This window comes from Peromyscus maniculatus, chromosome 7 (assembly GCF_049852395.1).
Source record: "Peromyscus maniculatus bairdii isolate BWxNUB_F1_BW_parent chromosome 7, HU_Pman_BW_mat_3.1, whole genome shotgun sequence".
Classification (NCBI taxonomy): Eukaryota; Metazoa; Chordata; class Mammalia; order Rodentia; family Cricetidae; genus Peromyscus; species Peromyscus maniculatus.
This window is the reverse complement of record NC_134858.1, coordinates 93,094,409-93,211,515: the sequence shown is the minus strand read 5'-3', so window position 1 is coordinate 93,211,515 and position 117,107 is coordinate 93,094,409. Positions and strand designations below refer to the sequence as shown.

The 117,107-nt window shown below is 44.3% G+C and overlaps 1 protein-coding gene and 1 pseudogene across 1 annotated transcript; one reads left to right on the top strand and one right to left on the bottom strand.

Annotated features, from left to right (window-relative positions):
* Nucleotides 1–15,937: 15,937 nt before the first annotated feature.
* Nucleotides 15,938–73,658, bottom strand: Pcolce2 (procollagen C-endopeptidase enhancer 2). The gene is made up of 9 exons (XM_006975179.4): nucleotides 73,428–73,658; nucleotides 72,568–72,676; nucleotides 38,650–38,905; nucleotides 32,313–32,437; nucleotides 29,124–29,260; nucleotides 25,916–26,070; nucleotides 18,446–18,529; nucleotides 16,720–16,887; nucleotides 15,938–16,498 (listed from the first exon to the last, which is right to left on the bottom strand). Exons 1-9 carry the CDS (start codon nucleotides 73,526–73,528, stop codon nucleotides 16,368–16,370), a joined length of 1,266 nt encoding a protein of 421 aa, XP_006975241.2. The 5' UTR covers nucleotides 73,529–73,658; the 3' UTR covers nucleotides 15,938–16,367.
* On the top strand, nucleotides 73,527–88,607 carry LOC102921410 (FUN14 domain-containing protein 1 pseudogene; annotated as a pseudogene).
* Nucleotides 88,608–117,107: the final 28,500 nt, after the last annotated feature.

Here is a 117,107-nt window from a genome sequence, read left to right as displayed (position 1 = left end):
ATGAATCAGCACATGTGAGTTAGAAAAGTTCAGTGGAAGGAAAGAACAAAAGAACTGCTGCATCACTCTTCAGATCTCACACCCTGATTGGAAGTACACAAAGAGAATTCTGGGAAATGAAGTTAGTCCTAGGCAAGTTAACACGTAAAGCCACCACAAATACAGACTGGGGACACTTACAGTAACATGGATGAATCTTAAAAAGTGAAAAAAGCTCGTCCACAAAGACTATAGACTGCACACTCCACCATGTAACATTATACAAGATAAAGATGTTAGAACGGAAGTTAAATCATCGGTTCCCAGGATCTGCTAAAGGAACTACACCTTTATTTAAAGTGCTGAGTTTTAAGCGGGGCCTGGTGGCAGACCTGTAATCTCAATGTTCAGGAAGATGAGGCAGGAAGATTTCAGGGTTCTAAGCCAGCCTTGACAACAGAGTGTACTGCAGACTAGCCACAACTACATAGTGAACCCCTGCTTTGAACTGTGAATTTTAATGTGTTAGGATTATGTTTGTGCCAACCTGATGAGAAATAAATTATATTTAGCGGATTAAAAGAGTTAAGAGTGGTGGCGCACGCCTTTAATCCCAGCACTTGGAAGGCAGAGGCAGGCGGATCTCTGTGAGTTCGAGGCCAGCCTGGGCTACAGAGTGAGTTCCAGGAAAGGCTCAAAGCTACACAGAGAAAACCAAGCTCGAAAAACCAAAAAAAAAAAAAAAAAAAAAGAAGAGTTAAGAAAACAACAGGTGCCTGGCGGTGGTGGCACATGCCTTTAATCCCAGCAGTCCGGAGGCAGAGACATGTGGATCTCTGAGTTCGAGGCCAGCCTGGGCTACAGAGTGAGTTCCAGGAAAGACTCCAAAGCTATAGAGAGAAACCCTGTCTCAAAAAAAAAAAAGAGAGAGAGAGAGAGAGAAAGAAAGAAAGAAAGAAAGAAAGAAAGGAAGGAAGGAAGGAAGGAAGGAAGGAAGGAAGGAAGGAAGGAAGGAAAGAAAGAAAGAAAGAAAGAAAGAAAGAAAGAAAGAAAGAAAGAAAGAAAGAAAGAAAGAAAGAAAGAAAGAAAGAAAGAAAGAAAGAAAGAAAAAAAAAGAAAACAACAGGTATCTTACCATTTGCTACAGCAGAGGAACTAATCTGTGCTCTGTAGCAGGAAAGACTTGCTGTTTGGATCCACCAGCAGCATGGTAGTGGGGAGCTCACAGATGATCGCCATATGAACAGTACTTTTCAAAATGAGTTTTACTATCTAGGTAGTCTGCTTTTTCACACACACTGGAATGATCAATTTCTAAACAAAAACCAAGTTGACATTCTGATTGGAATTACATTAAATCTAGAGACTAACTTGGAGAGAATTTACATTTTAGCAGTGTCTTTCAGTCCACCAACATAGCACACCTGTGTATTTATTCAGGTCTTCTTAGCAATATTCAGTAATTTCTAGCACTAGAATCCAGTGGGATTTCATTTTAATGATTAAAAATATGAAGATGCTGTTGCCCACGAGTTTGGGGAATTGTCTCCCTGTGGGGGACTAAGCAGGTCCTCCTGGCTTCCTACAGTTCCAGTGACCAACCATTCAAGTTCACCGTGGGAAAACAGCTCATTAGGCTCACCGACAGAACAATGGATGAAGGTTAGAGGCAGGAACGTGGATGAAATTCTGCACTCAACATGGATGGTGACTGCCCCATGGCTGCAGAGATGGAGCCCCTTCCCTACCCTTCCCCAGCCTATATGCTCTAGCCCTTTCCAGAGACCCGAGGCCAAGTGCAATTACGGCGGAAGTGCATAAAAGTGATTGGGGTGGCTGGATACCCAGCTGAGAGCTCAGTGACCGTCTCCAGCCCCTCCTATAAGGGGGTGTCAACAGTCAGCAAGCCCAGTGTGTGCACCACTGTGCTGCTCCAATGGAGAGCTGCACTTGATCATAATTAGTAACGTGTGCAAATTTCACTCAGATTACAATTTTTCCTAAAGGTAGAGGTGAATTAATTGATCAGGAGAGGGACACATATAACCAAATACTAATCATTGTTAGTCTTTGATAAAAAGATAAAACTGGAAATTTTTTTGTCTCATCTCTAATGGATACATACTGTCCCTTCCTAGTCAAGGGGATTTTTTTGTCCTAAGACTTTTTTGTGTGTTTTGTTGAGATGGGATTTCTCTGTGTAGTCCTGTCCATCCTGGAACTCACTTTGTAGAGCAGACTGGCCTCAAACTCAGAGATTTGCCTGCCTCTGCCTCCTGAGTGCTGGAATTAAAGGTGTGAAACCACAATGCCTGGCGATTTCTAAGACTTTTTAATTGTTGTTTCCCCAGTGCATTTCTAAAATACTAAATAATCTTAGATTGCGAGCCTTGGAAAGTAAACCAACCAGGCCTAATTCAGAATTAAACTAACAAGGGCTGAGGAAATGGCTTAATTGGTAAAGCGCTTGCCATGTAAGCCTGAGGTCCCGAGTTCAATCCTCAGCACCCACCTCTGGTCTCAGTGATAGAGGCAGAGACAAAAACCCCTGAGGTTTGCTGGCCAGCTAGTCCTGTTGAATGGATGAGGACCATGTTCAGGTTTCTCAAGTTGGGAAACTTGGAAGATGGTTCAGTGGGTCCAATGCTTGGTATGCAAACAGGAGGAAATGGCTTCAGATCCTCAGCACCCACATAAAAGCCAAATGTGGGAGTGTAAACCTGTAACCCTAGCACTTGGGGACTGAAAAATGTGGACCATTCTCTGGCCAGCCAGTCTGGCTAATGTAGCAGTCTAGGCTTGGTAAGACAGCTTGTCTCAGAAAATAACACAGAGAATACTGGAGAAAGAGACTGTGAGTTGACTTCTGTCTCACCTCCATACATGCCTGATCAGGAAAACAACAACACACACACACTATATATACATATACACACGCATATACATATACATATATATACACACATATACATGTACATATATACATTTATATATATATATATATATATATATATATATATATATATATATATATATATATATATATATTAGCAATTGAACACACCTAATGTCAACTTCTGGCCTCCCATGCATGTGCAAACATGAACACATACACAAAGAGAAAAACCACACTGAGGAAATATCAGGGATAATGGCTGTTCTGAATTTCTCACAGGGAAGTCAATGTTCACTTTCTGGCTTTACCCTCCCACCGTGTGTAAACATACTGTTTCTAGAGGACATTCTTAGAAGACTTTCTCTTTTATTTGATAATTTCACATTACTTTCTTTATTCTGTTTTTATCTGCATTTGAAGATGAACACCAGCCACACCACGCAAAAACTGGGAAATGTTTTATATTTGTATGCTTTAAAATAGCCATTTTCAAGAGACATGGTTTCTGATGCATATTAAATTATAGAAACAGCAGGCTCATTTATATAGGATATAAACACATTTTCTAAAATGTGTCCTAGGCAATCAAAATTATGGGCAAGCTTCATTCTCTTCATCCTGCAATTAGTAATTAATTCATTCTCTGCTTTCCTCCACCAGGAATGTTATTTAAGGGGGTGGGAAATGGCTCAGCAGGCAAAAGCCCTTGCTGACTTGAGTCAGATCCCCAGAATCCACAAAAAAGCTGGTCCAGCCACTGTGGTATGTGTTCATAAAGCCCAGCATTCTTATGGGGACAGGCGACTTCCCCTGGACGCTCACTCACTCTGGATAGCTGCAGGGTCAGAGAAGAGAGACCGTGCTTCATCAATGTTTTTATCCCGTGCTGGATTCTGCATGCTACAATAATGAGCTACCAGGCAAGATCTAACAATAGCATTCTATGGGAGTAACCTTGGTCACTTCTTGGAGTGGGTAGTGATTAATGCGGAGATGTATTACTGTTTGCTGAGTATAAGCATCTGTGCATGCTCAGCCCTACATGGGACATTATCAGTCTCCAACCACACACACACAGGACTCAGAATATTGTGGAAAAGGGGGGTAGAAAGAATGCAAGATCCTAAGGATGAGGAAAAGTTCTGGAAATGCTGTCCCTCTGTCACACATGAACTCAAAGCAGCTGTGGGTACCGACATGAGACCTGCATGAAATCAAAACAGTTCAAGTTCCAGCACAGGGGGGCTGGAGAGATGGCTCAGCAGTTCAGAGCACCGGCTGCTCTTCTAGAGGACCCAGGTTCAATTCCCAGCTCCACATGGCAATTAACAACTGTCTGTTACTCCAGTTCCCTGGGATCTGACATCTTCACGCCAATGCACATAAACTTTTTTTTTTTTTTAAATTCCTTGTGGAGGAGGAATGACTCATGAGGTCCTACCTGATGAACTATTGGCAACTGATGGTAACTGGAGGAAAGACGGTCATTTTTGGTCAGGAGTATAGCCACTGGTGAGTTCTTCCTGCCTCGGTGGATGGCCTCGTGACCGTGTGCATATGGGCAGGACCCATTAGACTCAGTGGGTTAGAAGTACACACAAATTATAAAAGGGGGACACAAAGTTGGGAGGGAGATGTGATGACAGTTTCCTGGAGGGAGTGAGGAGTGAATGTGACCAAGATACAAGTATTTTATACAAGTATGAAATTCTCAAAGAAATAAAATATATAAAATTAGAAATCACTTCTAAACAAGGAGCTGAAGAGCGCCATGCTGGGCAAAATAAATCAATGCAGAGACACAAAAATAGAGGAAACCTGCCTCAAAGAAAGTAGAAGGGAAGTACCAATGCTCAGACTGTCCTCTGACCTCTGCAGACATGCACCTTCACACATGAATACATGTACACACACGCATGAAAATACACATCAAAAAGGAATAGTAATCTACCCTTTGGGGCAAATTGTCCCGTGTGAGTCAAAAAGATTGTCAAGAAGGAAAGTGCACAAGCTGTCTGAATAACCGCTCAAATTGATTATGTGAGGTAAGTCAGCATGTTTTAAAACTCTTTGTCCCCCACCCCCACTTCATTTTGATGGAAATAGCAAGCAATTACATTCTCTATAATGTTTGTTTTAATACAGATATTTTCTTTTCTTTGTAAGCTGTGCGACTAATTAAGCGCAGGGTGGAACAGTTTTCTTCTCCCCTCTGTATTCTCAACTTTAGTACGGCATTAATGTTGAGTGGCACAGATTTGCTGAGTGGAAATTTTCCATTATTTATGTGTGTAAAGATTCCAGGGATAGCATATAATTAGATACTTCATATTGAACTGGAAAAAAACTTTGATAATCTCTTTCAAGCTTTTAATTTAGTGGATGAAAAGCTAGCATTTTGATTAATTTGTCAATTGTATAACTCACTTGAGATCCTGAGCTCTATTGTATGCATTGGGCAAGACACATAGAAAAGTATTACTTTTTAAAATGAATTTGTTCATTCACCTTAGCCAAGTGTGAGTGGTCAGTGAGGTAGTTAAGACACTTAGAAAAGCCACATTAGCCTCAGACAATACAAGCCAGAACAGGAGGGACCAGAGTGCTCAGAGGGGAGAGGCTGGTGGTCTTAGTTACTTTTCCACATCTGTGAAGAGACACCATGACTGAAGCAACTTATTTAAAAAAAAAAAAAAAAAAGGTATTTAATTGGAGCTTGCTTAGAGTTTCAGAAGGTGAGTCCATGACCACCATGGCAGGGAGCATGGCGGCGGGCAGGCATGGTGCTGGAGCAGTAACTGAGAGCTTACATTTTATCTGCAGGCAGCAGGTAGAGAGAGACAGAGACAGAGAGACAAAGACTAGGTCTGCTGTGGGCTCTTGAAACCTCAAAGCCCCTAGTGACACACTTCCTCCAACAAGGCCGCACCTCCTAATCCTTCCTAAACAGTTCTACCAACTGGGAACCAAACATTCAAATATACGCGCCTATGGGGCCATTCTCGTTCAAACCACCACACTGGTTCATCTTTTTTCTATGCCACTTTTCACCTGTTTGATTTGGATGTAAACAATATGGACACCATAAAGGGTCTCAGAAGGATTCTACCTGCCTTTCTCATTCTACTGATACCCTGCAGTTCTTCAGGGAATACACTGTGCGTGAGAATCCAAGTGTTTTCTCTCCTCATCCAGGATGCTCTTCCTTGCATTATGTAACCACTGACATTATTTTTTTTAGATGAGTCAGATGTATAAAGTTTTAGCTTGTAAATTTTCCTAATAGGTTTTTATTCTTAAAAGCTCTGTCTCCAAAATCTAATTAAATCTCACCATCAGGAAACCATAGACATCCTTCAAGCAAAAGACAATAATTCTAGTTCATATTTAATCAAATGTTAGCCTTTTGAAGCTACTTTGCTTTTGAAAGGAAAAACAAATGACAAAAAAATATCAATAATTTTAATTATAACATTAAAATGTCTCTGTAAAAATTTCTGCACTTGATCTCAGCCAAAAGACAGACAAGGGATTTATTTCCATGTATGTTCCAAAACTCCTCTGAATACAACACAGTCTGACTACAGCTCTGAATACAACACAGTCTGACTATGTAGTGCCTGTGTCTCAAGACCCCAGAGCAAGACCACCACAGAGCCAATATCTGATGCAAAACACAGGGGTTTATTGATAACAAATAAGCCCAGCCTTGGTCCGTGTCCAACATCTGACAAAACAGGTGGAGGAAGATGACCCTGAGCTCTCAGGGTGAGGGGTTTTTAAAGGGAAAAACCACAAGCAGGGTGGTACAAGCCTTGGCGTTATATGACTGGGTAAGAGTACGTAACCTTTGAATTTACTGGTTGGGGGTTATAGTTACCATTTTTGGGCAGGCCTGGACAAGTCCCAGGCTTTGTCCTTGAGCTGCCATGGGGGCTGGCTGGCCTCGCACGTTCACATTGACCCATGCACATAGTTCTAAGTTGGTGAGGGGTCCCAGACAGTAAACAACTGGCTGAACCTTGAGCAGTCAGAGTACGTGCAGAAAGGGAACTACTGCAAGGACTATGTTTTTTGTTCATGGCCCTCCCAGAAACTGCTTGCTCAAGTCTCAGGAAACTGAAATTGAGGCCTGATCTCTGAGAGAAGACTGAGCAGCCTGTTATAGAGTCTGCTTGGTCCTTTCAACTACAGCTCTGAACACCTGTGAATACTTCCATGCTGACACAATCATAGGTTCCACCAGCCAGCCAAGGTGACGCATGCATGCAGTCTCAACACTCAGAAGGCTGAAGCAAAAGATCTGGAGTTTAAATCCAACCTAAGCTACATAGCAAGTTGCAGGCAAGCCTGGACTACATAGTCAGACCCTGTGTTAAAACAGAGCAAGAGGGTTTAAGAGGGTATGGCACTTAAGACTTTTAATGATAAAACACAACATATTAAATATTTTGTCCTGAAGTTAGAGCCTATTTTTATATCTAAAACAAACATGTGAAACCCTTATTTTTAATTACATTTTATTTATTATTTAGCGTAGACATGTGTGTTTGTGTGTGATGGGCACACATGCCATAGTGTGCATGCAGAGGTCAGAGGCCAATTTGCAGGAGTCAGTTCTCTCTGTCCACTATGAGTTTTAGAGATCCAACTCTTGTGGTTCATTTGATGATGTCTCTTCCTGCTGAGCCATCTCGCCAATTCTCCTTTTAATGATAAAAATAACTCTTACTTCTTATCTGCCTGCAAGTTTCTCCAACTGAGTTTTTATTTGGATAGCATATCATCTTTGCCTTGTACTAATCTTATTTCTTCCTTTTCAGTCTTTGCACCATACATTCCATTTCTTCCCTCACTACATCGCCTAGATCCTCCAGTACAATTTTTAATAACCACTTGACCATTAGTCTTAAATGCTCTTAGTAGTTCACCACGAGGTTTGCCAAAGGGCTCCCTGTGACACTGGTGACATTTTCTTCTAATCACAGGTTGCTCAAGGTTTATTTTTGACACACACACACAAAAATTGTGGAATCAGATTGATGGCTTTCTGCATCATTAAGGACAGGACCTGGGATTGTGGCTGCACGCCACCATGCCTGGTTTATGCTGGGGGCCACCTCCAAGGCTTTGTGCTAGGCAACCTCTCGACCAGTGGAACTCTATGCCCAGTCTCATCTCATTTGTTACCTAGCAATTCGATAATACGGTTTGTCAGCTTTGTTGCTAGGCAAACTTGTTTTTGGTTAAAAACATAAGCTCTGATTGGCAAATTAACTCTGGACTAGGAGGAACCATAAACAAACTGGGACTATTTAGTGAGGGACCAAGCTTTGGGCTTTCCAAGCACCTAGGGGGCTGTGCCTCTTGCACTGTGGGATGGAGCTTTTCTGAAGATAAATCCTTTCGCTGAGATGTCCACACTCACCTGATGTGACTATTGTCGCCTTTTCAATTCAACATCAATTAGGAAAGCCAAAGTAAAAATAGCAAAGGATAGCTATGAATACGTGTATTATAGAATATGTATCTTGTGAATACATCTCGTCTGAGGAGAATGGTACCAAAAAGACCTGTCGAGTTCTTGGGAGTCTGAGTGTCCAGTTGCACCAGAATTCATAGTGTAGTGACTTTATCCAAGTGACTTTTCACATGTTGAAAGCATTCCTGGGCTAAGCCCTACTTGGTCGCCATCTGTTCGTTTGATGGATTTTGTTTGGTAATGTTTTGTTTAGAGCTTTTGCACATATGTTCCTAAATGAACTAAATCAGACTGGATATTTCCCTGGTGCCTACTGTCTGCTAAACTTTAGAAGGTTGTTAATCTCACAGAAAGTGCTCCTGTTCTTTCCTTGTGTACACTCTGGGGTAGTTTGTGTTAGGACAGTTCTTGCTCCTTAGATGTCTGATAAACTTTCCAAGTAAAACTAATGGGGTTTGGAGTTTCTTTGAAGGGAGATTTTTAAAATACTTACTGGATGTCTTCTGCGGTTGTAGTATTATAAGATTTTTTTTTTTCTACTTAAGTCTGTGTTGCTAGGCACCCCATCCTCTTCCCAGGAATTGCACTTTCCCTCATTTCATACATGTAGGCATAAAGAGCTCATAATGCCATTATATTATCATCGCTTTGTTGGGAGACAGACAGACAGACAGACAGAGAATATGGAGGAAGTGGGTGTGTTATGTGGCCTCTGTTTCTTGGCTGAAGTGACATTCCTTGCTTCAGCCTTCAGGTGAGCACAATTGTGCCCGGAACTCTTACTACTACTAAATCATCTCTAATACCTGAGAAAAGGTTCCCTTTTACTCATAAAATTGTAAAATACCTGGTTCTCTTTTTAAAAACTGTATCTTTATTTTATTTTACACGTATGGGTAATTTACTGCATGTACATCTATGCACCACATGCATGCAGTGCCCAAAAAGACCAGACGAGGGTGTCAAATTCCTCGGAACTGGACTTTACAGATGGTTATGAGCTACCATGGCTGGGGATTGAACCTGGGTCCTCTGGAAGAGCAGTCGGTGCTTTTAGCCACTGGGCCATCTCTCCTGCCCCCTATTCTTTACTACTTTTTTATGTTTAATCTTGGCAGAGTTTTCTGAGCTATATTAGTTGTTTCAAAGAGGAAACTTTTAGCTTTGATAACTTCGTCTGGGATTTGTAACTAGTTTTTGACTCAGTTTCTGTTCTGAGTGTGTTTCTCCTCTAGTTGGGTGTGTTGTGTATGTGTTTGCATGTGTGCACATGTGTGCATGTGTGGGTACAGACCATAGACCAAGAATGAGGGTCTTTCTCATTTACTCTGCACTTTATTTCTTTGAGGGTCTTTAACTGAACCTGGAGCTCAGATTCAGCTGGTTTCTAACAAGCGCTATGATTTCTGCCTGACTCAGTTTCCCCAGCCTCCGTATTTAAAAGTATTGCATTTACAGTGCTAGGCTTACAGTTGTGGTATGTGGCTTTCTTGTAGGTACTGGGGTTCCAGACTCAGGTCCTGGCAGATCCTTTAATGGTAGCCCCCACCCTCCCTACCTTTTAGGCTTTTGGTTTGCTTGCTTGATTTTTGAGGTAGAGTCTCTCCATGTAGTCCTTGCTTGCCCGGAACTTACTTTGTAGACCAGGCTGGCCTCAAACTCCTAAGAGCTCTGCCTGCCTCTGCCTCCTGCGTGCTGGGATGGAGAGCAAGCACCGCCATGCCTGGGTGTCTTGCCTTTTAAAAATTTACCATTTTTCTCTTACTAACTTCTTAGTTCGTGCCATTTATGAATTTATACAATTTAAAATGGTTTTTTTTTTAAAGATTTACTTATTCTATGTATTGCTATGGGACGGTCTTTCTGTGTTCTGTGAATATATTGTTCCCATTGGTTAATAAAGAAGTTGCTTTGGCCTATGGCAAGACACGTTATAGCCAAGCGGGAAATCCAAGCAAAGATACAGGGAAAAGAAAGGTGGAGTGAGAGACGCCAGCCCACTGCCAACATGCCAACAGACTGGTAACACCATGACCACATGGCAATACACAGATTAATCAAAATGCGTTAAGATAAAAGTAGCAAGTAGCCTGAGCCACAGAAGGACAAACGTGGTATGTACTCACTCATAAGTAGATACTAGAAAGCAAAGAATAACCAGACTGCGACCCGCAGCTCCAGAGAAGCTCGCTAACAAGGAGGACCCTAAGAGGGACACATGGATTGCTCTGGGAAGGGGAAGTAGATGAGATTTCCATGAGTAAACTGGGGATGGGGGGAGCAAGGAAGGGTAGGGGATGGGGGGAGCAAGGAAGGGTAGGGGATGGGGGATGAGAACATAAGGGAACGGAATGGTTGAGTTGGAACAGGGATGGAGTGGGAGAGCAATGAAAAAGATAACATGATAGAGGGAGACAGCATGGGGATAGGGAGAAACCAGGTGTTAGGGAAGTTCCCAGGAATCCACAAAGGATGAGCCCAGCTTAGACTACTAGCAATAGTGGAGAGGGTGCCTGAACTGGTTCACCCCAGTAATCAGATTGGTGAATACCCCAACTGTCACCATGGAGCCTTCATCCAGTAACTGATGGAAGCAGATGCAGAGATCCACAGCCAAGCACGAGGCCAGTCTCCAGGAGTCCAGTTGAAGAGAGAGAAGAGGGATTCTATGAGCAAGGGGCATCAAGGTCATGATGGGGAAACCTACAGAGACAACCAAACCAAACTAGTGGGCACTCATGAAATATAGACTGTTGCTGGAGTTTTCCTGCCCAACGGCTCAAGTTTCCACCTTAAACTTGAGAATATTTAATAACCAATTCTAAGCAGAGCCAAAACCAGGTTCCTGCTTCATGTCTCATATGGGCAGCTAGATCCCGCAAAATGCGGGTTTGAACACTGGAGGGTTCCTGGCGTGTGCGTTTGACCAGCAGTATGGCGGAAATGAGGCGTCTGCCAGCAGCACATTAAGCTGTGTGGTAGATTTAGTCTTTACTAGTATTAAAAAAAAAAAAAGATTTCTGGGCTACACACTGCCTTGATTCGAAGCATAGACCCACTATTTCTGAGACTTGATGACTCCCAGAGCTGGCGAAAAACATACCACCGCCATGTTGGGAAGCTAAAGTGGGCAGAGCCACCAGCCACAGTGCCAGTGCCGTTTCAGGCTTAAAAGGCTGAAGTTTAAAGCAATAGGCTCAAGGTAATATAAAAAATAAGCCACATAAAGATGGCTACCACACAGAGAATCTGGATTATGTTCTCTTTGATATTCGTAACTGAAGAAAAACATTTGATTACAAAAGCTGTTGAGTTATGCCAAAATGTATATTTTAAAGGTACCTTGACTTCAAAATTTGGCTATAAGGATATGTTACTTTGGAAAAGAGGTTCTGCTTTTGTTTCCACAGAAAGCCAGAGGCTGTGGATTTGTTCCAGATTAAGATACATCAGGTTTCACCAGCTAAGACCCCCTAAAAGGTCTCCAATGACACCATGGCCCAGATGATCCAACATCCACAGCGGTTTCAAGGCAACTGGTTCACACAATACAGCCTCATGGACTACCCCATAGGCCTAAAATTTTCTTTGCGTCCCCATAAGATACAGCGCCCCCCTCCAGCAGGAAGTAGTAAGAGATGCTACGCCCAAATTCCCAAATATACCAAGCTGGCTTTAGAGGTGGAATTGGCTCACTCCCCCTCTAAACCCAGACATATTGCTTTAAAAAAAAAATGGTTAAGAGATTCTTGTGTCCCAAATCAGAAGAGCCCTCTGGTGTGGGACAGAGAAAAACAAATATTTTTATTTAAAACAGGTTGATTATAAATGTGATCTCTTTCTAAAAAAGAAAAGGGGATATGATATAGATATATAGGAGGATATAGAGATGATAAGATAAAAGGGTAGATTAATGAACCTACTTTTAAAGAACAACTTGTTTAAAATGTTTTACATTGGTATAGATTTTAGTTTATTGATACAAACTTGAAGTTAATTTTGTTATACTGTATATATATATATATATATATATATATATATTTCTATTCTTGTTTGAGGTATTATGTTTATGTAACTTATTTAAAATTGTAATGAATAATTAAAAATAGATTAATAATTAGTCATCTATGATAATCATATTTGTAGCCATGTTAGTTGTCTTCTAGGTATACATAGATATATTTCAGATAGATAGGTAATCTTCAAACACTTCATAGACCTAGAGAATATGGCATTTAAATAACTTAGAATTCTGTTGACGTGAGACAGAATTGCTCCTGGCTGCACCAATTGATCCCGAGAGAATGTTGGGCTTCTAAGACATTTTCACTTGTAAGTTTGTCTTTTTGGCACAAAATGGCCTACTTGGCAAAGAACTGCCCTTGCCTTGATGGCTGACAGTACAAATGCAATGCTGTCCTTTCTGGACAAGCGGGACACAAGGAAAGCGACCACTGTACTCTGCCAAGACAGGGTAAGATGGTCTTTCAGAAATCCTGCTTCTGAAAATGGTCTGTCAGATACCCTAGGCCTGTAGCCAATTTGAATGCACCAACAATGCTGAGAAACATTAGGTGACTGTCCAGGCTGCCAGCTGTCTTGGTCTACTCTTGCAAGATTCCCGAAAGTTGCTTGCATCCATCTACCATTTCTCAGGTACCATTATGTTCCTTCTCAGGTCTTTGATGGGATTGAAGACTAGCAGTTATAGTTACAACTTAGTATATATAATATCTTAGATAGAACATATTAAGTATTAGATTCAGGTTCTTTAGGATAGGACACCTTTGAATGATCTTTATAACATGCCATTTACCTATGCTCTATACTTCTCTGGATTTTAGTATGTGTTTCTTGCTTGATATTGTTTGCATTGGTTGTAGTTACATCTTATCTAGGTCATTATCCCTCATTATTTCTGGAGAATATTTGATAACCATTCCTTTGTATATAGTCTTGTATTAGTTTAGAACCTTCTTATTTAGACAAAAAGGGGGAGATGTAGTGGGTAGCCATTCCAGCTTGGATCTGGAAGTTCCAACCCCCATTGAGACTCTGGCAACTGTCACACCCACGAGGTGGGGCCAGGGGAGGCACCTGGAGACCCGAGAGCTGGATGGGCCAGCGCTCTCTCTGTGTGCTCTCTGTGCTGGGACGCTGAACAGTGAAGGTGGACTGTGCTGAGCTCCAGAGAACACCGCTGGATTGCGATACACCTTCCCCAGACCCTGTGACCTACCTTTCACTTAATTTGTGAGTTATGCCATTAAATAAATATCCTTTTAACTACGTGGAGTGGCCAAAATAATTTCTCCAATAATAGACCATCACCTGTGGAGCCTCCAAAGGCTAGGCCCTCTGCATAAGCAAGACAGTTGTGTAGCTTGATCTGCTTAAGGGGTCCCCCGGCAGTAGGATCAGGATCCATCCTTGACACAGGAGCTACCTTTTTGGAGCCCACTACCTGTGGTGGGACACCTTGAACAGTCTTGAGGCAGAGGGAGGGGCTTGGTCCTGCCTCTACTGAATGTATCAGACTCTGCTGACTCCCCATGGGAGGGCTTACCTTCTTGTAGGAGGGAATGGGGGTTGGGTTGGGGGGGAAGGTTGAAGGGGTGGGAGGAGGGAAGAGAGGTGATCTGTGATTGGTATGTAAAATGAATTAAAAATTTTTCTTAACAAAAAGAAATGAGAAAAAAAAAAAGAAGCCTGAGCCATAGACCATACAGTTTGTAATTAATATTAAGCCTCTGACTGGTTATTTGGGTACCTGGCTACAATTTATATGGTGCTCTATCTGCATGTACATCTGCATGCCAGAAGAGGGCATCAGATCCTATTATAGATGATTGTGAGCCACCTTGGTTGCTGGGAATTGAACTCAGGACCTCTGGAAGAGCTGCCAATGCTCTTAACCACTGAGCCATCTCTCCAGGCCCCAAAATTATAAAATTTAAAGTATTTAGTTGTTTTTAGAATTTTTATTTTGTTATGTTATTTAACAGCATATTTCTTACTTTCCAGTAAAAGATTCTATTATTGTTGTTGTTATTTTTGTTTCGTTTTTTGGCACTGATGTCTAATTATTCACTGTTGCTGGGGAAAGGTATCCATATGACAGTCTTTAAAATTTGCTTCATGGTACATTAAGTGGGAAAGTTTAAAAATTCTATATATAGGCTGGTGAGGTGGGTCAGTGGATAAATGTGTCTACTGCAACTCCCTCTGTTTATAACCGAGGAAACTGAAATTCTGTCTGAATAAATGATTTTATAACAGGAGTTAGAACAGTTGCTGGACCAGGAAGAAGAATAGTCTTAGTAGTCAGCCTGATTGTCTCTGTTTTCAATAACGGGAGTTGAAAGAGCAGCCGGTGTGGGAATTATGGACCCTTGGCAGTAGTGTTCTGTCAGGGCTTCCAATGGAACAAGTAGCTCGGATTACCGTTCTCAGTTTTTCCTGCCTGTGACTCCAGACCCCACTCAGAGTCTTTGCACTGGTAACACAAGAGACACTGGGACCATGACGCTGGTGCCACGCCGACAAGCTGTCCTAACACATCAGTAAGAAGGGGCTGCTGAGAGACCAGAGGGTGTGATCATCCCCATATCCCTAAAGTGCATTCCTGACAGGATTCAATGAGCAGGCTCGGCTACCAGGTGGCGCTGTCCAGAGAAGCCCCCACTCAGCTATTATAGGGGCCTCCAGCTCATCCTCCTCTTCAGCCAGTGAAGGCCTGGTGTTGATGGACAGACATCTCAACAGGAGCATTTAGAACAATTTCAGACCCTTCTGGCCGACTCCTCTTCATCACTTTTAGACCTGATCGGCTGCCAAAACCAAAACAGCTTTTCAACTTACATGAATAGTTTTCTGCCACAGAAGTGTTTGTCAGGCCAAGAACTGGGAATTACCATTTTTATCCAAAGTAAGAGTTTTCCTTATTTCCACAATTTTATTCCTACCATAGGCAACATTGCGACCCACGCCTTTGTTCATTCATAATGTTCCTTTTTCATCCCCTTTCACAGCCCCTGGCCAGCAACTTCCTAGACGGCAGCCTGTCCCACCCATTGCAGGTTAGGCTGTCCCTTGAACAGTCCATCTCAGCTGCTACAGTCCGAGTCAATGAAATGGGTATGGACAGGGAAAGGGCCCCGGAGTTCACGGCTCAATGGTCAGGTTACCTTATTGCTTGGTCTAGCAAATGCAGGCCTAAATATTAGATCTCCGTACTAAATGCTTCAGGTGGGAAGGCGGCTTTCTCCTGGGGCAGGGGGAGCCTCTTCTGGTGACATTGTGAACACTGGGCTTAGAATTAGGACTCTGAGATGATTGTCCTGTCTCTGATGAGAAGTGTACTCTGAGGAAGTCCCTATACATACCTTCCATTTCAGAGACAATGAAGGAATTGGACTGGATCCCAGAGCGACTCCTTTCTGGGTTTGCAGGCAGAGGTCATTATTACATCACTCTCCTCCCTGGAACTCAGAGCGTCAACTCTAAACTGATACAATGAGAGCTGTATGTGTAAACGGCATCTTACTTCCTGTGAGAACAAGTGTACTGGCTGCCTTGCAATCACTTAAAATATTTTATTGAGCATTGATTTAAAAAATGCAAGAGAAACGTGTGACACCTCAGAGCAAATGCTTGAAGGTAACCAAATGTCATTATAAATATTGCACTTTATAAAATCCCTTTCATATCTTCCTACAACTCAATTCTAGAAAATCTACAGCGATATATATGACGAGCTGCCAGCTGCCAGCGCTTCCTGCTGCCCCCTCTCAGGCAGGGGGTGGGAGGGTCCTCAGATATCTGCTCCTCACAGTGCAGGCTCAGAGCTTCCACCAGCAACACTGGGGGGCCCACACATCCGTCACGTGAGGATGAACTTGGCCCCGTCTCTCAGAATGCTCAGCGTTAAACTGCATGGGCCTTCTCTCTGCGGGGAGAACAGATCTTTCAGAGGCAATGAACAAGGGCAGCCGAGTGACGGGGCTCAGGCTAACACTGCTTGTTCTTCAGGGCGTTCATGGGTTTCTGGTTCTTATTCTTGAACATCTTGACAAAACTGTTTGGCATGATTTTGCCACGCCCATCATCACCCACTTGTCCCATGATAATGTAATTTAGACCTAAAAGAAAGAGAATATAAAAATAAATGTTTTTTTTTTTCCTTCGTGTTCATGACTAAAGGCGTCCCTCCCCATCAGAAGTGGGCAATGTGTTAGCCTTGAGTCTACATCAGAAGTGGGCAATGTATTAGCCCTGAGTCTCCGTCCCGACACCAGCCCCTCCCTGGAAAGTTCCATGACTTGCTCAGAGGCTGTCTCCTTGACGACAGCTCCGTCCTTACCTCTTCTGAGGAGTGGGCACTGCTTGCAGACCACAGTGAGCTTGACACTCATGTTCTTGCCCGCCTGCTGAATGGCCAGGTTGCCCTCCCTGTAGATGCTGATGATTGAGACTGTGGCCAGCAAACTGCCACCTCGGGTGACCGTAGTGATGACTGTGCCCGCTAACACTGTAGAGGACAAGCGACAGTGAAGGCAAATCCAAACAGAGCTAACGAGATGTTCCTTCTTTTACGTGTCAGAAATGGAAATGGAGTGTCAGAGTTCTCAGAATTGGTCGCTAAAGTGCAGGTCAGAAAATGATTGGGCAGCTATAAGGCCATGCTTGGGTGTTGGTTCCTAGGAGAAAAACCTAGCTGCTTTCCCAACTGCAATCTGTGGTTGAGATGGAGACCCTCTTAAAATGTTCTCTCTACCATGTGGATAGATTGCCACTTAAAGGACAGAGTTATGAGCCTCACTTCTGAGTACTTAGCAGGCCTCTTTATCGCATTTAGAAAATCGAAGTAGAGAACTGAGCTATAACTTAAAACAAAGAACGAGCTGTGTGCTTGGACTAGCACTCCCTAATATAACCAAAAACTGTCCCCGGGGAGTGTTTCCTTCCACAGCTGAGAACTCACTGTCCCTCAGTGATAATGTCTGGTCACTGTGCCATCTACATGAGTCATAGACAGTAGGCTAAATCGAGTTTTAGACATAGGTTACAACGCCTCAGGGCAGTGTGAGCCCCCAATGTTCTATAATATACCACACTCCTAAAATCAGAATTCCTAGCACACCTTATTTGATTCCTGGTGATGTAGACCCATTGCAAAATGTCAGTCTGTAGCCAAGGGAGATGGGGGGGGGGGACACCTCCATTGCACAGAAAGGCAATTCCTCTCCAGTCTCCCACAGAAGACTAACCCAGGTGTGGCTGCAGATGCACCTGGCAGTATTTGCTTACATTTCTCTGCAGTCATTTGAACTCAGCATGAACACTGTAGTGAAATCCACCCCTTCCCTGCAAGCCAGTCCCTGGGCTGCCGAGGTACCACTTAGGGCACTGAAAACGAGCCGGAACGCTTGCTTTTGAGAACCTGGCTGCAGCATCTTTCTATTCCTGGTAAGATTGAATTTGGCATCTTTTGTTCTCAAGTGCTTTTCACAGTGATGCAAGTTTCTAATTGGGAAAATCCCTTAGAAACCCCAGGCACCTGAGTCCTGCCCCCTCAGGGTCCAGTTTACAAGAGCTTCAAATGGATGGCAGATTTTCACATTTTACCTGAGCACTTTGGAAACACATGGCTGAGAAGATACTTGCACTTCTTTTTGGGAGAGGCCAGCTTTTGAATGTGAGCTTAACTATTTAATGTACTTAAGCTGAATCCCAGATGTGAGAAAGACGTTCTCGGTGGACGAAAAAGAAACTATGATGGAAAGACTATACAGGCTTTTTCACTAAGTCAGCCAGAATACACAGAGTAGCAGTGTCAGGTACAAAGAGTCAACTTATTAAACCGGTGTGGGAAAAGGGGGGCACTGTTTCTAAAGCTCATTCTTCTTGCTGTGAAGCCACACAGTTCAAAGATCACAGGTGGACACACTCTGGTGGACAGGACAATGGTGCCGTAGGTAAATGATTGGTGTTGCTGAACCGCCACCAGACAAGTCATGGAGGGCCTCTGAGATTAAGCATAGTCTCAAGTTTCTCATTAGAGAGAAAGGCTGGTTTCTGTTTCTTACCAAAGTTGCTTGAACAATAATTGCTCTCCAGAGTCCCCATCCGTCTACACTTTTGCTGACACAGGGCCACAGTGGGTTTTAAACCTAATCCAAAGAAGAAATTCAAAGAACGGAGTCAGGAGATTCAGGAAAATGAATTCAAGTATAATTGGTGTTTATATCGGAATCTAGTCAGTTGAAATTACCGTTTATTTCTCTGAGCCACCAATCTACCACTGCAATGAAATAATTATGAACCACACAAGAGAAATTCTTCATGCTATCAGCTACTGTTCTTTCTCACAGGAACTCAAAACTCTCTACTGAATTTTAAACCTGAGATCAAAGATAATCCGAATTCAGCCTCGTTCTCTCCTCTCTTTGTATCCGCGGTTCTCAACCTTCCGGATGCTGTGACCCTTTAATACAGTGCCTCATGTCGTGGTGACCCCCAGCCATAAAATTATTTTTGCTGCTACTTCATAACTGTAATTTTGCTAGTTATGAATCATGATGTAAATATGATTTTGGGAGGCAGAGGGTTGGCATGGGGTCATGACCCACAGCTTGAGGACCAATGCTTTCTACGAACCCCACACTATAACAGAATTGACCTGTGGGTCCAGCTTAGGGAAAACAATCAATCAAACAAACAAAAAAGCAGCACCACAAATCTGAACTGCCAGAACACAGGTTAATTCTTCACTAGAGGATTCTATGATGTTCTCACAAGGGCAAGAGGAGTTTTCTTGGTGTAAATATGTAAACAATTCTTGCTTAAAATATGCAGCTATCCAGATGTCACTGGTGCAGAGACTTAGGGATGCTCCTCACATGTGAAGTGTTAGGTTTGACGCCAGGAATCACTGAGTATTTATTTTGAACCCAGTATTGGCTTTAAGGATCTCAAGGGCTGAGATGTAACAACACAGTTATCAGTTCCATCCATCAAGAGTCACAAGTTAAAAGTAAAATTAGACACAACCACAGTTCTCAACTGGTGGTAACTTTGTTCTGTGGGTGACATATGATGGTCATAGGAGCCATTTGTTCTAACTAGGGAGGCCACAATGGCATCTAGTTCACAGCTTAAACTGTGCATCTGTGCTGGCTGGGTTTTGTCACCCTGATATAAACTGAGACATATGTGGGAAAAGACAATCTTAACTGAGAAAACGCCTCCATAGACTGATACATAGATGAGTCTGTAGGGCATTTTCCTGATTAATGATCACTCACTGTGGGCGGTGCCGTCCCTGGACTGGTGGATCTGGGTTGTATAAGAAGGCAGGCTGGCCGGGCGGTGGTGGCGCACGCCTTTAATCCCAGCACTCGGGAGGCAGAGGCAGGCGGATCTCTGTGAGATCGAGGCCAGCCTGGGCTACCAAGTGAGTTCCAGGAAAGGCATAAAGCTACACAAGAGAAACCCTGTCTCGAAAAACCAAAAAAAAAAAAGAAGGCAGGCTGAGCAAGTTTTGGAGCAAGTCAGTAAAGCAGCGCCCCTCGACGGCCTCTGTGCCAGTTCCTGTCCTGCCTTTCCTAGCTGTAAGATGAAGTAAATTCTTTCCCCCCCAAGTAGCTTTGGGTCGTGGTGTTTTAGCACAGCAACACAAACCCTAGACTGCGTTGCAGCTCACGTGGGGTCCTGTAAGTGAATGTGGGGATCACAAAGAGTTTGGCAACGCTCAAAGGTTCCTGAATGCACAATGGCAGGAGACTAATTCAATTTCAGAGAACAGGCGTCTGGATCTGAGGTGTCCGCGGCGGTACTGGCCTGTGCTGCACTGTGAGCTGCCGCCTTGGTTCTGAACACAGCGCTCCGTTCAGCGGATGGTCAGGCCCCGTCACACCAGCTGACACCAGCTGCCTGAAACACCTTGGCTCAGATTCCAGACTACTGCATGGGGGCGGCCGTCACATTTTGACTCTATTTACAGAGTTTCTCACCCTTACAGAAACACCGAAATTAGTTTCTCCAGGGGAGTCTCACTGGGGAAACAAACCATTCTTAAGGGTAGGCTGCATGCCCAGCAGTAGACGGCCAACAGAAAACAAACTCAACAGCATCTTTGGGTTGTCTCACAATGTTACGTCAGAGCATTTTTTTTAACCTTACAGATCCTTTGTGTACATACTACAGCTTTGGTTTTTCATGATTTTGTTTTTTTATAGGATTCCTGTGTGTGTTTCTGAATCTATATGCACTTCTTGTGCCTTTTCTTTGGCTTTTTTTTTTTTTTTTTTTTTTTAAAGATTTATTGGGCTGGAGAGATGGCTCAGTGGTTAAGAGCACTGACTGCTCTTCCAGAGGTCCTGAGTTCAATTCTCAGCAACTACATTGGTGGCTCACAACCACTTGTAATGAGATCTGGTGCCCTCTTCTGGCCTGCAGGGACACATGCAGGCAGAATACTGTATACATAATAAATAAATAAATCTTTAAAAAAAAAAGATTTATTGATTGATTATGTCTACACTGGTCTGCCTGCATGTATGCCTGCACACCAGAAGAGGGCACCAGATCATATTATAGATGGTTATGAACCACCATGTGGTTGCTGGGAATTGAACTCAGGACCTCTGGAAGAGCAGCCTGTGATCTTAACCTCTGAGCCATCTCTCCAGCCCTGGCTCTTTTTCTTCAACATACTTGCTTTTTAAAATTCAGCAACATTTTAGTAGGAGGGATCCCTGTCATTTGTGCTCATTAGTTCTTTGTCAACTGTCAACTTGTGTCACAAGCTGGAGTCATTCGGGAAGTAAGACCCTCAATTGAGAAAATGCCTTCATCAGATTGACTGTAGGCAAGTCTCTGGAGGCATGTTTTTCTTTATGTTTTTTTTTTTTTTTTTTTTTTTTGGTTTTTCGAGACAGGGTTTCTCTGTGTAGTTTTGTGCCTTTCCTGAAGCTCACTTGGTAGCCCAGGCTGGCCTCGAACTCACAGAGATCCACCTGGCTCTGCCTCCTGAGTGCTGGGATTAAAGGTGTGCGCCACCACCGCCCAGCTCTTTATGTTATTTTAAGTGTATGTGAGTTTTGCCTGCATATATGTGTATATACCACATGTGTGCCTGGAGCCCAGGGAGGCCGGAAGAGGAGGTTGGACTCCCTGGAACTGGAGTTACAAAGAGTTGTGAGCCACCATGTGGTTGCTGGGAGTCTGACCCAGGACCCCTGGAAGAGCAGCCAGTGTTCTTAACCTATGTGCCATCTAGTGTTTTTTTTTTTTTTTGTTTGTTTGTTTGTTTGTTTTCCTTGATTAACCATTACATAGGAGGTCCCAGCCCACTATGGGTAGTGCTGGGCAGGTGGTCCTGAGTTGTATTAAAAAACAAAACAAACAAACAAAAAACAAGCTGAGGAGTCATGGGAAGCAAGTCAGTAAGCAGCGCCCCTCCAGGGTCTCTGCCTCAGTTTCTGCCTCCAGCTGCCTACCTTGAGGTCCTGCCCTGACTTCCCTCAGGGACGGACTGTTACCTAGAAGTGAAAGATGAAATAAACCCTTCCCCCCCCAGCTGCTTTTGGTCAGTGCTTTATCGTGGTAACAGACAGCAAAGTGGGACATCACTGTTCCAGGAGTGCTAGGCTCATTGTGGCACTAAACTTCCCTAACAACTCAGAAAAACTCAGTTAGCACACGGGATGAAGGAAAGCATCTTTCCAGATGAACTCTGGGAAACCAGCTCCTTTTCAGCCTGGGAACATCTGCTGGGTGCCTCACTCGGCTGCTTCCTGTCTTTTGGTGCACCTCTGCCCTCTGCTCTTTGAGTCATAGGCTACCCCACTCCACCTACTGGTTTTTTGTTTACTCTTTGGGGGCCTGCCACCAGCTCCCAAATAAATACAGAGAGACTTATTCTTACTTAGGAATACCCGGCCTCAGGCAGCCTTTCTAACACAAATTATCCTGCTTCTCTTAACTATGATTTGCCTCTGGGCTTTTTTTTTTTTTTTTTACCTTTCTTTATTCTCTGTATATCTTTCTTTCCTTCTTACCCTGTGGTTGGCTCTGTGGCTGGGTTGGCTGGCCCCGATGTCCTCCTCTCCTTCTCCTCTCACTCCTTGCTCCAGCCTAGATTTCTCCTCCTATTTATTCTCTCTGCCTGGCAGCCCCATCTATTTCTTTCTCCTGCCTAGCTATTAGCTGTTCAGCTCTTTATCAGGAGTTTTAGACAGGCAAAGTAACACAGCTTTACAGAGATAAACAAAGGCAACATAAAAGAATGCAACACATCTTCGCATCATTAAACAAATATTCCACAGCATAAATGAATGTAACACATCTTAAACTAATATTCCACAACAATCTCCGGTCTTTATCTCAATTTCTGCACTCATAAACTTAGGCCCTGGCTTTCGGCCTTTCTCCCTATGCATTCGTATACCATCTCCAAGGGATCCACCATCTTCATGGACGATCCCTCAAGGGTCCACCATTTTCATGAATGATCCCATTTCAGCTTCATTAGGGGCTGTCCTCTGGTCCATCTGCCACTCAAACCCAGGCTCACGTGTTCTCATGCAAAACCACGAATTGCCGATCTCTTCAACGGCAAATTTAGACATCCTAATATCCAGGGTGGCCTCCTTTCTTTCAGGCTCATTTATTTAGTTTAATGGCTCCCCTATCCCAGTATTGGAGGCTCAGTGCTTTGACATGGTCCCTAGCCAATCAACCCTAGCTTGCTTTGACTTGCTTAGTTATATCACTTGGTTTCTACAGTCTGTTTTTCGGTCAATCATTTTTCATTACAGTCATTTAAATTGTCCCGTTCCCTCTCTCAACCCCCGGAGGTCCTGCAGGAGAATGCTCTTTTTGGTGCCTGCAGTCAAGTCATCTGAGTCACAGAGGCGCACCAAAAGCGACAGACTCCTGGTAACTCAACCATTCCATCTCCACAGCCATTTCTCAGATTTTCACTCTCCTAGCTGCTAGTGCTACACTGACCTTTTCTCTGCCTCAGCCGGTGACCCTGCCTATGTTCAGAGGGAACAGAAGTCACAGCAGAAAATGTCCTTGATGTCTCCACTGACCCTCAAGGCCACCTCACCCACACACTCTCTTGCTTTGCTTCTCTTAGGGAGGAGGCTACCCTCTCTGGTTCAGTCCCTTTGAATATGGAGTATGTAGTCTTTGTGACAGACCTCTCCACCTCTGTCCCTCCTGTCCCCTGCATTCCTTAGTCATTGTATCACACTGGCATTAATGTGTTTGCCTCTCAATCCCTTCTCTTTTCCTTTGGGACCAAGAGTGTGCTATGAGTTGCTGGAACTTTCTGTTCCTTCATTTTGATCCACATGGTCCCCACCTTACCCTGGCTTCCGCCTGCATTGCATCACTTATAAAGCTCCTGGTCACGGATTAAACACAAACATTTTAATCCTTCCCATATTGTCTCATCAACAGGAGATGCACTGACCACGTCTTTGGAAGGCATCTTCTTCCAGGACCTGGTCTGCGGATGTCCTTCCTCTTCCTCCTCTACTAAGGTTAGAGTTCCTCAAAGGTTTGTTCTAGCTCCTTCTTTTCTGTACCAGAATCTCTCCCAAGGTAGATACTTCCCTTTTTTTAAAAATTCATCTATTTTTATGTGTATGAATATTGTTGCCTGAATGCATATATGTGCAGCACATGTGTGTCTGGTGCCCTTGGTGGTCAGAAGAGGGGTTTGAATTCCCTGGAACTGGAGTTATGGATGGTTGTGAGATTCCCTGTGGGTTCTGGGAATCAAATCAAGCCCGCTGGAAGATCAGGTATCTAAATTACTGAGCCATCTCTCCAGCCCTACAAATCCCATTGCATATACATGGCCCTTAACTCTGCACACAGCTCCCTCTCTGGACCAGAGGCCCAAATGTCTGCCTGTGAGTGTCATGAATGTCTGGGAGCTCACTGCAGTCCACATTTGCAGTTTTAGAGAAAGTTCAAATTGGAGCTAAAAGCCAGAAAGCCACTAACACCGTGGGTCTGTCCAGATAGTTCACTACACAAGGCAATGCCCAGCCAGGCCACAAGGAGGCCGATTTGTGGTGTGCTCAGAGAAAGTAATATTTGTCTAGATTCTTTAGGTTTGCTCATTTTGTTAAGGTTTAACTATTTGGATAAACTAAGTCAGACAAAAAAAAAAAACACGTCATGTTCTATAATGGTAAATTTTGCTGCATTTATGGTTTATTTTGATGCTAAAGGATCTTCAATTAAATCTTCAACTCAAGTTTTTAAAGCTCAAACTTAACGGGGATAAAGCTGTAAGATCCTGACCTTACATAAGCTGTAACTTGTAAACTATTCATTTGGTAAGATGCTTTATTTAGCCTCCAGGGCACGCCTGTGTTCTGGACAACCCTATCAGAGGAGGGCAAAAGGCTATGCTATTATCTGCCACTTTAATCCTCGCCCTAACTTGAGGCTTCTAATCTGAGTTCCTGAATTCCCACAGGGTGGAGCAGCTGGGCCACAGAGACCAGATACCAGGCCCCACTGCCTTCGATCACGACCCAACCACTGTCTGCAGCTTCTGTAATCAGTGAGTGTTTTTGCTTGATCTACTCCATTTGAATATAGATATGTTGACATCTGACACGCAAAAGGAAAACGAAATCTTAAAACTGGCTGTTGTTAAAAACCGGCAGGTATCAAGGCCCTAGAAAAGTAACCTAAAATAGCATTTTATGTAATAAAATGGAAACTATAGGAAGAGAGAAGGGAGAGGGAAGAAAAGGTGACCCAGGACTACAGTCATCTAATTACAGTTAAACAGGAGGAATCCAACAGCACTGTGGCGGGACTACGTAATTCATTGTATTATCTACAGTTAAAATAGTACGTTTCAAAAGTGTGTATTTCCTATGGGGAGGTGTGTACGCAGAGGCTGGAGGACAACTCTGTAGGGTCAGCTCTCCCCCCCCCCACCTTTATTCGGGTCCCAGGGAGCAAACTCAGGTACCCCCCTTTACACAGCCAGCCTTTCCCTGCTGAACCTCCCCAGCCCGTATCACATGTTCTAAGAACCGGAAGAGATGAGCTCAAATCTGAGATAACAAACACTGAAGGAGACAGAAATGCTAATTACTGTTTTGATGATCGTGCCCTGTGTGCATGCATCAAATACTATAGACCACACGTATGTGCAAATCATTATGTTAATTAAAAAAAAAACAATAGAGAGAAGAATTTTGCCATGTACCAGTAAAGGAACCTTGGGTTTATAAAGATAGTGTTTATATTATAATTAGCTTCCTTGTACGTAATTATTAGGTGGCCACTGTTTATTTTTCCTATGGCTAATGCAAACCACTAGCTGGTAAGCATTCTTACCTGCTTTCTTTTATCCATGAAATCTCATTATCGTCTCACACAAGTTTTCATCTAGTTATTTCTGTTTCCGGTACCTTCTTATTTTGCCTTAAAATAAGAATAATTTCTACTTCAAAAGAATTCTTTTTAGAATTCTAAAGTTTTTGTGCCAACTTGCAAACAGCAGAACTTACCCGTAGTTATGGGGACCGTGGTGGTAACAGGCATGGCTGTAGTTGTGGGAAGTTTTTTCGGCCTGAATTTGTAGTGACTAATAAATCCATCTGCTGTTAAACTTAAGTCTGATAAAAACTGAATGAGAAGTTCATTTCTCTCAGACACGATCGGCCTAGGAGAGAAACATATTTAGAGTTTACGTGGCACCTCTCTGAAAATGTCAAAATCTTCCAGCTTCCTTTCATGGTTGTTATTGTTTTGTTTTGTTTTTTGAGACAGGGTTTCTCCGTGTAGTCCTAGCTATCCTGGAACTTGCTATGTAGACCAGGCTGGCCTCAAACTTCCTGCCTGAGAGACCTTCCCGCCTCTGCCTCCCAAGTGCTGGGACTAAAGGTGTGCGCCACCAGGCCTGGCTAAAACTTATAGCTTTCATATTTGTTTTTGACAATAGATTAGCAACTTGCTATAAACCTAGAATGCAAAACACTTGAAAAAAAAAATGAAAGTCCCAACACCCCACCCTCACAAGGGCCCCATCTGTTATCAACTTCTTTGTGTAGAATGGGCAACTGAACCTAGAGTTCAGTGACCTTCCCAAGGTCCTGCGGTCAGCATGTGGGAACCAGGATTTGAACCCAGGGCCCAGTGACTCCAGAAACAGTGAAAGATACTGGGACCAGTGTGAGCACTGGTGTTATGGCTCTTCCCACAGGTCCCCAAGGCTATGTCCGACTTGTGAGTCTAAACTAAGTCTGTGACTCACACCAGCTGCTGGTAGTGGAGAATCTGAGGGACAGCTCTAAAGACAGAGGGCTCAGAGAGACCACATCTCGTTTTTTAAAGGGAGGGCTAAAGCCTGCCTGCAAAGGCAGCATTTCCGTTTCTAATCCCCATCAGGGAAATGCTGATAAGAAAGAGAGCAGACGACCACCGATTGGTAGCCATGACACCATGAAGAGCTCCAGCACTAGGAACTTGTTGGTGAGCTGAAATGACAGGTTAGAGATGATGCTAAGTCTCGAAGGCCCTCTGAATCCTAGGGAATAATTGTACCAAGTGTCAGTTTCACTGAAGTTGCTATTATTTCCTAAACAATGGTGGCAATGCTGTTTGGCTAATTTTATTTAAGAACTAATTCCTAAGTAGCAAAAGATTAAACAAGTTATTTGATTGAATCAGTCAGTGATCTGATGAAAGTTCTTTTCGGGGGCATCCCTCTGGTCAAAGCATTTGAGCCCAGACAGTTCATCATGAGCAGATCACTTCTGTACCATCTACTGTGAGCAGGCAGATCCATACTGGAATGGACCAGGTGGAGAAATCGTGGACTGCCTCTGTCTTGACAATAACCTTTTGAAGCAAGGACCAACAGAAGGAGCTTCATGACCTACATCTGTACTTCCCATCCCCAAAGCAGCTAGGACATGTAAATGATGCTTCAGAGATTCAAGCTTTTAACAGAAATATTTTAACTTCCTTATGAAAAAAATGAAATAAGTTGGGTAGTGGTGGCTCACACCTTTAATTCCAGCACTCAGGCAGCAGAGGCAGGAAGATCTCTGTGAGTTCGAGGCCAGCCTGGTCTATAGAGTGAGTTCCAGGACAGCCAGGGCTACACAGAGAAACCCTGTCTTAAAAAACAAAACAAACAAACAGCAAAAAAAGAAAGGAAAGAAAAACATGAAATAAATTTTTAAAACTTTCCTGTATATGATTCTCACCTACAATTACAAACAAAACCCACTAATCTTGTTTAAATGATAAATTGCAACAAGCCCGCCCTACAGGAAACAATGGAAATCCAGTCTTCACAGGTACACGTCATTCTGGTGACCATGCCCTGACTTTTCTTTGAACTAGCTGGGAGACATTGGATCAGAAACTGATTTTTTTTTTTTTCAAGGAAGAGTATGTTAGTAACAGAAGTAGATTTTTGTTGTGGTGCTTTGTGGAAATGCAACAGGATCACAGTGCCCTGAGGACCGAGTGCTGCATCCACAAGCTGATGTGATGAATAATGAGGAAGGGAGACGAGATCTCACCCAGACATGGGCTGAGAAGCTGAAAGCTAATGACAAATCCAGATGTTTTAGCTGATGGAGATGTGCTTGAGGCCTGGCTTCTCCCGCTGCTACCAAGTTAGCATGGTTGAGCTAGTGGCAGAGACACTGTGTCCAGCAAGTAGAGAAAATACATTCTTTGCATCCAAAATGGATGCCGGGAGCAGAAAAAGTCACAGAAATCATTCAAGATGGTTGAGCCATAGGTTTTTGTTTGTTTTTTCTTTTATTTTCCTATGAGGCGGGAAAGAAGTCTGACCCTGATCAGCTGTATGGGGTTCTGGACAGTCTTGAGGGGAGACTGGGGACAAAACAGAATGAAGGGATGGCCAAAGGGAAGAGTCAAAAGCTGGGGTCGGGGTGCTGCAGGGGCTGATGACCCAGGCCAGTGGCTTTATTAGGATCACAGTTCCTTATCTACCCCTCTAAAGGGGAAGCAGAAAAAAAGGCAAAAACATCAGCCAGCAAAATTACGGGGAGCCCAGAATAGTTCAAGTTCCCCTTTAGTGAGGTACATTCTGGGACAGCAAACAAGGCATTTCACATCCCAGTGTCTGGAACATTTAACCACATACATGTAGGGGTGGGGGCGGGGCACGTTAAGTGCCAGTTCCCAGACTACTCCTGCCAGACCCTCACCCCAGTCTGTAGCTGGCCTGGCTTGGCATGACTCTGGCCAGATGAGGGGCAAAATGCCCACATCCCATCATCAGGGCCGATGCGCAGTCGCCAGTCCAGTCTAGCCCCTAACATAAGCCAATATGGTTTTTTTTCCAGAGTTCTGATAAACACCCAAGGAACAGGTGTTTCAACACTACACAGATCCTCCTAGGGAAATCAGCCCCTGGCTTTTTCTTTTTTTTCTCGGGAGTTCCCATTCCTCCCGATGCTTGAGTTCCCTTCGGCCGGTCTGTGACGCAGGTGAAGCACTGCCCCTGGGGACCACCAGCCCGGCCTCTATATGCCCATGTGGCTGCTGGACTCCGTGTTGGGATGCCTGGCCTTTGCCGCTGCTGGTGGACAGGGCTCCGCGGTTATGGGACCCAAAACTTTGCCAACAAACAAGAGCATAAAGTTTTCCGGAACATAGAGGCAAGTAGGGAGATTGGTGGGACGGAGGTTTAGAGTCATTGAAATATTAGTGACACACGCAGGCACGACTTACGCGGGTGGACTGTCACCACAGTACTTTCCGATTCTTCTGGCGTCATTGACTTCCCCACCATTAAACACGGCCACGTAGTCGTATCGGCAGTAGTTGTCGCGCTCCACATCAAACTTCTCAAACTTTAACTCTATAAGCTTCAGGAAGAGCACAGCGTGGAAATGTCAGTAACCCGAATCACCTCAAGTGGAGATCCCCTTGTAATTGGTGCTGGAGATCTCTTACGGCAACTATAAATAATCATCATGCACACTTGAACGTTGCAAAGAACCTAGATTTTACATGTTGTCCGTGTGCACAACCACAAGTGTTGACTACGCTAAGTGAAGGATGTGCTAATTAGTTTAATTGTAATATTTCATAATATATGCATCACCAAAGCATCACTCTATGTACTGTAGGTATATACAGTTTTTATTTGCCAACCATACCTCAATAAAGCTAGACAGAAAAAGAATAAAAAGGGGGGTTCTATCTGGATAACTGGGTGTGTGCTGGGGTGATAAAGGGATCTGTATACCAAATCCATTCTTCTCTGGGAAAAGAATTAACAAAAATCAAAAGTAATATCTAAGATGTACCCCATGTTATATTATATCTGCGTGTGGTATATGTGCATGGTGTGCATGGTGACAAGATGAGTAGGTTTCTCCTTTTGAGAGAAGACAAACATTCTAATCACATGTAAAGGAGTCAATTTCAGGAGTCCCCTGAAAGTTTCGGGGACGTGGGAACAGACTAGAGTTGCTAAAGAGGGGTGCACACACCGTGTACACAGGCCAAGCACAGTCACGTGGGGTATGGTTGAGTTTTGAAGGTTTCATAGAAGCATCATACACAAAGTGTGAGTATTAAAAGTTTTTTCTTTTTGCTCTAGCACTAAGAACTGTGTCCTAAATCATTCACGTGAACAGCACATTTTAATTTTATAAGCCACCACTGTCCCCCTTACAAGCAGTTTTGTTAGGAACATTTTCAGTATGTGAATCTAAAAAAAAATCTCCCTGGGTCATTAACACCCGTGGCACTCAGCTGCTGTCCAGTCTTGCTGGCGATTAGGTGGCCAGGGACGCTGTCTGTTAATTCATGGAGGATTATGGAAACTAATTCCCACTGGATGGAGGGTATTCATTCCAAGCTCAAGAAGATGCTTGCATATTAATCTGAGCAAAGGTACTACAGCTGTATCACAGTTGGACAGAGAGGTCAATTTTGATTGGCTCATAAGTGCTGTACATGTAGATTTTTACCTGCCTTTAAGAAGCCAGCGTCTATGGTGGGAGGGGGGAGGCGGGCGGGGGGAGGGGTGTTCTGACTTGCTCATGCTAAAAATTGCTTTCAACTATGTTTAAAAATCTCCTTTGGGGAGCCACTGAATTTTCATCAGCAACTAATAAAATATTTTCCATTTAAAAATTGGCTGAACTTTCTTGCCCTGAAAATTAAAAAGCTTTTGGAGAGGAGATTAAAAGGAACTGGGAGGAGAAAGGGGAGGGCTGTGACAGAATCCAGAGGCCGCACTTTTGAAGAGCATTCCGTAGACTTGTACAGAAATTCCTCAGGATCCAATCTTCCGGCTGTTTTTCCTCTTTGGACAGAATGCCCGAGGGTTCCAAATACCCCAGCGCTGGTGACAAATTCAACTAAGCGAAACAAACCAAACCCGAAACTCCTGATAATGGGGGGAAGACCACGAGAGAAGATGCGGGACAGAAATTTGGAAGCTAATAACATTGACCTTATTTAGTCAGCTATATTAATGTCACGGACAAATGGTCAACACAATTTCAAGAGTTACATAATGGTTTTAAGTATTTCAAAAATGTACTTTTAAATATTACTATAAACTGTAATCCCTTCAACAGACATGTAGTTTTTCACTATTAAACAAAAGGCTACATTTCTGGTCTTTAAATGAAGACTGGGTTCAGTGTGGATGTCTGCATTTGCGTATATGTGTGTGTTCACCTCAGTGACTTGCAGGGTGTTTTTTCCTGGATCATAATTGATGTTAAAAACAAACCTGTGGCAGGTATCGTGGGGCTGTAGAGATGGCTGAGCGGGTAAGAGCACTGACTGTTTTTCCAGAGGACCGGAAACCTCTCTCCCAGCACCCACATGGCCCCTCACAGTGATCTGTAACTCCCATTCCCAGGGAAGCAGATTCCCACTTCTGGCCTCCCCAGGCACCAGGCACACACGTGGTGCAGAGACATGCATGCAGACAAAATACTCATACACAGAAAATAAAAAATAAATCAATCAAATAATTTAAAAAGCAGTACTGTGATGTTCAGAGAGTGTTTAGACTAAAGTCAGTAGTGTTTGAAACAAGAATAATTTTACAAATTTATTTTTTAAGATTTCCTTTAGCAAAATCCATCCATTCCTGAATCAAATTCTGTCCTATAATTGATATGCAGTGGTTCCTAGAAAGGGCAAAATTTCTTATAACCATATATTAATAAATGCTGGAAAACTGGATTTCAGCTGATTGTTTTAGAGCAGTGGTTCTCAACTGTGGGTCACGACCCATATCAGATATTAACATTACTTTTCTTAACAGTAGCAAAATTTACAGTTATGAAGTAGCAATGAAATAATTTTATGGTTGGGGTCAGCACACCACGAGGAACTGTATTAAAGGGCTGCAGCATCAGGAAGGTTGAGGACCACTGCTCTAGAGGAACAGATGAGGAATGGGCACACATTTTGTTTCAAACAACCCCAACACTCAAAAGCTGACCCTCTATCACCGGAGATAAGGGGTTCCTCGAAGGCTCTGTAGCGGCTTGCTGGCTTTGCGGGAATGAGGCGTGCCCTGGACAAGGTGGACTGACCACATGAGCAGAGGGGATGCTGGGACGTGCCTGTGTCTGGGGCCCTTCATCCCCACGCTGCTAGGTGCTGATGCTTGCAGCCTCAAGCTCTTTACATCTGCCCCAGGCCTACACAGTCCTATGCGGAATTTGCTTATAATTTGTATTTTCAAAACTATTTTTGAAAGTTATAATTACATAATGGGAAATCAAATCTATATCTTTGCAAGTCAAATAGTACCAAGGGCAGCTTTAGCCTGGGTCTTCGTAAGAAGAAGTCCTGGGGTCCACCTGGGCTTTCCCAGAGGCAAGGCTCACACTGTGAGCGATTCACACATACTCACTTTCATCACATTCTCCGGAGCCTCACCTGGTTCTTCGGGGCGACGATGTGCCACACACAAGTAACTCCTACGGGGTAATCTCGATCTGGCCAGTTGGGGGTTTTAAAAGAGCCGGAAGGTTTTTCAAGGCGTCCTCCACAGTACCTGTCTCCTGAAGTCATTAAACATGAAAAACATACAAGTTCATACCCTAACATAGGTCATAGTAGTACAATCACCCAGAGGTCAGGAATGAGAACTTTAGGGATATCGCAGCATATCAAGGCAATGGTAGGTGCTGTTCAGCTTCCTCTTTAAAGAAATGATCACACAATCTGCTCTACACATCTAATTTGTTTGTTTTTGAGATGGTCTTACACCTCAGGCTAGCCATGAGTGCACTATGTAGCTGAGTCCGGCTCTGGTCCTCTGCCTCCACCTCCTTGTGCTGTGATTACAGACACGCTGTCCCCACAGCCAGTTCACAGAGTACTGGGTCATGTCTGACATGCCACTCAAGAGAGGGAAGGAATGGACTCAGAACCACGGCGTTTCTGTCGTCCATTCTCCCCTCTTTTTGAACAAAAATGCCACTCATTCCAAATTGCAGACAGTGCAATGAATCTGTTTCTAAGAATTCTCAAGGCATTGGTTCATTGGTTATCTATTAAAGTCCCATAGACAAAATTCAAGTTAGCTATTATAGACAGTTTTCATTACTAATATCTAGTATTCTCTCTCTCTCTCTCTCTCTCTCTCTCTCTATATATATATATATATATATATATATGTATGTATACACACACATATACACAATATATATATATATGTATGTATGTATACACACACATATACACAATATATATATATATATATATATATATATATATATATATATATATAACATCTAGTAACACTTAGTCGAACCCAGTTGGTAAAGTGCTGATGAGGACCTGAGTTTGAATCCCAGAAGCCAGGTAAAAATGCCAGGCATGGTAGCATGTGCTCATAATCCCAGCACCGGGGAGGTGGGTGGAGGCTCAGGCTAGCACAGCCGGCAAGCTCCAGGTGCCAGTCTGAGAGCCTACCTCAGAACCAAGGTGGAGGCTCCTGGGGAGCAATACCTGAGGCTGATGTCTGTCTTGCACACACAGAGGGTCATCTGATGGTGCACCCCCATACCCACACAAAAGTGTGTTTATAAACTTCCAGCAGTACAGGGAAGCATACAAGTGAAAAAATTACCCCAGTCCCACCACCTAAAATCGACCACAGTTAACATTTAATGACTCTTAATGTAGACACTAGAGGCATGTACTGCATATATATTGTTAAGTCAAGAAAATAGTTTGAGCAGTCTAATTGGATATAAAGTTACAATTTTTTTTTTTTTTTTTTTTTTTTTTGGTTTTTCGAGACAGGGTTTCTCTGTGTAGCTTTGCACCTTTCCTGGAACTCGCTTTGGAGACCAGGCTGGCCTCGAACTCACAGAGATCCACTTTGGAGACCAGGCTGGCCTCGAACTCACAGAGATCCGCCTGCCTCTGCCTCCCGAGTGCTGGGATTAAAGGCGTGCGCCACCACTGCCCGGCATAAAGTTACAAATTTAATTTCACTTCGAATTAACTTACAAATAACTGAGTTGAGGCTAAAGGAACAAAACCTTTCTTTGACATGGAAGACTCTTGAAACAAACATTTAAATTAAAGAAGTCACACTATAAGAATTGAGTTTAGAATAATTTCTAAATGATGAGCGCAAACCTCTAGCGTTTAAAGTGAACAGAACATAAGGTTCTCTGTGTCTCCACCACCCGTTGTCAACAGTTATATGTTTCCTGTTTTCTCTGTCGCTACCCAATCCCCCAACACCTGCTTCACTGTTTTATTCTTGTTTTCATTTCACAGGTTTGGGGAGGTAAATTCACAAATCTTAAGCTTTACGTGACTGGCAAAGGGATTGCACCGGTGTGAGCCACACTCCTGAGATAACAGAGACTCCATGTCTCACAAACCTCCCATCATGCCTCTCTTCTGAAAAACCTTTCACCACAGTTTTATTGCAGAGCTTTGTATAAACTGAGTCATGCAGGGGCATCCTTCCGGTCTTCTGTTGCTTGTCGTGATGTCTGAGAGGTTTCTCCATGTGGCTGTCGTCAGTGGTTGTACTTTAGACTTCTGGGTAGTATCCTACTGTATGCAGACTCTGCAATTTGTGTGCCCATTCTTCTGCTGATGTTTATTTAGGGTTATGTCTTTCTTTGATATGTATTTCTGTGATAAGCAACTTGGGTGGGGGGGGTGAGGGAACTCTGGGATTTTTTTGGCTTACATGTTCTAATCGCAGTCTATGATGAAAGGAAGTCAGGGCAGGAACTGAAGAAGAGGTCATGGGGGAGTCCTGCCTACAGGCTTTCTCCCCAAGGTTTGCTCAGCCGGCTTTCTTATATAATCTAGGACCACTAGCCCAGGGATGGCACCGCCCATAGTGGGCTCGGCCCTTCCACATCAATCATTAATCAAAAACTTCCTCACAGACTTGCCTATAGAGGGAGGCATTTTCTCCGTTGAGATTCCCTCTTTCAAGGTGACCTTGGCTTGTGTTAAGTTGACAGAAAACTAACCCTCACGGGTTGTTTTCAGTTTAGGATATTGTTAGTGAGGATGTCATGGGTTTTTTTGCATATCTTTTTTGTTGATGTGTATTTTCATTTTTCTTGCATTAATACCTAAGAATGCATTGATGGGCCAGAACAGATACAGGTGTTAACTTCATTAAACAATCGACACCACTGGAACTTCTCCTAGCACCGAAGAGTTTATTATCATTTTATACCTCTTGAGGATCGAGATCAATGGTTACTCCCCATTCTTGTACCACATCATGTTATCAGATTTTTAGCCAACATAATGGGGAAGTAGTGGCATCTATCTCACTGTGATCGTTGAAAAAAAATTAAGATTTTATTTTTATTTTACATGTATAACATATGTTTATATGTCCATTCAGTGTTTGCCTGAATGTATTATCAGTGCACCATGTGTGTACAGTGCTCACAGAGGCCAGAAGAAGGTATCAGCTCTCCTGGGACGAGAATTACAGATCCTGGTCTTCTGGAAGACCAGCCAGTGCTTTTAATCACTGAGCCATCTCCCAGCCCCTCACTGCCTTAATTTGCATTTTTCTGATGATTAAGGATACTGGCCATTCATAGAAGCCTCTGTGAAACGCTTGTACAAGTGTCTCACTCAGTTCGCATTTATTGAAGTTCTTCTATTGTTGGGTGTTATTTCTGTGTATTCTAAGTATAAACTGACAGCTGTGGATATTTCCTCTAGCAGTGTGGATTGCCTGTTCATATCTGTAATGGTGTAATTGAATATGTGTCTGTTTCCATTTTAATGAAGTTCACATGGTATGTTTTTTTTTTCATCCTTTTACTTTTGGTCTATTTGGTCTTTGTATTTCAAGTGGTTTTTGATAGACAACATGTGTCTGGGACTTGCTTTTAATCAATCATAACAAGAACTTTCTTCTATTTGGGTGTTAAATCCCTTACAGCTAGTGTATTTATGGATGTCTTGGGTTCAGTGTGCCCATTACTTTTTTTTTTTCAATTTGTTCTCACCTTTTATTGCATGTGTTCTTCCTTCAAGCTTTCTTTAAGTGGGGAATTTCAGTAGTCTATTTAAATCTTTTGTCTGTCAGTCATAGATCTCCAGGTTTTAATGGATGTTTGACACACTGAACTCATCACAACCTACACAGAGATCATTCAGAACATTTTTTGTGTGTGTATGCATATGTGTATATGTGAGTGTGTATGTGTGTGTGTCTGAGGTTGTATCTAGCCATCCTTTGTTGTCAAATACAAGACATTATATCTTTCATAATACAGCGCTCATGTTTTAGTCATGAACAGAAATCAAAAGGCAAACATAGTATGCGCTCGTCTGTGCTAACCACTCCCAGGGGGCGTCCTTCACTGCCTTCAGGTCAGCCCCTGCTAAGGTTTCCCTTGTGAGGTTCTGCTGCCTTCAGCACTTCCCGTGGCACAGATAGAAATGTCTTGGAGACATTCATGGCACTGTTGGGAGTGCCTTCCCTCGCTGCCATGCTGCAAAGCTGGCTGTAGAGGATGCTTGCATCCTCATCCCAGCACTTAAGGACGCATGGCACTGCCCTCTGCTTCCTCTGCATCTCACAACAGAAGGCCAAGCCCAGCGCCTAGTTCTTCCTTCAGTCCATCTGCTTGGCGTTAGGAATCTCATCCGTTGAGTTCTGAAATTCAGTTATAATGGACAACGCTTTTTTATTTTTATTTACTTATTTATTTTTTGATTTTTTCAAGTCAGGGATTCTCTGTGTAGTTTTGGTGCCTATCCTGGAGCTGGCTCTGTAGATCACAGAGATCCGCCTGGCTCTGCCTCCCGAGTGCTGGGATTAAAGGCGTGTGCCACCACCACCCGGCTACTTTTTTTTAAATGTATCCTATTTGGAGTTTGTTATCTTCTTGGCTGCATCAATTCATGTACTTTGTTAAATCCCAGTGCAGCTAAAGTCGTTTTTCTTTACGTGTTTGTTTCTGTCCTGTTATCACTGTTTTAGAGATAAAACTTACTTATATATTAGGCAGTTTGATACTATTTCTCCGGTCCTTTGGTCTCCCTTTTCGATCTTTTCTGTGCTGGTGTTTCAGACCGGTAACTTTTATTTATGGGGAACTGTTTCTGTAACCTCCACACTACTTATAAGATTGTAATTGGGTAAATTATAAGATATCAAATTCTGTACTTTCTAGCTCTAAAGTCACCATCTTGTTACTTTTTTAAAAATATTTTCTGTTTCTTGTTTTATTTATTCTACAAACATTCCTTTTAAATCCTGAAACCTTTTCCCCCTCCTTCAATACTGGAAATTGAACCCAGGACTTTGTACATGTTAAGCAAGCCTTACACTGGGCCACACCTCCAGCGCCGCCCCCTCCCCCCCCAATAAAGAATCTGTTCTGTAGCCCTGGCTACCCTGTAACTTGAAATCTTCCTTCCTCAGCTTCCTGGGTGACTGGGATTCAGGAAACAAATTCACATTAGCTGCTTAAAGTGCTGCTGGTAGTGAGCCATCCCTCAAACCTGTCTGTCTGTCTGTCTATCCCCCAGACTTCCACTTGTCTCCTATTGGTTTATTTCCCTACAGAGAAATCACCAGTGCACAAATATAATAAGTAGCCCAATTGAAAAATGAAGCATTCATCTGTTACTTGCAACCTCTGATTTATGATGGGTTTTTCTACTGACTGCTTTTTTTCTTCACTACAGATATGCACCATGAATGGGCTGCATTATACTCTAGATTCTGTTATATTCCTTTGAAAAGTGATTTTTCTCCTGGTAGGCATTTAGCTACACTTAAACAGTCTGTCTTCCTGGCAGTGGCCAGAGGCTCTAATCCTTGCTCAGGCCCTTGTCCCGAAATTGTAGTGTTTCTTTTTTCTTTTATGTGCATTGGTGTTTTGTTATGGGTGTTGGGTTCCTTGGAATTGGAGTCACAGAGAGCTATGAGCTGCCCTGTGGATGCTGGGAACTGAACCAGGTCCTCTGGAAGAGCAGCCAGTGCTCTTAACTGCCGAGCCATCTCTCCAACAACCCCCCCCCCCCCCCCGCAATCACACACACACACAAGTTGTAGTTTTGCCGTCAAAGACATGGGTAGATTTTCTGGGTATATTTGGAACTCCATGCTTCTGTCACACCTGCTAGGATTTCTCCCTCACCGCTCTGATGGCACCGTCAGCCCTCAATCCCGTCTTCTGACTTCTCAATCTAGTGGTGTGGCACTCTCACCCAAACCCAGGCCTGATGAGCAAGCACCCTGGGGCCGGGGCTTCCGAAATGCTGCCTGCTCAGTCATCCTTCAAAGTGCCTCCTGGAGAGCTCCTACAAACTGACCCGAAAATGTCCCAAGACACAGCATTAAGTAAAACGAGAAAGTTACGAAATGATACGTGATGTCACGTAGGTTTTCAAAGAGTTGTTGTGAAAGTATATGAATGTAAGTAAACACGGAGAGAGAGACACACAGAAACCACTGGTCATGCCTTTCTGGAGGATGAGGTAAAGTAGTGGCTTGTACGTCTGTGAAGAAAAATCCAAGCTTCTCATTTAACCCTACGAATTTCTATGCTTGACTTTTTACAAAAATATATACGGGCTTTTTAGAATGACCTCTTGGTGACTTGTTGGCATTCCCCGGCTCTTTGAGAACTGCTAGTGTGCTTTGAAAGAGGAAACACAAAGTTCCAAGAGCAGCGCCTGACACACAATAGGTAACGAATCCCCATGACCAGCCATCACTATTGCCACGGCTCCTGTGTGGAAACGGTACCTTTTCCGTCTGGTGCAGCAGCAGAGAACGTGGCCATGAAGCCACTCCCGGCAGTGTTGGCATCGGAAATCATTTGTACCATCATCTTGTTGCCACTGGCTACAAGGGATCCAGGTCGGAATGTACCACAGAAGCGCCCGATGCGCTGGCCATTGGCATGGCCATTGTACACGTCCACGAAGTCATAGCGACACAGGTTGTCGCTCTCAAGGTCTATGAATCGGAAATTCAGGACGACCACTTTGCCCTCGGGGACCTGACAAGAAAAAAAAGCCAGGTAAAAAACTGTGTCAAAGAAGCAACATCTGTGGCCGGTCAGCCGGTCAGCACTAAAGACAGCAGAGCACAGCGTACCAGGCCGGGGTGTGACTCCGTACAGAGTCTGAGCACAGTGCACAGGCCGGGGTGTGCCTCCGTACAGAGTCTGAGCACAGTGCACAGGCCGGGGTGTGACTCCGTACAGAGTCTGAGCACAGTGCACAGGCCGGGGTGTGCCTCTGTACAGAGTCTGAGCACAGTACACAGGCCGGGGTGTGCCTCCGTACAGAGTCTGAGCACAGTGCACAGGCCGGGGTGTGCCTCTGTACAGAGTCTGAGCACAGTACACAGGCCGGGGTGTGCCTCCGTACAGAGTCAGAGCACACACAGTACACAGGCCGGGGTGTGCCTCCGTACAGAGTCTGAGCACAGTGCACAGGCCGGGGTGTGCCTCAGTACAGAGTCAGAGCACACACAGTACACAGGCCGGGGTGTGCCTCCGTACAGAGTCAGAGCACAGTGCACAGGCCGGGGTGTGCCTCCGTGCAGAGTCTGAGCACACACAGTGCACAGGCCGGGGTGTGCCTCCGTACAGAGTCAGAGCACAGTGCACAGGCCGGGGTGTGCCTCCGTGCAGAGTCTGAGCACAGTACACAGGCCGGGGTGTGCCTCAGTACAGAGTCTGAGCACAGTACACAGGCCGGGGTGTGCCTCAGTACAGAGTCTGAGCACAGTGCACAGGCCGGGGTGTGCCTCAGTGCAGAGTCTGAGCACAGTGCACAGGCCGGGGTGTGCCTCAGTGCAGAGTCTGAGCACAGTGCACAGGCCGGGGTGTGCCTCAGTGCAGAGTCTGAGCACAGTGCACAGGCCGGGGTGTGCCTCCGTACAGAGTCTGAGCACAGTACACCAGGCCGAGGTGTGCCTCCATGCAGAGTGTTTGCCTAGCCTGTGTGAAGCACTGGGTTCCATCCCAGCAACACACACACTCATAAATGAATAAGTAAATGACCCAAGGTGATTTTCTTCTCAGGGCTGAACTAAGCCAGGAAGAGTTCCTAGCACACTGCTTCGGAATAAGAACACACGTCCTTACCGTCAGCTCAACAATTCTGTAAGGCGCACGACACTATTCTGAAAAAGAATTTATCTCAACGAAGCCGCAGAATACCGGACTGATCTCATTATCTGGTATCATTGTTTATAAAGAATACCAGTTCTGACTGGTTTTATTAGTGTATATTTACACATTCTAAAATACTGAGCTACCCAGACATGTTGCTTGGCAAAGGAACATTTTGAAACATCTTTTCTTTTTTTTTGCAAATGAAACAAAAGACAACCTCACTATATAGTATGCTTCTGTGAAGTTCAAAGTTAAGGGCTTATTTAGCAACTGTACAGTTAATTTTCAGATAGTTCAATTGAGGCCAGGGAAAATATGAACCGAAATCTATATTAAGTTAATTGGATACTTTTTGATTCATCTTGTCTAAAAAAAATCACTACGTTTTAAAACTTTTTTGTTTCCCTGGGTGGAGAGTGTGTTTGTCAGGTGACCTGAATCACTATGCACAGCAATTAAAAAGGTCATCTCTTCCCTTGTCATATTTTCTTCACTGAAATTTCTCTGTGTAATTCTTGTGATGCTTCCTTCTTTGTCCTGGGAGGAGGAAGGAGAAAGTGTCTACAGAAGCATTTGGTGGGATCGCCGGCCATCAGCCTCAGCCACGTGTCTTTACTTCCTGTATCCGAGTTGTTCCGCCCTAAAGTTCAGATCGTGTGCTGGGTCTCTGCAACCACATGAGTTCACTGTCAGGATTTTCTTATGTAAAGACATACTCACGACACGAAGGACAAGGTTAGGAACCCATGCCTGCAAGCTTAAGCCCATTGGCTCTACACCATCTTAACAGGGCCTCAGAACTGAAGGCCAGAGATACACTAACATTAACCTGGTTTCCCCGGGGCTCGTTTTGTTTGACTATGGTAGAATAACGTCATTTCAGTGTCATTTAATTTTTCTCTCATACCTGTATACAACCCACAGTGGAAACTGTAGTGGAAAAAATCCCAAGATGGGGGCATTCCCTTCCTTTCCCCCCCACGCCCCCCACCCCCACTTTGAGACAAGGTCTCAAGTAGTCCAGGCTGGCATGGAATTTGCTATGTAACTTCAGATGATGTGAAATTCTGATCCTCCTGCCTCCACTTCCTACATGCTGGGACTACAGGCATGCGCCACCAGGCTGTGGTTTATAATGTGCTAGGAATTGAACCCAGGACCTTCTGCTCACCAGGCAAGTTCTCTACCACATATCCCAGCCATCCTGGTTGCATTCTAATTGTTAAATACTTGCATTAATTGTTCAATTATCAGGAGTTCTAAGAACCTAAGAGAAAATGCAGCTTGATGTTCAAGGATTCTCACAAGAGCACAGCATCGCTCTTTAGAAACTTCTTATTCCTAATCCCCTCCAAATGCTCACATATGATGCAGACGCTTGATAATTACTTATTTTGGTGGCAATTAGATGACGCTGTTGTTTTGTGAGATGATATTGGCTAGGGGATTCATTATCTGCCTGGAGGAGAAATAATCCCACGTCCGTGCTTTTTCCAATCAACAGCTGAGTCCTGTGTGGGCCAAAGCTGATGGCAATGACCTCAGTTCACCCACAGCCCCTGGGATGTCCTTATTGTCACAGGCACACTTGCCAAGTCACTTGATGCCAGGGCTCCTGCCAGCGAAGAGGGGAAGTGCATGCTAAGTTGGTGGTTTGCGTTTTCATGGAAGGCTGAGCAAAACGCAAACCCACGGCCAGCTTGGCTGGGGAGGGCACGTCTGTAGAAACGCTTCTGTTCCGGGTCTGCAGCTCTCCTGCACCAACATACCACTTATGCCTTGGAGAGAAAAGATCTGTTTCTGCAGCAGATCTGGTTTTTTAAAAAGCCATCATTTCCAGCTTCTAGGATTTCTCTCTCTTTTCCAAACAGACGTGGTAATTCATGCGCTAACGCTCAGATCATTCACATCAAGCCTGGGAAGAAAGGCGGTCCACTGTTACCCTGCACGTGCACCCCATACATGGTCCAGACAATTTTACATTAAAAGTATGCATAAATATCTGGCTAGTTTTCAAGATGGGAATAAATCAGAAGCTTACAAAAGCTTGCTCATACATAGCCTGTGGATATCTCAATACTAGTTTAAGGGCAATCTTGCCCATATTTAGAAAATAAAACAATTTTAATAGAAATAACACATAATGTTGTTTCACCAAAAAATTTAAACTCCTTTGACATCTAGGAGTGAGAAAGCCCCTCCCCTGGAGTCTACAGAGCGCTAGTCAGAGCGTTAGTCACACCACCCTACTGGAAATCGCCCCAAACGTTCCCACTGCCTTTGGAAACACAATAAACTCGATCTCCAGGTGTTATGCACATTTTCTAAACACTGTACGTGTTGTCTCCTACAACCATCCCCGGTGATTCCATGAAGCTGATGGTGTATTGGCCAAGGCTGGTGGAAACTGAGGTAGAGAGGCCACGACTCTGCACGACACAGCCCTTGGCCATCTCATGTGTCTTCTCACACATTTGGCCACGATGCAGCCACTTCACTGAGGAACGCTCTAAAGATGGCTCCCACCTCAGGGGCCGCGGCTTGGCAGCACTTTTCCCCGATACTCTGTGTCTGATTCACCTTATCTTAGGTCTCAGCTCAAGGATTACTTCTTCACAGAGGCCCACCTGAGCCCTTCAGGCTCCACATACTGACCATGTGCGTCGCACGGCTATATTACTTCTTTGTAGATTATTTGGCACCCATCTTACCACCAGCAGGCATGGTACAGGGAGCAGAATTTACCTATAGCCAGCCAGCACGGTGCCTGGAAAATGTCCATGGAGCAAATGACTACATCTGGGTAATCTTAAAAAAAAAAAAAGTGGCAGGCTGTGATTCCTACTGTTCGTGCACACAATTATAGAAAAATGTAAACTCACTGAAAGGTACAGAGCAAACATTATTAACCTTAGGAATAGGAAGAGACATCACAACAGTTATAATATAATGTGTCTAAGGCCACTTAGCAAGACTGTGGCAGAGCCCAAGGTTTGTACCTTGCTGTGTTTTGTTGGAATACATTGCTGGCTGGTTGGAGGTTACAGTCTGCCATAGCCTGGCAGCTTTCTCTAAGCTCGGCAATATGGAAACTCCTTCACTCCCCAGCAAGGCTTCCTGCTCTCTACCTGTCCTTATCTGGAGAATGTCCCTGGACCCACAGGACTGACCTTGTCAAAAAGCTGTCTCTAAGCCAGATGCCTGATTCATCATTAGCTTGACCTTGGCACAGATCCCTGCTGAGAAGACTTGTGCTAGGAGTTCTACTATAGGACCCGACTGCCACAGACGAAGCCTTGTGATAGGAGCGTGCCACTTAATGCAAATTACAGTTTGTCCCCAGGCTCCCCAATCCTATATGTTCCTTATACTCTGGAATAGAATTGAGTTGATTCATTGACATCTGTCTTCTGGGAGGCTGTCTCCATTCCTGCTCACGGGCCATGTACAAAGCTTTCTGCTGCCCTTTCTGCCTCTTTCCCCTCTCGGACTGATGGCCGACAGGCTGGGAGAGGGAAAGAGGACCCTCCACAGTGTTTCCCATGACTTGACTGTGGTGGAGACTGTGGGGAGGCTTCTTAAGCTCATTTCCCCTCTCTCTCGACACACAGGAAGTCCACTTTTCCCAGCTTCCTTTGCAGGTAGAATGAGGCCGCTCGAAGAGGTCTGGGCCAGTTGGATGTCAATAGAAGTGATATATCAAATATTCCTTGCAGCTCTGTTTGGACTTTAAAGAAAGGATTCAGTAGAGGAAGCAGGAGGTCCTGGGAGATGGCAGAGCAGGGAAGGAGTCAGTGCTGAGGACCGCTGCCCGGGGCAGCCCCTCATCGTGCTGTGTTAACCACTGGAGTTTGGGGAGCTGCTTGTCAGGGAAACTTAGTTCTTAGTGACCCGGGTCGTGGCACACATCAGTTGTCCTTCCCCGACACCGAGGTCATCTTGGTTGTTTTAGGTGTCTATACGTTCTTCATAAGCCAACAGCTTAGTGTGTCTCCCAGACGAAGCGGGGTCTGAAAATAGCCAAGGGAGAAACAGCTTTGCCGGATGACAGCTATGTAGAGTGTACTTGGCCAGCAGCATTCCATTACCGGCAACTTATTTTAGAGGGGGCGTGGACCATTAGGACTCATCACCGAAATGAGCCGAGGCAGAGTAACTGGGGCACATGGCGCTTGTCAGCTTTCTCTCACGGTGACAGCATGCCCGAGATGCAGGGACTTATTGTAAGAGAAGACAGCGTTTATTTGGGCAGATGCTCGCACATCTTCTGAGCCTGGGATGAAGTCGCATACCAGGGTCAGGAACGCGTGGTAGCGCCAAGATGGGTTCAGTGCAGCTAGGAACGGAAAGAAAGAGACGTGAAGGGGCCAAGACCTTGATTTCCCCGTTAAAGAAAGGCCCGCCGCAGCTAGGATTTCCATTACTCTGATAAAACATCACGACCAAAACAAGCTGTGGAGGAAAAGGTTTATTTCCTCTTACAGTCTGTAGTCTGTCGTCCAGGGAAGTCAGGGCAGGAGCTCAAAGCAGGAACCTGGAGGCAGGGACGGAGGCAGGAGGCTGTGCTCTTCTTGGCTTGCTCCGTTGGCTTCCTTATAAACTCTAGGACTACCTGCCAAGGAGTGGCACTACTCACAATGGGGTGGGCCTTCCCACATCAATCATTAATTAAACAAACACACACACACACACACACACACACACACACACACTCCACAGGCCAATCGAGTTGGGGCATTCTCCCAGTTGAGGCTCCTCCCCTTTCCCAAATGACTCGGGCTCCTGTCAAGTTGACATAACACTGGCCACCAGGACCCCATTGGTCTAATAGGCCCCACTTTTTACAGGTACCACCATATCCTAATACAGTGGTTCTCAATCTTGCTAATGCTGCAGCCCTTTAGTACAGTTCCTCATGTTGTGCTGATCCCCGACCATAAGATTATTTTCGATGCTACTTCATAACTGTAATTTTGTTACTGTTAAGAATCATAATGTAAGCCGGGCGGTGGTGGCGCACGCCTTTAATCCCAGCACTCGGGAGGCAGAGGCAGGCGGATCTCTGTGAGTTCGAGGCCAGCCTGGGCTACCAAATGAGTTCCAGGAAAGGCGCAAAGCTACACAGAGAAACCCTGTCTCGAAAAACAAAACAAAAAAACAAACAAACAAACAAAAAAAAAAGAATCATAATGTAAATGTCTGATATGCAGGATGGTGTTAGGTGACCCAGATGGTGTTGCAACCCACAGGCTGAGGACCACGGTTCTAAAGACACCCTAGGCCGAGCACCAACGCTTCAACCCATGCATTTGCAGGGCATGGCCAAGATCCGCACTACAGAACACAGCAACGGATCTAAGCTTAGGCTCTAAAAACGCCACCACCATTACCCTGACTCCTTTACCTGGAGGGCGGCAGTGGTAAGAGGCATTCAGCAGTTATTTCTTGACCTGAGAAAAGAAATGGATCCCTCCCTCTTCTCTATCCCAGGAGCATTTTCCCTTCCCGGAATACATTTTTTTCTTCATCTCCCACCATTGACTCTCACCCAATTCCAAAGTTGGGCCAAACACATCTTCTCTAGGAACCTGCCTCCCCCCCCCCCCCAGGCCATATCTAGGGGGAATTGCAACTCCTCTATCCCCGCCAGAGCCCAGTATTCCTCTCCCGGGGCAGACAACCAGTCACCACTCATCTCATGTGATCTTGGGCTCAGCAGCCTCACAGCACACAGCCAGACAGTTCCCCTCTGAGACCTGTCTGCATAACTGAAACACAGGGGGGCGGGGGGCAGCTGAGAAGGTCGGCCAGGTGGGGGTGCTGATGAGGGACACATTCCTGTCTTCGCTTTCTTTATTTTGATCAAGGTGAGAATAGTTCTAGGCTTTTCTGTGCTGTTTCATTATCTATTTTGCAAATCAACGTGTGTTCATTAAACACCAGGGAAGGGCAGTCGCAGCCAAAAGAAAAGAAAGACTTGAACTCCAAGAATCTATGTGACCCAGAGCCTGGCAATAGCTCTCTGGAGCAGGCTGGACCTCACTGAAAAGAGAGGTGGCACCTAAGGCTAGGTTGATACACCTGTCCCACGGGGCCTCCTTGGCCACACTCTTTCTTCTCTCTCTCTCTCTCTCTCTCTCTCTCTCTCTCTCTCTCTCTCTCTCTCTCTCTCTCTCTCTCTCTCTCTCCCCCTGAGACAGGGTTTCTCTGTGTAGCTTTGGCTGTCCTGGATCTCACTCTGTAGCCCAGGCTGGCCTCGGACTCACAGAGATCCGCCTGCTTCTGTCTCCCGAGTGCTGGGATTAAAGACATTTGCCACCACCACTGCCCGGCTTTTGTTACACTCTTTCAATCCATGTGTACAGGGTTGTGAATTTTAAAAACAACTTCTTCTTGTGAATTATGCTTCCTGGTAGAAGACTTCAGAAGGTCACAAAACTAAAGCAAGCCGATTTCTCTACATCTTCAGAGAGTCATTTTAGGACATTCTTTCAGGTCTCCAGAAGTTGTCAAGATGAGCTAACCCAGAACAACATAAACTCGATTGGTGGAGATTTGTGGAAGGAAAAAGTGTCCCAACATTAAACAATTAGTCCACGTTATAGCTATTTTTAAGCACAACAGAAATAAAAGCCAGGGGAGCCTTTTACTAGGAGATTTCTTCTGTGTGTGCGTGCGCACGTGCGCGTGTTTCCGAGTGTGTGTACACGTGCACGTGGGCGCATGTGTATATGCAGGTGCACAAGCGTGTGGAAGCCAGAGGTCACCCCAGGCATTGTTCTTCAGGAGCTGTCCAGTCCCTGGGACCTGGGACTCTGGGATGACGTCACGCTGACTGGACAGCCAACCCCAGAGGTCATGCCTGGCTTCCCCGGGGGCTCCGAGGACCAGATTCTGCAGCAACGTTTTCCCGCCTATGTCCTCACCCAGGCCCCGGTGCTTCCTTCTGAAGTGAGCTCAGTGTAATCCCTCCACACCTTTGTAAGGTAGAGCCTACTTCTATCCAGTGACCTGAAGAAAGGGGGAAACCCTGAAATGTCATTTTCAGGAATACGTCTGTCATCTGGATAGATCTGTGATGGATCCTGAATATAAAATTATGATGGTATTTTACTAGGACTGAAAGAAAAACCATTCCCTTCTGAGATAAGGCAATTGAACAGTTAAAACAGAATCTGTACAAAGAGCATCCACTGTCCTCTCCCACAACTAAAAAGGCTTGGAGGGGCTGCATACAGTTGCCTAAAGAGAGAACTCAATTATTTGAAAGTCTAATTTCTATGTAAAAGTTAATGTTGCTGCCTACAGTCTACAAGAGAACTCCAGGCTTTACTGAGACATTCTAGTCTGTGCCATCTCCTCCTCCCTGGCACCGGCCTCTTAGAGATGACCAGTTTGGCTCTATGCTAGCCTGTCCCGGACTCGCCGCCTTGTGAAACAGCAGCCTGTGGTGCTTGGGTTACCTCTTTTACTCATTATCCTTTGCTTCCTATAATTAATTCCCCATGCCCCTCCATCAAATTTCTAGTTAAATCACTATTCAAAATTTCCTGTACCACCTTCATGTAAACATTCACTGCTGAGCTAAAGCGTTCTATTTCTTGTGGAATTTGTTTTCCCTAGAGCAGGAATTGCATTTCTTGAAGTTTGCTTAGTTTTCTGAGCCTCTATCACAAGATCCTCCCAATACAGGCATCAGTAGCCCATGGTTTCCACTTTCTCCTCAGGAACATCCATTCTGTTACTATATTTGTAATTACACAAATCCTGTGCTTGAGGGAATATTTCTACAGAACAGATTCATAGAAATTGATAAGCTCAAGACTTGTGAATAATTTATTTTATTTTCCGTGTGTGTGTGTGTGTGTGTGTGTGTATGAGAGGGGGGCATAAGATGCAAACATGTGTTGGGTGTTGGGCCTTGCTTTTCCACTTTGTCTGAGATAGACCCTTGATGGCTGGATACACCAGGCTAGCCCTCGAGGTTCTCTTGTCTCTACTTCCATTTCCTGTAAGCATGTTAGGACCTCAGAGCTTGCACTACTGTTTCCGGCTTTTAGACACAGAGAGTGTTTTTACACACTGCGTCATCTCCTTAGCCCCAGCATTTTAAAATTAACAGAATATTAACGCCAGAAAGCTGTATTTAATTCCTATCTTCAGTACTTTCTCCTACGCAGGACGCTATCCATATGTGCATACACACACATTACAAAGGGGAAAAAAGAAGGAAAGACATCATTGTTATTTTGAGTTCACTGTGGTCATTGTGGGGGAAAGCTGAGCTTATTTAAGGTAACAATAGAGCAGAGGAAAGATGCCAGGTAAGAGACATTTCATCAAAGATACCCTGGAGGTGGCAAGCCCATGGGCACCATCAACAATAGAAACACAGTCAAGAGAAGAGGGACATGGGTCATTTACCTTAGAAGACATGCAAACAGGCAGGAGGCACAGTGGTTTCTTTTTGAAGATGTTGAGTTTACGATGTTACAGGCATATGCTACAATATCCACGGGCAGTTAGAGTGAGTGCCACAAAGGCCCCATCCTTGTCTACCTCCACTCTATCTTTCTGGGTGTCATTTCTGCCTCGACTCATCTTCAATTCTGAGGATAACAATTCTTCCACATGGCAATGTCATGACAAGAACCACATGATCAGTCTCCCAGGCAATAAAGACTTTCTGGGGCCAGCTGGGCCCCGAAGAAGCAGGCCTGAGAAATGGATCAACCAGACCAGTGTGACCCACCATGCCTGGCTGTGCACAGCTCTTTCCCTTCCTTGTTTCTCATGACATCATTCTAAAGCTCTCACCAGTAGTTCAGGATGCTTAGAACGTGTGTTGGACAAGCCTACAATCCCAGCCTTTGGGAAGCAGAGGCAGAAGGACAGAAGCCAGTCCAAAGCCAAGCTCATCTACATAATGAGTTCTAGGGCATAGTGAGTCCCCATCTCAAAAAAAAAAAAAAAAAGCCTCACCTGTCACCACAGCACAGAGAAGCTGTGGTAGAAAGATATTGACTTCAAAGCAAGCCTGGGCTACACATATAGTGAGACCCCAAGGTTTTAAAACCAAGGGTGAGGAGGGAGGAGGAGGACATGGGAGGCGAGGGAGAAATCCAGCTAACTTTGTTTTAAATTCTCTTCAAAATAATCATCTTCCACTTAGACAGCCTCACCCAAGAAGCTTTAAAAAAAATTAATGAAACGAAAAGCAGAAGAAAAGCAGATAAACTAGCATGATATTTAAGCAAACCGAGGCAGAGAGTGAGTCACTTTGTTCAGATGGCGTGGCATTTAATTAAATGTTCTTAAACGTTTGGAGACAGCGACACGCTTAGGAGGAACCATAAGGACACCAGTGGCAAAAGAGGACAGAGGAGGCTCGGCACTGCCACTGTGCAGTGTCTGGTGCACGTGCTGGACAGGCCATCGCGGGCGCGGGGACCTGGGGTGATATCTGTGATCTAAGAAATAAAGCTTGCCTGAAGATCAGAGGACAGAGCCAGCCACAGAGTTGAACACAGAGGTCAGGCCATGGTGGCACACACCTTGAATCCTAGCACTCGAGAGGCAGAGATCCGTCTGGATCTCTGTGAGTTCAAGGCCACCCTGGGCTATGTGAGATTGATCCAGTAAAGGAGAGAAACAGAGCCAGGCAGTGGTGGCACACACCTTTAACCCCAGTATTTGGGAAACACGCACGCCATTAATCCCAGCACTAGGAAGGTTGAGATAGGACGTGAATTGGCTGGGTGGAGAAAGGCACATAAAGCCTCAGGAGACAGGAACTGGAGACCCTTTCGGCTGAGGACTCAGAGGCATTCAGCCTGAGGATTGGTGGAGACAGGATCGGCTGAGGAGCTGGCGAGGTGAGAAGTGGCTGCGGCTTGTTTCCTCTGATCTTTCAGCATTTACCCCGATATCTGGCTCCGGGTTTTTGTTATAAGACCATTTAGGATTCACGCACCAGGGACCGGTGTCCAGGGTGTCTAGCGCCTCTCTAGGTGTCCTGTCCATCCACGTCTTTAGTTCTTCAACTGCAGAGCTTGGCTTGAATTCATGGAAAGATTAAAGCACCTTTACTCAGACCCCCGCGCCCCACTGCCTGAGGGGCCGTCTGTGCAGGGTGCTGTGGGGCTTCTTAATCAGTCCCAGGAAGCCAGGCACAGGGGGTACTGCTGTTCTCACCCCACTCCTGGGCCACAATCCTTACGCAGGGTCCCACAGTCCCCTGATAGCTCAAATGTCAGTCAGGCCAGAGTTTTTCTATCTGAAGCCTCATTCCCCTTTTATAACTTCAAAAGCAACTCCACTTAGGTATGATCACCGACATTATGTTCATTCACTCTGAGTGCACGTGTTGGTGGCGTTTAGCAAATTTATGCAGTTTCACAACTACAATTACCATCCACTTCTAGAACATTTCTGCCGATCGCCTCCAAAAGATCTCTTATGCCAACTGCAGTCAGTCCCTGTTCCCACCCCAGCCTCGGGAAGCCACAGATTGGCCTTTTCTGAATGTTCTATGTATATGGACTATTGTAACGTAGGGGCTTTGCAGCTGGTTTCTTTCACTTAGCATAGTGTCATCCAATCCATCCATGTTGAGCCATGAGGGAGTACCATGCTTTATGACTGAATATTTCATTGTATGTATACACCTTTCATCCACTCATCAGTTGGTTGATATTTGGAATACATCTACATTGGTGTGTCCTATGGCCAGTTTTTTTCACAAGTCTTATGGATGCATATTTTCACTTTTCTTCTACTTAGGGTGTCAGTGCTAGGCCACATGGTAGATGTTTAACTTTAAAGAAACTGTTTTCTGAAGTGACAGTACTATTTTACATTTCTACTAGCACTGTGAAAAATTAACTCTCTCTCTCTCTGTCTCTCTCTCTGTCTCTCTCTCTGTCTCTCTCTCTCTCTGTCTCTCTCTCTCTGTGTGTGTGTGTGTGTGTGTGTGTGTGTATGTGTGCGTGCTGTGAATGAGTGCACATGTGTGCATGTCTGATATCTTCCTCAACTACTCTCCTCTACTTTATTTTTGAGACTTTCACTGAACCTGGAGCTCACTGATTTGTTGAGATCCACTGGCTTCCAGCCTCAGGAATCCTCCTGTCTCCGCCTCCCCAGCCCAGGATTAGAGGCCTGTGCCACACTCAGCTGGAGCTGAAGAGCAGGTCCTCATACTTGGATGGAAAGTGCTGGCTGTGCCGGCAGGGCCGTCTGCCCAGCCCTATTGGCTGTCCTCCTGACTCCCCCCATTCTCACAGGTTTGACATTTGTGCTTTTTACTTTTGTGTTCACTGCAGTGTTTATTTCTCCAGTAGCTAGTGATACTATGCATCTCCTCACACACCTGCTGACCATTCATTTACCTTTGGTAACATGTCTATTCAAGGGACTAGAGAGGTGGCTCAGTGGTTAGGAGTACTTGCTGCTCTTCCAGAGAACCCAGGTTTGATTTCTAAGCACCCACATGGTGGCTTATAAGTGCCTGAACTCCAGTTTCAGAGGATCTGACACTCTCTTCTGGCCTTCAAAAGCATCCAGCATGCACGTGGTGCACAGATATACATGCAAGCAGAATACTCATATACACAAAATTAAAATAAATAAACTAATTCATTAAAAAAAAGTCTACTCAAATTTTGATCTGGTTTTTCTAAATTGTCAATCCTAGGGCACCTTTAAAATCTAAGTACAAAGAGAAGAACCTAAACTTAACCAATAATAGGATGTACACATCTGAGGCACACAACAGATCTGGGTTTGTACATCCACTCTATGCCAAGAGGGAGAGGCAGGGCACCCCTAGGCGGGCGGCTTCTTTAATGAGATCACCCCACCCAAAGTAACAGTGACCTCAGAGCCCCAGGGAGAATGCCACAGCCCTGAACATTGTTTCTCCCTTTCATTTCTCAATCAGCCATAACTTTGCTTTATTTCAATGCCAACTATACCCCGACCCCCACCCCGGGTGTTTCTAGGGGAATGGAAGCTAGCTGGTCATGCTCTCACATGGCAGTGAAAACCAGTGTGTGTTTGGGGGAAGGCAGCAGCTCTGCTTGGTCTGCCCTCAGCACAGGCCTTGGCCACACTGACGAAAACGGCAGCTTTGCCACCTGTGCCAGCAATATGGAACGCTTCAAGATGGTCAGCCGTGATTTCAAAGAGAGAAAAAGGAAACAAATATGTAGTGATGCACGCCTTTTGTCCCAGCACCCGGGAGGCAGAGGCAGGCAGATCTCTGAGCTCTAGGCCAGCCTGGTCTACAGAGTGGGTTCTGGGATAGCCAGGCTACACAGAGAAACCCTGTCTTGAAAAAATCCAAAAGAAAAAAGGCAGGCAGGCAGGTGAGAAAGAAGGAAGGAAAAAGGGAGGGAAGAAGGGAGGGAGGGAGAGAGGGAGGGAGGGAGGGAGGGAGGTAAGGACTCCTTCTTACTCCTTTCCAGAGAGTAAGATGAGGGACAAGAATTAAAACAACACGGGACTGAGGGGTGGGGATTGATCTCAGGGCTTCCTGCATGCTAGGCAGGCAATCATTCTGACAACTGAGCTGTATCCTCAGTCCCACTTTCTGCTTTTAAAAGAAACTAGATTGGTGTAGGGTTGTTTTTTGCTTGCTTTGGTTTGGGGTTTTGTTTTGTGTTCCTAGTTCTGTGAAGGATATGGTTAGGATTTTCTTATGCATTACATTGAATTGGTAGTTCTGTTTGGTAATATAGTCGTTTTCACAATATTAATTCTGCCAACCCCGGAGGCCTCTCCATCGTCAGGTACCTTCTCAGTTTCTTTTTTCAGTGTGTGAAGTTTTTACTGTAGAGACGTGTTCCCACTGTTGCCATGTGGGAGAAACTTTAAGAGACGGGCTAAAGCAGGTTACTGAGGGTGACCTTTTGTGTCTCCCTCCCTTCCTGTCTCCTCTTCCTCTCCCTCGGTCCTGCCTGCCGTTGGGTAAGCAACCCAGCTTCACCCTATGCTCCAGCCTCACGGGCCTCATGACCGGCGCGGGAGAGGCAGCTGTGACCACTGGCTGACACCTCTGAAACTGTGATCCCCATGAATCGTTCCTCCTCGGGGTTGATGTTACAAAGTTATTCTGTCATAGAGAAGAAAGCCAGCCAAGTGCTGTGTGGGTGCCATGACCTGTACAATATAACAACCTGTGTTTATCTACCAGTCAGCTGAGTCCAGAGCAGGGCCTACCACTCAGTCAATGTAGATAACGCTTGGCTACCATTACGATACTGTGGGGGCTGGAGAGACAGCTTAGTGGTTAAGAACACTGGCTGCTCTGGCAGAGGACCCTGGTTCAATCTTCAGTACCCACGCAGTGGCCTGAAACCATCTGTAACTTGGGTTCCAGGGAATCCAACATCTTCTTCTGGTCTCCTTGGGCACTGCACACCGTAGTGTACAGCCATACATGCAGGCAAAACACCCATGTACATAAAATATAAGTAAATAAATAAAAAGCATACTATCTATCCGAAGAAAACCACTGGTAAGTGCCAGTCTGAAACCTGCTACTTAGGAAAAGGTTGAAACCGTTCGCTATGGACCTGTGTAACAAATGACCTGAAATGTACTTATAGTCTGCCACCTTGCTACCTACTAGAGAAATTCAGTGACTCATTATGTGCCACAAACAATGGAGCATATCATGCTAATCTTATCAGCTGTATCCTTAATTTAAAATAATCACCACTCCATTTATAAATAAATTAGATATATCAGCAATGGGGCTGGAGAAATGGCTTCGTGGTTAAGAGAGTTTACAGCTCTTGCAGAGGACCTGGTTTGGCTCCCAGCACCCACATCAGATGACTCACAACCACCTAGAACTCTAGGGGATCCAAAGCCCCCCTTGGGCATCTGCAAACATGTGGTGCACATACTCTCACTAGGCACATATGTATGCATATATTTTTAAATTCTTTAAATAAAAAAGGTATGTCAGTGATAGAGCTACAGTTTTGTGATAAAGCCCTTGCCAAGCATGTTCAAGGCCAGGAGTTCCATCTCCAGCACACACAAAAGGATAATTAGTGGCTAATTGGATAGTTGCCTCAATGGCTCTAAAGTTCTTCCTTCCTTCCTTCCTTCCTTCCTTCCTTCCTTCCTTCCTTCCTTCCTTCCTTCCTTCCTTCCTTCCTTCCTTCCTCCCTTCCTCCCTCCCTCCCTCCCTCCCTCCCTCCCTCCCTCCCTCCCTCCCTCCCTCCTCCTCCTCCTCCTCCTCTTCTTCTTCTTCTCTCTCTCTCTTTCTTTCAATGGAAAGATGTGACAGTTTATGTTTGCGTGGTGCTAGAGACTGACCCCAGGACCTCACTCATGCTGAATACACATACTGAGCTACATTCCCAGCCAGACTTGTGGTTCCTGCCTTCAGTTTAGAAAGTACCCTTGAGGCCTGAAAATAACTGAACCAGGTCATAAACCTGACTTGGACTTAAAACACTTCAAGAATGAACTCAGTTCCTTGAGGGTGGGGCAAGGAACAACAGAAAGCTGTGGGGTTTACTTAGTTTCTCCTGTGAAAGCAAGCCAATTTTTTCTTATTAATTGACCAAATATTTATTGAGTATTATATCTGTCTGTGTCAGGTCATGTACTGGGCTCTAAGGAGAGGATGAAGGCTAAGTGTGGCTTCTCTGCTCTCCAGGACATCGTCAGGGACAGTGTCAATGAACTTCTGGTCTCCAAGGGCACTTGATGGATCTTAGTAACATGCACAGTCCATCAATTTTAGAACTGCTTTCAATACCAACATTAATTGAGCCGTGATGTTTTCTAATTAACACAGTACTGTGTTCACATGAGCAAGAGATGATTCTAATGTATGCTGGTCTTTCTTCTAATGACCTCAAAGAATGATTTTGTGGGGGAGGTTGAGACAGGGTTTCTCTGTGTAGTTTTGGTGCCTGTCCTAGATCTCACTCTGTAGACCAGGCTGGCCTCAAACTCACAGAGATCCGCCTGGCTCTGCCTCCTGGGTGCTGTGATTAAAGGCGTGTGCCACCACCACCCAGAATCAAAGAATGATTTTTTTCATTATTTCATAAACTTGTTTTATTACCAGATTCCCTTCTTCTGAATAAGAGTTTTCAACAGTTTGCATCATCCAACCACAAGGAGCTTGCTTCTGATCTTATGTTTTTATTGGGGGTGGGAATCCAGAAATCTGTTTGAGGCTAGAAGACTAGTTTGTGGACCCAGATGTTCCAGAAGGACCAGTGTGCTCCCAGCATGGCTGGAAGTCGCTCTTCATAGCAGACCTGGAGTGAGGGAGGGGGTGCCTCCCTCCTTCAGCCCCCCACCACCTGTGTCCTCAGAGTGGCTTTGACTGTTCTTGGCTCCATTCCATTACAAAAGCTTAGAAACACCCTTTTGGGGCTTGGATACATGGTAACCACTGTTGAAAGTAGGTATAGCAAAAATATTCTGTGCACTTAATATGGTACAGCTATTTGAAGTCATGCATGTCTTTATCTGTTGAGGCAGCTATTATACGACCGAAGACCAGGCAGTTCATAAACAACAGAGGTTTGTTTTTTCACATTTATGGAAGCTGAGAAATGCAAGATCAAATGTCTGCAGGTTCAGTATCTGTGAGGACCTATGCATCCATAGATGGTATCGTCTTACTCCATCCTCACAGGGCAGAAAGAGGAACAGGAACAAAACTTCCTGAGGCTTCTTTTATGAGGATGCTAAGCCTCCCCACATGGTGGCCAGCTCCTAGAAGCTCTACCTCTTCCTGCTAACACACGGAGAACTAGGTTTTATGGATTTGGGAAGTCCACAAACATTTAGGCTGCAGCAAGCTGTGTGCACATGTCTCTGAACTCTGAGCCTTCATTTCTCAAAAGCAGACACTCCCATGGGTCACCATGTTGCATCACACAAGTTCGCTGAGAGTGATATGATGTCCACTTAAAGAGACGCATTGATGGACAGCTTTTAACAGCATGTGAATGGAATGCTTCTTTAAGGACAGCTCTTGGCCTAAGTTTTAGTCCATTAGTTTAGTGTTATTGCTCTTGAAATATTTGTTTACACCTTACTTTTTCTCAAAATGGTTCAAGTGGTTTAAGAAAATGAAAACCAAATTGTTAGAAAACACATAGAAGATGAAACCCACGTGACAGGATTGGCAGCAGACTCCAGGGGTGAGGGGGAACCAAATACTGTAATTAAACATTACTCTTGTTGCCGGGCAATAGGCTGCATCATTCTTTAGTGTTTTAATGAACTATCAATTCTTCATAAAAGAAAACTTTCATCTAGTAATAAATATCAGAAGGAATCTATAGCACTGGAAGACTTGGGCTAAAATCAGACCTTTCAAGCCAAATTTTTAAGTGTTAAAATAAAATGGAAAGACATTGGAAGCCTGTGTTTCTGCTCAGTCAGAATCTCTTAAGTCTTGCCGTGTAACAAATAAACTTTCAAATCACAGCAGTCTAACTCAAGTTGTTTTTATCTCTTGTTCATGTCGTAGTGGGAGGCTGGCAAAATGGCTTCCTTGGACCATTTTCACTCCAGGAGAAACCCAGTCATGTAGTTGCTCTCCGTCTCCTCAAAGAATGATTTTTAAAATTAATTTTATTTTTATATGTGTGAATATTTTGGTTGCATGTATGTCTGTGTACCATGTACATGTCTACTGCCCTCAGAAGCCTGAAGAGAGCATCAGATCCCCTGGAATTGGAATTCCAGATGGTTGTGACCTGCCATGTAAGTTCTGGGAATCATACCCAGGTCCTTTGAGACAGCTTTAAAGCTGAGCCAACACTCTAGCCTTACACTTTTTGTTATTGTTTATCTCTACAAGTTCACAATTCAAAACAACAAGATGTCAAGAATGCCACATGTGTATCCTGTCTTCCTCAGATAGCTTCGATGAACTAAATCAAATAAGAACCCAAAAGCAACGGAGTCATTCCTTCTTACAAAATCCAGCATTCCACACATGTTCAGCTGATGAACATATCACACTTGCAAGCTACAAGGCTGGCTGCTTCGATGTGGGCTACATCTGTGAACAAAATCCTGGCAACATTTAGCCTTAGGAAGTGTTTTTCATGGTCTGTTGCAAATTTCCTAACTGGCCTCTCCACTCTTAGACTCCAGTCTGTTCTCCACACAACATCCAGGTGATCCTTTGAAAACACAAGTCATGAGCTGAGAATGCATCCCATTTGGAACAGAGTGCACAAATCCTTTGGGTCTAATCCCTTGCAGTGTATAAAACCAGAAGTGGTGGTCCGCGCCTATAACCCCAGCGCTGGAGAGCAAAAGTTGGAAAGTCATCCTTGGCTACTTCACAAGTTTGAGACCATCTTAGGCTGCAGGAGACCTTGTCTTAAAAATAAAAATAAAAAAAGTCACTTTATGTCCCACTGTCCCGCTTAAAAGCCCGAAGAGGCATGGGCATGGCTAGTTGAATGTGTCAATTTGGCTAGACAATAATAGCGCCTAGTTATTAAAATACACCTTTCAGAGGAGCTAGCCTCCATATCCACCCACTTAAACTGTTTTCTTTGAAATATGAGTCTCTACTTACGCCTACATGTAGATTATATATGTTAAATACAGTATTTTTATTTATAGATGATTATATTCTATTGTATGCATGTAGCACATTTTCATTATCTATTCTTCAGCTGATGGACGTCTAGGCTATTTCCTTTGCTGTACAGAATCTTTTAAATTTTATGAGGTCCCACTTGTCTGTGGGCTGCCCTACCAGGATCCTGTTCAGAAATTCCTTTTCTGTGCCCATAAGTTAAACTTCCCCTTTTTCCTCCTCTATCTGATGTGGGGTACCAGGTCAGGTCTTATGTTGGTGTCTTTGATCTATTTGGAGTTGAGTTGTGTGCGGGGTGAGAGATAAAGATCTAATATCCAGTCTGACCAGCACCATTTGTGGACGATGCTGTCATGCCTCCAATGGTTTTTTTGTTTTGGTTTTTTTTTGTTTTTTGTTTTTTGAGACAGGGTTTCTCTGTGTAGTTTTGGAGCCTATCCTGGAACTTGCTCTGTAGACTAGACTGGCCTCAAACTCCACCTGCTTCTGCCTCCCAAGTGCTGGGATTAAAGGCATGTGCCACCACCGTCTAGCTCCAATGTGGTTTTTATTGTTGTTCTTATTTTTTTGCCTCTTTGTTGAGAATCAGGAGGCTACAAGAGTGTGGACTTATGTAGGTCCTCAATTCTATTCCTCGATCAATGTGTCTGCTGCTACGTCAGTGCCATGCTGTTTTTATTACTATAGCATCACTTAAAATCAGGGATGGTGTTATCTCCAGCAGCAGTTTTATTGTTCAGGATTGTTTTTAGCTATCCTGGGCTTTTTTGTGTTTTCCAATTAATTTTAAGATTATATTTTCAGTTTCTGTGAAAAATTGCTCTTGGATTTTGATGGTGATTACGTTCCATCTGTAGGCTGCTGTTGGTAAGATGGCCATTTTCACAATACTAATTCTACTGATCCAAGAGCATGGACCGTCTTTCCATACTCTGGTGTCTTCTTCAATTTCTTTCTTCAGAGTCCTAGAGATTTTACTGTATAGGCCTTTCACTTCTTTGATTAGATTTATACTAAGATTTTTTTTTTGAGGCTATGGTGAATGTTTTCCTGTTTTTTTTCTTGGTATGCTTATTATTGTTATCTATGAACGCTACTGATGTTGTGTGATGCTGTTGTATCCTGCTACTTTACTAAGCGTACTTATCAACTATTGAAGTTTTGGAGCCTTTGGGTCTGTTATGTATAGAGTCATATCTCCTGCACTAAGGATGTTCTGACTTCTTCCTTTCCTATGTGTATCTCCTTTACCTCCTTCTCCTGCCTTATTGCTCTAGTTAAGACTTCAAGCACTGTATTGAACAGGATAAGGGAGAGTGGACATCCTTGGCTTGTTCCTGATTTTAATTGAAAGCTTTTGAGTTTTTCTCCATGTAGAATGATGTTGGTTGTGGGCTTGTTGCACTTTATTAAGTTATGGGATGCCTATGTATGCCTAGAATCGGTAGGGGTTTTATTTTAAAGGGATGTTGGGTTTTGTTAAAGAGCCTTTTCTAAATCTAATAAGATGAGCAAGTGATTTCTGTCCCTGAGTCTGCTCATGTGGTGGATTAATTTATGGATTTACACATGTTGAAGCATTCCTCCATCTCTGGAATGAAACCAAGTTGATCATGTTGGATGATCTTTTTTTATGCATTCTGGAATTTGGTTTGCAGGTGGGTTTTTTTTTTTTTTTTTTTTTTGTGTGTGTGTGTGTGTGTGTGTGTGTGTGTGTGTGTGCCTGTGTACATCAGAGAGATTGACCTATACTCTTTTAGGGAGGTGGTGGTATCTTTTTCTGGTATTGGTATTAGGATAATATTGGCTTCATAAAAAATAATTTAGAAGTATTCCTTCCTGTTCTGTTTTATGGAATAATCTGAGGAGTACTGGTGTTAGTTCCTGTGATGGTCTTGTATTATTCTGAGCAGAATCCATCTGGCCCTGGTCTTGTTTTAGTTGGAATATCTTTTAATTACTGAGTTCATCTGGGTTGCTATGAGTCTGTTTAGATTATTTACTTCACCTTGATTTAACTTTGGTAGGTTATATACACCTAGAAATCCACTCAGTTCTTTTAGATCCATTTTGTTGGTAAGGCTTTCACTGAGGTGTTCACTGGCTTATTGATTTTTTTTCATTTCCAGCATCATTTCCATTTAGGTTTTTCTTCAGCGGTTGTATCTCTTTGTTGAATTCTATTTTCATACCTTGGATTGACTTCCTCATCTAATTTATCTCTCTGTTTTTGTTCTCTTGGAGTATACTCATGTTCTTCTTTGAGTTGATTAAATTTACATAAAGCATTCTTTTGAATTCTTTGAGAGTTCATACAGGTCATTTTCATTGGGGAGCATTATTATGGTATTTGTAACTTGTGGGGGAGACTTTTTCATGCTGTTTCTATGCTGAGACTTACGTAGTTTGTTGGTTGAGCACACACACACACACACACACACACACACACCTCCACCTCCACCCCCACGGTTGTTGTTCAAGATGCTTTTCTACTTTTTTTTTTTGATTTTTCGAGACAGGGTTTCTCTGTGTAGTTTTGCGCCTTTCCTGGGACTCACTTGGTAGCCCAGGCTGGCCTCGAACTCACAGAGATCCGCCTGCCTCTGCCTCCCGAGTGCTGGGATTAAAGGCGTGCGCCACCACCGCCCGGCTGCTTTTCTACTCTTAGTTGAGGCCTGCCAACGTTGAGGAAAGGACTAAGTTGTAGTAGGGTTTAGATCTCCTTTTCCTCTGTGGGGAGAGTGTAGGAAATTCCAGAGAGGAGGAGAAACTGCAAGGGTCCTATTTTCGAGGGCTTTACAGTTTAACGGGGACACAGATTAGTAAACAGACAAAGAGCAGTGTGACCCATAGGTGCCGTAACAACAGCTCTCTCCCGGATGGTCTGGGAAGGCAACCCTTGAGCCCCGAGCACAGCCTTCTGGTTCTCAGACGTACTGGGTGCTTGCTCTACGCTGCTCTGAAAGGACAGACTCAGAGAGCGGTCACCACCACCAACAAAATCATCTGCACTTGGAGCAGTGGCGACCTCACAAGGTTTTTGAGGACCATCAGTGGAAAAGACGATCTGCGACATTTGCGTCTCAGCTCAGATGTCACCACATCACCAACCCCATCCCAGTTCAGCCTGCAATCCTCATCACGTGTCGGTGCGTTGTCTTGACAGCCCTCGTCACCCCTTGATCCCTACCCATTCCACTGCTTCTGGGCAAGCACGGTCCAATGCAGAGATCTCCCCTACTACATCCCAGAATATAACAGCCCGACTCACAGCAAATGCACAGTAAATATTCCATGGAAAAATAATTTTTTTTTGTTTTTGCTATGCAGTGGGTGCTGTGCTTTTAAAACTTATTTACCTTTGACTTTGTGTATGGGTGTTTTGTCGACGTGTATGTCTGTGTATCATGTGCATGCCTGGTGCTGGTGGAGGTCAGAAGAGGGTGTCAGATCCTCTTGGACTGGAGTTATAGTCAGTTGTGAGCAACCATGTCGGTTGCTGGGAATCAAACCAAGATCCTGTGGAGAAGCAACCAGTGCTCTTAACTGCTGGGCTATCTCTCTAGGCCCCTAGACACTGTACTTAATGCCATCCATGTACTAATGTGACACCTAACACAGTCCTATGAAGGAATAATAGAATCCACATTTACAGATAAGGAAACCCAGGAACAAAGAGGGTACTTAACAAGACCAAGGTCATACAGCTGGGAAGAAATTGTCTAGGTAATTATGGCTCATAACAAAATTCCCCAAAGCCTCATGGCTTAAAACAATGATATTCTCCTGTTGTGTGTTGTGATACTGTGGATTCAATGGTGTCTCATTAGGGTTTCTATTGCTATGAAGAGACACCATAACTATGGCAACTCTTAGAAAGGAAGACATTTAATTGGGTGGCTTCCAGTTCAGAGATTCAGTCCATTACCATCATGGTGGGACATGGTGGCATGCAGGAAGACACGGTGCTGGAGAGGTAGCTGAGAGTCCTTCATCTTGACTCACAGGCCACAGGAAGTGGTCTGAGACTCTGGGTGGTATCTTGAGCATAAATGAGACCTCAAAGCCTGCCTCCACAGTGACACACTTCCTCCAACAAGTGTCACTTGCTTTAGGGGTCATTTTCTTTCAGACCACAACTGGCCTCAGGTAGATGGTTCTTGCTTGATTCTCTCCTGCAGTTACTGTGAGTTAGCAGAAAGCACTTAGTCTTCTGAAGGCCTGGACCTCCAAGATGACTTTTTTACTAGTAGTCTGACAAGTCAGCTTTGAAGACAACTGCTGGAGGCTGCCTGAACATCTCTCCATGGATATACTCACAGAATGACGGTCCTAAGAAGGCATCTTATATCACCTGTGTGTGTGTGTGTGTGTGTGTGTGTGTGTGTGTGTAAACTGCATGTGTGTGCACGTGTATGCATGTGTATGCACATGCTTGTGAAAGTTGGGCCAACATTCAAGCACCTTCCTCAATCATTCTCCACCTTTTCTGAGCAGGGTCTCTCACTGAGCCTGGAGCTCACTGATTAGGCTAGGCTGTTGGCCAGTGAGCTCCAAGAGGCTTCCTGTCTCTGTCCACTCTGTGATGGGATGCTACACAGGTGCCACTCTACCCAGGATTACTGTTTTTTAACTTGAGTGATGAATATCTGGACTCAGATCCTCATGCTCACAGCTCAAACACTTACTAGATGAACCATCTCCTCTGACCCCAAATACACTTTAATGTTTAGGGTTTTTTTTTTTTGTTTGTTTTTTTTTTTTTTTTTTTTTTTTGAGATAGGGCCTTCTTATGTAGTCCAGGTTGACTCCCAAATATACAACCTAGGTTATCCTCAATTTCACCATCCTATTGCCCAAGCCTCCTAAATGCTGAGACTATAGGCATAAGGTACCACCTCCTGGGCTCTAGAAGGCATAAAAACCAAGGCAGGACTGGGGATGTAGTCAGCAGCTCTTGGGTTGATGCCCAGTGTTGAGAACAGAGAAAAGAGAAGGGTGGGGAGGGAGGAAAGGAAGAGAAAGAAAAGGAAGGGATAAGAAGTGAAGAGAGAAGAGAAAAGAAGGGAGAGGAGGGAAGGAGAGGGGAGGGAGAAAGGAAGAAAAGACAAAGGACTTGGGCAAAGCCAAGGTTCTTTCCTCCCTAGGCCACTCCAACAAATCTCGTCTGCTTCATTCTATTTGTTCCTCTAGACCCCTCAGGACTCTGCTGGGGGACACTGGGAAACCAGCAGGCATGGCAATTTAGGGCTCATCTTTGAAGACTCCAAGTGCAGGGCTGGTGATGAACCACAACAGTCTGGCTCCAAAAACTACACCTTGAACACTAGGCCACAGTATGTCTTCACTGGGAATCCCTGGATAATGCCTTTAGCGGGTTTGTGTAACTAGGGGCCTGTTTGGTGATTTGGAATTCCAAAGAAGGATAAAGTATCCATCTCTAAAGACAGAAATGTACTTGCAATATTATTTTAAGTATTTTTTTTTTTAATTTTATGAGCATTGATTGGTGTTTTGCCTGTATGTGTGTCTGTGTGAAGGTATCTGATCCCCTGGACCTGGAGTTGCAGATAGTTGTGAGTTGCCATGTGGATGCTGGGAATTGAACCTGGGTCCTCTAGAAGAGCAGCCAATGTTTTCACTACTGATCCATCTCTCCAGCCCCACGTACTTGCAATGTTTTTAACGTAGTCCTGGGGACAGGACCCAGGACCTTGTACAAGATAGACACATGCCCTTCCACTGAGCTCAGGCCTATCTCACTGACAGTCCTTTCTCTGATTCTAAACACCCCAGTTTCAAAGTCATGCGGAACTCTCTGTTACTGCTAGGGCGGGAGTTGCCTGGGAAGGGCGGGTTGGAGGTACTTCTGTGGATGAAATCTTATGAAAGATTGTACTTTAAATGAAGAAAGGACACAGTGAGAAATTTTCGATGGGAATTTGCCATGCCTCAAGGGATTACCATACAGATTGAAACCAGTTGGCTTGCAGGCAAGTTCTACACAAACACCACACTTTCATTCCTTATTACAGCCCTGGAGAAGTGGTTTTAAAAGATCAACATCACCTCTAGCGCTGTGCCAAGGGGCCTCCCATCTAATACCTACTTCAACCCTCACATCAAGAGGGTGCCAGCTTCAGAAACTTCACCACATGCCTAGCAAATGTGTAAACAGGGATTAAAACCCACGTCCATATGACTCTCCAATGCTTATTCTTCTAGGCGCCAAGGAATGCCACACAAACAACACACCATTTTGATCCCTGTTCACCATGCCTCTTCCTGCTCCTACTCAGGGGTATGATTTCTCAACCATTATTATAGTTTCCGGATTCAGTTCAGCACCGGATGAGCACATCATGAACAATATTAGTGAATTAATGAATTATGGTTCCTTCAGAAGAGGTCAGGTGTAGCCCAGAGATTTTAGCAAGTCTGTGTCTAGCAGTCAAGTTCGGCATCCATTTCTGGGGGCATCTAACAGGAAAACTGCCACAGGCTTCCATGTGCCTTTCTTCTTAGTCTGACCTGGTAACAGTCTGTCCTTGATGAACTGGTCTCTCTCTCCCTTGGCATTTTGGAAGACACTATCTGGCTATGTGCAGTGTCCAAGAGTGAGCATTTGAAGAGGGATTCTAGGGTGTGGTGATGAAAGAGAGGTGATATTTAGTGTCAGGACTTATGCTTTAGGAAGCTTCAATCTGACTCTCGGCTGCTCTAAGTCTGCTTATTCAGGATGTTTACTCCGGTTGTCCAAGACTTACCTCTCATGAGCTAGCGAATAATGTATCTGAAGAAAACACTTGTTCCCCCTGCCTCAAGTCCCTAGAGAAAGAAATTCAGAGATACCCAAAGGCATAACTGCACTGTTGAGGTGTAGATGTGTGAGAGCCACGAGCGCTTTCACAGGCTGCTCCTCAGGCTCCACCAGCAGTCCATCTACATGACATCTCTGCGTGAAGAACAGAGCACTGCAGCCATCCGCGAGAGGATGGAAAGTGAAGGTGTGAAGCCTGGAACACCGCGTTCCTCCTCAGCAAAGGGAACCCAACCAAGGAGCACTCTCTTTCACTGACAGCTTCTAAGGAATTTACAAAGTCATTGTTGGGAAACAATTCAAATCTGCCACTGGGTTCGCACCATAAACTGAACTGCAGCATACGCAAGGGATGTAAAAGTGTATCTGTCAGTCCTTTTAATAATACATTAAAAAAAAAAATTCTCAGCCAGGCTGCAGTGGCGCACACCTTTAATCCCAGCACTCGGGAGGCAGAGCCATGAGGATCTCTGTGAGTTCGAGGCCAGCCTGGACTACAGAGTGAGATCCAGGACAGGCACCAAAACTATGCTGAGAAAACCTATCTCAAAAAACAAAACAAAATTCTCTCTGGGAATTTACCTTTATTGAATGCCTTCTCCATTGACAATGTTGTTATCAAAGAATTTCTGTCAAAAAAGAAAAACACGAAGACTTCATTTTCATACCTCCCCCCACCTCCTCTATTCATTAAGCCTCTTAGAGGCATTGGGTTGAAAACAGCACTAAAAATACAGACGGAATAAATAAGCGTATTTATAAAACATCGGGTTTCCAATCAATAAAAACATACTTAGCTTCCATCTGAAAGAGCAAAGGAAAACAAAATTAAAAGAGGCCACAGAAGCCCTCAAAAGCAAGCAGAAAACTAAACAAATTTAGAAAAAGTGGACTGGGGCCCCACTGGGAAAGTGTTACCCACTGGCTTATTTATTTAGGATCCTTCCCCAAAGGACCAGAGGCAGCAGAAAGCTTTGTAATTCTAGTGTCTTAGTGACTGGACCCTCGCTGGAGGAATTTACCTACTATAAGACTTCCAACTTAGGAATTCTCAGTTTAAACCAGCCCCGTCATATGGCTCCCAAGCTTGAAGATGCAAACACATTCTAGTGATCTCACTCATCTGGGCTTTCCTCTGGTGTAAAGCATATTGACTTTAGCACTGGGTAAAATTATTATTCAGGTGTCTAAATGACTGTGCCTATAAGAGAAATATATACATTCATTAAAAATACGCTTAAGATTAGAACTTAAGTTTCCATATAACGTCAAATCCTATGTGCAGTCAAAAGCCAGGAAATATGTGGTTAAAGCCCAAAATTCCTCTCCTCTATCTACCCTGCTGAGGCTATTCCAGACAAATAATAGTTACAGTGATTTGAGAACCCTTCTTTACCCTTAGGTATAATTAACTAACTTAAGTGCTGAGTTCCTGCCCAAATTAATTCTTTGTTTTCTCAAATTATATATCTACCACTGGTCTTCCCAAAACTTCACCATATATTTCAAACATACACAACTCTGTGTCTGCCATTGCTGATTTTCTGCTCATTAACCATATAAAAGTTGTTGAGAAGAAACAAACCCCAATCTCTTTTTAATTTGTAAATTCTATGAGCAAAATGTGAATGCTATTTAAATTTAGGCAGGCTCCTGGAAGACAGATTCAGTATGATGACTTTAACATACATAAGTTATAAGATTACCCTCAAGGCAATGGTTCATTATTATTCATGTATGGAAATAACCAAGGTAAAACTGACCTGTGAATCCAAAACTTTGCAAAGCCTCTTCAAAATTTTCAATACATAAAGCTACTTAAGAGTGAGCAGAAAAATAAACTTCTAAATATTCCTGTCACAGATTCACTTATCTCCTTCTTCCCAGATCTGAACTCTCTGGAAATGGAAATATGCCTTGTCTCTTTACCCAGAGGTCCAGCACAATGGAGCACCTATCCAAGGGAACTCAGTGAATTGTGGTGAATGTTTATATAAGAGATAAATAAGTATGGACACAGCTAATTGTACTACCGAGACAGGAAATTGTGAGTCTTTGCATGGTGTTTATAGACACGATGGTATTAGGCAAGATACAAGTTTTGTTTAGTTTGGGTTTGTTGTACAAAGTACAGAATCTCACTATATAGACCAGGCTGACCCCCAATTTACAGCGTTCTCCTATCTCTGGGATTACAGGTATAAGTGACCACACCCAGCTCAACAAAAGTTGAGCTAACAATTAACAAAAGTTCTTCAGATAGCAGTTTCTCGACCTATGAATGGGTATGTTAACACTTGCCTTACCCAGCTCAGAGAATTAAATGCAAATGAGATAAATGGTTCAATATATGGGAAGGCATGCTGGAAACATATATTATCATCTTAGTAGCATGAATTGCATAAGTATGGTAAATGTTAGCTGGCCAGAATAAAGCAGGTAGCTTATGAAATGGCAGTACACGCTCTGGCTAGGCAGCTGAGGGTCTTTCTGGAGAAGAGTTTTTGAAGTGAACTTCAAACTCGTTGGGTTTTTTTCCTCCCAAGTCAGAGTCATGCTGAAATTAATATTTAAAACTTTAACCGGCTGACTCAATGCTCTTCAAACATTTTTTTACAAATGAGGCAATTACAAATCATACAAACTTGGTTGTTTTAATAGTGACGTGTAACAACTGAGCGCCACACGTGGACTTCTCTATTTGAAAACTGATGTGTAAATTGTGTCCAGCTTAAAACCTAAGAATAACATCATTTTCGCCCATCTCTGCAGACCCAGCATTATCTCGGTAACAGCATCTCCTTTGCACTTTCCGGTACTCTGCTGGACTGTAAGTTCAGGAACTAATTTTAAACAATTCCTGTGCGTGTTCAAGATTTCCCAGAAGGCTCTGGGCTTCAAGTTTCCTGTCATTTACAGTTTCTGTAAGCAAAGCTGCAGCAGTTGACTTTCCTACAAAAGAGTGAAACTGCTTCAAATCATCACGTTTATCTTTAATTCTACTTTGGGGGTTATAAAAAGGAGCAAATGAGTGAAGATATCAAGGAACCACGAATGAGAGATTCCCCAAGTTTGTGCTGAATTTATCCAGAAACTGTTTAACGGGGTGGTGATCTGAATGCCAGGGGCTCCGAAGAGCTAGACCTTCAGGGAGTCTGGGGGGCTTCATCTCACTAGCCCCACACCTCACAGTCATCTCCACAGGCTCACACCACTTCTGACATCACCTAGGCTCGCCTGGGGGGTTGCTGTAAAGGCTTCTGGCCAGTGTTCTGATGAACCACAGAGTCCACTACGTCAGCTGAGTCCTTGCTGGCAGGTGTTCACTGCTCCCTTCTCCCCACTTCCTCTGAGGACCTCAGATACCTCCCATCATCCCCTGCCCATTGTGGCAAAGGAGTACTGTAACCAAGTGTGGCGGTAGTGTGCCAGGATCTGGAGTTTCATCTCTTGCCACAGAGCTTGGCGCATGGTTTGCATGCTTCCATCACTCGGGGTGACGTCAGCCTCACCCCGATCTTTTATTTCAAACCTGCTTACAAGATTGATTTTCACTTTTCCAAGGACTTAGTTGTCGAATCACACTCAGTTCTTGCCCCTTACTACAGAGGCGAGGAATGGCATCCAATGCAGATGTCCATGTGGTTAACTTTCTGTAGAGGTAACATCTACAGGAAGTTAAAAAACACCCACTCTCCTGCCTCCGCCTCCTTCAGCAAATCCTACCGGTGTGCGCCACCACCACCACTGGTGGAGGAGACCTTGATCTGGAGGAGGTGGGAATGGGGGTGGGCTGGGGGGAAGGGGAGGGGGGCAGGAAGGGAGAGAAGAAGGCAATCTGTGGCTGTTATGTAGAACTGAATAGTATTGTAAAATAAAATAAAAATTAAAAAAATAAAGAAACACCCACTCTCATCATGGATTACATAATATTGAACTATTTCATAACCCTCACATCCTCTGATTTAATGTCTAGCCATGTATTTTTTTTTTTTTTTTTAGAACACGCTCAGCCAAATTAATTACTAAAACTTTGTCAACTAAGGCCACCACAAGTTGATGGCCAGAATGATAGGGCTGAGTCATCAACTATGGAGGACTAATATCAGCTTCCCCATTGATAGAGCAGAAGCACACTAAGCTGTCTGGAGCATTCTCAATATGTCTCCACACAAGCAAAATTAATCCCTAAAATTCTCTAGAACTGTTCAAAGGGACATTTTATAATGATGGAAATATTTATACACATGCAGTCACACCTACACAGAGAAAGAGAGAAAGAGAGAGAGAGAGAGAGAGAGAGAGAGAGAGAGGAGAGTGAGAGAGAGAGAGAGAGAAGAGGAGGAAGAAGGGAGAAGGGAGGGGAAAGGAGGGAGGGAGGGAGGAAGAGAGAGAGGGGGGAGGGAGGGAGGGAAAGAGCTATTGAGAACTTAACAGTGGCTACTGTGATTAAGGAAATAAAACATTTCATTTAAATAATCCATGTAGACAGTGTGCTCAACAGTGCTATCATCCAAGAAGTTGCTATAAAATTTCAAATACTAGACTAGAGGCTGGGACTGTAGCTCAGTTGTTCGGCAAGGGCTTTGCTTGTTGAGAACCCTGAGTTCGATTCCCATCTCTCATGGAAGTGGGTTCTATCAGGCCCGTGCTGGTTAGTTTTTGCCAAGTAGACACAACCTGGGGCCAACTAGGAAGTCACCTCAACTGAGGAACTGCTTCCAACTGATGGGCCTAGGGATATCCCTGGGGCATTTTATTCACTGCTAATTGATGTAGGAGGGGCTAGTTCTCAGGGGTGGTGCCATCCCTAGGCAAGGACTGGGCTATATAAGAAAAATAGCTGAGTAAGCCAGGGGAAGCGAGCCCATGAACAGCATTGCTCCATGATCTCTGTTTCTGTTCCTGCATCCAGCTTTCTGCTCAAGTTCCTCAGTGATGGACTGGGAAGTATAAGATGAAATCAACCCTTTTCTCTTCAGATCGGTTTTGGTCAGTGCTTTATCATAGCAACAACAACAACAACAAAAATTAAAACAAGGAAAAATACAAATTTCCAGTATGCAAGCTACACTTCCATAACAGGAAGGCCAAGACAATGGACTGAAACATTTGGTTGTGACAAACTTTAAACCATGCATCAGATTTCTTTCATTTTCTTGCCGATCAAACAGTTCCGTGATAGCCATCTGGTGGTGACATCCACCTTGTTGTGTGTGCACGTCTTCAGCTGGAAGGGTTGGGAGGGGAGGGGACTGTGAAGTCTGATGTTGGTGGAGGATGGCAGTAGCTGGGAGGCAGAGAGAGGATAATCCCTGGGGCAGAAAGAGGGTAATCCCTGCGGCTTGCCTGCCAGTCTATCCAATGGGTGGGATAAGGTTCAGTGAGAGACATTGTCTCACAAAATAAGGTGGAGACGGAAACACTACAGGCCAACCTCTGGCTTCAACTTGCACACATGTACATGTACACCCACATACACATATATGACCATTAACGTAATATAATGTAACATATTGAGTTCCAGGGGAGCAGAAAAGATGGATCAGTTGATGTGACAGTCGATCTCGATTGTCCACATGAGGGACTTATCGTCACAGAGAAGACACACCTCTGGGTGTGTCAATGAGGCTTTAGGTTCTTGGGGTTTCTTGTGAGAGAAGGGTTGTTGTTAGTTTGTCTTTCTGAGAGGATTGTGAGGATGGTCCCCCTCTCCCAGGCACCCCAGATGTACAACCCCAGTGCAGTTTGTGGAAACAGCACTATGCATGATCCTGCCTTCTCTTCCTGTGGGCCCAGTGTGTCTATCCTGTCCTACACTGACATCACATCCTGACTTCCTCAGCTTTCCAGCGTGGACTCCACACCAGCTGCTCTCCGGGGAGCCTCCAGGCTGTCAGTGCCAGATTGAGACTGCTGAGGTGTCCGGTTTAGTTGACTGGGTAGTTAGTGTTGGTTAGTTTTATGTTTCCTCTCCATTGTGTTGACAAGCACTGGTGGCCTCCCCAAACCCCATGACACAAACCAGTCTAATAGATCCCCTTTTAGCACACAGACACGACACACACTCACACAATTGGTTCTGTTCCTCTAGAGAATCCTGTCGGATATAACTGGCTTTGAGAAAATCTTTCTAGACTGCCTCAGGTAAAGCCCCAGCAGAGGTCACCCCTGTCTAGGACAGGGGCCACAAAGGGGACCAGCTGGCACATGGGCCTCTCAGCTGATGCCACGACACCCTGGCTGCCTGCACATCTGCCCGTGAAACACCTGAAGGCAGAAGACGCTACATTTCTTCATCTTTGTTATTATTGCCCTTCTCACTCCGTCCTCTCCTGGATACGTCACAGCATCCCAACACCCCCCACACACACACACACACACTCTGTTCACCCAACACACACACCTTTTGAAGTCCAAGACTCCCTACTCAGACTTACAGGTTGCCTTCAGACTCATGAGCCTCTGGTTCCAATTTCCTCACTTCTCTCCAGACTATGTCCTTTGTTCCTTCTGTCCCAGCCACACTGACCTCCTTGAGTTGTTCTTAAGGCAATTAAACCTCTTCTCCACCCCACCCCTTAACACTCCACACACCCACCCCACCCACCCGTAGGCTTTTTTTTTTTTTTTTTTTTTGGCAACTGCACCTCCTCTGACGCAGAGCCAAGCCCTCCCTGATCCGGAAGCATCCTCCCTGGACACACCCCTCCCCCCTTAAAGTCTGACGGCACAGCAGCAACATGACTGGTATATCCCCCAAATACACAACCAACCACGGATTTTGACTTGTTAGGCACATGATTCTTCTTGGATCACTTTGAACTTGAAACCACTGAGTCATAATTAAAACACAACTATAATATAAAACAACACCATTTTACATTTGTTTCCCAGCCTTATTTCACATTTATTAATATCAGTATTTCAAAGCTGTTTCTGGAACTTCTTTCCTAGCTCCATGTGCTGTAAAGGCACAATGAAGTCTGTACTCACTCATTCACTGAAATCTTACAAGAGCACAGCCATGCACACCTCCCCCCCCCAAAAAAGAGCCAAATTGTATATTACGGAGGGGTCCTCCTCCCAAATCCGCCTGCCAAACGTCACTACACAACAGGTCAAGTTGGGCTTATCAAATTGATGTCTCTATCTAATTCTGTTAGTCCTCAGCTTTCCCATCTATAAAATAGGGGACATACTGATCAAAGGATTCTGGGTTCAGTGAGACGCTTGTGAATTACTTGGCACATAAAAGTACTTAAAACATGGTCCGGGGCTGGGTATGCAGTTCAGTGGCAGAATACTTGTCTAGCATGCATGCATGAGGCCCTGGTGCAACCTCCAGGAACACAAAATACATAACACAACAAAATCCTCACTGGTGGGGGTTACAACCTGATGACATGGACTCTTTGGATGACCAGATAACTTCCCGTGAACAGCAACTAAATGAAGATAGCCAGCGTTACAGCAGCAATGACTGGAACTGTGACTCAGCCAGCTGACTCTAAACTCAGACTTGTATGTACATGAGCTGTGTCTCGATCTGGTTTCTTGCCTTGACTCAGGCTAACAGCAATGACCACCGTGGCGTTTTTTTAAGCCCTCATTAGCATCCTCCATTCTTAGATGCTCTCTAAAGAGAGGTGGCTCCTAAGAAAGGACAATAAATGTCGGCCAGGTGGTGACTGTTGTTCTTCTCCTCCTGAGTATAAAGTGGTCAAAACTACTTTGATCTTTTATTTCCCATGGGGGATTTATGCAGGCATGAAGAGCTTCTCACTTTCAAAGGTCCTCAGCACAGACCTCTGACTGGAAACAGCCTTAATCATGAATCCATAAAACTCAACTCATTCAGGTCCGAGTTTTCAGAAACATCTGCTTGAAGGGTTTCTTCCCTCAAGAAGACCATCATCTTGGGCCTTTTCTAATCACTATTGCAGGACACCACCGGCCCTTAATAAACACCTCCCAAATGAAGCAAATCCAACATTTCACGTTTTCAGGCATCTGCCCCTAACGCAAACCCGGACACCAGGGGGTAAGGGCATCAACGTGCACTCTTTCCATACCCAAGTCCAGAAGAACACCTTTAAAATAAATGCTTACTGTGATTTTCCAAGTACATTTGCTATTTGGAGGGTACATTCCAGGAAAACCTTCACTGCCAATAAATCCAGACTCTCCGGTAAGAACGCCACCACATGTGAACACAGGTCTGGGGAAATAAAAGAGGAGAATACTTTAAATTGAAACATGGTCAAGCAATCTAATGGGAATTTCAAAAAGGTGTACGTGCTGATATGAACGAGTTAATATTACTTAACAAAATCTTGTACCAGGTTAAAAAAAAAATTCTGAAAGCTTGCCAGCTCTTAGAATATTTAAATCATATCCCGACAACTTGCCCAAGTTCATCATTAACTTAAGATAGGTCATATATGTGCATATTTAGTAAAACACCCCACTCAGAGTATTGTATAAATGAATGACTTATCTGGAGAGAGCGGGAGAGGTGATGAGGGCCACTCTGGGAGAGCCGCATGGTTTAAAAGCCATGGTAAATACAAAGTTTGTAGATTCCCAGATTTGGAGACAGGCCTTGTTTTCTCCCCTTTTCGGAAAACTTGGGTTTCTCAGCGCATCCCTCCCCGCGCCCAGGGAAAAAAGGGGGACAGGGGTGGCTGGAGGTGATGTGGGAGTTAGCCATCCCGTAGGTGCTCAGTTAGAAGAGCGGCTCACTGGGTTCGCCTTAGGTTGGCCAAGACTGGGAAGAAAAGAGCACATTCGGGCGCTGGTGTAGCTTGCACCAGCACACAAACCCGCGGGGAGGCGAGGCAAGGGAGAGCGAGCCGCGCCACGTGGTAGCCCTTAGGGGGGGCCGCAGCTCCAAAGTTCGGGGGAGCGGGGCAGCCCGCGGTGGCGAGGTGCGGGGTCAGGGGTGCGGGGAAAGGCGGGGCGGGCGTTACCTCTCTGGGGTCTGCGACCGGGCCAGCTGCGGCGCGGCGGCCAGCAGCAGCAGCAGCAGCAGCAGGCGGCAGAGCGGGATGCAGGCGCTCGCGCCCCCCATGGCCGGCAGCTCACTGCGGCATCCCGCTTGGCGCCCGCAGCCAGGTACCAAGTGCGCCGCGGCCGGCGGGAGGGCGGCTTTTGAAGGCGATCGCGGGCGGCCGACTCCACGCCTAATTTCCCCGGGGGACGCGCCCTGGCAGCCGCGGGCGGCGGCTGAATGTCCCGTTTGTTCTCCGGCGGGAGGGGCCCGGGCCTGTCCCCCGGGGCGCCCGCGGGGGAAGGGAGCCCCGCCAGCGGTACCCAGGGCCAGCCCCGGGGGTGGGGGTGGGGGGGGGTTGCCCCCAGCTTGCTTTTAAGTAAAACGCAGCGGGCCTGCTGGGGAACCCCCAGCTCCTCCTTTGTCTTCTTGGAACTGCAGCCCCAAGGGACAAGTAAAGGGATCCTTCCATAGTGGACCTCCGGCCCTCATTCTTGCTTTAAATTCACACACACACACACACACACACACACACACACACACACACACACACACACACGCTAGAGCCTGTGTTCACGGGGGTGTAACAATGGCTAGAGAGAGTTTTGTGGGCAGATTTCAACATGCGTTTCCAAGCAAGCGATTTGTGAGTGAATTGTCATTAAAGGTCAGATCCTCTCGTCTCACCGCCCACGTCAGGTTCTGGAAACGGTGTTTCTCTGCCGGCATCTCTGTTATTTGAAGAGTTATCCCAACGGCTGGAAAAGGAAACTTTATTGATGAATTAAAAGATCGACGCACTTCAGCCAGAGAACAGTTCTAGCCTTGTGGCGTACGCGAGGCTTTATTTAATGAGAGAAAGATGTCATCCCTTTATGGTAGCACATCACCAGAAAGTCATAAAAGACCGACAAGAGTAGAATGGACTCGACACTCATGGAAGATACAACTTAACTTTGAGGCTTTGTAAGTGTTGTTCCTTTTAAATTATTTTCACCTTCGTTTGGAAAAAAAAACAAACAAACAAACCCAGGCAGTACCTATCAAGACTCCAGCTCTGGGGCTGAAGGACAGCTCAGAGGTTAAGAGTGTTGTTGCTCTTTCAGAGGACTCAAGTTCGGTTCCCAGCATCTGAGTTCGGCAGCTCACAATTACCTGTAATTTCAGCTCCCTGGAATTTAATGGCCTCTGTGGGTACACGCACGCACGCACGCACGCACGCACGCACGCACACACAGGCACAAATAAATATTTTTAAAGGACTAGATTTCTAGTAACGAGTTTGTAATGTTAAGAACTTAACACTCCGGCAGGCAGACTGACTGCAGGCCATAGTCTAAAAGTTGAAAGCCCTCTTCAGAGCTTAGATTGTATTAGCATTTTAAATAATTTTAAAATATCTATTTTATGTGTCTGGGTGCTCTGCCTGCATGTATATCTGTGTACCACATGTGTGCAGTGTTCAGAGGCTAAAAAAGGGCACCAGAGCCCCTGGATCTGGAGTTACAGACAGTTGTGAGCCACCCTGTGGGTGCTGGGAATTGAACCCTGGTCCTCTGGAAGGAAGAGTTGCTGGGACTCTTAATTGCTGAACCATCTCTCTAATCCCTCCGTGACTTAGCATTGTTTTTTAAAAAGCAAGGGGGCGGGGGGAACAAACCTCACCAGGAATTACAACTTTAAAAAAATTCCCTAAATTGACCACACCCTGTATGACATTTTTGTAAAAGGAATTACAGAATTTGGCAGTGTACGTTATATTCTGAAACTTACACCCTCAACTTGTTTTTTTTTTTTTTAAAAAAAAACTTCTTTAAAAGAGCCAAGAGGAAGATAAGCTGTTTATTTTATACACATTCCCAGAATAAGCTATCAGAAAACTCAAGACTTTGTAGATGACTGTTTATTACAAAGTCACAGTTTGGAGTTCTCAAGTGAAAAAATACTGCTCAATTCATTTTCTAGTAATGGTTTGGAGTTTTCATGCCTGAAACTATTTCATTTGTAGGATTTTTAAAAAAAATAAAATAAAATAAATCAGTGTTAGCCATGCATAAATAGAAAACTGCTTGAGTATAAATATACAGAAGTATTTTCTCTTCTTAATTTATGGACTAATGGCCTTGTTTGTATCTCACTAAAAAATAAAAGGTTCTAACATGGATCATTCTGTTGTTGTTGACACTCATAAAAAAGATCTTACCATGTGATTTAAAAAGTTTATAAAGAACCGCATTATTTGCTCTTAAAAACACATATTTGACCTGGAACTACAGTTCTAACCAAAATTATAAACCTTAAATGTCCTGAGATGTTTAATGTGTTAAATTTGAGACAAACTCAAGGGACCTCTGAAGATGTGTGTACACTTCACATGTGAGGTCAGTTTCTGGTGTTTTAGGATGAGGAAATGAGGCAAGAAGGTACAGAAGCTTCTAGAAGGGAGCTGTTGAGAGATGAGAGTCCTGTGGGTAGGTGGACTGAAGGACAGCGGAGTGAGGGGCAGGAGTCCTCCTCACCCGAGTATGTGATACCCTCTCTGACATTGCCTGGTTGCACAAAGACTCAAAGTCATGGGCACATGCACAAACCTACCCGCGAACTGACCGCTTGGAAGGTTAGCGTGCACTGTGCAGAATAGTGGCGTCTGGTGTTGGCCGCTTCATCTCTGGTGGACTCATCGACCTTGTAAACATCTAGAAATGCGCCATAAACTCTAACATGATCACTTACAGGTCAGCATTAGTCTTCTAAAAGATCCGGAATTAAATGTATCTATGAATTCGAAGACAGTGGCAAAAATGAGCAATGATGAACTTTACAGGATGAAGGACCTTCGATGAGCTACTTCAGTGAACAGTTGAAAGAAACCAAAGAAGGTTGCTGATGGAAAGTCTCCACAGTGTGTCCCCTCCTCCCCCTTTGGATTGGATCCAGGGCCTCAACATATTTGAATCATGTATTCTACCTCTGAGGGACACCCCAAGCTCAAGAAAAATGTTTTTCAGTACCAAAATATTTACAGAAGCAATGTATGAATGAAACAAATGAGCCCCTGGAGTGCTCTTCAAAAGTGATTCTGTTAGCTTTACACCCATGAACAAACAAACACACCCACAACAATCAAGTTACAAAGAGTTTTAAAAGGTTAGTCTTACCTTTTCGGAGGTTTTGTTCAACCTGTGAGCGGTTGGCTGTGTTGCTTCCAGCCTGTGGCAGCTATCACAACAGAAACCTGAGGGGGGAGACAGACTGTTCACCTTGTAGAGCGGTGGTTCTCAACCTTCCTGATGCTGAGACCCTTTGGTACACTTCCTCATGTTGTGGGGACCCCCGACCATAAAATTATTTTCACCGCTACTTCATAACTGTAATCTTGCTACTGTTATAAATCGTAATGTAGATTCATATGATGTGCAGGATGGTCTTTGGTGACCCCTGTGAAAGGGTCCTTGGACCCCCAGAGGGGTCAAAACCCACAGGTTGAGAACCACTGTTGAACAGGGAGGAAAAGGTAAAAGGAACAAGAAGGGACCAGGACCCTTACTCCTGTTTCAAGAAGGGTGTGCCTTCGGTTACTGCCTGGTGGACCCTATCTCTTGGAGGCTCTACCACTTCACAGTAGCACGTGGACTGAGGAACTTGACACATAGGCCTTGGGGACCACTCCAGATACAAACAGCAGCAGTGAGAGCCAAAAGTGAAAAGCAGATCTGTAGTTTGTTATGTGGTTTCATCAGGAAAATTCTATTTTAAAAGTTTGCATCGGGGCTGGGAAGAGGACTAGGTGGGAGGAGCGAGGATCTGCGTTCAATCCCCAGCATCTACATAAAAGCTGAGAAGACAAAGCCCGGAGGTCAGAGCCAGGTGGGGCCCTGGCTGGCCACGGTCATTCCGGCTGAAATGGTGAGCTCCCGGCTCAGTGAGAGACTCTGTCTCACAAAACAAGGTAACGTGTTATTGAGGAAGACACCTGGTATCAACCTCTGGCCGTGCATGGAAGCATACATAGATACACATATGTAAATAACATATAACACACATACATAACAAAAAAGTTCATATTGATCCAGTCTTTGTTCATTTTGATAATTAACACTAATTTCAAATATAGTGGATATTTTGTGAATCCAAACAAAATTTGTTTTCTAATTTTCAGGTTCGTATTTTAAGATAAAACCCATGATAATGTTTCAATATCTGCTGTAAATATTTGTAGCTTATTTTAAGAAAATAAGTGGAATTGTACAATTAGTCTTAGGTATGGTATCAGTAATTTCTGACTATCTTTTTTTTTTCCTTTTAAGATGATGTTTAACCCTTAGCCTAGGCTAGCCTAGAATTCACTGTGTATGCAGGCTGACCTTGAGTTATAACAGTCCTCCTGCCTCCCTCAGCCTCCAGAACACTGGATCGCACATATTGTCAGGAACTGTTTTAATCGATGATTGATGAGGAAGGGCCCAGCCCACTGTGGGCAGCAGTATCCTCGGCGGGACTGAATAAGAAGGCAGTTGAGCAGCTAGGGGACAAACTGATGAACAGTGTTCCTCCATGGCCTGCGTTTCACCCTCTGCCTCCAGGCTCATGCCTTGACTTCCCGGCTGACTTTCTTCAAGATTGACTGTTAACTTGAATTGTAACCAAATAATAGACCTTTCCTCTTCTAAACTGATTTGATCACAGCAACAGGAAGCAAATCAGGATACTTGGTGTCTTGGTTGGGGCTTCTATTGCTGTGAAGAGACACCATGACCACAGCAACTCTTATAAAGGAAAACATTTAATTGGGGTGGCTTACAGTTAAGAGGTTCAGTCCATCACCATCATGGTGGGACATGGCAGTGTTATGGTGCTGGAGAGGTAGCTGAGAGTTCTACATCTTGCGCAGGCAACAGGAAGTGGTCTGAGACACTGGGTGTGGCTTGAGCATATATGAAGCTTCAAAGTCCGCCCCCAGTGACACACTTCCTTCAACAAGGCCTTACCCACTCCAACAAAGCCACAACTCCTAATAATGCCACTCTCTTTGGGGCCATCTTCTTTCCAACCACCACACTGGCTTCCTCTGGTTATCTTAAAAGGTGCCTCAAAAACCAATCCAGAGGGCTTTGGATCAGGCTGAGGCTGAGGCTATGAGAGTTTCTGGACTCTCGCCTCTCACTGTTCCAAGCTGTACCTGGAGGAGGTCAGGTGGGCTCTGTGCTCCAACTGTACTTTATTGGTCTTCTGATTTATAAGTGTTATAATATGAGGAAGAAAACAGGCCTGGAAAGCTACCAGTGTGAAGATTCTCTTCGTACAACCTAAGTTAATGATAATACAGCATTCTTGATGTTTCCTTAATATTTTTAATTCTTTAGGGCTATGAAAGTAGGAATTCATTGTGTTCTTTTTGGGAAATATGATAGTGTAGAGTTTTGACAATAATACTGCAGTGCTCAAAATGTCTTTCTTGGATTCAACTTTTTATCTCTTCCATTTAGCTTTTGCTGTTATTATTGTTACTATGATTTTGATGCTGGGGGTTGAACTCAAAGCCTTGTGCCCACTAGTCAAGTGCTCGACACTGAGCAGCATGATCAGCCCCTGAATTCATCTTGAGAAGTGATGTCAACATGTAGGACCTCTGTTAGCTCTGAATTCTGTGCAATACTCGGTCAGCAGATACTCTATGTTCTTTCAAATTTACAATTAAAAGTTCACTTAAAAAATGTGCTACTAGCCCGGAGTAGTGGTGCATGCCTTTGATCTCAGCACTCTAGAGGCAGAGAGGCAAGCAAGTATTTGTGAGTTCAAGGCTAGCCTGGTCTACATAAAGAGATCTAGGATAGCCAGGGCTGCATAGAGAGAAAGACTCTGTCTCAAAAAAAAATTTTTTTTTTTGTGACTATACATTAAGGAAGAGAAGTAAGCTTTCCTTCTGCCCTCCCATTACTCCTACCAAAAGTCCGGTGTTACAGAAGGATTGAGTCGATAACGGCTTCTTAGCCACAAACATGGCCAAGCAGGCAGCAGTTCACAATACCACTTAGAGAAACAGAGAAAAGGACTCAAGGCTTATTACCCAATAATAATGGCCAGAATTTCACCTGGCAAGTGGCCCTTTGAGAGATTCACTGGCATCACTGCCACTAAAACAGCACTAAATACAGTCACTTGGACCTACTGCTGTCATCCCTGCCGCAAGCCTGTTGGGCACTTTCTGCCCTGGGAACTTCCTGCTACCCTCTACAGAATGAAAGCTCAGCACAGGATCCAAGGATTCATCTAAGTGCATAGGATGGGTACTGTGCGTGTCACCCTCCTGCATCTCAGCTCCAAGGCAGGTTGAATCTCAGCACGTGGGGAATGAGGGTCACGCACTGTTGAAATCCTACCCCTTTCAAAAACCAGTGGACAGGCATGAGAATAATTACATCCATGCCAGGGATCTGCATAGCTCAATTGAGCTCATCTTCCTCACTGAGGAAAGCCCTGAAGGGGTGTCTTCCGGTGTACTTCCAAGGTAATGTGTTTGAAATAGAAGCAGCTGCATTCACCTGCACAGGTGAGGCTGGGCCAGTCATAGGCAGCCAGGCGAAGCTAGACAAGCTGAACTCAAAGGAGGCCCTCCATGACGGATCGTCACTGCTGTTACCATCACTACAGCATCGTGGAAGCAGCTACCTCGACCTTCCACTGAGCACTCAGTGTATAACCGGAGCCACGCTGAGTCCTGCACAGTAACATTTCACTTGGTTTTCCTTTCCTTTTTAAAAAATGTCTACGTATTAATTTCATTTTTTTTCTTTTGTTGAAAATAGATTTTTCTCATACAATGTATCCTGATTATAGTTTCCCATCCCTCTCCTCCTCCAAGTTTCTCCCCCACCTTCCCTGCCCTCCGGATCCATTCCATTTCTGTCTCTCATTAGAAAAGAACAGGCTTCTAAGAGATAACAACCGAACATGACAACATAAAATATAATAAGATGGACTTGCTTCTGTTTTCAAGTCTCGGAGGTAAGAGTGCTTGCTGTCATTTTACAGGCAGGGATTCTAAGATCTGAAGCAGTTAGCCATTAATTTGTGTAAATGAAAAGCTGGGATTTGAACCCAGGCTGACTGAAAAAACAAGCTTGTAATCAGTACTGTAAGCTAACCCATCACGACCTCTATGAGGATGCAAAATGCTCAGGACACTTGGAGACAGTGGGTGCTAATGGCCTGGCAGATGCTGTTTGCCTTCCCAGAATCCCTCCCGAGAGAAACCACCCCTCCTTGTGCTTTGTGGTTCTGTGAACACTAAGCCTATTCACTACTCAGGCACCCAGGTAGGGAATGTGACCAAGGACTGAATGAGAGCGCTCACTCAAGGTTTTTAATTATCTATTTTTGTCTCCTCTTTAATCCCCTGGAAGTAGTGTGGAAGCAAACATTTCCAGGACCAAACCTGAGGTCAGTGTTTCAGAACAACAGACCACATAAGCCTTCCTTGTGGAGCTGGAGTTCCAAGAATTACAAGGACTACTGAGAACTCAAGAGTTCTACCATGTAGTACTGAGAAGTCATGAATGGAAGATATAAGGATAATCAAAGCATTAATGCTAGCTGGTTATGGTTGGCAGTTGGATCATGAGCTCAAGGCCAGTTTGGCCTCCATCAAACCAAATCCTAGACAAGTAGCTCAGTGCTTGCATGCAAGTGCTATATAATGCTTGCATGTGCAAGACCCTGGCTTTGCAAATAACAATAATATTATTAATAATAAAAAAGCCAATTATGTAGACCATGAGTGACAATGAGGAGTATGACATATAGAAAAAAACACCATGGAATCAAACCCAAATGCCTTGGAATTGTCTCGCTGTGTTGACTTGTAGAGACAGACTTTTGCCTGTAGGAGGGATTAGCGTCAGCTGCCTGTAACACAGATCTTCTTACTGCACAGGTGTATTTACCACACGGGAACAGCCTCATCCTATAGACGGACAGCGAGTCAGTGAGTATGTTGTAGCTGGCTAGCCTGGCCGTCTCTCTGGCCTCGCTATTTCTCATAACCTTGACTCATAGCAAGCTAGCATTTGTCTGCAAGAAAGGCAGTGCAATAGGGCCCCCTAAGGTGAAGACAAGGACAGCAGAGATGAGCCACCGAGCTGGCTGGTGAGAAGAAGCCAGGAGTCTGGAACAAGACATACTCAGAGTAGCAGGAGCCCTTATCCAGGATCCCCTCTCCCTCAGATCCTCCTCACTCAGGGATTCTAGAAGGTTGGAGCAGAGTTTGGTGGAAATACCTGAATCCTAGCCACACCAAGGAATAACAACAAACTGGCTTTTCAGCTGTGTAGTTTCATCTCTTTGTGTGTGTGTGTGTGTGTGTTGGAGGATGCCTTAAGTAAAAGTATCCTTCAATATAAAGGAAATAACTTCTGTCTTAGGGTTTCTATTGCTGTGAAGAGACACCATGACTATGGCAACTCTTTTTTTTTTTTTCATAGCAGGGTTTCTCTGTGTAGCCTTGGCTGTCCTGGAACACATTCTGTTGACCAGGCTGGCCTCGAACTCAGAGATCTGCCTGCCTCTGCCTCCCGAGTGCTGGGATTAAAGGCATGTTGTCACCATGCCAGGCTTAACTACAGCAACTCTTACAAAGGAAAACATTTAATTGAGGTGGCTCGCTTACAGTTTCAGAGGTTCAGTTCATTGTCATCATGATGGGGAGCATGGTGTCAGGGAGTATGACTTCGTGGTGCTGGAGCTGAGAGTCCTACATCTTGATTGGCAGGCAACAGGAAGTGGCCTGTCTCACTGGGTGTGGCTTGAGCACATATGAGACCTCAAAGCCTGCCTCTGCAGTGACACACTTCCCTTCAATACAACCACACCTACTCCAACAAGGCCACACTTCCTAAAAGTGTCGCCCCCTTCAGGGGGCATTTTCTTTCAAGCCATCACATCTGCTCATTATGTAAAATCTGGAAATTAAAAAGAAAGAAAGACAAAATGACCCCCAAGACATCCAGAGACAGCACTGGAACCACATTGGCCCCATTTACTTGTCCCTCTCCTGAACTACTATTTGGAGAACTTTATTGTCATCAAGGGCACAGTTGACAATTAGACAACCTGGCCAATTTACCTGGCTGTTCATTTTCAACTCAAGGAAAAACATGGCAGTCATTGCTCACTGAACACCTGGAGAGAAAGAGTTGGGTTCTCTATTTGAGCCTGGATTCTTATTACATTGCAAGATTGCTTTAGGGCTGCCATTTATGAAAAAGTAGGATTATAAAAAAGGAATTATCCAAATAAATATTATATGAAAACAAAGGGATTAGAGCTGTGAGACTGAGTAATTAAAGGATACTTTGTAACTTAGAACTTGAGAGAAAAGTACTACAGCATTTGCAAACGTGTGTACTTACGTATATTCACATGTAAAATTATGCTTAGGATCATAGTCACAAATCTACAATATATAGTCACAAATCTACAATATACAGTCACAAATCTACAATATATAGTCACAAATCTACAATATATAGTCACAAATCTACAATATACAGTCACAAATCTACACTATACAGTCACAAATCTACAATATATAGTCACAAATCTACAATATACAGTCACAAATCTACAATATACAGTCACAAATCTACAATATATAGTCACAAATCGACAATATATAGTCACAAATCTACAATATATAGTCACAAATCTACAATATATAGTCACAAATCTACAATATACAGTCACAAATCTACACTATAATAAAACAGGTTTATAGCTTACATCAGTTCCTTTGCTCTCAGAATTCAGAAAATATTTTATAGCCCTGTAAAAGCTGGTGAAATAATCCCAACAAAAACTTCATTTTTCCTAAGAAAGGAGAACTGTGAATACACATTTTTGCTAAGATAATTTCAAAAGAAGATACACAGGAGGAAAGCGTCATTCTCAATATAGGAACATATTAAGCAATGTCAATAAACTTGAACATTAGCACAAACTTATCACGGGTATCAAATGGTTGTTAATTTTAAACCCTGGTGCTAGGCCTGCCTGTTCAACTGAACTTAATCAGAACATACTTCTTGCTTGACTCCTTATTTTCCCTTTGGGGATATTAGGATTGATGCTTCATAGCTGGGGGATGTTGGCCAGACACTAACCGCCGTGGTCTCTCGACCCACGGCTCTCGGCTAACTGTGCGAATGGGAAGCGCCCACAGCAGACACACCCTCTCTGTGCCTGGAGCTGGCAGTTGGCTCTGTTTCCTTGATTGGCAATGTTTCCATGGCAGTGTCTAGACACTTGGTTGTTGCTGCTGTTATTGCTGGTTTGTTTTCCTTTTATTTTTGTGGTATATTAGTTCCAAACTGAGACTGCTCATCCACCTGCCCATTTTCTCTTCCAATTGTTTTTTTACCATTCACTAATATCTGATTAGATTTCAGTTCAGGCTAATCCAAATCTTCTTTCTTCAGTCCCCCAGTCCCTCCCTCTCTCAGTTCCTCCCTCCCTCCTTCCCTCCCTCCCTCCTTCCCTCCCTCCCTCCTTCCCTCCTTCGCTCCCTCCCTCCCTTCCGTTTTTCTGTTATTAGGAGCCTGTTCAATGCCAAGTGCTACAGCAGGCCCTGGAGATGCACCGAGCACAGTAGAACAGGCCTGGTGCCCACACTCCTTGTGGAGAATGCCTGTAAAGTCTATTTTTTAGGAGATGGCTCAGTCAGTAACATGCTGGCCTCTCGAGCATGAGGACCCGAGTTCAATCCCCAGCACCCATGTAAAAAGCCAGACGTAGTGGCACACACAGGAAGTGGACACTCGCCAGTCCAGCCGAATTGACACACTCCAGGCCGATGAGAAACCCTGTCTCAAAAAGGAGGTGAATGACATCCTTGAGGATGAGACCTGAGGTCGTCCTTTGCCTTCTACAGACACTCCCATCGTTGCCACCTCCCACTTTTAAAAGAGGGATTTATTTTCAAATAGCCTCATTCACTTTGCAATGTGTAGGTTTGGTTCTCTGAGGAGCAAACACCAAGATAGAATCAGACTGGCCGGACAAATGCCTCCGAGAGCCTGAGACTCCAAGGATTCTGCCCTCAGAGTGGAGTCAGAGGAACAAAGGGGAACAGAGCTCCAGGGCTGCTGCAGCCTGGGCAGAAGTTTGCCCACAGCAGTGAAGGATGCTAGCAAGAAGATGGCCCAGCGACAGGGAGGCTGTGCAGGCTACGGATGATGGTGGATAGAAAGTGTAGCATTGGCATGCCCGAAGCTGTGGATCCCAGTGTGTGGTGGGCAGGGCTGCCAGCCAATGACAGTCCTTACAGCAGGTTTTTTTGCCCTGGAAGGAGAAGGATGTGGTGCACTGGCTGGACGCTAGGGTTTCATCCTAACGGGCAGCTTTGCTTTCCATGCCTTGGAGTGGGCGGGGGGAGGGGGGGTAGAAGGGGCAGAAGCTGCCCTGTGAAGGCTGCAGGTATCAGAACTCTGTGTCTTAGCTCTCTCTCTTTCCTGTGCTCATCTGTGCCCTCTGTCTCACTAGGGAGGTCTCAGCATTGAAAGTGTAATGGCTTCTGTGGAGGGCTGGTGGTGGTCGGGCTTGTCTCAGGTGCCTAGGGATTCACTTCCCTGTCCACTTTTGTCCTCTAGCAGTCACCGACAGAGGACACCTTTACCATCTGCCTCCTCTAGCTGCTCAGGTTGTGTCCTTCTTGAGTCTCAAATCTAGGGACAACCATGGGTTATGTTTCTTATTTTTTTTTTAAAAAAAGTAAGAAATAAACACTCGCCGGGCGGTGGTGGCACACGCCTTTAATCCCAGCACTCAGGAGGCAGAGCCAGGTGGATCTCTGTGAGTTCGAGGCCAGCCTGGACTACCAAGGGAGTCCCAGGAAAGGCGCAAAGCTACACAGAGAAACCCTGTCTCGAAAAACCAAAAAAAAAAAAAAAAAAAAAAGAAATAAACACTCAATCTTCCCTACACTATCACTAAAAACACAAGAGCTGTACTAGAAGAAAAGCGAGACTAGTCACTTTAATCTATCTAGTGACAGTACCATAGACTCGGGGGTTTACAAACAGTGAACATTTGTTTCTCCTAGTTCTAGAATCTGGGAAGTTTGTGTTGAGGCTGTCATAGTCTGCGGATGTCAACTGACTCTCATGGGTGGCACTTTTCCACGGTGTCTTTGCTATCAGGTACTAATCCCAGTCCTGAGCTCCATTCCTTATCACCCCATCACCCTCAAAAAGACGCCCCCTGCCCCCTAGGCCCAGTATCTGCAGAGGTTGGGGTTTTCACTTCTAAATTTTGAGGGGAATGCAAACATTTAGACCATAGGACCATGCAGGAAAAATGAACTTGAAAAACTACAAAGCCATGTGAATAGCTCCAGAATCATTATAACCCACCCACACGTGACTGAGCCCAACCTTGGGTTACCCTCTTGTCAAAGAATTCTAGCAAGTCTGAAAACATCTTGAATATCTCCACCAGCAGCATAATAGACACATAACTCCACCCTCAACATCATCATTACTGCCAAGAGAATTTGGAAATTAAAAACAAAACAATGCTCTATTTAAGGCAAAAACAGTCAACAAACAAGACAAACCACTAAGAATCCAAGTAGTTAGTGCTTGAAGATCTGGTAGTTGGTGGGCAGCAAAGCCTATAGGCACTCCTATTCCCAGTGAGGTACAATAAGACAAGGAAGGCTGGCATGGCCTGGCCTTGGCAAACATGGGCACGGAGAGGGCAGAAATCAGTGGCAGAGAAGAGAGAAGGAACACTCCCTAGCCTGTGGGAGTCTTTCAAGGTGGCGGGTATCCTCTGGCGCCCTCCAAAAACTAAGTTAAGCTTCGCTCCTGTGGGAATGAAGAGGAAACCTTCTGGGGCTCTGCTTATGGGCACGATGGGCAGAAACAGGTCCTTTTGGAACATTTGAGTGATGCTAGTCACTTGGAGCAAGCAGTGTTGAACTGCTTCAGAGAATTGGCCACAGCACATGTAGTGTTGACCCAGGGCTTAACTGTCAACTCTTTCTTAGAACAGTTCCCAGACTGCCCATCTAGACTCTTAGCCTGAATCAGTCTGGGTGAATGGCTCTGGGTGTCACTCAACTCAGGGGCTCCCAGGCTTGGGAACAGGAAATCTTGCACTGATTTTTGTAGTAACTATTGTCAAATTCTGCTCTCGGGTAAGGAGCTCAATGGGCACGTGGCTGAACCAAGGGTCACTGGATCCCTTTGTCCCCTTCCCAATGCTACCATATTGGAAAAAAAAATCTCCATTTTCTGTTTTTATTATTAATTGGCTGTTTTAATTGGCTTATTGAATACAGGTGGTTGAACTTGACTTCTTGGGGTATAGATGGTGACCCCAAATTCAGTAATAGGCAGCTCTGGGGAAAAAAACTTGAAGAAATAAGTGGAAGTTGATGAGTAGTTTCCAAGCATTTTGTACATTTTTACTGGGCAACCGAATTTGTTCATTAGAAGCAATTTTTCTCTTCATTAACATGGGAAATGGTGTGGTACAGTTAACATGACCAGTAGTAGAATAAGATTCCATTAATAGATGCAGAAAGAAAGAATTTAATACATCAGATGATTTTCTAAAGTTAGTCTCAAAACCATCTTTGTAAATAGACCTGATTAAGTGCCGTGTCTTGATGTCCTCATCATGTTGACATTTCCTATTTCCAAATCAGAGGGTGGCCAACTCCAAGTCTTGAGCTAGTCCATTAAAAATAACAAGAACATGATTTTATTGTCTCTTCAATGGGACAATAAAACCATGGCTCCTGGTTTTATCTTAAGGCTAGAATAAAGATTTGGTGAAGAAAACCTACCATGAGACTATGTCATCTTGTGTTCAACCCCATGCTGCCTAACAGGAAAATGATGCAAACTCCTATGAGGAAAGCTAAAGTGAATTGGCTCTCATAACTTAAAGGTGGATCTTGGTTCCAATGATGTGACTGGAACCTAGCCAGTCTCTCACTGCTTTTGTCTCTTCCCTGTTGGTTCAGTTTCAAGTTACTGCCTCCTCAGTTCACAAAATGCCTGTAGCAGTAGCAGACTTCAGGTCTATTAGATAAGATGTAGTAATTGGGAAATCACCCCCCAACCAGCGGCAGGTGGTTTCAGAGAGCCTGGAACCCCCTTCCCCAAGACGATGAGAAAGCAGTGACAAGTCATCTGGAGTGCTGGACTTAACTGAGTGTGCAAGAAGACATCACTGGTGGAACTGAGTATTTGGCCCCAGTCCGGGACCTAAGCTAGAAAAATACTCAGTAGCTCCCCAGGTTGTAATAGGTGCCTTGACTGTCCGGTGTGCAAGAACTGGGTTCCAGAAGAATAAAAAACTTTCAGCAAGCGGTAGATGGTAGCTTCCTACTACAGATCGCCAGTCATGGCGGCTTTGTGCAAATCAATCAGAAGACAGTTGAAAAAGAGGCAAACAAAGCCAAAGACAGATTAAGAAACAAGAGAGTAATGCAACCTCTGAAATCAACGCATTTGAAGCAACAGAATTTTTCAGTCAGAACATTGTGACAGTTATTGACTTTGTGGGTGGCTTTTGCCAGGCCTCCCATATTAAGGACTCAAAATCCCTGTCTTGATCCAACCGTAAGAAGAGAAGTGGTGGCCACAGGGTGATCATCTCTCAGGAACATATGTCGTCAGAGTCCCCAGAGCAAGAAACAACAATGAGCCGCATAATAGCAAAGGCCAACAGCTTAGCATTTTGCCATCTGAAGTTTGGGAAGCTAGTATCTGCTAGAGGACAACCTATGTGGTGTGTGAACAACAGCATTCTTGAGCAAATCGTGGCTTCTGCAATTCTTTAAAAAATTACATTTGTTTAGAAACTAGCCTATAAAAATTATCATTGGATATAGATATGGAGAGAGAAAAAAGCTATTGTGTGTACTGTCCAATGAAATACTGTCCTTTTTTTATTTAAATGGTTCTATTTTGTTCTTTACTGTATAGTGCCAATAATTAAAACCTACTCTCATAACTTCAATATTAGATCTGACTTTTTAAAAGATGTGTTTGCAATAAACTGAAGAATTGTGGTGTCCTTTTGTGGAAGGCCTTAGAAACAATAGAATTATTAAGATACTAAACTCTTCCAATGAACCGATGTTGAGATTGTTTTTCCCAGGTTCTTACTTTGCTTATATACAATCTTTACATTAAAGAAGGCTCTTGTAAGAATATACTACATGTCTACAGTGATTTTTCCTTCTCTGATGTTTACGGTTTTAAAAATATTTCCTTGTATGTTCTCATTTTTCAGATTTGTTTTGTTTGATTTATTTTTCCTGACAGCCTGGAAAGAACTAATTATTTTGGGAGTACATATTGGTTTTATTAACCCATTTTATCCTCCCCATTGATACATTTATTAACTTCAAATGCATCTTGTTCTTTATTTCTAAAAACCCTAATTCTAATTTCGGCCTCTTCTTCACCAAAAGGTACAAATTGTTTTAAAATACTTAAATGTGTAATATGAATTTACTGTCTGAAAAATTGTGATTTTTCTGTGTAATCATAAAATTAAAGCTGAAATAGAACTCATTGCTTGACTGTGTGATGTAAGCATTGAGGCTCACGGGTGCTGTTAGCATCATGTTGTTTGAATGTCAGGGCCAGTTTGCTTGTTTCTCAGGGCCAGCATCACACTTGCTCAGAGCTTCCCTTGTCCACGAACTTTCAGTGTTTAGTCTTGCCTGAGAGTTCTAGGTTGGCATTAGGGAAAACAGAATTGTGTAGTCTGGAATCTTCAGACCAGAAGGACTACAACTATTCCAACTATGCCCCTTTATTAGGAGATCCTCATACTATATTCTATGTATTATAAACATAGAGCATTCCATATTTTTGGTATCAGTTATAAGCTGCATGCATTTTCTGTGTTAAATGCCTTTATATTGAATGTGGGACTGATTTTTAATTTCTTATTTTTCATTAGTACCTCAGATATAATGCTAAATAAAAATCAGTTTCTTAATATGAAACAGTAATTATCCCTTTCCTGGGACTTATTTACGAATCACATCCCGTTTTATTGGCTCTGTTCAGATGTTGCTCCATCCCTACACCAGTTATTGTAACCAAAAGTGACAATCTTCAGTGGCCGCAGTCAATGGGGAGGTATGTAACTTGCCAAAGTGCTAAGAATAAGAGACTGACTGCTCATTTCTAAATGGAACATCTCTCTCAACCCCAAACCCCACACCATCATCACCAAGGATCAGGGAACATAGAGGAAGAAGAGGCGGAAAGAATGTAAGAGCTGGAGGCTGGGGAGGAGAGCTGTGGCGTGGTGTCCTCTGGGAGGGCAGGACTATCTCGCTCATGAGCTCACAGCAGCTGGGCTGACCTGCAGGATGCCAGGCTGGCCACAATTCCAGCACCAGGGTAGCCAGTCTTCAGGGTCACACCTTACTGAGGAGCTGCTGGCAGCTGATAGCTGCTCGGGGAGGGATAATCATCTTTATTCCAACACCCATGCACTTAGGGACCAGCACTAACTGGACTTAGTGGGTTCTAAAAAAATAATAACGTACAGTTTGGGTTGGGGTGTATGTTGGGGAGGATAAGATTGTTGTAAGGGATAGCTATGATTATATTTCATTGTATGCATGTATGAAATTCTCATGTATGCGTGTATGAAATCCTTAAGAATAAGATTTTCACTAATAATAATAATAAACAAAAGCGGCATTCTTTCTAATTGTCTAGGCTTCAGTCATGCTGCCATACTACAAGCCAAGGGTTGAACTGGTCCCACTAGAATTTTATGGATGGAGAGAGCAGAGCTGGAGACAGCCCTGAGGGGAATCTTGCTGTGGTTCCTTGGCTAAGGCATCAAGACCAGTGCTGTTGCTGGGTCTCCAACGCCCTCCAGAGGCAGAAGAGACCAACTCCTGAAGCGTCTCTTCCCACTTCTCCCAAAGGCTTGCACTTGAGGCCCACGCCCCATGCTCCCACTTCCGGAGGCCACTGCAAGATCTGATAAATGGAACCCAAGTGTTGTGTGTACAAGCAACAGGCGGGGCTGTTAGATGCCATTGTTTGTGGTGGTGAAATAGAGGGTGTGGAGACAGGCAGTTCCTAGATGTGATGATGCCTTGCTCAGAGCCCTCATGTAGAGACCAAGGGGGAGTGGATGGTTGAGGGAGCACCAAGGAGAAGAGATGGACTTGAGCTTGAGTTGACTGCCTGGTGCATTACCCACAGTGACTCACCCAGAGCTGCTGGCCTAATTAGGCAGGGTGTGGGGAGAGGGGTCATGCTTCTGCCCTTGGAGATCTCAGTCAGACAGCCCTGTGAGTTGTCACATATTTTGTTCTAAGTCCCTAGGGTGACAGTCTGGCCATCAGTGGATGGGAACCATAACTTTTCTACACTGGGAGATTACTCTGCATTTGCAGGTTCTAACCAAGAACTAATCAAAAATATTTTGAGAAGAAAAGTTAGTATTGCATTCTGGCATCATTATTACCTTAACAATACAGTAAAAACAAAACAAAACAAAACAAAAAACTATCTACATAGCACTTTCATTTGGTTGAGTATTAAGTAACCTAGAGATGTTTTTAAATATGCAAACATGCCCAGGTTATGTGCAAATACTACACAATTTTATGCAGTTTATCACTCACAGTGGCCCTTGGATCCCCAAGAGACTGCACATGCCTGGGAACAGTGACAGCAGTGGACTTGACTGGTCTGTTGGCCCTACAACAGGTCATTTTCAGACAACCCAGAGTTGACATTTTAGTCACAGCATCTAACGGTGGGTTGCCATGTGCTAAGCAAAGTACTACAGACTTAGCATGCATTGTCTCTGTTGTTCTTTACAGCAAATGTGTGGGTCAAGAACTATCTCCCCAGGGGTTGGGGATTTAGCTCAGTGGTAGAACGCTTGACTAGCAAGCCCAAGGCCTGGATTCGGTCCTCAGCTGTGAGGAAAACAAAACAAAACAAAAGAAAAACTATCTCCCCATAATTTACAGATGAGGTCAAGTACAGCAAAGAAGGTTCGGTAAACATAGCTCTACATTGCCAGACTTTTGTCTGCCTCCATCACTGATTCACTCTCCAGCAGTGATGCATTCCCAGTGCCTGCTTTCAGCAGTTATTCAGTAAGCATTTTTCTTTCGGTAGGCATAGTGACACATCCCTGTAGTTCTAGCACATGGAAGGCAGAAAAGGAATGATCAAGGGTCAGGACCAGGCTTTGCTACATAGTGAGACTGAGACGAGCCAGAGGCACATGAGACACTATCACAAACGCGCGCGCGCGCTTGTGTGTATGTGTGTGTGTGTGTGTGTGTGTGTGTGTGTAATTCAACAATGTTTTGAATTGATGGATGATGCTGTAGATGCTGTGTGGTCTCTCTGTTCAGGACCATGGCCGTGTGCTCCAGCCTCTGGGTGTGCTGGCTGCTAAGGCTCCCAGCTGGCTTCTCTCCAGGACTCTCTGCTAAAAGGTTCCATCCCTCCCCAAGGATTGCACCCAAGACTGGTCTGTGCAAGAATGAAAAGATCAATCCCACTTTGGGAAGACTGAGTTCCACCTGAGAGCCACTCAGCCGAAGTCTGTCATGGCGGACAGCAGTTCTGCCTCTCCTCCGTCTCATCCAGCTGCCCTTCTTCCCTCCCAGGTGCCTTCATTGTCAAGACTCCTCCTCATAGACACTGTGCATACTCAGTTCAGGGAACTTGACTCCAGGCAGTGGGAATGTGCTCTTAGCCCAGTCTGGAGGCTCTCACTTCCAGCGTGATATCCGCAGCCTGATCTTCCTCTGAAACTGTTTGAGGCTACTTGGCGGCTGCTTGCTTGCTCCAAACTGTGCTTTTAAAAAGCTTGTGCAAGCCTTGTGGGAAGCTGAATGCTCAGGGGGTGGCCACCTCTCACCTTTGCAGTCACTGAGGCTGCAGGTCCTGGCTCTCCCTGTGTCTGGGGGATGAATCTCTTACCCCAGTACCCAGTGCCCACTCCTGTCTAGCATGAGTAAAGTCACAGTGGTAATGTACCAGTTGAGAATAAGACCACTGCCACAGTCTTCTTTTTTCAAAACAGGGTTTCTCTGTGTAGCAGCTCTGACTGTCCTGGAACTCGCTTTATAGAACAGGCTGGCCTTGAACTCACAGAGATCCACCTGCCTCTGCCTCCCGAGTGCTGGGATTAAAAGCATGTGCCACCATGCCCTGTGGCTACCACAATTTTCGTGCCAAATTGGAAACAAGCTTTGATTAAACACTGGCCAAGATGATGGACTCTGGCCAAGACCATTCCAAGATTCCCAGAAAATGGTGATGAGTCACATTTTGCAGAGGCTTATAAAGGCAAACCCATAAGGCTCCATATTTCCCACCAGGAGCAAGCATATATCCTGACCTTCTTCCTGCCTGCATGCTTGATCAAACACATCTGGTGCAGCTGGGTCAAACAAACTTGATTAGGGATTGAAAACCCATGGCTTGTTATCTTCTATCAACAACAGCCTCCAGCATTTTAGGAAGTATCTGTCCTTGGGCAAGTGGACTTACAGGTTAGAGGCATTTTTGTTTTCTAGATCTCTCAGACACAGTAATTAAAACTTCAAACATAGCTTTAGTTCTCACAGTAACCTAAGACATGAAAAGTGATGTTTGTTCCCCATGGGAGGCTCTCAGGAGCAGCACCATGGCCTTACATGATGATGGCCTCTTAGCTATCAGTTCAGTCTCTCCTTCCTGCAAAGTCCCTGGGGCATCTCTTCTTCTTCTTCTTCTTCTTCTTCTTCTTCTTCTTCTTCTTCTTCTTCTTCTTCTTCTTCTTCTTCTTCTTCTTCTCCTCCTCCTCCTCCTCCTCCTCCTCCTCCTCCTCCTCCTCCTCCTCCTCCTCCTCCTCCTCCTCCTCCTCTTCTCCTATCTGCCTGTTTTTCAGGCCCCATTAAGCACACTGTGAACCATTGATTGGTCAGCGATATTCCCTCAGCTCCTCTGTAAGCTCTCCTGAGTCTCTGTTTCTTTTGCCTTCCTCCACTACCCACCACGCTCTGCAAATATTGACTATGTCTTGGCAGGGAGCCGGGATGTGGATGCTATGGGAAGAGGTATCAACTTACAGAGAAAACACCCAGGAAATGTCTTGCTATGTGCAGTAGAAGAGTCAGGAAGTCACACACCTGCCATCCTTTTTTATTCATCTCTAGAAATGGGGATTCTTTGTTAAGCTGATAAGATGATTAGCTAAATAATAGGTGCAGATAGAGCACTCAGCCAGGAATACTTCATTAATGGCCCCTGGGCCACGATGAGGCTTTTGACGCTCAGTTCAAAACCACTATGCAGTGTCGTGGTGGGGCTGGGACTCTGCGGGGCACATTTCTGTTTGATCAGCTGTTCCCTGGGGTGGGGGTGGGGGGCTCTGTTGATGGGGAAACCAGAGCACTGTGGGGCTGGAAGAAGGAAAAGTGTCTTGCTTTTCCCCTGTGGGTTCAATCAATCACAAGAGTCACCTCAGCCACGTTCCCTCCATCCCCTGCTGGAGCAGCTTCTGAATCTGGTGGGAAGTTTCCTCCTCACCACCTTCATGGCGCCTCCTAGGTACCAGGGTACTGTTACCCCATCCTCAGGGGCCCTGGGTTACTCTTCCCTACCCCACCACCCCACTTCTGGGGGCAACAATTGCTTCCAGCAGCCTCTGCTGTTACTATTCTCTAGTGTCCTCCTCTTTAGCCTCACACCTAGAGTCTTAGTTCAGGTTTCTGCCGTGAAGAGACACCACGACCATGGCAACCCTTATAAAGGAAAGCACTTAATTGGGCCTGACTCACAGTTCAGAGGGGCAGTCCATTGTCATCATGGAAGGAAGCATGGTGGCACACAGGCAGACACGGTGCTGGAGAGGAGCTGAGGGTCCTACATCTGCGTCAGCAGGAAGAGGGTGAGACATTGGACCTGGCTTGAGCATCTGAGACCTCAAAGCCTGCCCCCGGTGACACATTTCCTCCAACAAGGCTACACCTACTCCAACAAGGCCACACCTCCTAATAGTGCCACTCCCTATGGACCTATGGGCCCTTTTCATTCAAGCTACCACACCTAGAGAGCAATGTTTTAAGCACTTAATTCTCACTGCTCCAGTCTGGAGTTTGTCTCCTGATTATACCCTAATGGGTTCATTGTATAAGTGACCAACAGTTCACATTGGTTCAGGATTTTCCAAGGTCACAGAGCCTGTAGGTACCTCTTGGGCATTTTAATCAGGGTCTACCTTATAGCAGAACTGATGGCAGTGAGAGTGATCAGGATGCTTTCACTCCAGGGCACTCCCAGCTTCTCCTCGTCTTGCTGGCCTCACCCTTTGAGCCCCGTCATATGTTCCGCCCGCCACCCTGAAGCTTGGAACTATGGGTAAAGCCCCAGTTGCAACGCTGTGACAGTGTCTACAATGGCTGGGTTCTTCTCGACAATCTATTTGAGAAAATGATCTGAGCCAACTCCTGAATTTTTCATCAAGTAAAAAGGGATAAATCATAAATTAGTCATAAAGGGATATGCAATTATCTTCATGGAAATGAATTCTCCATGCCTGACCTGGAATTCTGTGACAGGAAGAAAAAACAACTCCCCCCAAAACAAACAAACAAACAAACAAACAATAACCTCAAAGCATGGCTATTTTAATTTCACTTGTATTTTCAAAAGAATCTCATAGGATACTTTTCGATGGGAGACAGGTGGCTAGAGAGGAGGAGTGGGCGGAGCCAAAGGCGAAATCTTTCACATTGAACTAGGAAGAACTGCTCATCCTTAAAATGCGAAGCCTCATTGCAGCTGACTGGGGAAAGGGCACAGTGACCCTACTGGGAGGCTGGCCAAAGCAGGGACTGTTGCTGACTTTTTAAACTTTTGTGCAGAATGGTTCTGGAACTCAAATTTCTTTACAGTGCCATAAAGATAGAATCTTCTCATACGAAGGATCTCTCACAGTCCTTTAGCAGAAAGTTGAATTTATAATTCAAATAAATTGTAATGAGTATCTAATTGGAAATGGTGTCTCAAAGAAAAAAAACAAGTGAGTTGTTAAATAATCGTTGTCAAGAAATAATGAGTAATGTCAGTAGATGAGTGGAAAAAGCCTACACAACATGTTTGTAAAAACAGAGGACACTATCCAACTCTCGGGTCATTACCAAGGAATGAGGGCAGAGTTCTCCTTGCGGGCGGTGACACGGAGCTATTCTTATGATTCTCTGCTAGGAAAAACAAAATCAAGTACATACAAAAAAGTCCTTTTCACAAGTTTGAAGAACCAAGGCCACTTGTTTTTTGTGTCATCAAAAGGAATGTTCCTTGGGGAGAAATAATGACTGACAAATGTAATTTTTTTATATAAAAATTGATGCTGGGAGTTATGCCTGGGTTCAACACTCAGAATTTATTAAATAGTAAATGTCAAATAAATGCCAAGAGAAGTAAATATTCTTCTCAGCTTCATGCTTCTCTTCTCTCTAGTGTGCCAGCATCTTGCTTTTTCATTGACTGATTCTATTTCTTGGAGGTTCTTGTGGTTTATACTGTTTATATACTACTACATTTTAAAGACAGAGAAATAACAGGATTTGAAAATCTTTTTGTTAGTTTTATGTGGCTCTGCGTTATTCATTAAACAGTGCTGTTTACTGTGTGAGGAAAGCCACAAGGTATGACAAAACCCACTATAAGAGTTTATTAAGAGAACAGTGCTTAGGCCTGTGGAAACGGTTGTGCAGGGAGTGGGGGGGGGGGAGACGAAGAAGGGGGAGGAGTCTGTGACCTGCTTTTCATGGATTCCCCTGCACATGCGCATATGGACTTACGGAGCTATGCCACACATGCAAATAGATTGTGTGATCACATTGCGCACAAATTACGTGACCATGCAGTGCATGGATTACGTAGGACATAAGGCCCTGGGATGACCAAGTCTCCTCCCTGACTACTGGACAGCGCATGCACAGCCATGTAGCAACTCTTTCTGCCAAGCTGACAGTTTCCTCCAGTGCACATTTTGCAATCTTTTGAATGACTATGATGGAGAACCCTGTTAAAGTAGTTTCCGTTGGGCAGGGCTGGGGATTGAACCCAGGGCCTCACAAATGCTAGGCAAAGTCTGTATCCTTGAGCATAGAAACAAGAGCAGAAGGAGATCAGTAACTGCAATATCGCGTCCTGGATAAGACAGGAGATCTGCTTGGAGACTTGACTAGGTGACCTTGAAGCCGTGTCTTTTGTAATGGAGATGGTAAGCAGGGAAGTGTCGGAAAGTGTGTGAGGTAGGCCAGGGTGGGGGTGGAGCTTCAGAGAGCAAGCATGGAGGCCCAGAGTATCATGGGTGGCCTGCCTAGGCTTCAGTGTCAGAGAGAGAGAGAGAGAGAGAGAGAGAGAGAGAGAGAGAGAGAGAGAGAGAGAGAGAGAGAGAGAAAGGGAAGGGAAGGGAAGGGAAGGGAAGGGAAGGGAAGGGAAGGGAAGGGAAGGGAAGGGAAGGGAAGGGAAGGGAAGGGAAGGGAAGGGAAGGGAAGGAAAGGAAGGAAGAAAAGCATCAGGTCACATAGCTTATGTTCTGAAGGGCTGCCTGATGGCAGATGTACAGGTAGCTTCCTCAAAAGAGAGGCTTCTGGGAAGAAAAGTGTATTATCTCATTAAGAGGATGGCTAATCCTCCAGTCGCTGTAATACGTCTTCAGGTGATTCATTTCCCGGAGGATGGAATCTCAGCTGGGGGATTGACAGGTCTGGCTAAATTAACTCCTTTCTCTTTTCTTTTTTTAAAGACAAAGTCTCAATATATAACCCTGATTGTCCTGGCACTCACTAGGTAGACCAGGCTGACCTTGAACTCACAGAGATCTCTGTCTATCCTTGCCAGGATTAAAGCCGAGCATCTGAATTAACTCTTAAAAGGTGGAGACAACAGTACATAATGTTTTGGGTCTGAGGCAGAAGCAGAGCTTACATTCTATTCTTTGGTGCGGGAGGAATGAACAAGCTTCGCCTTGAGGGGCCTCAACAAAGCACAGCTGCCCCCACCTCCTCGTGTGGTGTTTTAAATTCTAAGGAGAGGCGGAGCTGTCACCAGGGAAATGGAGAAGGCTCCACAGCTATCCCGCTATAGCAGCTTCCACCTCTAAGGAGTAACCATAAAATGCTAAAGGTTTAGTACTGTGTGAGCATAAACGCACACGCACCTATAAACAATGTGTATATACACAGCCATGTTTAAAGGTAGCGTTTATTTACTTACTTTTTAATATAAAGTGTAAGACCTTTGGTGATAAGGTTAGAGCCTAACCTGTATACTGACAAGGCATTAATAAGGCTGGGCAGGCACCAACAGCTTGTGTCTGTTTTTGTTATTTATTAAGCGGCGCAATGTTATTCACTAAGCGGCGCTGTTTATTGTGAGAAAAAAGCCACGAGGTACAACAAAGCCCACTATAAGAGTTTATTAAGGGAAGGGAAGAGAAGGGGTGTGCATAGGACTATGGGGAATGACCATGCAGGAAGAGGGGGAGGAATATGTAGAACCCACTCTTATAGACCCCTCCCACATGCACATATGGGCTTACATAGCTATGCCATGCATGCATATAGATTACTTGATCATGCTTCGTGCAAATTACATGATCACACAGTGCATGGATTATGTGGGACGTAAGGCCCTGGGATGACTAAAGCATCTTATCTTGCCAGAGCACTGTAGGTCATGTAGCTGGGGGAGTGGCTAGGAATTCTAACAGTTTTAAATTTTGTTATTTATTTTTATGTGTATGGGTGTGTATGTCTGTGTACCACATGTGTGCCTGGCACCTGCAAAGGCCAGAAGAGGACATCAGATCCTCTGGGACTGAAGTTACAGACAGATGTATGCTACCATGTGGGTGCTGGGCCTCAAACCCAGGTCCTCTGGAAGAGCAGCCGGTGCTCTTCACCACTCAGCTGTCTCTCCTGCCCCAATAGGTTTTTCTTCTTTAGTTTAAATTGGACAAGATAAGAACCTTGAAAATCCCAGGTTTGTTTGTTTGTTGTGTTGTGTTTTGTTGATGTTTTCTTGGCTGCCATGTTTTAGGAAAGGTCTTACTAAGTTGCTCTGGCTGGCCTGGAACTTGCTATGTAGTACAGGCTAGACTTGAAATCAGAGATCAGCATGCCTCTGCCTCCAGATTGCTGGGATTAAAAGCATATACTGTGAGAGCAAAAGTTACATTTTAACTTTCAATTACTGTGCCTAAGAGATCTAGGACACAAAAATGTCTCTGATCTATAAGCCCCTTGTCCAGGGACAGCTAGTTCCTGAAATGCTGGAGGCGATTGTTTATGGAAGACAACATATTTTTCACTCCCCTGAACAAGTTTGTTTGACCCATCTGCACTGCTGTGCTTGGTCATTTGTGGGCAGGAGGTTCATAGGCAGGAAATATGTCAGGACGTGTGCTTGCCTCCGAGTGGACCTGATGGGAAATGCTTAAGCTGCTGCAAACCACAACTTAGGACCATTTCCTGGAAACTCAGAGATGGACCTGGCCAGAGCCCATCCACCTGTCCAGTATTTAATTAAAGCTTGCTTCAAATTTGGCTTTAAATTGTGGTAGTGGTCTTATTCTTGATTGGTGGGATTAACATACTACCAAACCTGGCTTGAAAAACCTGGCCTTGCTGGGCGGTGGTGGCGCACGCCTTTAATCCCAGCACTCAGAAGGCAGAGGCAGACAGATCTAGTTCAAGGCCAGCCTGGTCTACAGAGCGAGTTCCAGAACAATCATCAGGACTGTTACATAGAGAAACTTGGTCTAGGAAATCCAAAAAGAAAGAAAGAAAAGAATGAAGAAAGCACAAGGAGAGAGATGGTTCTTATCTCTTCGTGCTATGTTAAAAATTATCTTAGGAATGTAAGTTATTAGTTATTATTATCTTTTTATTTTATTTTATTTTTTATGTGCATTGGTGTTTTTGGCCACATGTTTGTGTGAGGGTATCAGATCCTCTGAAACTGGAATTACAAACAGTTGTGAGCTGCCATGTGGTTGCTGGGAATTGAATCCTAGTCCTCTGGAAGAGCAGCCAGTGCTCTTAACTGCTGAGCCACCTCTCTAGGCCCCTAGTTGTTGTTGTTGTTATTATTGTTGGTTTTTTTTTTTTTTTTTGAGATAGAATTTCTCTGTGTAGCTTTGAAGCCTGTCCTGGAACTCACTCTGTAGCCCAGGCTGGCCTCGAACTCACAGAGATCTGCCTGCTCTGCCTCCCCAGTGCTGGGATTAAAGGCGTTTGCCACCACCACCGGGCTGACTCCTTTGTTTTAAATGGCCACTCAAATTAGAAGAGTAAGTGGGTGGGACTTTTCCCCACTGGGTATGAGGTTCAAGTTGTTCAAGGGAAACCCCTTACCTGGGCTATTTCCTCCGTATCTATGGAGACAGGTCTGACTACAGTAATGAACGGCAAAGCGTTGGCAGCAGTTAGGATGTGATAGAGCGGAATTCTGTTTCACTTGTCACACCTAGGAAGAGGGAATGTCACCTGAGGCATTGCCTCTGCAAGGTTGGCTTGTGGCCAGGTCTGTGGGGCATTTTCTTGATTGCCAGTTGATGGAGGAGGGCCCAGCTCCCCGTGGGTGGGGCTGTCTCTAGGCAGGTAGATAGACCTGGGCTGTAAAAGAAAGGTAGCTGAGCTAGCCAGGAAGCAGAGTTCGTCCGTAGTCTCTGCTTGAGTTCCTGCCTTGATGATGGACGGTAACCTTAGATGGTAACCTGTAAACCCAAGTTTTTTCCCCCAGGTTACTTAAAAAAAAAAAAAAAGTTTGTGGTCTGTGTGTCTGTATCCCTCCCGCGGCCAGAAGAGGGCGCCAGATACCCGGGAGTCGGCGGTTCAGGCAGTTGTGAGCTGGTCCAACATGTGTGCTGGGAACTGAGCCTGGGCGCTCTGGAAAGACAGCAAGAGCTCCTAACTGCCAAACCATCTCTCCAGTCGCCCCCATCCTCTCCCTCCATCCTCAAGTTGTTTTGGTCAGTGTTTTATCACAGCAATAGAAAGCCACGTAGAAAAGAAAGTAAATAAAGCATGAACTACAATTAGGGTCCTGAGAGAACCACAAGGACTTACGTTTTAGTTTTAACCTGATGTAAATTCTCTTTTTCTTGGGGATGGAGTTGAGCCTTCAGGAGAGGAACAGGACAACACTCAGTATGTTAAACTGTGGCTCCATTCTGGTAGGATTCCAGATTTCAAATCCTTGTCCCCACAAGGATTGTCCCTACAGAGAAAAGCAATGCAGGGTGGGAAGCACGGGAAGACATCAGCACTCAAAGCCCTGGGCAGTAAGATCCTGTAAGAAATGGAGTCAATATTCACCTGCAGAGTTTCCTTTCCCTCCGCTGTGGAGACTAGACAAGGGCAGAACTCTGGGAAAGTCGAAGGAAAAGCTGCAGACACCGGAGAGGAGGAGCCAATACACAGCTAAATTCCAGTGGCACGGGAATTCCAGGGGACAGTGATCGCCTAGGCACTCTGGCAGCCCAGAACGTGGGCAGTTGGTGAGGCGCTGCCATTTTGCCTGGTTACATCCTCGCCACCATCTCGGTAAGTGAGAACACCATCACTGTCTTGGCTAATGCTGCCATTGTCGCCGTTTTGGCTAGTCGTGTGCTCATCACCATTCAGCTAGTTACACGTTTTTCTGCCTGTGGTGAGGGCGACTCCACAATAACATAGACCCACCCACCACAGGGCCCACGGGATTCATGCATTTCCCCGCCCTCTTTTTTTTTCTTTCCCAAAGAGCAACAGAGTTCTGTTTGCATAGATGTAGCCGGAGACATTACAGGCAGAGCAAGAAGTGGCCTGAGGTGTGTCAACCCCAAATAGCAAAGCAAGGAAACAGAAAGAACGAGGAGTTCCATGGGCTCGGGCCACTGAGGAGTTCATATCCCCTACCAGGAACATGGAAAGATGTACTAGGATCTCATTTTGATTTCTCCTTGGCTCCTAGGCATGTGGAGACAAGAACCCATGAGGGAAAGGAGCAGTGTGCCCAATGTGCATCCATGTTACAGCTTTGGGGAAACATGAAGAAACTGAGGAGAACACCTTCTATGGCATAATCTTGCCTCCTGGCCCTTTGTGAAAAGCCAAAGTAGACCAGAGGGTCTATACCCCTTTTCATGTGGCAGTCAATCAAATGCCTTAGAGATAAAGTTGCTAAAAAGTACTTATTCTCTTGTTAAAGCCTCCAACTGCCACACAGTTAGAGAGCAGTGGTCGGAACCACATTCTCTGAGACAATGCCAGCACAACAATTAATAAATGGGAACTCTTAAAACTGAGAAGCTTTTGTAGGGCAAAAGACACAGTCAATAAGACAAAAAGACAGCCTACAGAATGGGAAAAGACCTTCACCAACCCCACATCTGATAGAGGACTGATCTCTACAGTATATAAAGAACTCAAGAAACTAGATATCAAAATACTGAACAGTCCAATTAAAAAATAGGCTAAAGAGCTAAACAGAGAATTCACAAAACAAGAATCACAAATGGCTGAAAGACATTTAAAGAAATGTTCAACATCCTTAATCATCAGAGAAATGCAAATCAAAACGACTCTGAGATACCACTTTACACCTGCTAGAATGGCTATGATCAAAAACACCAATGACAGTCAATGTTGGAGAGGATGTGGAGCAAAGGGAACACTCCTCCACTGTTGGTGGGAATGCAAGCTTGTACAACCACTGTGGAAATCAGTATGGCGGTTTCTCAGAAAATTGGGAATCGATCTACCTCAAGAACCAGCCATACCACTCTTGGGCATATACTCAAGGAATGCTCAATCATACCACAAAGATACATGCTCAACTATGTTCATAGCAGCACTATTTGTAATAGCCAGAACCAGGAAACAACCTAGATGCCCGTCAACCAAAGATTGAATTAAGAAAATGTGGTACACATACACAATGGAGTACTACTCAGCAGAGAAAAACAATGACAGCATGAAATTTGCAGGCAAATGGATGGAACTAGAAAATGTCATCCTGACTGAGGTAACCCAAACCCAGAAGGACAAACATGGTATGTACTCACTCATAAGTGGATTCTAGATATAAAGCAAAGAATAATCAGACTGCAGCCCACAGAACCAGGGAGGCTATATGGCAGGGGGATCCCTAGGATGACTGTGGCTTAGAATAAGTTTTGGTTTTACTCAAATAAATAAACAAATAAAAAGTTGTATTAAAAAATAAATTAAAAAAAATTTTTCTAGCCAGGCATGGTGGCACACACCTGAAACCCAAGCACTTGGGAGGCCAAGGCTGAGTGTGAGGACAGCTTGGGGTCTACGGTGAGTTCCAGGATAGTCTGAACTAGTAGTGAGATCCTCCAAAATAAATAAATTATTTTGCTAAGAAAATAAAATATCACATTTTAATTAAAAACTAGAAAGCTGAAACAGAAAACATGAACACTGTATTTCAAACATTAACAGTGATTTAGAAAAAAAACAACAGTTGAAACATATGGTGATAGCCCTTCTCTTCTAACAAATTAACTTATCTGTCAAGTAACGTGTCCAAGCGTACGAGGCTGCTTCTCTCCAGTTTCACATTATTTGATGCTATTTTAGCTTTTGTTTAGAGCCGTAAAAACCTGCATGTAGGACACTCAAACCATCTGCCTGAACCGCCTACAAAAAAGATGTTTTTTTTCTTCAGGACCTGGGAGTTGAAATCCTCCTAATGGTGATGACTGCGTCCCTGTGGTGACTCCCAGGGATAGATGGCTGATTCCCCCTTCTGGGGGAGAGAAGAATAGTCAGGGACCACATAGATGAGAAAGGGACTGCGTCTTCCCTCTGCTTGCCTAGTTTTGGAAGGCCTCATTTCCGGAACAGTACCTGCCTGGCGAAGGAGGCCATGTTCCCCGCCAACGCAGCACCACCAACCAAGAGGTGCCTACCTTCGCGAGCAGGCGTCCCCCCAGTATACCTCTGATTCTCAGCCCTGCCAGAGGTTATCGTTGATTCACTGATGCCCTGCTCAGGGTTTCCAGCCCCTTAGATTTGGCAACATTCTATCTCATCCCTTAATTATGCCCTAGATCCTGGAGTAGTAGGGCGTGGGTTACCCTGTGGGAAGAAAAGGGGAGAGACGACTGAGGGAGAGCAAGCAGGAGGGGAAGAGACAGTGAGTTCTGGAGCCGGTGTGACTGACATCTTGCCTGGGGACAGACAAATCACATTGGCCTTTGGGGGAGTAGCCTGAGGCTAGGAACACCTTCCCTAAAGCCACAGCTTTCCTAAACCATGGGTGGCAATATGGTAGGATTGTGTAAGTGAATGTGGGGGCTTTGAAACCGTTGGCAACAGTAAAAGGTTTCTGACTACAATGACCAAAGTTAATCCCAAAGAAAAATGTAACAAAGCCTCGTTTCCCACAGCTTGCACCAAGGTCGCACCACACAGCTAGTTTAGAACGTGCAACACATGCACTTTGAACTGTGCATGCCCTCACACCATGCAATTCCAGTGAACACTGCCTGGAGCATCTCAGCCTGAACTTTGGAACTCGCAGGCTGTGAATGGCAGGGTTTTTACTAGACATACAAGGTTTCCGTTCTTGTAGAAATGCAATGGCTTTGTTGTAAAAAACAAAGACCATTATTTTTCTATTGCCATTCTTCAGCATGGAAGTATCAAATTAGTGTATCTTTGTACTGCATTATGTCAAAATGTTTGCTTTTAAATTTGTTTGGTGGTGGTGAACGCCTTTAATCCCAGCACTCTGAAGGCATAGGTAGGTGGATCTCTGTGAGTTTGAGGCCAGCCTGGCCTACACATCGAGTTCCAGGAGAGCCAAGGCTACACAGAGAAATCTTGTCTTGAAAAACCAACAAGAACAACAAAAAATCGATGGTAGAGTCACTGAGTTAAGTGCCATTAAAAAAAATATTCCACAAATTCTGGTTTAGGATTAGGACAGAATTTCCAGTAATTTCTGAAATGGCCCCAAATGTATTTTTGTAGTGCATATTTATGTGAAGCAGCATTCTCAGTGTTGACAATTATAAAATCAAAATAGTGATGAACTCTTGAAACACACTAAAGATGCTCCATGTCCTGCAGTAGCAAATATTCAGCCAAGATTTAATTCTTTATCCAAAAATAAACGCATCTATCTCATTAGTATGTAGATTTGCTTTTTTGTTACTAAGCGTGAAAATTATATGTATGTCAAGCAATTGTTTTACAATGAATTTCTTTGGTTGTGATTAAGAATGCATACTGCTCTTGCCTCCACATTAGGTAGCTCACAACTACTTGTAACCCTAGGTCCAGGAAATCTTTCGCCCTCTGGCCTCCTGTAGGCAGAGTTTTCCCCATCCTGCGAGCCACTTCCAAATTACTACAGAGGCTCATATTAATTGTAAATGCTTGGCCGATAGCTCAGGCTTATTACTAAGTAGCTCCTACATTTTACACTAACCTGTATTCTTTATTTACTCTCTGCCATGTGGCAGCACCTTTATTAGCATGGCACGTTCATTTTGCTTCTCCGAGGCTCCTCTCAACTCTCTGACTCCTTCCTCCTTTCTCCCTGTATCCTCCATTTGATCACCGCCTATACCTTTTGCCTGGCTATTGGCCAATCAGATTTTATTAGCCAATGAGAGTAGTACATGCTCATAGTGTACAAAAGGATTATTCCACAGCAGCCTCCCTGTGCACATGCACACACATGGTACACAGAAACTTACTCAGGTACACGTAACCATACACATGATTTTTTTAATCAGAAAATTATTTACGATTTATTGTCATTAATTGTTTGATTTGTGTGCATATATTACGTATTTGTATACGTGGGATCTTGTAACATTTTCTCAGACAAAAACAAATGGTTGCAAGTGGAGCAGTTAAGAGGCCTGCCCTGGAGAAACTTCCTGAAGAGCCAAAGGAGAACAGAAGACCGGTCAAGCCACAGCAGAAGGCATCTCAGATGACAATGTGGGCGAATGTTGTAGAATATTATTTTAACTATGTAAAGATGTGTGACATTTGTTTATGTTGCAGAATATTACTTTAACTGTGTAAAGATGTGTTGCATTTGTTTGTGCTGTATTTGTTTAATGATGTAAGGATGTGTGTTTAATTATGGAAAGACGTGTTGCAGTTTCATCTTGTGTAAGGCACCTGATTGGTCTAATAAAGAGCTGAATGGCCAGTGGTTGGGCAGGAGAAAGGATAGGTGGGGCTGGCAAGCAGAGAGGAGAAATAGGAGGAGAAATCTAGGAGAGAGAGAGAGAGAGAGAGAGAGAGAGAGAGAGAGAGAGAGAGAATGAATGAGTGAATGAAAGAATGAATGAGAGAAGAAGAGGACAAGGGAGAAAGAGAGGGACATGCCTGGGGCTGGTTGTAGTCTTATTGAATTGTGAAAAGCACATTCTACGGACGACATAAAGCCAGAATGCAGAGGTCTTCCCACCTTCTCCTGCCAGGAGAGGACAAAATGATGCGGCACATTTTATCAGTATTGCTTTTATCTTTGTGATCATTTTAAATTTTGTTCTGAGTGGCCCAAAGCCTGGGTGTTGGAGATAAGTATAGGCTGATGCATTTATTACCTCAGTTTACCTTCCAGCTTTGGGCGGATAAGAGCTCCCTGCTTTTCACCTTGAGCCTAAGGGTCGCAGGCCCAGCGGCTCTTCTGCTTCACCTTTGCAGTGTGAGGGTCACTGGCTGAAGGGCTGGAGCTTGGAAATTCTCAACCGCCTTTTGAGAGTCTGCCTCCTTGTCCAATTCCACCGCCTTAGCAGCACCAGCATTGTTGCAGACCCAGTCTGACCATTTGAACACCCTACCCAATCGGAATCTGCTCTCATGTTTTCCTATCCAGATTATGTTTTTTTTCTTATATATATATATAATCTGTACACTTTTTTCCTGATAATCAGATTTGATAGGCCGTGTAAAAGAAAGTGCTTTAAATCTGCCTTTAGCAGATAAATAGCACCAGGAGGGAATGTTCTGTAGGTCTGTTTAGCCTCAGACTCGAATTGTGAACTCACATTTTCCTAGTTCTCCTCTTTACACAGGACAGGCATCTGAGGGGGCTGGGTTCAGTGTGTCCAATTCCCGCCATCATTACATTCTGATAAAACTCCTGCAGTTTAGGTTCTGGCTAAGGATTTTTTTCCCTGTGGGCAGGCTTCATTAAGAAGAATACTGTTATAGAATATTATTTTAAGGTGTGTTATGTTTGTTAATGCTGTGGAACATTTGTTTAATGATGTAAAGATATGTTGCATTCTTTTATGTTGCATTTAACTCTGTGAAACTGTGTTACTTTGTCTAAAACATCTGATTGGTCTAAGAAAGAGCTGACTGGCCAATACCAACACAGGAGAAAGGATAGGCGGGGCTGGCAGGAAGAGAGAATAAATAGAGAAATCTGGGAGGCGGGATCAAGAAGAAGAAGAGGAGAGGAGGATGCAAGAGGCCAGCCTCGCAGCTACACAGCAAGCCACAGAGTAGGAAGTAAAGAAAGGTATACAGATATAGAGAAACAAAAGCCCAGAGGCAAAAGGTAATGGGATAATTTAAGAAAAGCTGGCAAGAAACAAGACAGGTTAAGGCTGGACATTCATAAGAAAGAATAACCTCGTGTGTGTGTTTATTTGGGAGCTGGGTGGTGGGCCCCCAAAAGACTAAAGAGAAAAAAAAATCTTGCTGGAAGAACGGGGTGTGGGGAGGTTTCTCCAGTATTCCCTGTGAGACCTGCTGGAGGCCCTGTAGGTGAAGTTAGTGTGGTGCCTCCCCAGGACTCCGTTCCTCTGAACTTTCAACTCTTAGACCTGTCCACAGTTGTGTTCGAATTGGCTCCAGAAGTTTCTAATCTCAGTCCGACTTTCCTACCCAGACCTGTTGTTCTGTGGACTTTCAGGCCCGTGGGGTGGGGAGGGGGCCCTCTCTGCACCCGCCTGTCAGTCTCCCCAGCTCCTGGGAGGTCTGCTGCTGCTTTCACTTCTCTTACTGGTTAAAGAGTGTTGGGTTTTGCATTTTCCTCTCCTCCCTTTTCCTTGTCTACGCTGCTTTTACGCTGGACCCCAAACTGTCTTGTTCTTTTCCTTTCAGTGAGGTAGGGTCTCGTGCGCAGCCCTCGTGGGCCTGGAAACCAGGGTGGCCTTGACATTTCGGTGAGGGGTTTGTCTCTGCCTCCCCAGTGCGGAGGACCCAGGGCTGTGTTCCTTGGTTAGGCTTTACCCGGAGTGCCTCCTTCAGGGAGCCTTCCCTGACTTTCCGGGTGTACCTCTACTGTGTGTCCCATGGTCCCTTTTGATTCCCAGAGCTTCCATCTTTATCTTTATCATGGTTGTGAGTTCATTGGCTAGATTCCCCTTTTGCTAGCGGGACCTGTGAGGAAAGGGATGTGTCACCTCATTCAGGCTGTTTTCCCAGCTTTACATTCATTCATTCATTCATTCATTCATTCATTCATTCATGCATTCACCTCCCAGTGTCAGGCATGCAGTCCTATTCAAAACTGTGCCCTGGAAGGTGAATGCATGAATGAAAAAATGAAGGAATGAAGTAGGTTATTTATTTCTGTAACCTACAGTTATAAAAAAATTAGAAATGATTCTTATATTGTATAATTATTAATTCCATGATTATTTACTAAAGGTCTACCAGTGTCAGGCAATAGGTTATAAAATTGATTATGAAAAAGATCCAGAAATATGGAAAGATGCTTATAATGCAGTCTAATGAAAGAAAGAAAAAAACAGAATCCAGAGACGCAGAATTATTATAAGCCTAAGCACGTGTAGGAGGCACCCTGGTGGTGCGCACTGGTTTTAAGGCTATTTTTAGTTGAAGGCTCTTTCTTTAGATGAAACCTTAGAAGCCCAAAATACAAAATATAAAAAACAGAGGGTGTTTTTTTTTCCCTGCTTAGCACTGGGGTGTGGGCCAGAGTCTGCCCACCCCTCCCTGCCTGCCCACCCCATCTTCTTCTCTTTCCCCTTTATACTACACATTAGCATCTTCACAGAACATTATTGAGAATTCCTCCAAACAGACTTCTGGCTAAAGATTGCAGCTTAGAATAGCTTTTCTTTGCTCTCTCAGAATGCCACTAAAATAGCAGTAAAGACGCCCACAGGGCTCAGGTCCACGGGATAATAGAAATGGGTGAAGATCTTATGCCAGCTCGGCTTTGGAACATAGGTGAGGACTGGTTGAGAAGGGTCTGACCCAGCAAAGCTGGTACGATGAAAACTCATTTTCTGCAGATGTGGGAGGAAAGGGACCCTGTTTCATAGCACGGACTCAGAGATGACAAATTCTTCAGAAAAGGATGAGATGTAGGAAACGGGGTTTGTGGCAAGTCTTTTGAAGAGGTCAAGTGTCTGTATCCCTTCAGAGCCAGGCTTACTCCTGGGGAAACTGAACAAGAGGTTCCAGACTCCAGGGTGCTGGAAACAATTGACTGGAATAATAGAATTCACTGGTCAGCCTACAGGGGGACACGTGACTCAGATGGACTCAATTGAGTATGCTCTTGGCACTTTTGCTGAAGTTGGCAGGGAAAACTCAGAGTGGAAATATTAAAATGACAGGCATCGGCTGCTGTGACAGAATCGAGCTGGATGGTTGGTGCTGATTGCCAACTCGACAGGATCTAGAATTAAGGAAAGGTTAGCCCCTAAGCATGCCTATGAGGGATTTTCTAGATCAGGTAATTGAAGTGGAAAGGCTCTTCCAAAGTGTGGGCAGAACTATTCCACAGCTCTGGGGTCCAGGACCTCATCAAAAGGAGAAATCAAGTTGAGCAGAAGTGAGCCGAGCATCAGTGGTCATCTCTCTCTGCTTCTAGACTGTGAATGATGTGTGAGCACCTGCTTCATGCTCCTGACACCCGTGCCTTTCATGGACTGCAACCTCCAACATGATACAGACAGGCTGCTTCCTAAAGCAGGAGTATGAGTTCAAGGCTAGCCTGAGCTATTCCTTTCCCAAGTGTGATGACATCTGCCTGTCATGTCAACACTGGGAGGTGGAGGCAGGAGGACCTGAAGTTCAAGGTCAGCCTGGAATACATGGTGAGAAACATTTTTTTTAAAGCCAAATAACAAAATCACAGGAGGTTATTGCTTTGGACTATGCTCTGTTCTAGCCCCCAGCAAACCTGGCTAAAATTCAAATAGAAGCACTCATGTTCAAACCGCCTGTCAGGGTGTTTATCTGACTTCAGGTGAAACCTGAATTAGATCACAGCCAAATCTCCCAAAGAGGTCAGTTCAGAAACCCTGTGTGCTTTAATCCTTACACTAAAGAGGGAACCTGGGATCACCTGACCTGACTGGTCAGCCATCGTCCTATTGTGCTGTCTTCTGTCTCCACCTTACGAGGGAAGTAAATTTGAAATGACTAATCCAATTTTGTTTTCTCAGATCCAGTTTCTTCTGCTTTTCTCATTGTATAATACAGATTGCTGTTTAGACCATTGGAACACTTATTCAATTAGAGGAGTGAAGTGTTACCTCATTCTAGAATTAAAAATAAAGCCAGTTAAGATGGTTGGGTAAACTGTAACTTTGTCCTTTGTTTGATCCAATGCTTTCCTCTCCTCAGAGCAAAAGCCCATGTAAAGTAGACGTGGTGGTTTGAAAGAAAATGGTCCCCAAAGGGAGCAGCACTGCTAGGAGGTGTGGCCCTGTTGGAGGAAGTGTGTCACTGTGGAGGTGGGCTGTGAGGTCTTATATATGCTCAAGCCACGCCCAGTGAGTCACTTCACTTCCTGTCGCCTGCACAAATGTAGAACTCTCAGCTGCCTCTCCAGCACCATGTCTGCCTACACGCCACGTCCCACCATGAGGATAATGGACTGAACCTCTGAACTGTAAGCCACCCAATTAAATGTTTTCAGATGGAAGAGTTGCTGTGGTCATGGTGTCTCTTCGCAGCAAAGAACCCAAAGACAGTAGACAAGCATAAAGTCAAGCGAGAAAGAGAGGAGACACACACGTGTTGAACGTCTTGTCTTCATCCTTGAACTTTCTGACTCTGAAATTTCCTGTAATTCTCCTTTAATTCGATGACTTGCCCAGCATCCATTTCCTTGTTCGCTTCATGCTGCCCTAACATATCACCCCCACCGAATTATTTCCTCATGAGTTTGGAGGTTGCAGATCTTGGCGCTGGAGGTCTGGTTTCACTGAGTTACATGTGCATTATGGCTTATTGATCCAACAGTGCCTACAGGGAATTATGGGGCACATTCATGCTAGTACCTCCTCTCATCCATGTACCTGTTACAGTAAGTCTTCCTGCCTCTGCCTTCTATGTCCTTGGTCAGGAGTTCACCACTAGGCCTGGCCCACACTAGGAAATTCTTCATAGCCCCATTAATCAGTGTATTTTATCTGCCAATATAATTTTCTAAAATTCTTTTTCATTGCTTAGTCAACAGCTACCAATAAACAGCTATAATTCTGAAGCACTTATACTAATAATTAGGCAGTTTGGTAAGAGGAGCAAAATGGAGTGATTTTCTCATATGTTATGATAAGAGAAAAAAAATCTTGAGATGTCTCACATTTGAGTATAAGGGTCAGAAGGTGGAGGGGAAGAGATGAAGCAGCTTTGGGCCAAATGAAGAGAAGCCTGTTTTGTGTTCCTGAATATGTGTTGAATCCCTGACACAAGTCCCATTTGGGGGTGTTATGGTGGTATTCTATTTGTACTGAAATGTGATGGGGCCCCACAACAACAATAATTCCACGTGGACAATAATAATATCACTAAGCTGACAAACATCATCTACAGATCAACTTTGAACGACAAGGTGCTCAGAGCAATTTTGAGATGACTAGCTGAGATGATCCAGTCTCAAAGACTACTTGAATAAGGACTTGAGATAAACCCTGAACTTTGGCATTATACACAGACTGGATAACGAAGGATATAGTTACCTTTCCTAGAATTTGACAATTAACCTAAAATTTTTCTTTCAGGATAAAGATAACTTTGCCCATACCCAGCAGGAAGCAATTTTAAGAATACAATGCCCACATTCCCAAAGAGGTGGTGTGGGGCAGGTGGTTTTTCGGTCTTTTTAATGGGTTTTGGGTCTGGGATAATTTTCATTGTTTAGGGGGGTTGGTTACAAGTTGTTGTCAAGGGTTAAGAAAAAGGCTAACCAAAGGAGATTAGATTTAAGGTTCTTGTTTAAAAAAAAAGAAAGAAAGAAAAAAGAAAAGAAAAAGACAATTACTAGTTTTAAATACTTTACATGGGATTGGATTGTTTTATATTGTATACAAATTTGAAATTGATATTGTTAGAAAATGCTATATGTATATATATATATATATATATATATATATACATATATATATATATATATATATATATATTTGGTTTTTCCAGACAGGGTTTCTCTATGTAGTTTTGCGCCTTTCCTGGAACTCACTTGGTAGCCCAGGCTGGCCTCGAACTCACAGAGATCTGCCTGCCTCTGCCTCCCAAGTGCTGGGATTAAAGGCGTGCGCCACCACCGCCCCGCCAGTATATTTCTAATTGTATTTATACCATTCATTTAACAATGTAATGCAATTTTCTAATCCTTGAATGTTATTATTACCAACTATTAGGATATAAAGAAATGAATGTTAGTAGTTAGACATTACAATAGAACTTGTAGTCATATTTGATATGTTTTAAAAATTGAACAGATATATTTTAGACAGGTCATCTTCAAACCCTTCAGAGATCTACAGAATATGGCATTTAAAGTGTTTCAATAACTTAAAATTTTTTCTTTTTTGAGACATGTCGGCTCCTGGCAGTACCAATCTACTTCAGAGAAAATATGGGCATTGAAGAAACTACATATGGAGTTAACTTTCATTGTGGCAAATGTTAGCCACTGGACAACAAAGTATCCTCAAATCAACAGGACAAAATGGACAGACAGAACATGAAACAAAGGACTACTGATTCCTGCCAAAACAAGTGTGGTTATGGCTTTGTCAAAAGGCATCTTCTGAGGCCAGGACAATATGGCCCCATCCCTGAAGTGGCCTTCGCAATCCGGAAAAGGTACAGTACCCTTTTCTTCGAAGGTAGCTGAACAGGCAGTGGGCCGATGGCTTCTGTTGTGCAATGGAACAGCAGCTGAAACAGTTATTCTTGAAGAGTAACTAAGCTCACGCCTCTCAATAGTAGACTGGCATTTAATAGAGGGATGTGGAGAAGAAGGGGATGCTGAGATGAAGCCATATATACACAGCCAAGAAGAATGGACAGCTGAATTCAAAAACCGTCAACAATTTCCAGAATTTAAAATCCTAAATCATGACAGGACACTAGTGGAATTCAGGTGTTTCTGGTACATGGACTGCTCTCACCCAATGTGAGGTTGAACTGTTGACCTTGTGTACATCCTACTTCACAAATGAGTCTGTCAGATACGATAAGCCTATAGGCTGAAGATGATGCCCCAACACTGCGGAGAAACCTCAGGTGACTGTCCAGGCAGATGGCTGTTTCTGTCAACTCACAAATTTTTTGGAAGTTGCTTGCATGCACTTCCTGTTTTTATTTTTGTTAGCTAATATTATTTCCTTCTTGGGTCTCTGAGGGAGTTAAAGATTAGTTAGTTATAGTTGAATGTTAGTTATAGTTAAAGATTAATTAGGATAGAAAATGAATTAGATACATTTTGGACTTATCAAAATAGGATAGATAATGGAATTATTTTCTCTGATTTGTCAAATACAAATGGACTAGACATTGTTTAGGTATTTATTACTTGTATATATTGTATATAGTTATTGTACTTTTGTATATAATTTTTCTTTTGTTAGTTATAACCTTTTGCTTTTTTTCTTTTTATTAAAATAAAAAAGGGGAAATATGGTGGTATTCTATTTGTACTGAAATGTGATTTTAATTTTATGTTAATAAATAAAGTTGCCTAGGGGCCAGAGCTATTAGAGCCATACAAAGAGCGTGGCGGTGGTGGCACACGCCTTTAATCCCATAGATCTCTGTGTGTTCAGGGATACAGCCAGCATTGGAGACATATGCCTTTAAGACCTAGAGGGCTGTACTTACAGGCAGTGACGAGACAGTCATGTGTTTGGGTTTACAACCAATGAGAAGGCAGAACAGAAAGACTATTTAAAGACATATACACAGAAAATAGCTCTCTTTCGGGAAGCTAGGAACACTGCAGGAGGAAGGGTAAGATTTTAGCTCTGAGCTCTGACCTCTAGGCTTTCTCTTTTACATTGGTTCTGTGTTTCTCATTTAATAAGACAATTGGTTACATCTACAGGGTGTTGTTTGTTTTAGCTCTTTTGGGGGGCCCACCACCCAGCTCCCAAATAAATCACACACAGAGACTTATTCTTAATTATGAATGTCTGGGGTTAACTTGGCTTATTTCTAGCCAGCTTTCCTTAATTTATCTTGTCTACCTTTTCCCTCTTGGCTTTTCCTGTTCTCTTCTGTAAATCTTTCTCTTACTCCATGGCTTGCTGTGTAGTTGGGTGGCTGGCCCCTGGAGTCTATTGGTAAAATTATTAAGGCCACTCCACGTAGTTAAAAGGGAGGTTTATTTAGTGGCATAACTTACAAATGAAGGGATAGGTAGGTTGCAGGGTCTGGGGAAGGCATAGTGCAGTCCAGTGGTGTTCTCTGGAGAACTCTGCTTGGTCTACCTCCAGGGTCCAGGGTCCAGGAACCAAGGGAGCTGGCGCATCAGGATCTCGGGTCTTCAGTGTCCTCTCTTGACCCTGCCTTGTAGGCGTGACAGTTACCAAAGCCTCAATGGGGGTTGGAACTTCCAGATCAAAGCTGGAATGGCTACCCACTACAGGAGTCCTCCTTCTCTCTCTTTCCTTAATCTCTTTTCCTCCCAGATTTCTCCTTCTATACATTTTTTTTCTCTGCCTGCCAGCCCCACCTATCCTTTCTCCTGCCTTGATATTGGCTATTTAGAGCTTTATTAGACCATCAGGTGTTTTACACAGGCACAGTAACATAGTTTCACAGAGTTAAACAAATGCAACATAAACAAAAGTAACACACCTTAAAATAATATTCTACAACAGGGGGGACTCCCAGGTGCCACCATACCTGCCCCCAGGTAAGCTTTCTAGACTGCTAAGTTCAGCCAATCACAGAGAGACAAAGTTGCCCTGTTCTGCACAATTCTACTCCTCATCTCAATAACTAGTGTAGACCCAGTGTAAACTATTCATGCTTTCTCTTCACAAGTTTTCATCATAGAAGTAGTTTATGGCTCTTAAGTTTGCCAGGCATGTTTCCAACTGCTATCCTGCCTCGATGGTAGTAGCTACAGGGACATGCCTTCTGACCTGGTCCTTTCCCTGGCCTCTCTAAGGCTCAACAAGGCCTCATTGCAGAGATCCCTCAGCCTCAAGAGCTTTGGTGTGACAGTTGGAAGTGCTGTTGTTCTGGATGAGGGACAGGTGGGAGCTGAAATTGCTGGCTTCTGGTCCTCACAGTATCCTGATGCTGAGTCACCGGGTTAAGATGTTGTCCTGGAGTCACTTAGACTCTCTGGGCTCTGGCATGTTTATTTACAAACTGAGGCTAAACTGTATATCTGTGTGTGAGTGAATATGTGTGTGTGAGTACATGTGAGCACGTGTGTGACTATGTGAGCATGTGTGACTGTGTGTGTGGCTGTGTGTGTATGTGCATGAGACTGTGTATATATATATATATATATATATATATATATATGTAAGTGACCATATGTATGTGATTGTGTGTCCTTACCTTCCATCTTGCTTTGAGATCAGTGTTTCTCTTTTGTTGTTCACTGCTGTGTATGCCCACCATGCTAACCAGCCAATGAGCATTCAGGGATTCTCTTACCTCCACCTTCCATCTCTCCATGGGAGCACTGGCTTAGAGATGCGCCTCCCTGCCAGCTTTTACAGGAGTACTGGGGGTTCAAGTTCAGACCCTCACACTTGTGTGACAGTCACTTTATCTATATAGCCACCTCTCCAGCTCCATTTTTATGATCTTTGACACTACCATTCAGTATCATACTTGCAAGGATATCTTACGTGAGCAGGTGCTTTGAAAGTTACATTCCTGCTGGGTATGGTGGTGCACACCATTAATCTCAGCACTGGGGAGGCAGAGGCAGTTGGATCTCTGAGTTCAAGGCCAGCTTGGTCTACAGAATGAGTTCCAGGCCAGCCAGGGCCATAGTAAGGTCCTGCTCTAAAAACCCTGGTATATTCGCCCTCCTTTCTTATTTCATATGTAATGGCAATCATAGCACTGGGTCATTGTGAAACACTTCATCAGATGCACTTCTAGGTACTGGCTGCATGAGTGAGAAAGAAACGGCTAAAATTTGGCAATAATTAAATTATAGTATCTTTTAATTAGTTGAACGTTTTCTTTTCATTTTTTTAAAAATTTTTGTTTTTCATTTGTTTGTTGAGACAGGGTTTCTCTGTGTAGCCCTGGCTGTTCTGGAATTCACTTTGTAGACCAGGCTGGCCTTAAACTCATAGATCCAACTGCCTCTGCCTCCTGAATGCTGGGATTAAAGGTGTGCGTCACCATTGCCAGGAGAGCATTTTATTTCTTAATGAGTAACTCCCCTAACCTACCTGTCTTAGAGTTACTTACTGCTTTGATGAAACGCCATGACCGAGAGCAACTTGGGGAGGACAGAGTTTATTCGGCTTCTCTATCCTGAGTCACAGTCCACTGAGGGAAGTCAAGGCAGGAACTCAAACAAGGTGGGAACTTGGACACGGGAGCTGATACAGAAGCCATGGAGGGGCGCTGCTTACTGGCTTGCTCCTCATGGCTTGCTCAGCCTGCTTTCTTATAGAATCCAGGACTATCTGGCCATAGATAACCCCCACAGTGGGCTGGGCCGTCCCTCATCAATCACTAATTAAGAAAATGCCCTACAGGCTTGCCTGCTTACAAGCCCATCTTATGGAAGCGTTTGCTCAATTAAGGTCCCCTCTGCTCAGATGACTATGCTGGTATCAAGCTGAGTTAGATCCAGCCAGCACACTGCCCTAAAACCTAATGTGGTTAAGATAAGAATAAAAACACTGTTTTATCGAATTTTTAACTTCTTGGCCATTCTCAATTGTAACATGAATTGCTAAACGGCCTTGCTAATAAAAAGCCCAGAGCCAGATATTGGGGTGAAAACTGAGAGATCAGACGAATAGAACAAGCCACAGCCACAAGTTCTTACTGTAGGAAATCCTCAGCCCAAGAGAGAGCTACTTCCTGTATACTCACGCCTACATACCTTTCTGTGCTCTGCCATCTTACTTCCTCTCCGCCCAGACCTCCAGACCTCTATGGTTAACTAGTGCTGGGATTAAAGGCCTGTGCCACCATGCCTGGCTCTGTTCCCAGTGTGGCCTTGAACTCACAGAGATCTGGATGAATCTCTACCTCCCGAATGCTAGGATTAAAGGCATGCGATACCACTGCCTGACCTCTGTGTTTAATCTAGTGGCTGGCTTTTTCCTTTGATCCCCAGGCAAGCTTTATTTGTTAGAGCACAAATAAAATAACTCCACACTAATT

Excerpts from the sequence above, each read along its gene's own strand:
- Pcolce2 (XM_006975179.4), bottom strand. The coding sequence starts at position 73,528 with ATGGGGGGCGCGAGCGCCTGCATCCCGCTCTGCCGCCTGCTGCTGCTG. Across the intron at positions 38,906-72,567 it reads AATGTACTTGGAAAATCACA|GTCCCCGAGGGCAAAGTGGT; the intron begins GTAAGCATTTAT and ends TTTTCTTGTCAG. Across the intron at positions 26,071-29,123 it reads TGTGGTGACAGTCCACCCGC|GCCGATCGTGTCTGAGAGAA; the intron begins GTAAGTCGTGCC and ends TTTCTCTCCTAG.